The sequence below is a fragment of the Arvicanthis niloticus genome, chromosome 23, assembly GCF_011762505.2.
Source record: "Arvicanthis niloticus isolate mArvNil1 chromosome 23, mArvNil1.pat.X, whole genome shotgun sequence".
NCBI classification, from domain to species: Eukaryota; Metazoa; Chordata; class Mammalia; order Rodentia; family Muridae; genus Arvicanthis; species Arvicanthis niloticus.
This window is the reverse complement of record NC_133430.1, coordinates 43,445,524-43,589,702: the sequence shown is the minus strand read 5'-3', so window position 1 is coordinate 43,589,702 and position 144,179 is coordinate 43,445,524. Positions and strand designations below refer to the sequence as shown.

At 41.1% G+C, this 144,179-nt stretch overlaps 2 protein-coding genes across 11 annotated transcripts in view; one reads left to right on the top strand and one right to left on the bottom strand.

Moving 5' to 3' along the window:
* Rtn1 (reticulon 1) overlaps window positions 1–34,299 on the bottom strand; it is a 202,684-nt gene extending 168,385 nt beyond the window's left edge. Inside the window, exon 1 of the mRNA XM_076922041.1 lies at window positions 33,750–34,299. Coding sequence (XP_076778156.1) covers window positions 33,750–33,990 — 241 coding nt within the window. The 5' untranslated portion in view covers window positions 33,991–34,299. The remainder of the gene's footprint in view (window positions 1–33,749) is intronic.
* A 27,990-nt stretch (window positions 34,300–62,289) lies between these two features.
* Window positions 62,290–139,531, top strand: Lrrc9 (leucine rich repeat containing 9). 10 transcript variants are annotated; one of them, XR_013106781.1, is made up of 33 exons: window positions 62,296–62,471; window positions 67,818–67,931; window positions 76,554–76,634; window positions 76,928–77,146; window positions 77,962–78,102; window positions 78,736–78,799; window positions 79,322–79,392; window positions 81,587–81,769; window positions 84,111–84,266; window positions 87,630–87,811; window positions 88,635–88,766; window positions 91,040–91,216; window positions 91,553–91,670; window positions 94,653–94,785; window positions 97,105–97,227; window positions 98,227–98,330; window positions 101,589–101,801; window positions 103,973–104,092; window positions 105,098–105,289; window positions 106,653–106,778; window positions 109,526–109,660; window positions 111,011–111,188; window positions 112,725–112,945; window positions 113,516–113,638; window positions 122,161–122,291; window positions 123,425–123,621; window positions 124,160–124,299; window positions 125,994–126,130; window positions 127,151–127,368; window positions 129,889–129,957; window positions 135,109–135,249; window positions 137,640–137,711; window positions 139,181–139,383. XR_013106781.1 is itself a non-coding variant. In XM_076922030.1 (33 exons), the coding sequence occupies exons 3-33, from the start codon at window positions 76,587–76,589 to the stop codon at window positions 139,388–139,390; spliced, it is 4,386 nt and encodes a 1,461-aa protein (XP_076778145.1). In that variant the 5' UTR covers window positions 62,296–62,471; window positions 67,818–67,931; window positions 76,554–76,586; the 3' UTR covers window positions 139,391–139,531. The 10 variants fall into 10 exon arrangements, 6 of the variants coding, with proteins under 6 accessions (XP_076778144.1, XP_076778145.1, XP_076778143.1 ...); XR_013106782.1 differs by having other exon boundaries at window positions 135,166–135,249; window positions 139,181–139,382; XM_076922030.1 differs by having other exon boundaries at window positions 123,425–123,533; window positions 139,181–139,531.
* The last annotated feature ends 4,648 nt before the right edge of the window (window positions 139,532–144,179 follow it).

Sequence of the window (144,179 nt, the reverse complement as noted above, 5' to 3'; positions counted from 1 at the left end):
CTGCAGCCTCTCTGGGCTTTGTTTCTGCTCACACTGTATCTAATTTAAGTTCTTCTGTGCAAGAGAAACCGGATATGTTTGAGTGCTGTGAGCCATGTGGGGCCAAAATAAGTTGCCACTATTACCTGCTAGGCAGTGAGTTCCGGAGGCTGGCTTACTTTGGCTCACCTAGCTTGACAAATGCCATCTAGAGTCTTAAATAGAGATTCAGAATCTCTTCTCTTCTCTCTCCATGGAGAATCTGTGTATCTTTAAAATCGCTTCCTGGAGGCATTCAAGTATTTGTCTTTAGTCTCTATCCTCAACGGGGACCTGGGGGATTAAATAAATATGCCCGTGCTCACCCCACAATCTAATCATCCATTCTTTGTTCCAGTGCTGAGTTAAGTATCCATTAGTAGAAAGAATGGAGGAGAGAGACAGAGACTGACCACAGTACCTGGGCAGAAGCTGGGAAGTGAACAGACTCCTCTGCCTCTCCCAGAGTACTGTGCTCACTTCTAGGCTGGCAAACTCCACCTTAAAAGGACTGTGGCAGACACCGGCAAGACCATGGAGGGAGGACAGAGACAGAGGCCTGGAAAAACCCAGGAGCAAGAACTGGAGTTCTGTGAGCTGGAAGGAACGGTATAAACTGTTTGCATCAGCCCCGTGGGAAGGAATAGAGAACAGCCTTCAGGCCAGATGCTGGGGCCCAGTGACGTCCCAGCTCTTTCTCCAGCAACAGTTCACTGTTGAAGGAGCTACACAAAGGTCTCCATTGTAAACCTTCTAGCAGCTTCTCACTGCTAGGTCACAGTGGGGAATGCCCTAGAACATAAAGGTGTCTGTCTGTGAGGCTGTAATAGGGGCAGGGGTGTGTTATGGTTTCAGAATGAATGTATACACGGCCCTCTGGTAGATTTTCTTAGGACACAGAACATCTATGCTTCTAAGTGGCAAATGGGGAAGCAGGTGGTATGAGGTGCAGTGTGGGATTTTATGCCGATGGAATAAAACTCTATGACAAGTGTCTGATATCAGATTGCCTCGCTTCTGTCAATTGTCTTATTGTCCCGCCTCCCAAGCTTCCACCGTCCCCAGGAATTTCACAGCTCAGCACTGAAGCAGCTGGATAAAGATGAACTTCTAGATGTATGATTCCCCAAGTGAATGCTTCATTTTATAGGTTCCCATCTAAGAGGCTGGCAACTACACAGCTAGCTACTGCTTGTTCTTTCAGCAAATATTTTGGAGTGTCTTCTAAAGCCATGTGTTGGGGGAGAGGTAGGGATCATTAACCCCTCCTGGTGAGCGTGAGATCTGGCGTACGAACGAATATGCATACGAACAAGTACAGTGTAGGACACACTTCTATTTGCCAAGAGGAGCGGGCAATTCAAATATGAAGGCAGTCTGTAAGTTTCGTGTCTCTATAATTCAAATTAAAAAAATAAAACCTCTTATTAGCCAAAATCAAATATTAACGTGAAGATACCTCACATTTCAGTGACTTCAAGATTTTTAAACCTTCTACCCATGGAGGGAATATTGGAAAAGTATATACAAGATTGTAGTTACTTTTGCAGTGTCTCATAAATTGGTAGTTACAAATTTATTACATCACAAAGTACAGGAGGTGGAGCGATGACAGGGGACAGGTAGCTACTGTAACATGAAAAGCCTAGGGAATAGGCTGCCAGACAGAAGAGGAGGGACCAGACACACTGCATTTCTTGCTTATTCCTTGTTCGGATGGGATGGTTGAGGAGCCTTGTTCTATCTCACACAGGAAGTCCCACATCGGGGCTTCAACAAAGCAGAGCAGCACGTGCTGAAGCACCCTCTTCCACTGTGAAATTCTCCCTCATATTTTATTAACCAGTCTAAATTATATACCACATTCTCATTTTCAGGGGCTGGGCACGTTCCCAGAACAAAGCCAGAAATAAGACTCAGGGATCCTAATGGCTATTTTTGCCCAAGGGCATAAAACACATTCACAACTTGTAGTGTTTGAAATTTTTGCCAACGAAAATAATTCCAGGTACTCTTAGAATAGCTTTCACCTTGTTAAATTTTCTTGTGATGCCAGTATAGATTCTGAAAAGATGTCACCAGAGAACAGCTCCACAGCCCGATGAGCTATAAGTGCAAGGCCTTGTCTCCTTCATCAGCTCTCTGCCCACTCATAGCTCAGAGCTGTTACAATGCTTTCAGATGCTACATGAAGGATCCGTGTGAATAAAGCTGAGTGAAAAGCAATCCCAGGCTACTTCAAGTGCATGCTGCAAGAGAATCCTCTGAGCGAGCCACAGTGGAATCAACCTGCACCATTGCCCACAGTGTCTGCAACATTAGCATCCTTTCATAATATGTAGGAAGCTTAGGGAGTTTTCCATCCCAGGTAGCAATAGAGAAAGATGATAAATTGATAAATGAATGGGGACTGAGGACCCAGGAGAAGGTGAATAAATCAGCACAGCTGCATGGAGAAGAAGCCATGCTGAGGTGGCAGGTACCTGAGAACCAATCCTCACTCTGCCTCATGGAGGCTTTGCCCCTCCCAACTCTTCATTGTTCTGTCTTCAACAGCAGAGAAGGACACTGGATTACATCTGCACTCCTTTCCAATTAAATGTCCTATTATGATTACTTGTTGAATAACAATAGCATGTTATTGTTATTGAATAGCAACACATAGCCTTCAGCAAGAAGAACTTAGCATCACCATGTCTTAATGAAAATAATTACAATTAATAAATAAGTTTACATGTGTAACAGACAAATATAAGGCACATGGTAGAGCCTAACTAGTTATTGTCAATTAATTCTGTTATTACTGATGTCAACTGTATTAGGAAACAAAGAAGCAGGCTCAGAATTCTTGGACCTGAATCCTATAGTAGTTCACTAAAAAATACAAGCATGTTTTAGATCATGCTTGTACCTTTTAGCTTCCCAACAAGTCTAAATGTAAAGACAAATATTATAGGCATCCAAACCAAATCAAAAGCACAGTTATTTAACTACTACTCTGCCAGCTTCTAGGGATCAAAAAACATTCCTTTGCCTACGTTTGAAAGAAGGTATAATACCTAGCTTGTCTGGGCTTTAGGGTGCCCAGATGTTTGCTTAAAAATTGTCCCAGGTATTTCTGAACAGGTGTTTTGGGATCCTATAGACCAAAAATAAAACATATGATCATCTCTAATGTAGATGGCTCTTCTAATCAATTGATGGTTTGAATAAAACCAAAAAAGTCAATTGTTCCCCTAAAGAAGAAAGAATTCCTCTTGTCCAACTTCTTCGGTCTGAGTTGTTAGATTTTTTTTTCTGCTTGTAGACTTCAAATTAAATAGAAGTTCCTCTGGGTCTCCAGCCTGCTAGGCTTCAGGCTGGAGTCAAACAATAGGCTCTCCTGGGTCTCCAGCTGGCTTTCTTTGAAAATTTGGGGACTTATTGGGCTTCAACACTGTGAAACAAATACCCTCTTCTTCCTGGCCACTCTTCCTATATACATACAAGTGTGTGTGTGTGTGTGTGTGTGTGTGTGTGTGTGAAAGAGAGAGAGAGAGAGAGAGAGAGAGAGAGAGAGAGAGAGAGAGAGAGAAGACTGTGCATGTTATTTATAAATTCTCAGTCCATAAATAGTCATTGATTCCACATCCTCCCTTTTCTCATTCCCTTAGATGCAGGATATTAGAGAAAACATGATGTAGGACATCTTTATAATTTATAAAACATCTTTAAAATTTTTGTCTTCAGCATCTTTGTAGAAGAGAATGTGACAAGGGGCTTTGAAAGAAAATAAATGAAAATAACACATCTAGATAACTGTCCAACCAAAGCTTGAACAAACATTTCCAGAGACCTAAAGAAATGGACACTGATCTGAACATAGTTCAGATTTACCTGAGAATGACACAGTTATATTTATTACTATTTATATTCAAAACTCTAATAAGAATAGAAAGAATGAAAAACAATACAATAAATGGCTGTCTCCTGGTGACCAACCAAAGTATTAATGAAAAAAACAAACAAAAAACTCAATTACAGGAAAATAGTAAGCAATATTTAAGAGACTAATGCTGTGGTTTATATACTAATGTTGGAGAATATGCATCTTTTATTTAGTACATAATATGAAATATTTCCTTTAGTCAGGTCACAGGTAAGGAAATCAGAGATCCAGACATGTTACTACTAATCTCTCTGAAACACTTTGAAAGTCTTAAAATTGATCCGCAATTTAGAATTTCCCCTTAACAAGAAACTCCTTTCCTTGTGAAGAACCCAGTTGGAGAACTGAACTGTCAGATTTCAAAGCATACAAAGCTACAGTTATCGGACTTACAGCCTCAGCCTAAAGACATCCAGGCAGATTAATGGGTCAGAGTAGAGTCCATGAAAGGACTCCCACATGGGCAGATGACTGGTTTTCAACAAAGGTTATTCGGGTGAGAAAATACAGAAAATACATCAAACTGTGCTGGGAAGTGGGTATCAACTATCGTGAAAGAGATAGCAATGAATTTCTACCCAATGTTTCACATAGAGCAGAGTTAAGTGGAAACGCATTGCAGATATATGTGCAAGATCAGACTCCATAAAATGTATGGAAGGAAAAAAAGATAAACTCTTGTTGGTTTGGGTTACTCAAAGATTTTGTAAGATACAACACCCAAAAAACATTCTACAAAGGACAAATGACAAATTAGACTGGATCTAAAGAGGAAAATGATTGTTTTTTAAAAGACAATGGAGACATGAGCCACAGCCTGGAAAAATGGGTCGACTACAGGACAAATACATGGCTTAATACAAGGAGATTATGTAAAGTTCTCAAAGCTCAGTGATAGGAACACAAAAGACCTGATCATAACAGAAGTCACAGATTCCAGCACATACTTCATGAAGAGAAGCATCTGACTGACTGACACATAAGCACAGAGACACGTCAACACCATGAGCCCTTCAGAAAATCCAAGCTAAATCCACAATGGGGTAGAGAGTGCTTGCCTAGCATGCAAATGGCTCTGGGTTTGATCCCAGCACTGGAAAATAAACAGTGAAACAAAACAAAGCTCTCTAATGAGATGTTAGAAAGGCTAGAGCCACAAAGACTGACAGCAGAGAAACTCTTATGGTTTGGAGGAATTACACTCCCATGTATAGGTGGGAATGTAGAATATTAGCATCACTTCAGAAAATGGGCACTTTTCTTACAAAGCTGAGTAGGCAACGATGCCACGATCCAGCTATTCTATTCTCAAGTGTGAAGCCAAGAAAACAAATGTATGAAGTGTATGTGCATAGCACTGTCACAGGAATGGATAAGTGTGGGGTGTTACATCCACACAATGGAGTATCCTTTACTAAGAAACAAAGTGAAATGTTGGTATACAACAACAACACAAATGGATATAAAGGTAATAATACCAATGAGAAGAAGCTGGACAAAAAAAAGGACACATATTCTATGACTCCATTTATCTAAAAATCGAAGAAATAGAAATTAATGGATAGTGACAAAAGAAACAGAACTAGGAGCAGGAAGAGCTAAAGCAGCTGTGGAGGTGATGAAGATGTCTGTCCTTTAACTACAGCATCGGTCGCAACATTCTACACAGAGGTCAAAAGCTACTGGGTGGCAAATATGTGTACACTGTGTATGCCAATTATGCCTTAATGAAACTATTCTTCAAAATAATCACTTCATTGATTTATTCAATAAAACTTTATTGAACATGTCCTCCATCCAGGCACTGGTTTGGGCTCTGGGATGGAACAATGACCAAGTCAGACAAAGTTCCATCTGTAGTTTTCTCAAGATAAAAAGTGCCGTATCCCTTTTGAGGTATACAGCTACCTGCTTAAAACCAGAACAAAACAATTAGAAGGGACAGCATCAAAAACAGGTTCGTATCTATTGAAGAGTCCATAGAGCAAGAGGAAAAAAAGAAGTTCCATAGGGAACACCTGGTACATGAAGGTCACCAAGCTCTGAGCTACTGAGCCCACACTTCCTCCCAGGCCCTAGAAACCAGGGACTTTAAAGCTATAATTCCCAGAACAACCCACCACACATGTGCTAAAGAGACGCGAAAAGACACTGAGATAAGATGAAAGCTGGTACCCTCAGAGTTTTCAAATATACCAGAAACTATCCTACCTGAGCAGAGTGGAGTATAAGAATACAACCATTTGGATATCTGGTCTACCACGCTCCCTTGCTGCCTGGGACAGAGCAGGCATTTTTCCATCTTCTAAGAGATTTTTGTGGTTGTTCGTTTTAATGTTGGGGTAGTGGTGTTTATTACATGTATATTTGTTTATATGTGGAGACCAAAGGTCTACATTGGATATCTTCCTAAATCCCTTTAAGGTTTTTATTGGTAGGGGTGGAGTCGAGAGAGGGTTAATTGGGTTTCTTGAGACTGGATCTTACTATGTAGCCCTGGCACTCGTTACATAGACCAGCTAGACTACCTCACTTTGATCCCCAGGAGCCACAGGAGAGAACCAGCTCCTGTAGGTTGCCTTCTGACCTCCACATGCACCATGTGTCACATACATACCCAACCATGCGTGCACACAAATAAACATATTAAAATGTAAATTTTAAAAGAATGAGCACATAAGAATGGCCAAGTTGTGCTAAGTAAAGGAGAAATGATACCACTTGGTAATAAATCATGTCATCAAACTACAACAATTACAACAGAGTAGGCAGACTAAGAAACACACTGATGTACCAACAGAAAGTTTCATATAAAGACAGCAATTCAGATCAGATGATGAACTTCTAGAAAATGGTGCTGAGGTGATTTGTCAACTTGGAATCAAACGTGGCCTTCTACAACCATTAACCAAAACAAGTAAAACTTGTAAATGACCAGATGTGAGAAAAGAAGAGAAAATGTCAAAAGGAGCTGAAAAAAAATCACATGAGTTGTTTTATAAACTCAAGGTGAGGGCACCATTTTGAAACAAAGGATGAAACAGAAAGGAAACTGATAACAGATCTAAGCATGTAGCAATATACCACGTGTCAGCACAATTACTAACAGCAAACTGAAAAACACTGATACATGTGTGTAATGAAAAAACTGATATCTTAAACTTTAAAAACAAAAATTTTAAAAACAGAAAATATATAAAGAGCGTTCACTGAGAAATATAATCCAACAGAAACCCAAATCAACAATGGGAAGGAAGAGTGCACATGCAGATCCGAACACAGCAAGCTAGGGTTAGGCAGGACCAGTCAGGCTGAGGTGGCCTAGGACAAGAACCCACTGATCTAATAACAGGATCAGTGTTGGCTTGTTTTTAAGAGATAAATACTTTAGAAAACGTATTAAACCAAAGGAAATGCTTTTTCCTGATGACTAGCAAGATCCAATTCCTCATAATAAATCAAACAGAAAGACTAAAAATGATCATTTTTGGATTATCAAGTGAATTACTTGAATGTATAATCTTTTTTCTTTTGCTTGCTTTCTTCTTTCCTATGTTTTCATGTGTGTCTGTGTCTACGTGTGTATGTGTATGTTTGTGTATGTGTTTGTGTGAGTCTTTGTATATGTTTGTTTGTGTCTGTGGGTCTGTATGTATGTATATTTATGTCTCTCTGTGAGTATGTATGTGTGTGTGTGTGTGTGTATGTCTGTATATCTGTGTATCTATGTGCCAAAGGTCTACTTTAGAGTCTTCCTTCACTGTTCTCAATCTTATTTCTTAGGACAGTCCCCAAACGTGGAGCTTACTGGCTCAGGGTGGACAGCCAGCCAGTTCCGGTGAGCCCCTTCTCTGTACTTCCCCATTGCTGGGATTACACAAGTGCTGCCATATCTGGCTTTTCACATGGGTACTGAAGATCTGGACTCAGATCCCCATGCTTGCATGACAGGCATTTATTGACTGTACCATCTGCTCAGACCTTTTGTTGTTTTCTAACAGATATGTGCAGATATGTCTATGCTAGAAATCAGAGTTCTGTGCATTCTACTGCTTCAACAATACCTTATAGGTACAGAAATTCATTATAGCTCTGTACAAAGCACATGAGCCTACGTTCAGCATCAGTTATTATTAATTTATTAATGTGTTCTTTATTATTTAATCAGCTATTTCAAAGTAATGCCCACAGCTCAGAGTAAAGAAAAGATCGCTAATCCTCCCCTGGCCCAAATCTCACTCTCTCACTCTCCTCAACAGTGAGGCCGACTGACTGGCTTTTGCCCTTTGGCATCCACTAAGCCACTTGCTCAATGTTGGTTATATAAATGCAAAAAAAAAAAAAAAAAAAAAAAAAAAAAAAAAAAAAAAAAAAAGTGCAGCCCATTAACAGAATTTCCTGTGGTATCCACACACATTTTTGCAACCATCCATATTTTTTAAACTCGGTAGAAGCAATCCAAAAATGGTTCAAAGTATTACCAGTTCCAATTCAGAAATAGAAAAATCTTTCCAAAAATTAAGATGAAAAAAATAAGCAAAACCAAGTGATACAAGTGGAAGCATGCATTTATTCATTCTTGACAATGAAATTCTTTGTGTAATTATCATTCATACAACGAGTAATTAAGAATCTGGTTTTGGCAATGAACAGGTGGAATTAAAGACATTTGCATTGTTGTTTTTTGTTGTTGTTTTGCCTTGGAAACTTAACCTTTCCTCTTTATTTTAAAATTATTGAAATTCTTAATGTTCTATGATATATATTTTCCAACTTTGCCTATTTTCTTTCTAGCTCTAAATGTCTAAAAGTAGGTTTCCAGAAACACTTCGAACTCTTCCATTCTCAGCCTCTGCACTGCAGTGTCTTCCCTGCACTCGTTCCTTTTGCGCTTCCTGTGCTGCTGTTCCACTCCAGAATAGGCCTCTGCCCACTGGAGGAGGCAGGAGCTTCACAAATGGCTATTTTAGAAAAAAAATTGCAAAATGTAAAAAGCTCTTGTTACCCATTATGCGACTACCATTGTTAGCATTCTTGATTTTATAACCTACAACTTGCATTTGGTTAAACAGACAGAGTCGCCTCCCAGGAATTTATGTTTAGGTCCATAGATTAGTAGTATTCTTAGCCTGGCCAGAGAAGCCTCTGTTTGCAGTGAGAACACTTGATAAGCAGACTCCAATAAGGGACCATTGAGTAGCCAGCTCCAAGTGGAACTCAGAGAGCACTGCAGAACAGCAAGCAGAGAGGCTGCAGGGGCTGAAGGATGGGGAAGAGGAGGATGGGGAAGAGGAGGATGGGGAAGAGGAGGATGGGGAAGAGGAGGATGGGGAAGAGGCTCTGGAAAGTGCTCTCCTTGGTGTACAGAGGCCACTGCAACCATGAGTGCCCAGCAGCTGTGGCAACTGCACAAGATCTGCACACAGAGGCAGGAAAACATGGGATCAGCAGAAATGGGGACCAGATAAGTCAAGTTAATAGAAGTGAACAGTAACAATACAGTGTATACATAGATCAAAAAAATTAAAATACAAAATTCCCTCCAAGAGCCAAAGTCCAACTAACAAAAACCACAATACCAGACACGAGAAGGCCTCTTCTGACTTGCTTGTCAAGACTAAGAGACACCAAAACATACAGTGTATTGCCGTTGCCCATGGCTACCCCACAGCAGTAGAAGGTAAGTCCCCATTGCTGAAGACACCATGTCCTTCAGAAACAGGGCCCAGAGATCCGTGAGCTCAAACTTAACCTGAATGCTCCCTTCTTGAGGACTAGCTTTCATGGGGCCAGCCAAGTAAGACCCCAAAGAAGGGACATAAGCATAGGCTTACCCAGCTATGACACCTACAAATCGCATTACGGCCTGCATAGTATGACAACCCTAAGGGTGGAGTAGTGGCACATGTATCTTGATGGTAACCAACAGCTCTCCAGTTGAACTTAAAATGCACTCAACAAGAGGGACACTACGCTGGGTACTGCAAACCTACCTTACTACTCTGTGAAGCCATGGCTATTGGAGAATGGACAACCACTCACTAAACCAGCCTGACCCCTAAAGACAATCTATAAATGTTTGTCCCGATAACCACAGGTAAGTGTGATCTTCACACACATACCACCCCCCATCAAAGAACCTTCTCTTTGCAACAAACAGAGACCACTACAGGAAGCCACAGCCAATCAATATGCAGAGTTGTGGAGCCGATCCTAATGGATACAACTACAAAACATCCCTTATGTAAAGCTCAAGGAATTGAGGGAGAGGATGTAGAAAGACTAAGAACCAAAGAATCAGGGAGCTTGCTGTGACAGTGTGTCTCCTGGTGATGTCAGAAGCTATACCCATGAAGTCTCACCAACATGACTGCACAAACATGATCCAAACAAGGAAGACACCAACGAACACAGAGGAAGGCCCAGGAGGCCTCAACCCTACACAGAGAATTACAGGAAACTAAGGAAAACTAGGACTGAGAGAGGAGGTCCTCCCAAGGGAAGATCACATCAGTTGGTTGCCCAGTGCCAAACTGTCAGCTCTGTAAACACACATACAGATAGTATTGTCTGGACCAAGCAGGTTGTACTTAAGAATATTTGTGTATATACAGACGCATGTATACATTCAATAACAGTGAAGAAAGGTTGTGAGTCTGAAGGCCAGTGGGGAGGGGGGTGTGGAGGCTTGGGAGGAAGAAGGGAATGGAGGAATGTAATTAAATTACAATTTCAAAAATAAACAACAACTAAAAAGGACTTAGCTATACAGCTGTAATTCGAATCACAGAATTGGCCTGACAGGTAAATGAATTTTGAGAGATTAAAACTGTCTCAGTTACACATACTAAATGATTGTTACAAACACGGCAAGCCAGTGTAGCCACGTATGGTTGAGGGAAAAGTCAGCTGAGATGGAAGCGAGTGGAGGTGCAAGCCCAGTTTCCCAAAAGTGAGACCCTGGGGAGATGAATGCTGATCCTGTGTCCTACACATGGCTAGATGTGCCCCATGAAGTGGCCACATGCCCCAGAGAGGTGGAGTTTCATCACCAGCATCCTCCACAGTCAAAGCTTCACTTTGGACAGCAATGATTACACCACAGAGCTTTGCATCAACACTTAGAAAAGCATTGGGGAAAAAAGAGACTTATTTTAAGAAAATAAATGGGTTAAGATTTAGGTCAGAAAATCCCAAAATGATTTGTTTGTCCTTAATTTGCACCATGATGAAGGCTGCTTTGAGAATCTCAGTACCCTCTTGGGGCCTCAATGGCTCTCCACAAAAATACAGGCTGGCTGAACACTAGAGCCAGTCCTTCTGGGCAAAAGGAGAGAAAGTGGTGGACCAGGTGATGCAGGTAGTTATACAGTCTTACAAACCAATCTTGGGATGCAAGATGACAAAACAAGACTGTTAAAGCTGCCTATGACTGGTGAAGAAAGAGACTATGTGGTAATTACCTAAGGACATTTTTGAAATGTAAAATGACAAAAGTGAAAAGGACAAGACACTAAAGAAGCACACACACACACACACTCACACACACACACACGAATATGCACATGTGCACATGTTCTCACACATGTACATGAAGGTAACATGAACATCACAGGCCAGATCTTGAAGTCTCAGGACAACTTTGGGGAGTCCATTCTCTCCTTCCATCTGGTTGAGGCAGGATCTTTAGCTTAATGATGCACACTGATGTATACTATAGGCTAGCTGACCCAATAGCTTCCAGGAGATTTTCTTGTCTCCATCCCCCATCTCTCAAGAGAAATGCTGGGGTTTCCAGTACCCACCAGCACATCCTGATTTTTAATGGGGGTTCTGAGAACCAAACACAGGTAGTCAGAGTTGCATAGCGTCCAGTCCCCCAAGATATTCTGTTAAATGTTTACTCATTCATCCACTGACTCAGGGATGTTTTCTGGACACATAGTAGGCCAGGTGTTGTTCTAGACACTAACAGTACCAAGAGTGAGAAATGAAGAAGTCTCCTCAACATAAGATGAAGTCTCTTGACATAAAAAAAAAAGAAGAATCAGGTCTTCATAGATAAGTTGTTAACTCCGTTTCTGAACATAGAGGTGTTAGTATTATTCTTCCTTCCCATATTATACTAATCAGAAAAGACCAGAAGGTAAAAATTTTGTCCTTGGGAGAGAGAAAAAAAACCTTCCTAATTTAGTCTCTGAGCATGCAACAAAGAAGAAACTATACCAGGGTGTGAAAGGACTGAACTGGATTTTTTTTTTTAAACAAGAGTTGTCAGTTTCTGAAGAGGAAGAGGATGACGGGTCCAGGCGTCTGCCTGGTGTAAATAGGCCCTGCCTAAAAAGCTGAAGTCTATCTCATCCTCAAAGTCTGTGGTTCTAAAGAAGAAACTGGGTAATGAGTATGGCAGGCTTTGACTCACATCTCTTTTACACAGTGCACAGTGTGTTCAGGGTTCTGAGTCACCAGTCTGAGGCCACAAAAACTCACATATTTGCTTTTTCAAACTGAGGAAGCACATTGGGCCCAGAGTAGAACTACATCCCGGCTCCAGCGAATTTTTTTTTTAAAACACCCAGGCAAATTATCCAAGTGCCCCAGAGACAAGCTATGGAGTGTGCACCTGGTCAACTTCAAACTGTCAGAAAGAGGTTTCAGGACCAACAGCACAGCTGGGAAATTATAGCAGCTAGTGCCATCCAAACACGAATGCAGACCAGGCTCTGTTCTAAGTGATCTTCCAGTTAGGGACTCATGGAACCTTTCTAAATCTACCAGAGGGGTTCTACTGACTCTGATGTGGAAACCCAGACTCCACAGTCTGTCCAAGTTTACACAACTAGAAAGGAAGCAGGACTAGAATTCAATTGTGGGCAGGGCTCCCCCAGATGTTGCATTATCAAATCCTGCTCTTGCTCACTGCCGCCTACCAGGAAACGGCAGGTGCAATTTGCTCCAAACTGGAAGGGCAGCATCACAGTAGCTAGCCCAAATGTACCAGCATCCTTCCTTCTCCTCACATGCAGTGTGTTGAAACCTTTGCACAGTTATACTGACAACGTGATGGGTTATGTATCAGCCAGCTTGGAGAACCATTAAAGCTTCCTTACTGTTATCTATCTATCTATCTATCTATCTATCTATCTATCTATCTATCTATCTATCTATCTCTATCTACCTCTTTCTCTGCTTGAAAAATAATGAGCTCTTCTGGAGTAGTCAAGTTCATAGAGACAAGGAGTAGAATGGTTCTTACTTAGCTTGTCAGGGAGAGGGAAGTAGAGAGGAATGTTGAATGGTGCAGGGTGGATCCCAAGGCTGGATGAGGGTAATGTCTGCACCACACTGCACATGGAACTTAACTCCCTGAACTACCTACTCATAGCCAAGATGGGAAATATTAAGTGTATTTTGTCATAATTACAAAACGTATTTTAAGAAGGTAACTGGTTGGGAAAGACCATTATACTCCTATTGTTTTAGTCAACAAACTATGAGTGAATGCACAGTCAGGGTTCTTTCTGGTGCATCTTACTGGCTCTGGCGAGCCTTATCTTCCTCTCTAGTAAAGACAAAAGTTTCACTTAATATTTGTGATCTTTAATGGATTCTAAGGATGGAACTGTGGAACCTACTTAAAATAAATTGGCAGAATTTGTTAAGGTCTCATGTATCAGAAAGTGATAATAAATAAAGTTTTAAAAATCTAAGATTAAAGTTATTTCATCCATCATTTTATAAGTGAATTTGACATTATACATTCTCTACATCGTTTAAAAACTAAAGTTGAAGAGACTCACAGTCAGCATCTTCTGTACAATGGCATTATATAAACATGGCTTCAAGCTTCTAATAGTTTCTCTATATCTATATGAGCCAACACTATTGATGGCCATTCCCTTAAGGTGCAGTGAAACGCGGGTTCAATATTAATAGATTGCATTTGCAGTGCAGTGCTATCATCTTGGAGAGTGTTTTTCCATTGATTTTTCTCTTCCTGTATCCGCATCTCACTTAACAGAAGCAGCATCTGCCCACAAGGCTGAGCCAGAAACTTAAAGAATTATTCTCTTCTTCATCCCCAAGTTCTAGCTGCTGTATTTCATAACAGTCTCAGCCCCTCTTGTTTGGCCTCACTCTCTCATTTGGATGGCCCAGAAAGGTTCTTAACTAATCCCTGGATAGCTCATGCTCCACCCAGCCTCCACTTCAAGGAGCTTTCCTAAGAGGGTTCCAAGAGGGCTCCTGAGCAGAGAAGAACATCTTTGTTTACTGTAAACAAAGAAAAACCTCAAGGGTTCTCAGGACAGGTTGTCCACCAGCCCACCCCCATCCCCTTCTCTGGGACACACACAGAACTCCTTGTTAACTAACATCTGACCATGCCAAGCTTATAGCTCTGGTCATGTGTATTCATCGATGCTTCTTCATGCAAATTCCCACCACTGGGAGCTGGGGGCAGGAGTCTGATGGTAGAGTGCTTGTCAGGCATGAAACCTCTAACAATAAAACTACTGGATGATGGCACACTATAATCCCTGCACTGGGGAGGTAGAGGCAGGAATATCAGAAGTTCATGGTTATCTTTAGAGTGTGAGACCATACTGGACTACAGGAAATCCTCTCTCAGAAATAAAATAAGTCTTCACTACTACTGTAATTAGTAGAGAGAAATGATTTTTCCAGGGAAGGGGGAAGCTATCTCTGGCCACTGCCACAGACAGTTCTATAGAGTACACTGTAGACTAAAAAGGGAAATTTCTCAAATCACACCAGCATACATGTCTGCAGCGTAGTAGAGGGACTACTAGTGACCTGAACACACAATTGACGGAGGTTCCATATTTTAACATATGAAGTTGGACTGATTATAGAAAAACAGAATTTTCTATAATAACATCCTCCATGTTGGTAAGCAGCCACCCAGGAGTAGGGCATTCTGGGATATGAATAAAGTTAGAATATCTGAGGTCAGTAATACTGCAAAGTAGGGATGAGGTCAGAAGAGAATACTGCTCGCACTGATGGCGTCTTCCTTACTGACTTCTTGCTACGAGCTCATTGGTGCAGGATTCTGGATGAAGAACAGCTTTTCCTCATATTTCACTCATAGTAAGTGCCCCTCATCAGCCCCAAGACTCTTTTCTAAGCATTCTTTTCATCCCAGAATTCCTGTCTCTGTGGTCATATGCACAGATCAGAGTGGCCGTATGGACAGGTGGATGTACATAGGCTCCTGTGTGCTCCACACACACATTCACTGGTCACTTTGTTCCCCAGTACTCATCCCAAAGCACCCAGACTCTCTCTGTCCAGGCTTTCTTAGCAGTCTGTCACTAAGTTAGCATAACAGACAAAGAAGAGATGGACATTTCAAGGGCCTTGGAGATGTAACATGGACCCATGAAGCAGGGAGATAATTAAAGTCTCACATTTAAAACCTGCACATGATTTCACTCCGTAATTCATCTACTTGTTCTAAAAATAGAGTTTTCTGAACAGCTTACTGCAGGAGAAAATCACCCTTTTTCTAGTCTGGTTCTGAGTGCTCTTGGCTCCTAGCCAGGTGTCAGCAAACCTGTCTGAGGAGCACAGTAAGCACAGCTCTGAGAGCCGGGTGTACTCTCAGAGAAGTGGCCACCATGAGGAGACTGATTTTGTTTGTGACAAAGACAAACAGAACAAGGAGAGCCCTGAGCTCCCTCATGGCGGTTCTAGAAACAGAGCCAGCTTGAGAGACAAACAGAAGGAAGGCCAACAAGCACACAAACTGGGAAAAGACACTCTGACAGGAGAAACTTGCTTCCTGGAGGAGTGGCTCTCCCTCAGGTCACCTCCAGGCCTTGTCCTGCTAATTCTCTTTCTGAAAACTCAGCTCAGTAACCCCTTCCCCTGAGAGCTCTTCTCACTGCTCCTTCTGCTGTATGCATCGTGGAGGAGCCTGTGTAAATATCTATCAGATTTCTTCACGTTAATAATTTGCTCATCTTTAGTGTCTCCTATTAGCCTACTTTGTGAACTATCTTGTCTGTAAACTAATTTGAAACGTATAAGTATTGATTACATGTCCATTTTATTAATCAAACCTATCTCGTGGTAGCATGCCTAGGAATTTAACAAATTGAAAAATGCTTCCAAGTGTTGGGATTGCTTATTAATTTAGACTGCTGCTATTTCGGTCTTAGGGGGTCATATCATCAGCTTAAGGTGTAAAACATCAGTGTAGGAAAAATCCAAAATCTCAACTACTAAATATCAATAGGACACGTCATCAAGTGGAAAATCTCATACCACAAAGCTTTGTTTCAAACACACAAACTATTCAGAGTACGGACCCTCCAGGCTTTGTGCCTAAGAAGTCTATGAAATGTGAGTTTTGTGTTTACACAAATATCCATGTGTATGCAAATTTTCTAAGTCTTTTTAAAAAAAATCCCAAATCCAGAACACTTCTGTTCCCTAGTGGTTTGGATAAGAGACACTTGACCTGTACTGAAAAGAGTCTCAAAGTCAGTGACAGACATACTGAGTAGAAATTCCAAATCTTCGAACTCAGGAGGCAGAGGCAGGTGATATCTGTGAATCTGAGCCCAGCCTGGTCTACATAGTGAATTCCAGGACAACCAGAACTACACAGTGAGACCCTGTCTCAAAAAACAAACAAACAAACAACCCACAAATCAATAAAAACTAAATAAACAAATATTAAAAAATAAAACCACAAAATCCAACAGGGCAATGCAAAGCATTATTTGAATCGGGTGTGGTGGTCCACGCCTGTAATTTCAGCACATGGGCTGGGAGTTAGAGGCTGGACCATCAGGAGTTCAAATCATGCTCAGCCACACAAGGACTTCAAGGCTAGCCTGGGATACATGAAACTGCAGTCTCAGGACAAACCCAATTTGAGATTAAGAAGTTCAAAATAGGCAGGCGATGATAGCAGCGCCTTTAATCCCAGCACTTGGGAGGTAGAGGTGGGCGAATTTCTGTTAGTTTGAGGCTAGCTCAGTCTATGGATCGATTTTCCACTTTAAAAGTTAGCCTTTTTTGAAAGGTTTCTCATGGGCAACCCTATAGTTGGTGCTTGACCTATGGAGTGATGAGATAAGCTTTATCTTAGTCCTTTTTACTTAAATGTTAATTTGCCCAAAATTTTTAGAATTTATATAAAATGATAGCTGTTTGAGTCAGGGTTTCTATTCCTGCACAAACATCATGACCAAGAAGCAAGTTGGGGAGGAAAGGGTTTATTCAGCTTACACTTCCACACTGCTGTTCATCACCAAAGGAAGTCAGGACTGGAACTCAAGCAGGTCAAGAGTTGATGCAGAGGCCATGGAGGGATGTTATTGGTTTGCTTTCCCTGGCTTTCTTAGCTTTATTTCTTATAAAAGCCAAGACTATCAGCCTAGGGATGGTACCATCAACAATGGGCCCTCCCACCTTTGATCACTAATTGAAAAAAATGCCTTACAGCTCCTTTCTCTGTGATAACTCCAGCTTGTGTCAAGTTGACACACAGAACCAGCCAGTACAATAATAGCCTAACTCGTACTGGCCCCACACCCTTCTGAGGGTGGAGCTGCCAGGTGAGTGGCAGGAGCTGTGGAGGAAGGGCTGTTAAAGGCAACTTTGTCCAGGGAATCTCAGCTCACAACACTGCTATCACTCTGTCTAAAAAAACATTAACAAAAGCCCATCATCAGATGCCTCTCAGCACATCTGTCAAACCCGTGCTGCAGTTTGAGCTGGCAGCCTGTCGTTTTTGCAAGGCACACAAAGTGGAAACTTTCTGCTGATGATTGCTACAGATGCAAATGGAAGTATGAATTGATACTGTACTTGATTTAAGACAGTCACATGAACTTCTTATGAAATTCAGCTTCCAAGTCCCTTGAACAGTCATGGACTCAACAGACATTGAAAGCTTTTTAATATAATGTGCTATAATGAGGTTAGAACCATTTTGTGTAGCCAATGAAAAAGACAAAAGAAGGCATCGAACTATGGCGCTCTGACTCACAGGGAGCATGCACACGCATCGGCTAAAGAATATTGGGATTTCTGGAAACAGAACCTCTGCTTGTAGAGACCGTGAGCTGAGTTGAGGAGAAAGACGCACTGGTTCCTTTGATGCAACATGAACAAACATATGGACCAAATCATCATTGAAGAAAGGATGGGTAAGACCCCCAACCTATACCTGACCATAAGAATACCGAGGCTTAAACAAACATTCTTGAAAATGCATATTCGTCACTGGCTAAAACTTGAACACCACTGTCTGGCTGAAAGGATACCCCAACTGGCCTAGTGAGACCTCACTCCATGAGTTCACTTTTGTGTGTAGTCTATGATCCTGGCTGCAAGTAAGGGGAATTGTGCAAGTCCCCTGTAACTCTTACTCAGACTAACCAGATGATAGGCCAAGCTTCTGTTAAGCTCCATTGGTCATCGACCCACGAGGCTAATGTATGGAGTTTATGGGGCATTCCTCATCACTGCCTGCAGGGTACCAGGTACCAAACAAATGCCCACTTCTTTCAGTTTCTTCTTTTTCCTCTCTTTTCCTGGTCACTCTTTGTTTCCCAACGTGAAGACTACATTTTACTTTTTATATTTAAACACAATAAAAGAAAACCCAATCAAGTCCATGCCCTTATTACCCAAAAACTGCACTGCAATCCGGGGCTGGCTGTGCAGAGGGGGAAGGTGTATAAATAGTCCCACATATCTGAGGGAAAACCCTGAGCTAAATTCTTCTTCATTTAGATAAAGTTAATGTGAATTCTTTGGAAAATCCCCAGGGCGAGGAAAGAACATTGCAGCCCACAGACCTGACTCAGCTCCCTGCTCAATTTCATTGAGCTTGGGGCTGAGGAAGCTCAGGGCAGCTGTCTACAGAACCTTGGCATCTTCCCATGTGCCCTTGAGGTTGCTAGGGTCGCCCCCATTTAGGAAAGTCTTGGACAGTTTAAGGACCTAAGAGGATCTGAAGATGTGAAGTCTGATTGCTGAGAAAAGTGAAGGGAAAGGCTCCCTGTTGCTCTGGATTCTAGGACGCAGGGAAGCATCTCTGGCTAGCTCTCCATTCTCTCTGTAACCCCACCCCCTTTAAATAATGTACTTCCTCAACAATCTCCCTCCCTCTGGGCACACTGCTCCCCTGGAGCGCTTTCTCTTGTTTGCTGTTTCCCTCCATCTTCTCTCCCTTTCTATCTATGGCCATTCCAGGATTAAACCAATGCACCTTGCCCTTGCTTCCCATTCACTCTGTCTTTCCTAGCACCTCTCCCTCTAAGACTCCGCCTTTTGCTTCATTCCCTGCTTGCAAGATGAAGCTGAACCCCATAGCCTGGCTTTGCTGTCCTCTGATACAGTTTTGTTTGTTCTTGGGTTGTATTTCAAAGCCTAACGTGGTACAATGAAAAGCGCCTGACATTTTGGAGCTGAGACATGGCTTTAAGCCTTGTTCAGTCTACAGGGACTAAGAGGCTGAGTTTGGATACCCTGTCTAGCAGATTGGTGGAGATTTTTCATTTCTAATAAATTTTGATGAAATTTTCTTTCAGAAATTATGGTGGTTTAAATAAAAATGGTCCCCATAGGTTCATAGGCAATGGCACTGTTAGAAAATGTGGTCTTGTTGGAGGAAGTTTTTCACTGGGGGTGGGCGTTGAGGTTTCAAATGTTCAAGCCAGGGGCATCCAGTCTCTCTCTCTCCTCTCTCTCTCTCTCCTCTCTCTCTCTCTCTCTCTCTCTCTCTCTCTCTCTCTCTCTCTCTCTCTCTCTCTCTCTCTCTCTCCATGCTGCCTTCAATCTGGCTGTAGAAGTCTCAGCTCCTCTCCAGCACAGTGTCTGCCTGCATGCCACCATGCTTCCCACCATGATGATAATGGACGGAAATTCTGAACTGCAAGCTGGCCCAACTAAATGCCTTCCTTCGTAAAAGTTGCTGTGGTCACAGTGTCTCTTCACAGCAATAGAAACCCTAACTAAGACAGGACTCCATGTTCCTGGGCATTATCATTGTGATTTAACAAGAGTTGAGCACAGAGTAGATCACTGTCACTAAAAAATAACACAAATGGCCTTGTGAACGTACTCTTAATACATAACACCTTTAAGGGGGTATTTTTTTTCCTAGGGTTTATTTATTTTAAAAGTATAGTATCTCCCTTCTTAAAATACATTTTAATTCTTTCATCTTACTTACAGAAATAAATCAACTCTTATTTTTGAGACTCTAGATATACAAACATTACCAACAAGAAACATTTATCTTTAAAAGATTTCACAACCTTTTATAGAAAATATGTCTTCATTCGTTTTCATGTAAGATATAGAAAAGATTCATTTGATCCACAAGTCTGGTGAATGGAAAGCCCAAGCAGCACAGTGTTCCTCGGGTGAGCACTCATTCCCTAGATGATGATGCAACTCGGGTCAACACTCTTAGATGACAGTGCTCCTCAGGTCAGCACTCCCTAGATGACAGTGCTCCTCGGGTCAGCACTCCCTAGATGACAGTGCTCCTCAGGTCAGCACTCCCTAGATGACAGTGCTCCTCAGGTCAGCACTCCCTAGATGACAGTGCTCCTTGGGTCAGCACTCCCTAGATGACAGTGCTCCTCGGGTCAGCACTCCTAGATGACAGTGCTCCTCGGGTCAGCACTCCCTAGATGATGGTGCGACTTGGGTCAGCACTCCCTAGATGATGGTGCTCCTCGGGTCAGCACTCCCTAGATGATGGTGCTCCTCGGGTCAGCACTCCCTAGATGACAGTGCTCCTCAGGTCAGCACTCCCTAGATGACAGTGCTCCTCAGGTCAGCACTCCCTAGATGACAGTGCTCCTCGGGTCAGCACTCCCTAGATGACAGTGCTCCTCGGGTCAGCACTCCCTAGATGACAGTGCTCCTCGGGTCAGCACTCCCTAGATGACAGTGCTCCTTGGGTCAGCACTCCCTAGATGACAGTGCTCCTTGGGTCAGCATTCCCTAGATGACAGTGTTCCTTGGGTCAGCACTCCCTAGATGACAGTGCTCCTCAGGTCAGCACTCCCTAGATGACAGTGCTCCTCGGGTCAGCACTCCCTAGATGACAGTGCTCCTCGGGTCAGCACTCCCTAGATGACAGTGCTCCTCGGGTCAGCACTCCCTAGATGACAGTGCTCCTCGGGTCAGCACTCCTAGATGCATCAGAGCACAACGGAGAAAGCTAAATTGAATCAGGTATGGGCATGAACAAAATAGATCCAAAACACAATACAATAATGCAGATTTGTTCTTTCTCCCACTGTCATAAAATAAAATAGAAACAGTTCTTTAACACCATGCCTTCAATTTAAAAAATAAATACATAAACCCGTGTAAGTTCAATCCTGATACTTCAAACATGCTGGGTTGCAATTTACTCTTCAATTACATAGAATAAAAAGCTTTGTTAAAAAAAAAATTAATGGTGTGATAAGCAGTGACAACTCCAAAATTTCTGTAAGTATGGCACTTAGACACTACGTTCTGGCCAGAGGCAGTTAGCGAACTTGCTCTCAGGCAGAATGGGTGCAGGAGGCTCCTCATGTTCCAGTTAAAGTAGAGCTTTCAAAGCCATCTGATCACTGATGCAGCTGAGACCTCCCGCCTGCACAGCCCTCCCTCAGAGCCCAGCGCACTCCTGCTCTGCTGCTGCATTTATCTTTATAGCATCTATTCAACTTCATACCATGTGTGTGTGAGTGTTCAGTTAGCGCTTAACAAAATGTTTGTTGGACAAACAAATGTACGGTTCAGTAATATTGTAGTGAAATGTGAAATTATGGCTACTAGGTAAACAGTGATCTATTTGAAAGTGTCTGGGGTCGTTGAATTCTAAAGAGTTAGAAAGCTGTTATTTATAACCACAGAAGGCCGGAGTCCGAGGAGGCACAAATTTGTGTACAAAGTATCCCTGGGAAAAGATTGCAAAGTTTGCATTAGATTCTCAAAAGGCATCTATAATTGTGAAAAGACTTTAAAATTACTGATCTAATGTATCTCCTCTCTTCTGACTCCTCTGTCACAGAACCAGCCAACCAACACCACTCTGATTACATAGCTCCAGTGACAGGTGTCTCCTCACCATGTGGGACAACAGTATTGACTACTCCCACATTTTATAGTTCTGATAAAATTGAACCGCAGTCCTTTCCCAGGAGCCTCTAAGTCCACTGCAATGGCTATCCTCTGGAGTCACCCAAACACTTCTTGCCCAGTCCCTACGCCATAGGACCACAGTTTGTGGTTTCTGACAGGTGTCATAACTTAGTCTGTCTTCATATTCCGGCTGTAAGTCTTCAGCTCTTCCTACTGCCCGTGAGATCTCTCCTCCTGTTTCTGTCCAGCACAGGCGCAGAGTGAGGAGCAAGGAAAGAAGAGAGATCCAGAATCTGGGTGTGAGGCTTCAGGTTGCTATTTTCTAGCTGTGTGACTTCAGACATGTCACATAATCTGCTCCAGCCTCTCCACTCTCTACTTGAGCCCACCCACTGAGATACAGTGAGCACTTCTTTCAGATACTGCATTGCCAAATGAAACTCTTCCAAATGAGTTATTTCTTATAGGTTTGTAGCTGTCGTTTGATTTGATTTGATTTGATCTGATTTGATTGAAACAGGGTCATCTTGTGTTGATCAGACTGGTCCAGCTCAAAATCCTGCTGTCTGAACATCCCTGGAGCTACACAGATAGGCCCAGGCCCTCATGTCTGATTCTTTATAGCTTTTACTTCTTTGAGCTATTCTATTTCACTTTATTGTTTCCAGTGTGTTTGTGATTACTTATTAAACTATCTTTTTTGTGTCAGTTCCTTTAAAGTCGCTGCCAGGATATTTCTAATTTTAATGTTGGATTAGCCGTTTGTCATTCAGGTTCATGTTGTTTCTTGAAATAATAAATGAGCTGTTTTTTTTTTTTTTTTTCAGAGACATGGGTTTTTTAGGTGCATGAGTGTACATATATGCACCACACATGTGCCTGTTGTCCAAGGAGGACAGAAGAGGACATTAGATCTGGAATTGGTGCTACAGATAGTTATGAACTGCCATGTGGGTGCTGGGAACCAAACCTAAGTTTTCTACCAGAGCAGCCAATGCTCTTAAGCACTGACCTGTCTCTCTAGCTCCACAGCAACTATTTTCCAAGTGTAACCTGGACCTGTGAGACTCCAGGCCTGACTCACATGTTCTGATATCTGGATGAAGAAAGACGCCTCTCTTGAGGGTTATAGGTGAGCTTCTCTACTTAGCATCCTTGTTACTGAGCAGGTGAACCCCTGACTCTCCACTTGGCTCTCTGTAATGCATCACTGGCTAACCGTCAGGTTAAGCTTGTTCCCTTATGAGCCTTTAACAGTTTAAGGCAGTGTTCTCAACTTTCCAATGCTGTGACCCTTTACTACAATTCCTCATGTTGTGGTGATCCCCAATCATAAAGTTATTTTCATTGCTACTACATAGCTGTAATTTTGCTACTGTTATAAATTGTAATGTAAATATCTGTGTTTTCCAACGCTCTTAAGTGGCCCCTTCATGGAAGGGTCTTTCAACCCCAAGGGGGGGGTCACAACTAACAGGTTGAGAACCACTGGCTTAAGGGGCAAAAGGCTCAGCTTTTCAGTTGGAATTGGGCCTCCATTTATTTTCTGGTGTTCACCAGGCAGCTTGCTTGGTGCTTCTTTCCTGAGAGGAAGGTCTGGCTTTGGGTGGATGTTCTTGTTCACGGTCTTTGGTATCTTCTTGTTGCTAGTTTTCCCAAGATATATTAAGAAAAAGATATATTAAGAAAAAGGAAAGCTAGAGAATGCATTGCTATGTCCAACTTCACATCACAAGGTTCCTAGAAAGTCTGACTTCTCTCCATATTTCAGTCTTTTTATATTTATTGTATATATAACTCCCAGGGTTTCTTGGCTTTCTCTGAGGCAGGAAAGAAAAGGGACGTCTGTTCTCTCCATCTTCCAGAGCATTGGATTAGTTATCCACACTAGCCTTTAACCTGATAAGACATAAAACTAGCTTGCAGATTCCACAAGGCCAGGGGATGGGCAAGTGCAGGATTCATTGCACATCACTACTGCACAGGCTGCCTCTCCCAGGCAAACTGCTCCACATCCCTGAGACCGCCTCTGTGTGTTCCTGTTCTGTCTGTGCTTTGGTTGTGATACTCCACCCTTTAAGGGACCAGGTGTTTTTGAGCCTGTGCTGTTAAGCAATTCCTGACAGACACAGAGTTTGTACTGCTCATTTAAGTACCTGTTGTACCCTTCCCTCAGCTTTTCCTTTTGTGTGTGTTGGTCATTCCTCCCAGCTAGAGAATAGTACACTCTGGAGGAGATGAACACAAAGGTATAACTCATGCCCCTCTGTTTCCTCAGTTTCTAGCATGATACCAGAAATAATGGAGTGTCTCTGTACATTGGTCTGCTGGTTTGAATGACAATGGTCCCTGTAGGTTCATATGTTTGAATGTCCGCCCCCCCCCCCAACTACTTAGTGGAACTGTTTAGGAAGGATTAGAAAGTGTGACATTGTTGGGGGAGGTATGTCTCTGGGGTGGGCTTTGAGATTTCAAAAGCCCATGCCTGCTGTCTGCAGATCAAGATGTTAAGTTCTTAGCTACTGCTTCAGCACTGTGCCTGCCTGCCTGCTGCGTGCCTGCTGCCTGCCTGCCAGCTAGAGAATAGTACACTCTGGAGGAGATGAGCACAAAGGTATAACTCATGCCCCTCTGTTTCCTCAGTTTCTAGCATGATACCAGAAATAATGGAGTGTCTCTGTACATTGGTCTGCTGGTTTGAATGACAATGGTCCCTGTAGGTTCATATGTTTGAATGTCCGCCCCCCCCCAACTACTTAGTGGAACTGTTTAGGAAGGATTAGAAAGTGTGACATTGTTGTGACTGCTGCCTGCCTGCCTGCCTCCTGGCTGTCTACCTGCTGCCTGCCTGACTGCCTCCTGGCTGTTTACCTGCTGCCTGCCTGCCTGCCTCCTGGCTGTCTACCTGCTGCCTGCCTGCCTGCTGCCTGCCTGCCTGCCTGCCTGCCTGCCTCCTGCCTGCCTCCTGCCTGCCTGCCTGCCTCCTGCCTGCCTGCCTCCTGCCTGCATGCATGCCTGCCTGCCTGCATGCCTGCCTGCCTGCTGCCTGCCTGCCTGCCTGCCTGCTGACTGACTGACTGACTGACTGACTGACTGCTGCCTGCTGCCTGCTGCCTGCCTGCCTGCCTGCTGCCTGCTGCCTGCTGCCTGCCTGCCTGCCTGCCTGCCTGCCTCCTGCCTGCCTGCCTGCCTGCCTCCTGCCTGCCTGCCTGCCTGCTGCCTGCCTGCCTGCCTGCCTGCCTGCCTGCCTGCCTGCCTCCTGCCTGCCTGCCTCCTGCCTGCCTGCTGCCTGCCTGCTGCCTGCCTCCTGCCTGCTGCCTGCCTGCCTCCTGCCTGCCTCCTGCCTGCTGCCTGCCTGCCTCCTGCCTGCTGCCTGCCTGCCTCCTGCCTGCCTCCTGCCTGCCTGCTGCCTGCCTCCTGCCTGCCTGCCTGCCTGCCTGCCTCCTGCCTGCCTCCTGCCTGCCTGCTGCCTGCCTCCTGCCTGCCTGCCTGCCTGCCTCCTGCCTGCCGCCTGCCTGCCTGCCTGCTGCCTGCCTGCTGCCTGCCTGCTGCCTGCCTGCTGCCTGCCTGCCTGCCTGCCTGCCTGCCTGCCTGCCTGCCTGCCTGCTGCCTGCCTCCTGCCTGCTGCCTGCCTGCCTGCCTGCCTGCTGCCTGCCTCCTGCCTGCTGCCTGCCTCCTCCCTGCCTCCTGCCATGATCCCCATCATGATGATCATGGACTAACCCTCTGAAACTGCAAACAAATTCCCAATTACATGCTTCTGTTTGTAAGTTACCTTGGTCATGTTTCATCACAGCAATAGGACAGTAGCTATGACAAATGGTGCTTCTTATACCTTTAACTTGCATTTGATGATCTTGAACTAAAGATAAAGTCTTTGGTCTATAACAGACTTTATAATAATCTCATTCAGTAAATCAATTAGCAAATTCATGTCAGAGAGTTAGAAAGAGCTGTTCAAGATGAAGATATTGAGCAAACTGGCTTATAGGAATAAAAACTATGCCACAAACACAGATAGTGAGACGTGAGAATGAAGAACAAATCAGATGGGACTTTTAACATTACAGAACTAGTTAACGAAGTCCCAAAATATTTTAGAAGTTTTAGGTTGAGTATTTATGGAGCTAGATCTGGTATTAAAGGAAAAGGGAAGAGAATTGAAGGCTAAAAGTTAAAAATATTTGCAGATCACATGTTTAATATGTAGGCTACAGACTTAAGATCGAACACAATGGTAAAGTTCTTAAGTGTTACATTGGGGAATTTTCTTATAGTTAACCTAAAACTAATGACCTATCGTGCATTTTCCACAAAACCGTAGCTTTTAAAAAACCCTCTCTACTTCTCCATTGATAAGAAAATTCATTAACTCCTTCTGGTAATTCAGATGGTAAGTCTAAAAAGAGAACGATTCTATTGTGTGGTCTGTATTTTAGTGAACGATGAATTTCTGGAGATTAACATAATCCTTGTTTTAAAAGGATTTATATTTTCTATAAAATGAATTATTAGCTTCTACTCCTGATCAGAATTAAAGATTTTGCCTTCCAGGATTTGAGAATGGATTGTTTTGTTTTTCTGTCTTTGAGAAAGTATCCATTTCAACTCTCAGGCCTTATTCATCTTCTCAGAAGATACTTGGAATAATGTTGAAACTGCCCCATCAGCGCAGTGAGCTATAAGGTGGGTGCATCTGAGGAACAGGCCTCATCTCAGTCACTACAAGGAATTTTACCCATGGTGAGTTCCCAGCATCCTGTGTGCTTGAGCTTTCCCAGTCTGTCCATTTAGATCACACATAGCAAGCACGAAGTGGGAAGCTCTTTCCTCTCTTTTCTCACACACAAGCACCACAAGCACACAGACAGTAGGATCTCTAGTTCATAATCTTCTCAGTGTTCTCTTCAACCTCAAATAGTATTGAAAGAAGCAAACTCCCAGCTTGGTTCTTTTTTAGCCATGTTCTCTGTGATGACTTCAGTTAAGCGTGTTCATGTATTGATGTATTAGGCTCTTGAAAGCACGCCCTCTAAATTCTCCAACACATTTATTTTCACTTTGCAAACTCTTATTTTTATTTGGATTAAAAAGCTTTGATGAACAAACATATGATACATACATGGTATAGAACCAGTTACCACTTAAAACCTCAGATAATGATATAGTACAGAAATTAGAATAAACCACATTTTAATCAGGTCTGGAAACAAACGTTCAAGCTGAAAGTTGTAACACTAATTTGGAGATTTTGCACAAGTGTCCCTCACCCACTCAGTTCTTCCTCACAAGGGGAAGGCAGACTTAGTAAAACCAAGGTCTTTTAAGTCAGCTGGCTGATACTCTATTTACTCTATAGGTTCCCCAACCCAATATAAACAAAATTCTTCACAGGAACTTACATTTTGAAAACAATCAGGTCATTATATTTCCTAAGCCACATTACTACAGTTCTTAAAAGTCATGAGAAAGTGTATTATTTACTTGTACTGCCTTAAGTCAGGGCTTTTTTCTGTTTTTGAAGATGTCTGATCTTAAATATTATACCCTAAGTAATCACTGTTACTCTCCAAAAGCATGATTCTAAAATAAATAGTACCTTAAGTGCTTTTAATTAATTAGTTTTTTTTTTTTAAGTAATCAGGGCTTGTCTTAGGGACACAGCACCCTGTGCTGGATTTGTACTGCCTTAGGGAACCTGGGGCTGGCTCTTGGTTCCTACAGCACTAGAGCACTAGGAAGGAGCCGGGAGGAAGAGTGCTCTGGCTTCTAGTACCCCTGGTTGTTCAGCACATTTCCTAAGCTCCCTTGATCACTACTGAAATTTAATTATAAAACCATAAGTTACTGTGCACATTTCCAAAAGGTGGAGACAGCCAATGGCCCTATCCAGCTATGGTACTGATGAACCACATCAAGCCCAGCATGGCATGATAACCCTAAGGGTAAAACAGTGGCACATGTATCTTAGCAGTAACCAACATCTGTTTAATTATGCTTAAAAGCCACTCAACAAGAGGGAGACCATGTCTGGTACTAGAAATCTACCTAACTATTCAATGCTAGTGAAATCACGGTTATTGGAGAATGAACAACCACCCATTCACTAACAACCTATAAACATTTGTCCTTACACCCACAGATGAGTGTAGTCTTTACCCCTCATCAAGGAAAGTTTTCTTTACAACAGACAGAGACAACTACAGAAAACCTCAGCCAATCAAAATGTAAAATTCTGGAGCCCAGCCCCAATAAATACATTCACAAAAGACTCCCACACTTAAGGCTCAGGGAACATTGCAGAAGTAGGATTGGAAAAATTGTAAGAGCCAGAGGATCGCAGAGATTTCTCTAAGACTGTGTCTCCTAGTAATATGACAATTTACACCCATAGTTCTCCTCAACATGGCTGCCCAAATGTCAGCTGAACAGTGATGAACCAGTGAACATGACAAACTGGGTGGAGAGAAGCCTGCGTGGCCTTAACTGTAAACAAAACTGTAGGAAACTGAGGAAACCTGGAAACAGGAGATCTTGTTCTCCAGGGAAGATCACATCAATTGGTTGTCCAGTCGCAAATAGTCAACCCTGAAAACATACATACAAGTAGCATATATAGAACGAACATGTTATAATACACACAGACACACACAGAGAGAGAGAGAGAGAGAGAGAGAGAGAGAGAGAGAGAGAGAGAGAGAGAGAGAGAGAGAGAGGAGAGATTTGGAATATAATTTCAAATATATATTCCATATATAGAAAGACACATATTTGGAAAATATATATATTGTGTGTGTGCACGTGCTTGTGTGTGTATATATAAAATAATAATTAGTGAAAAAGAAAAGGAGGCCATGAATTTGAAGAATAGTAGAGAGAAGTATATGAGAGCGTTTGGAGGGAGGAAAGGGGAGAAATGTTTTAATTAAATTATAATCTCAAAAAAAAATATATGTAAACTAAACCATAATGAACAAAACTGAAGATCTGGGAGTAAACTTAACAGAATTATTTCTTTGAAGAAGGGCAGAACGAGACAAAGAGAGTGAAAGAGAAATGGGTTTACTTTCCATAGCTACGTATTCGAGCAAGCTGCACTCATATTTATGTATCTTGTGCTGACCTCAGAGAACTAACACATGCCCTTGCTCCTGTGACGCGGGATAATGGCGATGGCCTTCCAGTCAAGCTCCCAGCAAAGATTTGAGAACGAGAAAGATGGAACTGACACAAAGGAAGTGTTTGGCTAAACTAAACATGAATGTGAGACATCGTGGCTCGTGTTCCAGGAGTCCTTGACCTGTGATCAGTGAGGGATGTGGTCACTGTTCACCAGGGTGAGCTGAGCAGTTTCTCACTTTACAGATAAAAAAAATTAAATAATCCATGCTACCTAGGACGAACAGTAACATGGGCAATAATCAATACCTAGCCTCCAGAACCTCAATACTAGAAGTTCGTATGCAACCTAGATAAAGAACAGAAACAGGTCTATCTGGTGGGGGAGGGGAGGGAGCACGGCGAGATGAATTTCCAGAATGATGACTTCAAAACCATCAAGAAAGTCCTGATGATATCCATTTTCAATGTGTTTTTGAACTGTAGGAGTATTTATAAGTGTGATGTAACCTATCCTAATGACTCTGTATTCAGAGGCGTGTAGCATATTTAACTGCCAGAAGTGTTAGATCAGCAGTTTTCACCTTTGGGTCATGACCCCTTAGGAGGTCGAACAACCCTTTCACAGAGGCCACATATCAGATAGTCTGCATATCAGATATTTACATTATGATTCATAATAGTAGTAAAATAACAGTTATGAAGTAACAACAAAACTAATTTTATGGTTAGGGTTCACCACAACATGAGGATCTGAATTAAAGGGTCACAGCATTAGGAAGGCTGGGAACCACTAGGCTAGTTTGTGTCCAAAGGCTGTATCTAAAGAATTAAATTGCATTAGGTTTCCAGATTGTTTTTCTCTTTCTATAGACTGCAGAAGCAAGGTATAGTGTCAAATCTTGCTTCACTATCACTGGGACTTTTTCAAAATATGAAAGGGAGAAGGTTAGAATCCCCTTTTGAAATGGATTGCCAGAAACTATTAAAACACAAAAGTGTGTGTGCGCGCACACACACACACACACACACACACACACACACACACACACACCTACCTATCAAACACATACAATAGTGAACACAGTCTACTCAGTTTCCAAAAACAATGACTAGAAGAGCTCTGTAGTTTCCTAGATGGGGTGTATAAAATATCCTCAACATAATTTAAATCAAGATAGATGGAAACAGAAGTATCACATTTGGCTTTTTATAAAACATACTTGTGAACTTCATAGTCCCAGGAATGTATATTGAAGAACTCTTCCTTTTCTTTTTGCAGTTATCTACAAAATTATGTCAAATGTATCCAGAGAAAGGCACACCTGAGGCAGTCCATTCTGGCCTGGCTTCTCCTGGCCATTCTCTATGCTGTCCTCCACATGGTGTTCCATTCAACCAACAAGTTAATTCCCAAAGCAGGTGATGAGTTAACCTCTTACCATTTCAATTTGCTCAGATGCTCAGATGTCCTTTAAAAAAAAAACATCTTTCTGTAAACAAAGGGTCATTCTTTTATTCTTTTGCTTTTGTGTGCTCCTTTTGATTCGTTCTGGGAATAAAATAACTGATCATCGTGGGGGGAGAGAGGGAGACAGAGAGAGAGGGAGAGAGAACAGTTGCTCTTAGCGTCCTTTGTATAAAACTATGAGAAGCTGGCAACGCCTCAGTTAGCAGCCCTGACACTCTGCAGCTTCCACATGGCACTTTGAATGTTCCTTGGCCAAAGCCATCATTGCACATGCCCACTAGCATTTTAGATGTGAAAGATTATAGCGCAATAAGAAACTGCTATTTTTTTTTTTTTCTGTTATTGTTGGGAATTTTCCATCCTGCACAAGTGTCAGAAGCAATGAGGATAGCTGAAAATCCATTCAGTGTAACAGGTCTTTATAGCTTATGTGAATGGAGTGTGTGTGTGTGTGTGTGTGTGTGTGTGTGTGTGTATACACATATACATCATATACACATATACATATCCTGGGAGTTGACTGAGAATATTTTTGGAACTATTTCTTGGGGGACTTTAATTACCATCAATGTATAAAAATAAATAACAAAGTTTCTGGCCAGATGGCATGATCAATGGTTCATTTTCAGGAAAAAAAAAAAAAGAGTTTTAAAACATCCATATCTCTCTGTATGTGAAAATGAAGCCTCCTGTTTATCCCGCTTTGAGCTTAAAGTGTAAGTTTCGTCTCGGTTGAAATCCAGGCCTAAAGCATTCTTTCAAAAGGAGAAAAATAACAAAGTAGCCTTCTTCTGCCTGGAGGACTCAGTGAGAAAACAACTGGAGGCCAGGGGCAGAGCCACAGCAAACACAGACTCTGGGATGCCTTGAGCTCAGGCTTCCTGGCCTTAAGAACATCAGGAAAACTGGTTTCTATTTATAAAGCAAATTATAAAACTGAAAAGTCCAGCAAGGTGCTCCACGGTCTTCCCCTGGGTTTTGTGACCAGTACACTATTTTTTTTTCTTACACTGAAAGGGGAAAACACACACACACACACACTACAAAAATAGCATACAAGGAGGTTGGTCCTGCTTTTATCGGGATTTTTTAATAAATGTCTATTCGCTTGGCTCCCGTTTGCAACACCCATGTCTTATCCACAAGCCTATCTTGTCTCTGAAGTAGGGACCTTGGAGATTTAAATACAAGCCAGACAACAACCTATGAGAAATCTCTTCCTGGCTAATAATCAATGAAAGTATTTCTATACAAATATGTATGTTTACATTCCTTCAACCTCCCCCCACCCAAACTTAGAAGCTTGTTTAATTTTATTAGTTCATTTGATGCTTGGGAAAAGAAACCCCTAAATTGTTTGACATACAAAATATCTTCATAATAAAGATGCTAAATGTGGAAGAGGCTGTTTCGTCTAGTACCAGGACATTGCATCTAACTGGTGGAGTCTATTTGTAAATGTTTTCACCATTAAAAAGTAATGGTCACAGTTGTATCAATCAGCTTGGTTTAATCATTCCACAGTATACACTATCAAAACATTATATTGCATAAGCTTTAGGTTATCATTGGCCGTTTGCTCTTCGAGTTATACATTCTCATTTCATTTCGTTAGGCCACAAGAAGTTGTAAGAGCGATCAGGAAACTATTATTTGGTTTAAATCCTATAATCCATAGCAATTAATATATGACAAATGGGGTTGTCAAGCTTTGGGTCTTTTCACATTTAGTTCTTCGCTTCCTCCCTCCCCCTCCCTGCCCCAACCTCCTCTTTCCCCTCCAGCTCCTGCCCTGCCTTTCCTTCTTTCGCTGGCTTCTCATTTTATTTCTTGGTCCCTACTTTTTCTTTCCATTATTCAAAACATTCTCCAAATCTCCTTTCCCGGCTTAAATCATGTTTGTTCTAGAGCAGAGTCTAGACAACCCGAGGCACTCCACATAACCCTCGGAGGGGGTGGCTTAAGAAAGGGGTTTCCCTATATCAGCTGCCAGGAACACAAATGCCAGTCCCACCCTAGTCCCCTCCTCCAGGAACACCCACTACCCAGGCCTCACACTACATTACCAAAACTACACAACCCCCACTCCAGCATGGCACAGCACACCACCCCCTACAGTAGTTCTTCTGAAAACTGGGATAACCAGGTTGCCACCCCTCCCCGCGGTGCCTGTCTCTAGCTCCCAACAGCCAGGATGAGCCATGGCCCTGGGGTTGATTCCACCAGGCAAGGATCTGCAGGAAGGGCAAGTCAGGGGTAGGAGAGGCTAAACCACTGGCTGTCTTTTAAACGCAAAGGCGAGTTCACACTGCTGGGTAAACTGTGCCTGGAACACTGGCCATAACCCCAGTACTCCAATCTACAGCTAGAACCTTCACATTTTAGGGCTTCCAAATTTCAGTACTCTCTGATAGATTCAGGTAAAGAGCAGCTAGGAAATAACGAAGGAAGACTACAACTTCCAACCCTCCTAACAAAGCTGTCCCTCCGGAATTAAGCTTGGGACTCTCAGGGATTTGTTTTCTGCGCGGGAGAAAGAGAGCTGAGCTGGAGGAAAACTGGAAAGGAGTAGGGTGTGGTGATTCCTTGAGGGAAGAGAAAGGGAAAATTAAAGTCTCTGGCTTTGCTCCGCTGCCCTAAACCCAGCGGGAGGGTCCTGAGGCGGTGGGTCCGCCCGCTGCTGTCGCCTGTGGAGCACTCTAAGCGCAAACACGCCTCAGGAAACCATCACAACCTGTCACTCCCGCCCTGCTGCCCTGAGGCCCCTGACAAGAAGGAAAAACTTGTTCCGGGGCGCAGCAGAAGCCAGGCTTGCCAACGAGGACAATGTCTAAGGCTGAAACAAGAGTAATAATGAAATAACTGGACCAACAGCCTTCTTCCTCCTAGCCGCTGGCAGCACCCTGCTGTTTTCCACCAGTCTGCTATTATTTACAATCGCCCGAGGCGAATCCCTACTGGGGTTGGTGCCCTAGGTAGACAGGCCAGGAAGACGCAGAGGAAAGCTGCGGACTAGGGGGCCCACAAGAAACACGGTCCCGGCCTCCATCTACAGGGTCGCGGTGCGGGCCGGCTTACCTGTGGATGCAGTTTCCATGGCGACGGGAGGCGACCGGGCGGGGCCGGAGCACAGTTCCCGCGACGACACTACCCCAGCTTCGGTGCCCGACCCCCAGGCGGGCTCCCCATCCTGCTGCGCTGGCCTGGCCCCCTTCGGCGGCGCCGCTTCGTCTTCCCCATCTCCCCGGCCCCCGAACCACTGGGACCCGGGGCTAGCCAAAGACAGCGGCTCATCTTGCAGATCCGGCGGTGCGGCCATGGCTGGCTGTGCCCCAGGCTGGGCGACTATGACTTGGCAAGGCCGGGGTGCAGTGGCTAGGGACGCGGTCGCTCCCTGCTGCTGTCCCTACCGGGACTCCGGGCTCCAGGAGGCTGCAGAGTCTCCGCGCCACCGTCGCTGCTTTTGCTGCAACTCGGGCCGAGCGGCGGCTGCTGTTCTGGGCGCTTCGGCTCCTCCTTCTCCCCCTCCTCTTCCTCCGGGGCCCCCGGGCGGCTGCCGCCTGCGCTCCTCCCCTGCTCCAGAGGCAGCTTGCTGTGCCTGCGCTGCTTCGCTACTCCCAAGCCTGTTATTACGCAGGTGAAAATGGCCTGCTTGGTCCGTGTCCTCTCTAATGCACGTCAGCCCCGGGCCTGCTAATGGCAGGCTCTGATTAGGGGATGTGCCAAACCCACTTGATTTTACCCTTTATCTGGGAAGAATACACAGAGAAGACCAGCAGGTACTGGCTGCAGGCTGACTAGACAAGAAGTTAAAATCAGAGTGGAGTCCTGGGACTCTAGGACAGCAAGGGAGACTAGTGAATCTCAGAACAACCGTTCTGAGAGTTAGCTGCAGAAAGGACACTAACCTGCTGCAACCCGGGGGTTGAATCTTTAATCCTCAAGTTTCCAGAACCGGTCCAAACAAACAATAACAGCAAAACAGAGTACAGAATGGGTCCTCCGATGGAACTCCACAAAAAAAAAAAAAAAAAAAAAAAAAAAAGCTTTCCAGACCTGTCCCAAGTAACATTGAAAGCAAACAGGATGCTACCAGGCATTATAAAAGAAAGGAAGGAAGGAAGGAAGGAAGGAGGGAGGGAGGGAGGGAGGGAGGGAGGGAGGGAGGGAGGAAGGAAAAAAGGAAGGAAACAAGGAAGAATGGTTGTGCCTTTTTGGAAACAGAAGGCCGACAGCCATATAAATGACAGTCTGTCTTGAAGAGTCTGTTTTATTTGAGAAGTAGACATCCATAGAAACTTCTCGGTCCCCGCTCCCCGCCCCCTTACTGTGCTCTCTGATAATGACGGGTGAAGGTGACTCACCTACCTGTGCTTTTCCCATATTTAGACCTATTTAGACCTATCTTTTCAAACAAGCAGTCTTACTGGTTCCTGAACTGTAAGATGATGTGTGTCTTTCTTTTAAGTCTTGGCTTAAGTCCTAACATCAGAGTAGAAGAGTACAGTTTTCTGTTACTCCTACTCTAAAAAGGGGGAGGACCTGTGCTGCTGCATGCAGAGAGGTTGTGTAGGGCTCTTGGCTGCCATTTGCATATTAGGAGCATCACAGTATCTCTAAATTCAAAGGCGAGAGTCATCAATATTTGGGTGTTCTTAAAAATGATGAAAATAGAAAATTTTTTATTCAGTGTAGTCTTTTGTTCTATTATTACAACAATGTTCAAAAGATAGTAATAAACTGGAGGAAAATGTATGTGAACTTACAGTCACCAAAATTTTACAGTATTGATATATTAAAAATTAATCCCTGCATCCAGAGAGACAGCTCAGTGCTTAAGAGTGACTGAGGCTTTTCCAGGGAACCAGAGGTTGGTTCTCATCACCTACATCTGACAGCTTCCACTTGCCTGTAACTCCAATGCCAGATAGGAACCTCCTCACAGTTTCACTATTAATATGTTTACATGGCTATTAAGGAGTATTGAATTTGAGGCACTATGATGAGGCAGATACTTTGTTTCTCTGAGAAACACTAAAGAAATCACTGGAAAACTTGACTAACTGCAAACCCCTTTGTATCCTAATAGATATAGGGTGTGGTGCGAATGTTCGTCATTACATGGAGATGACCCATTTCATCAGCTACCAATCAATATTCTCATTTGAGAGAATATGTAGAGAAAATAGCCAGTTAAGTCTAATTATAGTTTAATCATTATAGGAAAAAGACAATTTTATTTTGATAGATTATTCTGAAAAGATAATTCAGTGTGTTGGTGGTGTGTCTCTGTAGTATAGGACTGATCTAGGATGTATGAGGCTCTGGGATTGACCCCCAATGTGAGAGAGACAGCAAGACAGAGAGACAGAGTGAAACGGATTCTTTAAAAGAGTGTGCATAATGTTTCAGTTGAGCAACCTTCACAATTATCTTCACTTACAGGCTCAACATGTGAAGTGTTATATAAATTATCTACAGGGAAAGAAACATTCAAGTTTATATTGTGATTTAAGAAGATTCGAATAGCTCATGTCACCTGTACATCTCTCTGAGTATATAAAATCGCTGACTTGAGGATTTATGGAAAGAACATGTAATGGGTGATGGGCTTCCAGGACTAACATAGTTACTACAAGTTATAAGTTGTTCTAAAATGCATTTGAGACAAAGGAAATAGGGCCAGAGCATTTAAGGCACTTTCCGAATTTTAAGATGATTCAGAAGAGTTGAGTCTGATAATAGCACATATGAAATTATTTCTGAGAAATTGCTTCCAACACTATGGTCATAATTTCAGGTATTTTCAGCAAATCATGTGAAGCAAGTTCACTGATTGTTTGAGTCATGATGTTGAATGACTACACTGTGCCTACTTGTAGGTTTTTGTTTTGTTTTGGGATTTGTGACTTGTTTGTTTGTTTTTATCATGAGATTTAACCTAGGGCTTTTCATATGCTTAACAAGGTTTCCATCACCAAGCTACATGTACAGCAATAATTTCTGTATTCCAAAAAGCAAGCTTAATTAAAAATAAATAAGTGTCAAAGGTTCCTGTAGGTAGTCAGGTCACACATACACACACACACACACACACACACACACACACACACACTCTTCAACATGGACTAGCTTGTTTCAGAAATAGACAACAGGATCCACTGGTTAATGTGTGATGGACATTTGAAGTGCTGTGTGGAGAAAGTATTATGGGCCACATTCATATTCTATATGAGAGAGGTTCTAGAAAAATGAAACATAGCTACAGCTTGGCAAGTGAAGGCAATGGTGGCCATGTGTTTTCTTCTCTGTTAGATTTATGCTCAGAATCACCCATGTCACTACTGCCAATTTAAGGCCCTCTGAGAGGAAGAAGCAATGGTGGTGTCACCCTCACTGACTGAGTGAGGTGTTTGTCTCACATGAGACTTAGTCTAGTGCCTCAATACATCAAAAACCATTGTGAATTGTGTTAACTCAGGAATTAATTTGTCTAGGTAACACCCAGATTATTTTTGCAGTGTGCTTTTCACTTTTGGATACTGTAGAAGCCACTGGGTGTGATGTGGAACGCATTCTCATTCATTACTACAGTGAAACAATATTTAGGTTGACGCTATAAAGATGTCCAGGAGAGACTCCAGCACTTTGGGAACAAATACAGAGGGAAGTGGCTGCTGGTATATTTCATCTGACAGCCAAAGGGATGAAATGTAGATGCGTCTAGTGGCCTCTAGCAGGAATTAGATGAGGAGAGCTTATTGCTTTCCATCAAATCTAGCTTTTCTCTTAATTAGTACACTTAAGCAAAAACATAAACAAAGTTCCTTTCACTTACAACACTTACAAAGGGGTCATCTTTAAAGTACCAAGTCTGCATTTCACTCCTTTTTCATTGGTTAATATTACTCCATTATATGGATATACTTTAATTTATGACCCACACTTCAGATGATAGATCCAAGTTATTTCCATTTTCTGAGTTATTACACATAGACAATGCTTCTAAGAGTGTTTGTGTACACATTTTTGGTACATTTTTACTTACCCAAGTTGTAAGACAGTCTTTTGAGGAAGAATGTGAAATTGGAGGAGTTTTCTTCATGCTCTGAAGAGAACAGAAGAATTTTTAAGGCATGCTGAGCTTGAGAAGTGGCCAGAATACACCTGACAGAGGTAAGTTGGCTTTGGCTAATTCTTCATTCTTTATACTCAGATAGATCTTCCTAGACTCACCTATTCTGAGCATTTCACATAAACAGAGTCAGACAACATCTGACCCTTTGTGGCAGATTTTTCTTTTCATAACATTTTCCGTGTTCACTTATGGGTGGCTCATCCATATTTCATTCTCTTCTTATCAATGAGGAAAATGCAGAGATGTGTATGTGCCTCTGTTTCCTCACTCATCAGTCAGATAACTTAGGTCATTTCCACGTTGGAGTTATTACAAATAACATTTCTAAAAACTCTATAGCAAAAAGAAATCATACCCACTAGGAGTTTATTGGCAAGAAATGTATGGCAAGAAATAATCAAACTCGTTTATAAAACCAATAAGACAGAAACCAAAAGGGCAATATAAAACATTGGGGTAACTTTTCTTTACATAGTATGAAGCTGTGTCTCTGATGGCCACTGAGGAGCAGGAAGGAGGAAGGCAGAACTTCTGGAAAGAGAGAGTGATGAAGGGGAAGAAAACGGACACGAGAGATCTGAGAGGGGTATGAAGCAGAGCAAACAGGACTGCAGCATAGTAGAGAGGTATTGAGCTAGCCATGTGGCAGGAGGTAGCCCAGAACTGTCCGGCTAAGCTAGATGAGCTAGCTGGAGACTGTCCCAGCCAAAGGCCTAAGCTTCATACTCTAACGGAGCCTCCGTGCCAGTGTGTACACTGTTGACAGGTCCACACAAAGTCCTGCTATAACGACTAATCAATGAAACAAAGAGTCGGTTCTTTGAAAAAAAATCAATAAGATTGACAAACTCTTTCCAAATTAACTTACAGACAGAACAAATTAACAAGTCAAAAATTAGAAACAAAAAGGGGGACATAGGAACAGACACCAAGGAAATCCAGAAAATAATAAAGACATCCTTTGTACCTTTACCTATAAAATTTAAAAATCTAAAAGAAATGGATACTTTTCTTGAATTTAAACCTCTAGCTCCTAGTGAAATAGAAGCAACTATTAAAAGTCTTAAAACAAAAAATCCCAGGGCTAGATGGATTAAGCGTATGGAATTCTACCAGATTTTCAAAGAATTGACATCAATACTTATCAAATTATTCCACAAAGTAAAAACAGAAGAAAGACTGATCAATTTATTTTATGAGGCTGGAGTTGCCTGTAGGAAGGGGGGGGGAGGTAATGCTAAGATCCTGTTCCCCAATTGGTTCTTGATCTGAAAGTTTTGCAACTGAAGTTTAGGGCAAGTAGGAGAGACTGAGATAAGATAAGATAAGGGCAAGCTTTTCCAGGTGGGAGATAGTAGTACCAGCAATTGTGTCCAGAAAGCAAGTTGAAAAGAAGCAACTGTGTTTGTTAATCTGTGGATTCAAGGAAAGCTGGGAAGGGGCTAGTAGCACAGTCACCTCACAGAGCTAAAGGTAGGTAGAGCATAGAAATATACAGTTTCCCTGATACTCCAACTACATAAAGAATCAATTTTAAAAAAGTACAGACCAATTTCTCTTATGAACATAAGAACACATCAAAAAGATGTGATCAAGACCATGATCAAGTAGGCTTTATCCCAGAGATGAAAGGATAGTTCAACATAAGTAAATCGATAGATGTACTCCACCATATAAGCAAACTGAAACAAAACGAGCACATGAACATCTCATTAGATGCAAACAAACAAACAAACAAACAAACAAACAAATCAGTTCTTTGACAAAAGCCAGCAGCATTCACGATAGAAGTCCTGGTGAGATCAGGAATACAAGGACACACCTCGAATGATAGACAGTTGACAGCAAGCCCACAGCCAATATCAACTTAAATGGAGAGAAACACAAAGCACTTCTACTAGAATCAGGAAGGAGACAAATTGTTTATTCTCCCCATACCTATTTAACATAATACTTGAAGTCTTAGCTAGATCAATAAGACAACTGATGGAGATCAAGGGGATACAAATTGGAAAGGAAGAAGTCAAAGTATCTTTATTTGCAGATAATAGGATAGTCTACATAAGTGATCCTAAAAATTCCACCAAGAAATTCCAACAGCTGATAAACACTTCCAACAAAGTATCTAGAAAAAACTAACTCACCAAGATCAGTAGATGACCTATATTCAAATGTCAGATTAAGAAAGAAATTAGGGCAACAATGCCTTTCACAATAGCCTCAAATAATATAAAATATTTTAGATAATTCTAACCAAGCAAGCGATAGGCATGTATGATAAAAATTTCAAGTCATTAAAGAAAGAAATTGAGGAAGATATCAGAAGATAAAAAGACCTCTTATGCTCATGGATTGGTAGGATTAATATAGTAAAAATGGCTATCTTATCAAAAGCAATCTACAGATTCAATGGAATCCCATAAAAATCCCAACCCAGTTCTTCACAGACCTTGAAAGCACAATTTTCAGCTTCATGTAGAAACACAAAGAAGCAGTATAGCTAAAACAGTCCTGAGTAATAAAAGAACTGCTGAAGGTATTACCATCCCTGACTTCAAATTGTATTACACAGCTATAGTAATAATAATAATAAAAAAACCCAGCATCGTATTGGCACAAAAACAAGACATAAAATCAACGGAATCAAATTGAAGACCCAGACATAAATCCACACACCTCTGAACACACAAATTTTATGAAGCCAGAAACACATAGTGTGAAAAGGGCAGCATCTTCAACAAATGATGTCCATCAAACTAGAGGGCTTCATGGAGAGAGATCCAAGTAGTTTCATCCTTATCGCTCTACACAAAATTCAACTCCAAATAAATGGAAGACTTCAGTATAAGACCATATACTGAACCTGACACAAGAGAACTGGAGGCGTAGACCGAACAGGAAAAGACTTTCTGAACAGAACATCATTATCACAGGCACTAATACCAACAATTAATAAATGGTACCTCACAAAACAAAAAACTTCTACATGGCAAAGGATACCATCACTTGGACCACCTAGAAGCCTACAAAATTGGAAACAATTTTCACCAGCTTCAAATTTGATAGAGGACTAGTATCCAAAATATATAAAGAATTTAAGAAACCAAATTTCAAGGTAACAAATAACCTAATTGAAAAATAGGGTCCAGACCCAAGCAGAGCATTATCAAAAGAAGAAACACAAATGGCTGAGAAACACTTAAAGACATGTTCAACATCATTAGTCATCAGGGAAATGCAAATCAAAACCACTTTGAGGTTTCATCTTATACCCATTAGAATGGCTAAGAGCAATAACATAAGTGACAGCTCATGCTGGGGAGGATTAGAGGGAGAAACACTCATCCGCTGCTGGTGGGAGTCCAAAATGTGTACAGCTGCTTTGGAAATCAATATGCATTCTCAGAAAATTGGGTATTGATCTACTTCAAGATCCAGCTATACCACTCTTGGGCATATATCCAAAAGATGCTTCATCCACCCACAGAGACACTTGCTCAGCCATGTTCATTGCTGCTCTATTCATAATAGCCAGAAATCAGAAACAACCTACATGTCCCTCAAAGAAGAATGGATAAAGAAAATGTGGCACATTTACACAATGGAGTATATTAATCATTATACTGAAAAATGAAAATTTCAGGTAATGGATGGAACTAGAAATAGTCATCCTGAGTGTGATATCCCACACCCAGAAAGATAAATATGGTATACAGTCGATTATATGTGGATACTAACTGTTAGGCCAATACTAACCAAACCACAATCCATGGAAACACAGGGGTTAGGTATAGAGTGAAGGACTAGGGGTGACAGAACTCATTAGGAAAAGGAAACAGAATCGATATGTGTGGGTAGATGAGGGTGGAACAGGAGGTTCAAGTGAGGAGAAGGGGAGAGGAAAACGGGAGGGAATATGGGGAGAGGCAGCTAAACTTAAGGGCCCTTTGAGAGGAACTACAGTAGAAGCTTTCTAAAATATATACACATATAAAGGCAATCTAAAAGAGATCACCAAATAATGGAGGAGAAAGAGTCCCAATTGGTCATCCCTTGTCACTAAATGAAGTTTCCAGTACCAGGACTGGGTTACATATAATTGAGATTTTGGCCAAATGGGTTCCCTGGGATTCCTCAAACAATGCAGACTATCACCAGTATTCCACAAACTGAAGGAAAGGCCCCATTCCTGAAGACAAGGTCTTTACAACTCATTAACCATGATAAAGTCACCGTGACTACATAGTCTTCACTCTATATGCTAGTGTCTTTGGTACAGGAAGGTCCTCTCCAAGTTTTGTCCAAATCTGGTTTTAGTTTTGATTTATAGCATAGCATAGCATAATATAGCATAGCATAGCATAATATAGCATAGCATAGCATAATATAGCATAGCATAGCATAATATAGCATAGCATAGCATAATATAGCATAGCATAGCATAGCATAATATAGCACAGCATAATATAGCATAGTGGTGTATTATTATCCCTTAAAAGCCTGGTTCTTTTTCTAATGAGAGAGAGAGAGAGAGGGAGAGAGAGAGAGAGAGAGAGAGAGAGAGAGAGAGAGAGAGAGAGAGAGAGGATCTAGATGGGAGGTGTCTTAGTTAGGGTTTCCACAGCTGTGAAGAGACACCATGACCATAGCAACTCTTATAAAGGAGAACATTCAATTGGAGCTGACTTACAGCTTAGAGGTTTAGTTCATTGTCTTCATGACAGGAAGTATGGTGTCACTCAGGCAGACACGGTGCTGGAGAAGAAGCCAAGAGTTCTACATCTAGATCAGGCAGCAGGAATAGAGTGACACCGGGCCTGGCTGCAGCATCTGAAACCTCAAAGCCCACCTCCAGTGGCACACTTCCCCCAAGAAAGCCACACCTACTTATAGAAGGCCTAACAGTGCCTTTAGTGCCTATGAACCTGGGGGGGGCATATTTAAATCTCCACAGGAGGGGAGGTGGGGGAGGAATTGGGATGAGGAGAGGGAGGAGAAACTGTAATCAGCCTATATTATGTAAGGGAAAAATCTATTTTCAATAAAAGGGGAAAATCATTGCTGGGCTGGAGGGATGGCTCAGTGATTAAGAGCACTTTCTGAGAGCAGAGAGCAGAGTTTTGTTTCCAGAGTATGGTAGCTTTCGATTGCCTGTATGTAACTCCAGCTTCAAGGAGACTGGCGCCCTCTTCTGGGCTCTGAGGACACCTACACACAGGCTCTGTCACACACATAAATATAAAACTCAATCTTTTAAAGACACAAACAGGATGAAAACCAAAGGAGCCACTCCTGTTCAAGAACCAATAGATTATTAAATTGAAAGACCACGTTTGATGGCAAGGTTTTGAAAGTTAAAAGGAAACTGACAAAAGATCAAGAATGAAAAGAATGGGAAATAGCTATTTGAAACTGATCAGCACCTGGACATATTGCTGGGTCTGCATCCCAAGAAATGACTGGCACAGTGGTGAAGAATCAAGGACATTCCAGGCAAACCCCTGCTGATCCAGGGTCAAGGGACACCAGCCATGTTGGACCACCACAGACAGCATCTGTGGCCATGAAAGTTCTTGAACTTCACTTCTTCTTAATATCAAACAATAATCATAAAGGTGTTTTGATACTTTCCATCACTACACTTAAATCACTCCCTACACATCGACAAAAATACACAAGCTCATTGGTAGTGTGTAAAGGTTGCAATTTCTCCACATTCTTAATAACATGTTATATTTCACTTCAAAATTGCAACCATTTCAGTGGGTGTGAAGTAGTCATAGTTAATCTTGATGGTCAACTTAATGGTATTTAGAATCACCCTGGAAAGAAACCTCTGGTATGTCTGTGGGTGATACATTCCATGGGCTGAGATCTCGTACTATGTAAGAAGGAGAAAAGAGAGCTGGGCATGCATGTGTCCGTCTCTCTCTACCTCCTGACTGTGGACACAATGTGACCATTCACCCCCTGGCCTGCTGCCACATCTTCCCTGCCATGACGGACAGTAACCCTTAGAACGAGAAGTCAGAGCAAAGCTTCCTTTCTTATGCTGCTTACCTCGGATGTCTCAGCACAGTGATGAGTCAAATGGTGAAGACAGAACTGGATCGCACTGTGGCTCTGACTTGCTTTTCCCTGGCAGTTGATGTTGACCATCTTTTCATGTCTTCATTAGCCATTTGTGTATTTTCTTTGGCAAAATGTCTATGTAGAATCTTGAGCTGGGTTGTCTTTTTATCATTATAAGAGCTTTTATATATTTTGAATATAAATTCCTTGTAAGATCCATGATTTTCCTGTTTTCTGGATTTTTAAATTTTTCTTAATGGTGTCCGTTGTAGCACTAAACTGTTTATTGTTTTTTACGTAAATGTTCAATTTCCCTTTCTTTTTTACTTAAACTATTTGGAGCCATATCTTAGCAACGAATTTGGGCCTAGATGGTAGTCCTATGGCCCAGTCTGGCTTCTGTTGTAGCCCCCCATGCTTACTTTTAAGTCAGGTATTTTTTCCTCATATATTTCAGAATCTTCTTTGTGTTGCATTTCCATTATTTCCACATCTTATTGTCCAAGGACGGTGAGAAAACCAGATTTCTGAAACATTCAAAGACTTCATCAAAGTCACATTCCTAAGACAGATGCCACTAAAGTCTAAGTCATCTACCTGACCCCCTCCCATGTAAGTCTTGAAACCATAGAATTGATTTTTCTGGTAAAATACTGTATTCCATTGGCAGGAGTCTGAGTCAATAAAGATAAAGGTTAACAACAAATGTCTTCTAGGATTAATGATCACAAACTATACCCAAAGAATTCAGCATCTAATACAACATGTTACAGGAAGATGAAGACTAAGGTCAGACAAAGATACTGCAGTGCTGTGTACAGGTCAGAACCCTGGACAGCTCACAGAGCTGTGTAGACACCTTCCTATCTTCAAACTGTAATTATGGAAGCCCAATATGACTGATTAATGGTCTTTATAGGATTAATCTCAATCAAAAGGACTCTCGTGGTTTTTTCATATGGACCTAGCCTCTCCTGGGAAAGCATATCACCCTGTCTTCCAAGAACATGAATTCTTGTTTAAATTATAGCGCCTCATTGTCGACCTCACAAGTACATTAGGAAATCTCATACCTCTGGAGCTTCTGGGAAGTAGGCTAGCACAAAGAGGAATTTTTCCCTTTCTCTTCTTTCCATTCAAATTTAGCCAGTAGACACATATAAGCCAGAGACTGAAATGACAAATAGCAGGAGCCTAAGAATACAATGTCAGTTGGTGATCACATTGATATAAGGCTCAGAGGTAGGCTGTATTTATAATTCCATATGCTTCATAATAATTAAGGAACATATTCAGTTTTATGACTGGTATCAGAGAGCACATAGAACCACACAAAAGTCTGTGAATTGTATGTGCTAGAAGCTTCAGTGAATACTTGGTAGTCTGTTCTGCTCATTAGTTTTAGCATTTTTGTTGTTTTTTGGTTTTGTTTTGTTTTTTGTCAACATGACACAAGCTAAAGTTACTTGGGGAAAGGGAACCTCAGCTGAGGAAATGCCTCCATTAGACTGGCCTATAGACAAGTCTATGGGACATTTTCTGCATCACTGATTGATGTGGTAGGAGCCAGTCCACTGTGGGTGGTATCACACCCAGGCAAGTGAACCTGGATTGTAGAAGAAAACAAGCTGAGTGAGCCACGAGAATCAAGCCAGCATTGTGTTTCTCCATGACCTCTACTTCAGTTACTGCCTCCAAATTCTTGCCTTGGGTCTTTACTCTTACTACCTTTCATAATGGACTGTAGCTGTGCGATGAAATAAGTCCTCTCCTCCTAGGTTGCTTTTGGTCACTGTGCTCCTTACAATAATACAAAACAAATGAGGATAAGCATCTATCTTGGAGTTGCCCTATTTGGTTAAAGATATGTCAGTGACAACCTTCTCAAAGCCTTAGATTCGAATACTATCTACAATGATATCCACTTGTTACAGATTATTTTAATGCAGACCTCTTAGGGCTGTTATGAAGGTCACACAAGATGAGTCACAGGAATGCTCATATTTAGGTACTAGCTCTGAGTCTAGGCACTGTGCTTGTGCTTCAATGTCTCATTTCAAAACCTGAAGGATATGTTCTCCACAGGACTGCTGTGAGGACTGAATGAGGTAATAAGACAAAGCCTACAACCTAACGTCTGAGCATTCAGCAAATATTACTTACATTTCGTGATATATCTAAATCATCCTAATAGTAAAATAATCAGTATCGCATCACAATTACCTTAATCCAGTATTCAGTATTGGTTTGGAGCTGGGAAGGTGGCACAGTAGATAAAACTCTTGCCACACAAGCATGAGTTTGAATCTCCAGAACCCATACAAAGCCAGATGTGGCTACATGCTTCTGCAACCTCAGAAATCCTAGAAAAAAGTAAGAAGGGAGACAGGAGAGTTTCTGGAAGCTCACAGGCTGGGTAGGCATTGCGCACACTGGCAATAACAAAGAAATCCTGTTTCTAAAAGAGTGGAAGGTGAGAACTTATGTCTAAGTGATCTTTCGGCCTCTATATATGGACATATGTGGCATATGGACACCCACACTCACACACATGAATGCACACTTACAAATACACACATCATCTCCACACATACACACATTCACACACATACATAAATATGTGCAGGCACACATCTGCATGCACACACACATAAATATATACACAAATATGTGCAGGCACACACACATACACAGTTGAATTATTGCCTTACCTAAAGCTGAATAGGTAATTCCAGCTACTATCACTGCAAGGCATTTTCACTGAGTTGCAGAAAGTTAAGCTGCTGGGAGCTAAATCATCTGAGAAGTAAATGCAGCCGAGCATGACACATAAGGATGAATGGCTGCAAGGTTTCAAGAGGAACTCTGACATGAACAAAAATGCAGAATAACTGCAAGCTGAACAAATATCAAACGAATCAATGCAGGGGTATCCACAGACAGTGAATGCCCTGAGTTGGCTACAAAGTGCTAAGAAAGTAGCATGGGGTGGGAGGCGCAGGCCCTGATGTAAAGGGATTGCTATGAAAAAAAGATTGGGAAGATTGCTACATGTTGGCTGCTGTTTTGACCTCTCATTTGTACTAACTGCTTTTCACATTGCTGACACAACACCAGTCAAGAAATAATTCCAGAAATAAAGAATTTGTTCCAGCTTATGTGCCCTTCCCCCAGCCTTGAGCAGGCCTGAAAGACCTTGTTTACCACAATAGACCAAATAATAGGACTTAGGTGGAGTTACCCACCTTGGCTGCACGTACAGCCTGCTACAGGAACTTAGAAGAGTAACTGCCCTCTGAGCTTGCCTTGAGACATCTCCAGTAATGACAAAGGATGGGTTCCCCCACCCATCTCTGGGTTCAGTGGGGCTTTCCCTTTAAATTGAGAGCTGAACATTAAACTTCGAGCCTTGATCAGAGAACTTTGTCTTGGCTTCATCTTTTCTCACCCTCCGTCCCTTTCTTCATTTCCAGCCCCCCTTTCAGGTGAGCCCAGTTGATCCATGGTTGCAGGAGGCTACAGGTGGTGCCCACAATGAGGAACCTGAAAATGGGGGACCAGCTAAGAAACACTGTCTTAGGTGGAGCTCCATGAAAAACGGAAAAAGAAGAGTATCCCACCCACTTGGTAAGCAACAAACAGCATTGATGCTAGCACTAGTTATTTTTTGGAGGCTGTGTTTGCAGGAAGTGTGTTTAAGGGGATACAGTCTAGGTTGAATCTAGGTTGAATAGGTGTTAACCTGATGCTGACTTCACCTAGTGGGTCACAACAAAACAGGATAGGAGAATTCTAAATAGGCATTCGCCCACAGCCTAAGAACTGACTCAGGTGAGAGGAGCAGGGTTAGAAGGAATTGGAAAATTAAGAAAGCAGGGCACTGAGGAGTAACTGTCAGTAGCGGCCACTACACCTCCTAAAGAAAGAGATGAAGAGTTAGATCTTGAGTATGAGAGAGAGAGAGACAGAGCGAGAGAGAGAGAGAGAGAGACAGAGAAAGGGCTTGAGAAAAGCAGTTGTCCCTTCTCTAGGCTGCGTCAGCAAAAAAAGAAGGAAAAGGCTGTTTCAGAGCTCTCCTAGGAACAGGAGAAAATTCAGGAGACATCCTGAGTTTCTCTTTGGCTTCTACAGGAGAAATCCCTAGTTCTGCTTTCTTTGTCTATTGTCTGTCCTTGACACGCCAGTGTCCACGTGTGTCGATTGTCTGGTTTTGTTTTGTTGTCTGAATGATTGGTGTTCTATGTTTCATGTTCCAAAAGAAAAATCATTAAAACTGCTTGATCCACCCCTTGGTTTAGTTTAACTTTGTTTTAAAGGCAGTCTTAATGTACACAGCAGAAGCTGATAAGTTATCCTACACCTGTACCTAGAAGTCAAGCTGAGCTGGAGAAGCCTTTCCAGGAACTGATTGGCTGCATAAGCTGCTTTTAAAGGGACTGGCAGCTTTTTGGTTTCTATGATAAGGAAGCTGACAGTTGTTTTTCCCAGAAAAACCTCGAGACAAGGTGCATTTCTCTTGAAATTACAGCTAGAAAAAGGAAGAAAATTTTGTTTAGTTTAAAAATATAAGATGTGTAGCCACTTCATTTTTTTGTTTCTGACTGGTTTTAAAGGTAGAAATATGTTCTCCATGTCTTGGTTATAGATTATTGGCCTATAAATTATTGGGTATGATTAAAAATTTGCAACTTTTGTAACAGAAAGTTGGCTTAAAATGGTAACTCAGGGTTGGAGTCATTCAGAAACCAGATTATAAAAGATTCAAAAACAATGTCTCTTTAATGAGGTATTAAAAGCTGCACTATCATGCATTCATATATAAGAACTGGCAGCCAAACCTTGTAATATGAAAGTAATGCACTTGGTGTTGATTTTAGAGAAAATGGATTATTTACATTGTTAAAAATTGGTTTGTTTCCCAAAATTATGGTTACACTCTAATATTGCAAAAGAAACTTTAAAATACAGTTAAAGTACCAGTATTCCATTGCCTACAGTTGGCAGTTCAATCATGAGCTTGAAATTTTTTGACTCACCCACGTTTATAGTTGAAAAGATGATAGAACAGGTAGAGTTGAATTTGTGTTAAAAACAGCTGTGGCACAGTACAGGCCTGCAGGAAGGATAATCTGGGCCTCAGGAAATATGCCCAGAGTAAGAACATTTACATTTGAATTAAGACAGTGCAGACTGGGCTCAGCAGAAGCTTATGTGACAGACATTTCTTTTGTCTTGGTCATCCTGACCAGCCCGTAAAAAGGTGTTTTCCAGAATTTGTTTATTGCCTTGCTTGATTCTTGGGGTGGGAGGCATCAGCCTCAGACCCAAAGACATTCACAACAGACAGCTTATGGGCCAGGAGTTATTGATAATGATTATGCTGGAGAAATTAAAATTATGTCTGCTTTCCTCCACAGCATTATAGCTGTGCCTGCTAACAAAATAAATGCTCACAGAGTAAGGGAGGACAAGATTGTCCTTCAACTTGGCCTTTATCTGATACACTCACCCAGCTAAAAGGGATTGGTTCTTCAATTAGTCCAAAACAAAGTTCAAACTTAAGATTTATGAAACTAATGGGGCATCACAGCCTGACTTGCCTACTCCAGCTGCCATTTCAGTAAATGCATATAGAATTATTATAGGATCTAGAAGATTGTTTTTATACCATTCATTTACATCCTGGTAAAGGTGAGAGGTTCTAATTCAGTGAATTTGCTTGTAGTTGTTGAGAGTCCATGAAGCAATATCGTTAGAAAGGTTTGCCTCAAGGAATGGTTAATAGCCTTACATTATATTAAAAATTGTTGTTGCTTTACTACAAGAAGTTAAGAGTTTGAATCTTTCAGTTCATATTGTTCATTGTACAGTATTTCATTAGCTGAACTCTCTGAAGGAGTTTTTCTGCAAGCCTTTGCTGTCATATATCAAGCTTTAAAATTCTGGAGTGCTTGTTGCTCCAGAAAAGATTCAAAGGCAGTATCTTTTCAATATTTGGGACCTCAGTTATATTCTAAGCAGATTGTGGCACAGAAAATTTCAATAAGAATGGACAGTTGTGGCTGGAGAGATGGCTCAGCCGTTAAAGGCTAGACTCACAATGAAAAATATTAAAGTTCAATTCCCAGCAACAACATGGTGGCTCACAACCATCTATAATGGGATCTAGTGCTCTCTTCTGCCTTGCAGGTGTACATGCAAAAAAATGGTTTACTTTTAATGATTTTCAAAAGTTGTTAGGAGATATTAATTAGCTAAAACCTCATCTTAAGCTTACCATAGGAGAATTTGAACCTCTGTTTGATATTCTCAAGGGGGATGCAAGTCCTAATTCCTCTCAGCAATTAACTGATGAAGGAAGAATAGCTTTGCATAAAATAGAGTAAGCTGTTAGTTATCAACAGATACATTATTTAGACTATGATCAATTGTTGACTGTTTAAGTTATTGCTAATCATGTGCTCACAGCAGCCTTTTGGCAAAAGAAACCATTAATGTAGATTCATCTTTCTTCATCTGCAAGTAAAGTTTTAACATCCTATTATGAAACTATTGTTGTGTTAATACAGGATTATAAGATAGAATCTTGAAAGTATTTCGAATGAAATGTTTATTCTTTATTCCAACAGCAATTAGATTGGTTATCGAAGAATAATGATATTTGGCTTATTACATGGCAAACTTTTTAGGCAAATTTGATAATCATTATCCAAAAGACAAGTTGTTACAGTTTTCCTCTATGCATGCTTTTGTATTTCCTTTAAATTTACATTCAGCCCAATAGAAAAGATGCTTACTGTATTTACAGAAAGCTTATATACTGAGAAGGCAGTATATGTAATTAGATCTTATGTTCATTTTCTTGAGTTTCCCCTGCTTCAGTACAAATAATTTAATTACGTGCTGTAGCTACTATTTGAAATGCTGAAAAATCAAGCTTTCAATTCGTATACTCATAGCTAGATCGTGGCTCATGGTTTATAGTTGCTTAAAATTGTTACTTTTTTAGATATTGCTAATTCTCAAATTTTACAGTTACTTATACAAATACAGCTTAATTTAAGAAACATGTAATGTTTCTTAACTTTATAAGATATTTAAGAGCTCATATTGGATTGCCTGGACCCCAGGGCAATGCCACAGCAGATTTGTATACCAGGCAGATTATAAACTTTGCAGAAATAATTGGCCATACAATCTTATTCTTCACATCATCAAAATAGTAATAGCTTGAGATAATAATTTGGCATTTCTAGAAAGTGTGCTAGCCAAATTGCAAAACCTTGTTCTCGGTATCCTCAATTTTTTCATAATGGTGTTAATCCTTGAGGACTTATACATAATCAATTTTGGCAGATAGGTATTACTCATTTTTGATTTTGGAAAATTAAAATATGTACATGTGACTTGACACCTTTTTAGACTTTTTAGTTGCAACTGCTTTAACAGGAGAAGGAACTAAAAATATAATTAGTTATTGCTTACATTACTTTTCTATGTTTGGTATGTTCCATATCAGACTGAGATAAGCAATGGAACTGGCTATTGCAGTCAAACATTTGAGATGTTTTGTTGACAATTTAATATTACTCATATTACTGAGATTCCTTATTATCCTCAAGGACAAGGAAGTGTGAAACAAATATTGTGGAACTTTAAAATAATATCTTGATAACTCTCTTGAGTATGGGAGGAGCAGCTACTGGTGCTTCTGCCCTGGTTTTGCAAGAAACTTCGAAATTGGCTTTTACAAAACTAAAGAGGGGGACTTATACCCTTCAAGGTCACCAATAGCACACCTTGCTTTTGTCTTATTTGTTTTAAATTTTTTTGCAAATTGATGCTAAAGGTCAGTCTGCAGCAGATTGCCACTGGCATCCAGTCACTTCCAACTCATTTGCCAGTGTCAAATGGAGAGACCCCCTAACTAATACATGGAATGGTCCTGACCCTGTTTTAATTTGGGGTTGTGGCTCAGTCTGTATTTTTTCAGAAAAAGAAAATTGAGCCTGATGGCTGCCTGAAAGATTGGTCCGTCAAGTGGACACAGATCTTGAGCCTAATAATTATGATTCTAATGATGAAGATGGCTCAAAATCCTTATCAGCCAGCTGGTTTAACCTGGCATATAGTCTCCATTCTTACTGGAGAGTGTTTTTTATCATTACTTAAAGCTACCCACTATACACCTGGTAGTCAGACTTTGTGTCTGATCCCTGCCAACCATCAGCTGGATTAGATACTAGAACATTCTTGCTTACAACCTTGTTTTCTACACTGCTTGGATAATCTTGTTGCTTTTAACCTTTGAACCTTGTATCTCAAACAGATTGGTTGCCTTCACACAGGATTGCTCTCAGCAAGCTCAGCTATCCATCATGGCAGTTATCCAGCGCTGTGAAGGACTGCATTGAGTGTATGTTCACAGGTCCTTTGGTCTGAATGTGGCTTTGGTCTGTATGGGAAAGAGTGTGCCAAAGATGGCCGGTTAGTAAAAGACAAGTAAGAGTGTTCTTAAACTCCTATAGACCTAAGACAGAGGCATACATCAATAATAATGCTATGTGTGTTTTCCTCAATGACAGGTAACAAGGAGCAATATAGACACCAACCTAAGCCAGGCATGGCCGCCCGGCCACTCTTTACCCTAGATTGGGATGAAGTCTTGTGCCCTGTCCAGCTGCTGGCACTGCTCATCTTTAAAAAACTAAAAAGGGGGAATTGTGCCCTTCCCCCAGCCTTAAGAAGGCCTGAAAGACCTTGTTTACCACAATAGACCAAATAATAGGACTTAGGATGAGTTACCCACCTTGGCTGCATGACAATAGACACCTAGGTGGAGTTACCCACCTTGGCTGCACATACAGCCTGCTACAGGAACTTAGAAGAATAGACTGCCTGCTGAGCTTGCCTGGAGACATCTCTGCCTGTGACAAAGGATGGGTTCCCCCACTCATCTCTGGGTTCAGTGGGGTTCTCCCTTTAAATTGAGAGCTGAACATTAAACTTCGAGCCTTGATCAAAGAACTTTGTCTTGGCTTCATCTTTTCTCATCCTCCATCCATTTCTTCATTTCCAGCCCCCAGTTCAGGTGAATCCAGTTTATCCGTGGCCGAAGGTGGCTACAGGCTTACAGTTGAAATGGATTCTTTCCATCGTGGCTGGCTGGATGTGTCAGGATGCATCTGCAGTCTGGAAACAAAGAAAAGGCAGCTTGATCAGGACAAGAATCACCCACCAGTGACCCACTTCCTCCATCATGATTCAACCTCCTCAAGGTCTCACAGCCTTTCAGAGGGCAGCATCACCAACTGGAACTAAGGGTTCAAACATTTATGGGAGATACACCACTTGCATTCTGGGGATCCACACTCAGTTCAAGCCACCATTTTTGTCTCATATTTTGCATGCATATAGTACAGAGGTGACTAGTATACAGCAGATGCTTAACATGTAAAAATGGATTGATGAATTTATGAGAGGAGACTGGCCCTCCCCAAGAAGAAGATACTAAAGCAGTTACATTAGATTTCCCCAGGAACCTCTGAATTTTGAGATATCCTTGGTTCTGGTTAGAATCATAGTTTTTCCTATAAAATACATGGTTCAGATTCAACTCTCTATCCTTATTTGTCCTGGTTTCCTTCCCACATATGGCATCATTGCTTGTGACTTGATCTTGCCTTGTTCTTCTAATTCAGCCTCCTTTTACCTGGAAGTCTTCCTCACACTTCTTAAATGCCCAAGTGTCTCTGTCTCTGTCTCTTTCTTCCTCCCTCTCCCCCTTCTCCTCTCCCCCCTCTCATGTCTATCACCATGAGACAGAAGCTCTTACACAATGGTGGTACCTACAGTCTCTGAGATAAGTCTCATGATCCAGGTTATCAGTACAGGCATGCTGGGCACCAGGAAACAGTGTTACTCAGTATCCTAGTATCTCCTGTTGCTGTGGTTAAAAAAATACCTTGACAAAATCAACTTAAGAGAAAGGAGTTCTTGTAGATGACAGTCTGATGGTATAGTTCATCATGGCAGAGACATCAAGGCAGCAGGAGTGTGAAGCAGCTGGCCGTATGGCGTAACACATCAGCAAGCAGAGAGAGATGAATGCTTGCTGCTGCTCAGCTTCCTTCCTCTACTTACATAGACCATCTACATCCCAGCCATGGGATGAAGATGTCAGCGGTGGCCAGGTCTTCTCATCTCAATACAATCAACAGACATCCTCCTACAGACATGCACACAGGTCTACCTCCTAGGCGAATCTAGAGTTCTCATGCTGATAATTAACACAAACCATCTTCGGTCATGCCACTGTCACAGATTAGAAGCAGGAAGGTGCAGATAGCTGGATCTGTACAAGGAGAGGTGGGCATATTCCACCATGACACCCTTAGAATTCAAGTCCTGGAAGTCTTGGTTGTTCTAGCCATCTCAGATAAGCTTAGCTCAAATGCTAGATTCTGAACAGAGTCTAGGAAAGCTACAAGTCTTTCTAGAGGAGTAAAGGCCAAATTTGAGGCAGACTACAAATTCTGAGAAATATAGTTGGAGCCATAGGATATACGTTACCCTCAGTATGACAGAACTTTGTGCAAATGAATCTTTCTTGCCACGGCTGGTTTTAAGGTTGACAATCAGTGCTTCTCATGTTAGTGAGACAGGCATGTTTGCTGCAATCTGTACCCTCAGAGATGTAGCTCACACAGAAATGCAGTAGCCATGGAATATTTTTCTCCCTTGGGAAAACGCTGAGTGAAGCAAGCAGAGAGATGTGGTTACATGTCACCTGCTCAAGTTCAGAGTTCTCCTGGTTGCTTGGGTGGTGCAACTTTGTAGGGTAACAGATTCAGGCAACTTCAAAACGTGTCTTATGTTAGACTAGCTGCTCATGTTCGGCCGTCTCCAGGGACCTCAAAGTCAACCAAAGATTATTTTTTTTCTTCTACTACTTTCCAGGTGGGACCCTCACATGACAGAAATCAAACCTCAACTTATGAGGAAAATGGGATCTAACTCATGCGACAGCAGTTTCCTTATAGCACTGGCCGGGGCCAGCTGGGTGGGCGTGTTCAACGGGGATGGGATCCATTTTATCTTCAGACAGGTATGTTCTCTTCAGTGAGGCAATGGCTTATGGCTGTTCATAACATCCATCCCAGTGACTTAGCCCAGCTGAGGACCATCTTCACATGGGACAGAGTGACCAGCTCATCTTAGGTCACTTGGAATTTGTTCAGCTTTAAAATAGAGTGCCAAGTGCCAGAGAAACTCCCAGTTCCAGACCAGGCAAAGAGTTGGTCACCTCAGGTAAAATGACCTACAGGAGAAAAAAAAAAAAAAACACTTAGTTATAAGAGAAAGAGGGTAAAGGGAACACTCCCTGTACCCTGGCTGGGCACGCCCTTTGTGAATGAAGTCCCCATCCCACTGTGCAGATTATGTTTTAAGGCTAGGCCTATGCCATTAGCCCAAGCCATGACTTTGGAGTGTTCCTTTATCGCTGAACTCAACCAGAGAGCCTGGGTTTCTCTGCAGAACCTGTATACACTAGCTAGGCCTTGGCCTGTTTCTGGTCTGTGGTCTCACACCTTGTGAACGTTTGGCTTTAATACCCATACTCGCCTCCGGTTCTGCTTTTGTGTGTCTGAATCCTACGTTTACTCTGATCTTCCTGGCCTCTGCTATCACTGCTCCATCATGCTTGGATCTGGCCTGAAGTTCCCTCCCTTGGGTCTTAAGAGCAGCCATCTGCAGCAGACATTTTGCCGGCTTCCTTGCTCATGCAGCTCACTGCTGCCCCCACCTGTTCCTGGGTGGAATGCACACGCTATTAATACTGGAGCTGAATGTGGGAGGGCTCTATACCTAGTCATAGCTATAAGTACACACACACACACACACACACACACACACACACGCACACGCACACGCACACGCGCACACACACACAGGGATGTGGCTCAGAGGAATGAAGTAATTTTTCCAGATTTGCAAAACTAGCTAGCTCTAAAATTGCATAGGACACAAAACTTTGAGCTCTTCCTACTAACCATGCGAATTCTATCTACTGTGGTCGAGGCACAGTAACTGTGCAACTGACACGTTCTAAAGCTCCCCCTCCCTCCCTCTCTCTCCACATATCGTTGTCACCAGCACTCAGTAAGATCAAGCACATACAAAGGCACTTTTCAGGATTTTAAAAATGAATCTCTACATCTCAAACATAAACGAAAATACGATTTAAAGTCATTTTTATACTGACTGAATTTTTTGCCTGCACATACGAATTGCGCCATTTGCGTGCTCAGAGTCCCCTGAGATTGCAATGAGGATGGTTTTGAGCTATAAAGTTGGTTCTGGGAATTGAACCCAGATATTCCAAAAGAGCGACGTGCTCTTAAACACCGAGTCATCTCTCAGCCCCAGAGAAGAAATATTGTAAAATATGTTGCAAGATTATGTCCTAATAATTAAAAGAATAGTTTCTATGCTTTCTAAGTGTATCCACTGTTTGTTATGATTATTATGTCATCTTTTCTCCATGAGCCAACCGCTGTTCTAAGACAGTGGTTCTCAGCTGCGGCTGACATCATCAGGGACCCTGAGTCAAAGCTGATTTATGTTTATGCTAAGACATATTAGCTACAAATATAAACCATGGTTTCTTTTATGTCAACTATCTCAAATAAGAATTGTTGCAAAACTGTCAAACAATGTGTTTCTCACTAAAGTTTCCTTTTAGTAAATATGGTTATTTTGTGCAAATATATTATTTATACTGACATGTAAGATATTTATTAACGGGGTCTTGCTTCAGCTTCCAGAGTAGATTAATTTAAGCTATAAAAATGCCATTACGTACTTTTTAAATTTTCAGATTTTAAATAAAATCTCTCAGTCATTTTTAAAAGTAAGAAGGAGATCCAAAAGTTTGAGAACAGTTGTTATAATCAGAAATTCTTGCCAGGCATGATGGCATATGCCTTTAATCTTGGCACTGAGGAGACAGAGGCAGGCAGATCTCTGTGAGTTCAAGCTCAACCTGGCCTATATAGTTAATGAGTTCCAGGACAACCAGAGATACATAGTAAGATCCCACCTCAAAAAAAAAAAAAGTTCTCTTTATGTGGTATTGGGGGATCGAACCTAGGCCCTGCAGAACGCTAGGCAAGTACTAAGGACATCCTGGTTAAATTCTAAATAAAAAAACCTAATAAATGTTGTTTGGTATTCTACAGAGAACAAAACTATATTATTGTCATCTTCAAATATCAATAAACTTACTTTGAAGCACCCTTTTATAGTTCACACTTGAGGCCATGTGACTTGAACTTAGGGCTCAAATAGCACTACCACTGTGTAGCAACTTATTTAAGCTAAAAGTGAAAGGTAGTGGAAAGAAAATCCATGATAAAGTCAAGCACCACTATTTTAAAAGCCTGCAAGGATGAGCTTTTATTTCATTAACTGTACCACCCAGTTGGAAGGTTCTTAATGACAATCTGGAGCACAGAAGCATTCAAAACAAAGACTGCAGACAAATTACATAACCACCAGAGCTGAATTAAGAAAAGCCAAAAGCGCAAGGCAGTGGTGGCGCACGCCTTTAACCCCAGCACTGGGGAGGCAGAGGCAGGCGGGTTTCTGAGTTCGAGGACAGCCAGGGCTATATACAGAGAAACCCTGTCTCAAAAAACAAAACAAAACACAAAAAAAAGGAAGAGAGAAAGAAAGAAAGAAAGAAAGAAAGAAAGAGAGAGAGAGAGAAAAAGAAAGAAAGAAAGAAAGAAAGAAAGAAAGAAAGAAAGAAAGAAAGAAAGAAAACAAAAGAAAAGCCAGAAGTGCTAAGAATTACGGGATGAGCATACCAGGGAAGGGACGACCAAATCTAAGCTTGTGTAGGCTTAGGTCCACTGATCTCGTGTCTCTGACCTTCCCCTCTTCCTTCCACTCTGGACCCAACCAAGGGCCCACAGCAGTGGACAGAATGAGAGTCACACTTATGATTAAATCCTTTAAAGAAGTTGGGTATGGGAGAGATAATAGTAATTTCTTTTAAATATCTTCTATTCAGGTATTTTTTAAATGTAATTAACTTTCATTTGCGAATGGGTCTCTGTCACAAAGAGAACCGTCATCTTACCGTGAACTCACTTGTTACTTTATAAGCAGGAGCATTCTCGAGACCTGAGGGCAGATTGAGAGAGATTTACAGTGTGGTTCACAACAGTAGCAGCATTGCAGTTATGAGGGAGCAGTGAGAATAATTTTATCATTGGGGGTCACCATAACATGAGGAACTGCCCGAAAGGGCCCAGAAAGGTTGAGAACCACTAGTTGAAAGGCTGCTGATAAGCAGGATGTGTCCCTAACTGAGTCACTGGTGGCGAGAGCACAGAGAGGTGACTTGGTCAGCTGAGATAGGAAATAGGAGTGACAGTAAACTCGGTGGCCAGAGAACATGCAGGCATCGGGTGGGGCTGTCATACAAGCCTCCTGCCAGGAATGACAGAAACACTTGGCCAGTTAACAGATAGGATGAAGGGCCTGGACGTGCCACTCAGTCCCCGGACGTGCCACTCAGTCCCTGGATGTGCCACTCAGTCCCCGGACGTGCCACTCAGTCCCTAGGGCTGTTTTGACGACTATCGTGCTGTTCTTCCAAGATGGAGCTACTGCTGACTAAGAAGAAAAGGGCAGTGCCTGAGCTCGGCACATCCCTGTTAGACGTGATTTCTGGTCATGGGCACTCTTCTACTTGCTCACAACTGTGATGTTGTGAGAGCCATTTGGTTGGCAGACACGAGGAGTTAAACAAAATCAATCTAGGCTAATACAGAAGACAGTTCTAATCCCCCTTGCCTGTTTCATTAAAGAACAGCACACATACCAACGCACATATATTATCTACAAATTCTTAATGAAAATATAGTGTTTGTGGAAAGAGAAACTATCAAAGACATGATTGGAGACCCAGTCAGAGCCCAGCAGTGGTCTGCTTTGTTGCCATGGATGCTGGTCCTCTAGAACTTTACTCTCTCTGTCTCTCCTAAATCCCATCAAGAGAGTCTAGTGTGGCAAATCTTGTCATTTCTGGGCTTATCTCTGGCCTCACCTGTACCACTCCAAGACTCTCCCTTGCAAGATCTTAGGTTGGTAGAAACCCAGATGGGCCCTTAACTGGTTACTTTTCTTGTTGCCATGAAGCATACCTGACAAACAAAGTTAGAAAAGAAGCACTGATTAGGGTAAGCTGGCTGGTCAAATTAGACTCTCAGTCAAAGGGAAAGCTGTCCCCATCTAACCCGGGCTGGGACCCCTCACTCCAAGAAAAGGGGATTCCCATACTCGAGACGGTCTTCCCTTCTCGTGAAACCTTTTTGAACACTGGTTCATAAACATGCCCAGAAGTGTGTTTCCATAGTGAATCAAAACCCAGACAAGCTGACAGATTGGCAGTAGTTACCTCCTGCACCAGTCCTGCCAGTGCAAAGTCCTCAGTCCTCTGAGGATGATTATAGGAAAGACAGAAAAGAAGACTCAGAGACAAAGGTCCAGTCAATACTGTGGCAGCCTCGAGTTTAATTTTCTTAGGCCTTATATATTTTATAGTGTCGTGGGAAACAAAGCCACAAGCTAACAGAAACAATTTGCTAAAATATTTGTTCCCATGCCAACAGGCTGAGACCTGCCTTGACTCTGCCTGGAGTTCTCTCTCTCTCTCTCTCTCTCTCTCTCTCTCTCTCTCTCTCTCTCTCCCTCTCCCTCTCCCTCTCCCTCTCTCCCTCCCCCTCCCCCTCCCCCTCCCCCTCCCCCTCCCTCTCCCCCTCCCTGTCTCTGTCTCTCTCCTGCTTTGGAGAAGTGGCAAAAGAGCTCCCAACAACCTCCTCCTATTTACTTTGGACAGGGCCGTAGCCCATGGAGAGCAGTCTGAACCTCATGTAAGGATACTGGCAGAGGGAACCCACTTGAGCTGTTTCCCATGCAGCATGATCTTTCTCAGAAGAAAGGGCCTTCTTTTCTTTTGCTCAAAGGAGCTATCCATAAGTTATGTTTCCCCAGGATAGCATTTTCTGAAAAAAAAAAACCAACAAAAACAAACAAACAAACAAACAAACAAACAACCAGCTACTGTGGACGAGGCTCACCCCTTCCTAACAATCCCTGCATAAATCTCTAGGATTGCTGCCAAAAGCAGAAATGTGTTTTCTCCCACAAGTGTTAGCAGCATCATGCTCCCTCTAGTGGCTCTCCCTCTAGTAACTTTAGTCGGTTCCCTGCCTTCTGGAGATAGCTGGCCATCTGGTCACCCTTGACTTGTGACTGTCCCTGCCAATCCCTGATTTTTGATCTTTCTTCCTTTTATCTGTGTGCAGGCCTTTTTCCTAGACACCAGTCATTAGATTTAGATAGGACCCGATATAATGTAATATTATATTGTTTCCAACTGGTTCGTGTTTAATTATCTTATTTCCATGGTGATGCATGCCTAGAATCTGGGAAGCCAGAGTCAGGAGGATTGCCACAAGTCCAAAGCCAGCTTTGTCTACATGACAAGTCTGAATTTACTAAAGCCATGCTTATGTAGAAGGAATTTGTCTTTTATTTTAAAAGTTCTTGTTTTTTTTTTTCATATAAGATAACATTCTGAGGTTCCATCCTGAATTTTGGGGGAGACACTTTTCAGCTCAGAGAACAATGCCCCTCAGGAAACATCTGCCTCCTTTATGCTCTCCCTTTCCTCAACCAGCATCTTAGTCAGGGTTCTCTAAAGAAACTTACACACACACACACACACACACACACACACACACACACATGCTGGCAACAAGATAAGCTTGCCAACAAGAGTGAAGATGAACAGGCAAAAAGCAAAAGTTCCTTTCTTCCTTTATCTTGTCTGCCACTAGGAGGGGCTGCACACATGCACACAAGATGGCTCTCTTCTCAGATAATGAGATCAAGACTATCTATCCCTCACCGGAGTGTTTTGGTTCCTTTCAGATCCAGCCAAGCTGCCAACCAAAATTAACCATCACATCTAGCATGACAAGCATTGGCCCTTCCCTAGAGTCTGCCAACTATCCCTCACCCTGAGTCTAGAAGCTAGTAAAAGAGAATCGGTCGCAGAAAACAAATGTTTGGAAATGAAGTAGTTTCCCTCAATAGAAGAGCAGCTCCAAGAGGGAAGAGAATCGCGTTTGCTCACTGATGTGTCCTCTGACTCAAAGACAATAAAGGCAAGATGGCAAGTGTTTCTTCAATAGACAGATCAAGTACTCTGGGAACATCTCGGAATTTCAGTCTTTGAAATCGTTAGAGTCTTCGTTAAAACCCACAAAATGACCATTATTCCACATTCTGTGCTGCTGAGATCTGATATAAAATGTTGCCAAAGCTTCTGCAAATACTGCTTTGCAGGTAACAGGGTTTCTGTTGTGTAACTATTCAACTCTGCCATTGTAATGAGTAAATAAACGGGTGTGGCTGTGTTTCAACGAAAACTCGCTTTACAAAAACACGGCAGAGCAAGCTGGACTTGGACCAAAGCCATAGTTTGCCAACTCTTTCTCTAAACAAACGCTACCCTGTACAATTCCTTTTCTATTCTTCTCTCTTTGCCACCATGCTTTACTGTCCCCGGCCCCAGAACATCAGGAAGAATGCCACTTTTTCTTGTCAAGGATGTACAGAAACTAACACATGCACCTGCATGAAGAATGTGGTTTGGTAATTGTTGAGCAGGTGGATTAGCTCACATGATCTGTAGAGTATGTACCTTTGAAAGTGCATGGAGCCTGAGCAAACCAATGCAGAAGAGATGAGAAGGGAGGAGCAGCCGCAGGACCACACACTTAAGACTGACAGGGCCACCAGCATGCAACTCCTTCCTGAGAGAAATACACAAGCACAATCTAACCTGTGAGAGCTACAGTGGGGGCAATACCCAGCAAAGCTGGGCCACTCAAAATTCTGGGGGCCTAACCTTTGCTCCACTGTGTCTAGAAGACATGACAATAAGCCAAAGATTAATCTTGTACCTGAAAGTTTAATGTTTTCCTTGTTCAGTCTCTGGTACGAATGGTGTGTACTAATTTTTCTGCTTTCCTATGCCTCCCTCTCAGAGTGGGACGAAGTCTTCCTGGGCCTAATCCCATTGTTTTATTTGAGAAGCATATTGCTTGACTTATGTTACAGATCTACAGCCAACCAGGAATTTGCCTTGAGATTCGCTTATGTTTGATTTACATATGAAGACTCTTGGCTTTGGCACTCAGGTGATGCTTGACCTTGGGGCTGTTGGGATGGAGGCTGAGCTGAAAATGACACCAGCTGGGGAGAACTAGGAGTGGAATTCAATGGCCAGAATGTTTGTGTCTCCCCAAGTTCTTATGTTGGAATTCTAACTCCATGGCAATTAGGAGGAAGGGCTTTGGGGAGGTTAGATCATGAGGAAAGAACACTCATAACTGAGATTAGTGCTCAGAAAGGATGGCCAGCGGAGTTCACTTAGTCCTTGCCCTGATGAGAGAACAGTAAGAAGTTTGAAGTCCATCATCTTGCCGAGTGGGGATTAGATACTCGTAGTAAGTCACGGTTGTTAATTGGAGCTTTAAAATCCGAGTTTTCATAGAGCGTTTAGTTTGCTTAAAGTGGAGGAAACCTGAAATATTTTAGAGAGAAAAATTACCTGAAAATATAACGTAGTTTAAATAAAGTAATAAGCACATTACTTGGTAAGCATACAGTCAATGGTTCCTTCTTGTATGACAGCTACTAAGATAGATGCAGGAGTTTCAACCACAAATGAAGGAGGGAGGGATGGTCCCTGCCCTCACAGAGCTCAGGGCCTTATGGTGGAGGCAGGCAGGATGCAAATCTTTAGCAAAGACCAGAGTGGTGGTGTGAATACAAATAAGGAGAGGAAATGCCCGACACAGAAGGCGAGAGAACCTGCTCCCCAAGGTTCCTTCAAGGTATTTTCTTTAGAACACATGTAATTACAAATTCTTTATTGTCTTACTCTCTATCATCTATCTATCTATCTATCTATCTATCTATCTATCTATCTATCTACCTCCTGTCTCGCGAGATGGGGGACATCTCTTTTAAATGTAATCCTCAAGGGAGATGGTTGCCTTCTCGTTTCCTTGGTACAGTGGGAGCCTAATTACTGCAAGGCATCTCTGTCTCCATCTGTCCTGTCAGGAGACTAGCTTGTTTTCCTTTAGTTCAAGCCATTTAGTCAATGCAGGTGGTTCAAGCAAATTACAAGGAGAAATTAGTATGAACTTTATGGTCATTCTAAAAGTGTGACAAAGGGTACTTGCCAAACTGTCTTAATTGAGAACCAGTTCTTTATTTTTAGACTATGTGTGCCATGACTTGTATCTGTTCAGCTATATAATATCACCCTGAACTTGTAATCTCTTTAGTGGCTTGCCCGTAAGATCTGTTGACATTAGTACGATGCTTTTACACTATATGACTTCTTCCAACTCTGTGGGAAAGATTTTGGAGGATTGGCCAGAGACTTTGTTTTCACTTAAACTTCCCTAACAAGAAGATTCCCCAAGTACTATTACAGAAAGGAAGTCTGGGACAGCCATCCTGGGGAGTTTGGTAAATAAGGTATGCTTGCCTTAGCCTAGGAGTTGCATTCCTGCTATTTATCCCAGAGAAATTGTCCTTCAGAAAACAATTACAGGCTGATCACTGTGGTGGTGTTCATTGGAATCAAGCTGGGAGCCCATTATTAGAATGTGACAAGAACAAAAGACAGCCATGACTGGTGTGTCTTATAGACTAGAGTGCAGAATGCAGAGCCAGTTAACTGGATGTATATATTGAAACATAGATGTTATATCAAGATAGCTTGAGGTTTAAAGATCAGAATAAATTTTATATCAAAATATCATGTATGTAAATCAAAATATGGACATGCAAACCATCTAAAGGGTAAAAGCTCATCAGAGGCATTCAGTTGTGTTGCATCAAGTCAAGAACTTTGTACCTTGGTGGCAAGTATGCTGCCAAATCTAGTGACCTAAGTTCAATCCCTAGGATTCCCATGATAGAAGAAGACAACTGACTGTTGAAAATCATCCTCTGACTTCCACATGCATTCCATACGCATGCATACAGGTGTATATATTCCATAAGCATGCATACATGTGATAAATAAATGTTAGCATGCAACATGCAGTATGAGAGAAAATCCTTGCCAGCTATTCTTCCAACAGAGGAACTGTATCCATGGTATATAAAGCATTTAAATTTGCTGAGCAGTGGTGGCTCACCTCTTTAATCCCAGCAATCAGGAAGCAGAGGCAAGTGGATCTTTGTGAGTTTGAGACCAGCCTGGTTACAGAGCAGGTTCCAGGACAGCCAAGGCTACACAGTAGAACTCTGTCTCCAAAAAGCAAAAACAAGCAAACAAACAAACAAATAAACAGAACTCAAAATGTAACACCAAAAGAATAAGTAATTCAATCAATACATATACAAATGAACAAATGACTAAGTATGGACAAACCATATTTGACAAAAAAAATATCTTGGACATTTTTAGCCATCAGACAAATGCAAATCAAAGCTACATTGAGACTTTTATTTTGCTCCAGTTAGAAAGAATGGCTATTATCAAGAATACATACTTAGTATTCTAGTAAATGCTAGAGAGAATTCAGGCAGGCAGGAATTCTTGAATTATTAGTAGAATGCAAATTGGTACAGCCTCATGGAAATCAGTAGGAAGATTCCTCAAAAGACTGGAAAAGATCTACCATATGACTGAGCTATACCAGTCTTGGGTATTAAGGCAGCATGCAATAGATCTGCCTATCCATGTTTGTTAAGTCACCATTCACATTAGCCAGTTTACAGAATAAGCCTAGGTATTCATCAGTGACTCAATAGATAAAGAAAACTACACAACACACACACACACACACTAAATTAAAAATATATATAACATGTGTATGAAAACATAACAAGGAAGTCAATTTTCTATGTAGTTAACGTGCATTAACGTGAATAAGAATCCTTGTTTTTTGTCAGTGGCTAGGATGGGAATAGGATACAGACAACAGCTGGGTAAAAAATGAAAATGGAGAAGGGCTTTATGTGTCCTGTTGTCAATATGCTGAGGTCTAAGAATATGATCAGGGCTTAAGGCCTGAGTTCTAAGGGCAGAGAAGGTGAAGATGGGGTTCTCCCTCACAAGAACCAGCGTCTATCCAGTGGATTAAGCCTCTCTCTCTGGCTTCAATTCATTGTTTTTGGACTGCTGCCTAGAGTGAACATGATGGGAAGGACAAAACAAAGGGTGACGTTATCTGAGACAGAGGAAGTTACTTTTTCTGCTCATTAATTATGTATCAACAAATCATAGCTAAAGCCAAACTCTTTTAGGTAGAAACTGTAGAAGTAGAATTACATTGACCTAATTAAAATTTTGCCTAGCACAGCTTCTAACTTTTAACTGTACCCTAATGTATTCATTTCATAGAATTTGAATATTCATTGCTAGACATTAATAAGTAGGCCTTTAATGATGACTTTGTAAGTACCACACAATTACTCCTTCCACTGCTTGAGTAAGTTTTGAATTGTGTTTCATTTATGGGTTTTTATGACATGTAGAGTTCAAGCACGAGACAATGAACTTTTACAGGCGATCTAATGAAATCATTAGCTGGGAAGTGGTCGTTTGTACAAAGATCAAGTGTCTAGAAAAATATGAGATTCAAATTAGCACTTATAGTCTCCAAACGTTTCATTCTTCTGTTGCCAGTCTCTTTTCTTAATGATGGGTTCCTTGGATAAATAAGTTATAGTCAATCCAAACGATTTTAATTAATGAATGATTACATCATTCAAACTTTGCTTTTATTTGATTTTTTCCCTTCTATTGAAAATAGATTATTTTTCCTCACATAACACATACTGATTATGGTTTTGTTCTCCCCACCTCCCCTCCTGTCTGATCCACCCTCTTTATGTGTCTAGATAGTAAATAAACAGTCTCTTAAGGATAACAATAAAATATAATATAATATGATAAAGCAAGAACTAACACATCTGACTAAGGCAAAACAAACTAACAGAGGGACAAGAGCCCAAGAGAAAGCACAGGACACAGATATAGATGCAGAGACCCCACTCATTCACACATTTAGGAATCCTGTAAAAACACTAACAGCTACAAGCCATAATATAGATGAAAAGAACCCGTAGAGCAAAATAACAATAACAATAGCAATAGTAGCAGTAATGATGATATACAGAGTGAAACGGAGGTGGCGGAGGAAAAGCCCGACACAGCATTATGAGACAAGGAACTTCCCAAGATGTCACTGAGCTTGTTTTCTGTGGATCGTCTACAGCTGGCCAGTTCACCCTTAAGGGTAGTTTGTTTCCCCAGTGAGATGCTCTTGAAGAAAACTAAATTCTCATTTGCAAGTGATAACTATTGGAGATGGCTTTGGGGCTCGAGATGGGAACATATGTCCACTTCTTCTCTCGGCTCTGTTAGTGATTTCACTTCCATTTACAGATTCTTTAAAAAGCATTATAGGTCAACCTCAAAATGAGATTAATGAAGGCTGCTGGCACCTTTCCGCTTTAAACAACATCTGGAGTATTGAAACAACCAAGCAGTCTTTTACAAATTCCTTTGGATAAAGGATTTAATTTGTCAAATCACCAAAGGTTTTTACTCTGAGGGCCCTGACAAGTTCTGCTGGCAAAGTCCTTGAGCTTTCTCTAGAGAATAAAGAGCACTCTTCGCATTCTGGGTGGGTATGAGGAGACAGCTCAGTAGAAAACTGCTTGCCGTGCAGATATGAGGACTGGACCTCAAGGCCTGGAACCCAAATAAAAACTCTGTTAGGTAGTGAGTGCTTGCTTGTAATCCCAGCTGGGGAGGGAGACCAAAGTAGATCTCTGAAACCCACTGGCCAGACAGACTATTGTAATTGCAGGAGTACCAGCTTCAGTGAGAGACCCTGTCTCAGGAAACAAGATGGAAGGCTCCTGAAGAATGACTGGGGTTGGCCCCGTCCTATGTGAGCTCTCACACAAACTGTTTTTATATAACACAGAGTGCATATTAGCACTTACTCCTGGAGAGAAATCACAACAGATTCGTATGCTTCAAAACAAAACAATGTATTCTGATAACCTCTGTACTCCCTCCCCTGGACACCACATTCTTCCTGTTCTGGTGTGTTTTCTAGTGTTATTACAAGCATCATGACCAAAACGTAATTTAAATAGAAAAGGGTTTATTTCATCTTATGACTTCATCGGTGAAGGAAAGTCAGGCTGGAAAATCAAACAAGGAAAAGGAACCTGCAGGCAGGGTTGAAGTGGAACCATGGAGAAACTCTGCTTACTGGCTCCCTCTCCATGGCTTTCTCAGTCTGCTTTCTTAGACAATCCAGAACCACCTGCCCAGGGGTGGAACTGCCCACAGTGGTCTGGCCCCTCCCACATCGATCGATTGACGTTAAGAAGAAGATGCCCTACAGACTTGCCTTCGGGCCAGTCTGATCGAGCCATTTTCTCAATTAAGGTTTGTGTCAAGTTGACAAAAACAAACAAAACCATACAAACAAAAAAACCTAATCAGCATACCCCAAAGTGAAATTTTTTGATGCATCAGTAGGTAAGTTTAATCTAACTGACCTATGATGAAATTTCTTTAAAGTTTAGGAATGAAAACGATTCTCCTTCTATTTAATCTTTATATTCTAAACAGAAGGCTTCTACAAGCATAGGTATCTTGTACACCTAGATTTTCAGAGAGGAAGATAGTAAAAATAAAACCTGAATCAGACTTAAAAAACAAAACAAAACAAACCTAGCATCACTTTTACCCTTAAGCCTCAGATAGTTTAATCGGCTTACTTTTGATCTGTTGCTGACAGGAAGGAACAGTGTTCAGTGAAATGAAAATACAGAAGAAAATTTAATTTACTTCTTCAGTGAATTTGTTTACAGACAATCTTACAGACAGCAAAGGCATCGAATGACTCCAACTCGTAAGTTGTTAAATAGAAATATTTATAACGTGAAATTTTTCTTGAGAAAGCAATTTAAAACTGGGCTGAGCAAAGCAGGCACCTGCTGATAGCAAAGGAGCATTACAGACACTCTTCTGCAAGAGGATCCAACGATCCTAAATATTAACACAGCCCCACTGAATGTAAAATGAGTGCAGTGCTGTCAAGAGTTTTGTCAATTTGATACAAACCTAGACACAATGATAGAATCTCAACTGAGAAACTGCCCCTCTCAGATTGTCCTGAGAGCATATCTGTGGCATTTGATCAATGATTGGTACGAGAGGGGGCCCAGCCGACTGTGGACAGCGTCACTCCTGAGCAGGTGGTCCTGGGTTGTATAACCTGAGCCTACAGTATTTCTCCACTGCTCCTAGCTGAGCTGACTTCCCTGGTGAAGGACTGTGATCTGACCATATAAGCCAAATAAACCCTCACCTCAAGTTGCGTCCGGTCATGGTGTTTATCTCTTGCAATAGACAGCAAACAATGACATGCCGTGTCCAAAATAACCTAATGCAAGCCCCCCAAGCAACTATAAATTGTCCCGATAGCCTAATTTTCAGCGTAACAAACAAACAAAACAAAACCTTATTAAACTCAATGCACTCCCAAATAGTTTAACGTGTTCGGTATAAAAAGCATTAACGACATCGTTTCCATTGCATCTCTGCATACTAAGCGTTTAAGTTTTGAGGTGTATTTTACTGTACGCGTCAGCTCAGACTACTTCATTTAAAGGGCACATACACACACGGCTGTGGTTAGTGGCTAACTCTAGTGGGCTTTGATGTCAAAAACGTAGAGGGCTGGCAGCGGTTGGTTTGGCTTGCTTTCTAAGTTCATCGCTTTCTCTGCCAGTCTTTCCGTCCCCTTAACTTCTACTCTATTTTGTAAATAAATTATTGCCTCCTGAGAATTTTGGCAAATTTAAGACACTCGAAAACCAGCCTGAGAACTCCTAAAAGACTGGGGGGGGGGGGGCGGTGTGGGGAGGGGGTCGATTGCTTTGAGACATTCCTGGGCGCGCGGTCTTGCGCTTGCTCGTGGGGGCTCACCCGGCTCTGTGGCCGCAGCTGCGCAGCTGGGACTATCAGCTGCGGGAGGGGGCGGACCTGGGAACCGTCTTGTGACCTCACTGCTCCACGCTATGCTGGGAATCAAGACCAGTTAATACTGCTGACTTCGAGGCTCCAGGTGTCAAAAACTTTCACTGTGAAAATGCCAGGACCAGGTCCCCACCGCCTAGCACACAAATTGTTACTGTCCTCGGAAGGAAACAAAGTGAAGAGATACACCCAAGACTAAGAACTAGCCAACGACCGGTTCCCACCGCTCCCCAGGAGCCATAGCAAAGGTGGGAGGAGGTCTTCCGGAAGGGGGCGGGAGAGGGTTTTCCCTGCTTATGTTAATTGGTTGTAGGTTGCCACCACGTGATGCAGACAAGGATGGGCGGCTGATTTCCCCGCCCTCTTTATCCCCTTCGAAACCCAGAGGTCAAGGGAGGAGGAGAGCTGGTTTCCTAGGCAACCGCAGTAGGCGGTCAGTACACAGCAGGCCCCGGGCTGAAAAGCGTGCGTGAAGTGTCAGCTGCACGAAGGGACTGGGAGGTCGGAGTGCACTCTGACCTGTCTAGACAGCCCCGGAATCCATCCTCTCTCTGGAATAAGGTACTGAGTCTTCTAGTGGCCTCTAGGCGTCCCTCCCCTGTTGGAAGGACCAGGGAGTCAGCTGGAAATCTACCAGCAGCACACAGGTCAGGGGTCCTATGTGATGGTGCATTGGGGATTATAATAATATTGCGATGATAGTTATAATATAAAAAAAATAGTGATACTTTAGAGAAGGATCCTAGAAAAAAGAAATAAAAGATGTGCCACAGCCTCTGGTGGCTGCTGGACTGAAAGACTCAAGTGCTCATTGGTGAAGTTGACCATCTAGAACTAGGAGTGCATTTACAGGAGCCATCAGTGAGAACTGATGAATTCTGGCCCCTTTATACTCAAGTGAGAAATCGGTTGAGCCACGTAGGGCTTCTGCTGGACAGAAAAGTTGTTTCTTAGAACAGATGTTTACTCAGCTCTCCTGGCAGACAGAAAGAGTTCTTTACAGACCAGTTAGTACTGTGTTTCAAATTGTCATGCAGAACAGTGTTTAAAATTATATTGGATTGGAGCTGGGTGTGGCATGACAGTTAATTGGAACCATTTGATAAATTACGTTGACTGCTCACCATGTATCAGATGTAGTCTTGTTCTCAGTGATCGTGTTAGAAGGAAAGACCTGCAAATATCACAATACAAGGTGACAGACAGTAGCTATACAGAGGACATGTGCTAACCTAACCCAGTCACATGAAAGAGAATGTTTACAATAAGATCAAAGAGGATGCAAGTCTTTGAAGAAGACTCAGCGCACTCTTTCAGAATATGTGGAGTATAAAGTCAAGGAGAGGAAGAAGTATGTGCTGAAGTACAGCCAGGCTAGCTGTCACAGGACTAGAGTGGCCCATGCTGGATGGAATGTTGTATGGCTCTTTCTGTTGACGAAGGAGCTTAAGAGATTGGCATGAGTCTGAATATGGTGTCCATAAACGGTGCTGAGGGGTATATTTGCCTATGCTACTCCTCTTGGACACATAGGCAAATATACCCCTCAGGAGGCTGATTCCTCTGGATGAGAGAATGGGGTAGGTAGTGAGACAAGACAGGACATAATGGCAGAGAGTGGAGAGGAAACATGAGAAGTGTGTGTGTGTGTGTGTGTGTGTGTGTGTGTGTGTGTGTACTTGTTGAGAAATGAACCTGGGAAAGGCGTGGGGGTAAGTCTCAAGCTTCCAACTCAGATGGAGAGGGGATAGATGGATGATGTCCTTCAGCACAAGAAAGCATTCATTAAGGGGAAACATTAGTTGGAAATCTGAGCTCAGCTTGGGACATACTGAATTTGAGATGCCTGTGACACACTCACGTGGAGCTTTCCATATGGGCTTTTGAGTTTATAGGAGACAGAACATGAAAGATGAGTGGCTTTTACAAAGAAGGAAGCTGTTAGTGCAAAATAACAAGTAGAGGACTAGGGAGACAGCTGAGACAGTGAAGCGCTTTGTGATGACTACATTTGGAGTCAACTAAAACCAAAACATCTGGGCATTCCTGTTAGGGGTTTTTATTTCTCTTGATTGGATTATCTGAGATGGGAAGACCCACCCTAAATCTAGGCTATGCCTTCTGGTGGCATGGAAGAAGGAAGCTTTTGGGTTTTGCCTGCTTTCCTTGCAAGCAAGAGGGCCTGAGTTCCATCCCAGAACCCATGTAAATAAAACATGGCATGTAATCCCCATGCTGGTGAGACAAGCCAATTCCTGGAGTTCCTTGGGCAGCCAACCTAGCCAAACAGGGGAGTTTCCATCAAGATGAGAGACACTGTCTCAATAGAAAGTCAAGGTGGATGGCACCTGTGGGGTGGCCCCTGAGAAGTCTCTGGCCTCCACACTTAGGTGCACACACCTGCGTTTTACCTGCAAATGCATACATAGAGTGAGAAGGTTGGGAGGAAGGGAGAGAGAGAAAGGGGATAGAAAGAAACCAAGAGGAAAATGTAAGAGTCATCAGTACTGCTCAGTGCTATCAGAATTGCTCAAAGTCATGTCAAGGTCAAGTTGAGCGCTGGAGTTACTGTTGTTGGTCTCATTTAACCAGAAGTAGAAACTGTGATGGCTTGAAGGGTTTTCCTTCACATTACAGTGGGTTGAGGACTGACTGGAGTAAATTGTTGCTGCTGATTGTCTAGAAAGCTCTTAGTGAAAGTGTGAGGTGTAGCTATTTGTTTAGTGCAGTATAGAAAGGACTTTTCTACATAGGGAGACCTGGTACTCACACACGGAGGGAAGGAGAAACTATGAAGAGAAAGATGAAAGGCTGGCAGAGGCGTCTCTAACAGAGGTAGAAAAGGTGGACCCGTGCACAGCAAAGCTGACTCATTTTAGTCAGAATGAAAACTTTATTGTATGTGATTTGTGTGCACATGTGTGGGGTGCATGCTCACACAGGGTATGTGGAAATCAGAGACTGCTAATATGGAGTGTCTTCCCCAGTTTCTCTCTACCTTATTTTTTGAGGCAGTCTCTCAGTAAACATGGAGCTTACCAATTAAGCCAAATTGCCAGACCCAGCAAACCCTCCCCAACTTCCACACCCCTATACTCGAAGGCCTGGATTGCAGGTATCCAGCAGTTACATGGGTGCCAGGGATCCAAACTGAAATCCTCATGCTTGCATGGCAAACACAAACACTCCACCCACTAAGCCAGCTCCCTCAGCCCCAGAATGAGTATTTCTACGGAGCCAAAAGTCCTAAGGGGCGGGGGGGGGGAGGCAATGTTATGGAGAAAGAGAATTGAAGGTAGTACATCCTAAGGCAGCCCTGTTGCCTGTGAAGATGAGGACAGGACAATCTGACAAGAGATGGAGGAGGAGGCAGGAGGGAGGGTCAGGGAGGAGGAGAAAAGGGAGGGAGGAAGGTGGAAGGCTTGAGAAGAGTGGTGAATGTTGCTACTCTCATGGATCTCAGGATTTCGTCTTCCAGCCTCCTCTCAGAGGCAGGGAGCTGAGGACAAACAGGAGCAGTTGCCTCGTAGCTGAGGAATAGCTTCTCCTAGTTCAGATGTGGTTGCACAAAGTTGGAGGCTTCCATTGGATTTTGCTTTGTTAATTAACTACTGAGCTAGATAGAATAAGATGATTTTGCCTAAATGGGCATTGATGCTGACAGAGTATCATGAAGCTGAGAGAGAACCGCATGTTTGTATACGCAGAAAATGTGGTCTTCTTGACCAAATGAAGAGAAGTACTTTGTTTTTACAGAGACTCGACACTGTAAAGGTGAGCGCCCTTCCTATAACACTCTTCTGTAATGCACTCTTCAGTTAGAATACCAGCTGGACTTTTAAAATCCTTTTTAAATATATATTTAATTTGTAATGTGTGTGTGGATATGTGCAAGGTGTACAGGTACTTACAGACACCGGAGGGGTCTCAGAGCAGGGGTGGCTCTTAGCCGGCTGATGTTGGGGCTGGGAATGGAGCTCTGGTCCTCTGGAAAAACAGAAAGTGCTCTTAACTTCTGAATAAATCTCAAGCCCCACAACAGAGTTCTTCTAACAACGACAACAAACCTTAAGTGTTAGTCATAGAAAAATGAGTATAAAAGACTAAGAAACTTAAAAAGGAGGGGCATTGTATTGGCAACTGTAGAAGCATAGAAGGAAGGCTTTACTTTGGGCTTGTGGTTCCAGAGGGTTAAGAGCCAATATTAGTCAGGGTTCTCTAGAAGAGAACTGATTGTGTGTGTGTGTGTGTGTGTGTGTGTGTGTGTGTGTGTGTGTGTGCCTGTGTGTGTGTGTGTGTGTGTGTGTGTGTGTGTGTGTGTGTGTGTAACTGATTAGAGTGGCTACAAGCTGTCGCTGTGGTCTGGCTAGTCCAAGAACACCTGTCTCCTAACTGGAGACATGACTGGCTGTCTCAGCTGGTCTTCAGTCTGTGTTGGAACCCTATTGAAATAGGGTTCTAATCCCAGCACAGTACTGCCCCGGGCCTCGGCTGCTCGATAAATGGGCTTGTCCATGAGAGTGAGGAAAAGCAGGCAAAAACCAAAAGCTTCCTTCTTCCATGCCACCAGAAGGCATAGCCTAGATTTAGGGTGGGTCTTCCCATCTCAGATAATCCAATCAAGAGAAATAAAAGCCCCTAACAGGAATGCCCAGATGTTTTGGTTTTAATTGACTCCAAATGTAGTCATCACAAAGCCAGTGCCACCAAGGTAAGGAAGTGTGGTAGTAGGCAGGCATGGTGGCAGGGTTAGTGAAAGGCTAACAGTTTTGAAACCTTAAAGCCCATCCCCTGCCCCCCTCCCCCACTTCCAGCAAGGCCAACTCACAGCCACCAACTGGGAAACAAGTGTTCAAATGCCAGGGATTATAAGAGACATCTCATGGAAGCGGAGTGACACTGTTACTGGAGAAGAGAAAGAGAGGGAAGGGACAGATCAGAAAGTCCAAAATTGGTACTGAATGTCTGTAATCATTTAGGAGGAAACAGTGTAGTTCTTTCCAAAATTGATATATCTTGGACATAAATTAAGATTACCTGGGAACTTATTTGATGTCTTTGGAGGTCCTGAGGATTGGCGTTGACCTTTGCATCATAGTGAGCAGATAGCCTTTCCTTCAGTTCCCACAGACATTAAACCAATGTAAGGCCATTCTTCTGATAGTAGAGGGGCCACAAGCCCTTCCTTCAGAGTAAACCTAGGCAAGGGATACTATGGCCTGTATCTACATAAGTGCCTTTGATGGAGCATCTAAATGCTTTCAAGTGTTTTATGGCTAAATTCTTTTACTGCTGGTGTTCTGCTAATTAACGGCAAAGTCTACCACTGTCCAGATAGCCTTCTGAGCTCAGGGCAAAATGGCCGACTCCCTGTGTCAGCAGGGCTTCTCCTCTGACCTTGCCTAGGGAATTCAACACACACACACACACAAAAACACACATACATACACACATACACACACCTACAGACAAAATCTCTACCTGCAAATGTCTTGCAGACTTGGTTAGATTAAAGGTTCAGCTTCCCTTCTCCCAATAAGAACCCAACCAGCAAGCAGCTGGTTTCCTGGAGGGCCTCCCCAGCTAATGAGGCACCTCAGTACCTCAGCCTTCAGCCACTGGCCTTTGCCCACCCTGGAGATTCCCACCTCATTAACCCCAAACTATATAACCCCTGAATAATACCAAGTAAAGTTGATCTGTCTTCCCAAAACTGTTTCTAGTATGTCATTATTACTTTACCATTAGAACCCACAGGCCATCTGAAACCCTGTTCATGGACTCTGCTCCCTTTGTCCTTGTGAGCTGGTGAACAATGAGCCAAGAGAGAAGGGAGACCCATGGGGTAGCTCCTGCAGCACTGTTGTCTTCTGGATGTGAAGATGCAGTTGCCATGGGAAGCAGAGAAGGAATGCGCAGCAGAGGGCCAGCCCTACAGTACTCCTCTGACTGCAGACCCCATCAGTCTGCATGTTCTTCAGTGTGGTCCATCACATCCATCTGCCTTCTTGTCCTGCAAATATCCCAAGCATATCCTCAGCCTGTGCTCTGCCTGCTGCTCCCTCTGCCTGGGTGCATGTGATCCAGATTCCTTCATGGCTCACCTTACGTATTCAGTTCTTTGCTTAGATTCCACATATCAACCTGGTTCTCTTTCCCCTCCTTTGCCATCTTCTCTGGTACCTATTAGGTCTTTGATACGTAAGTTAGTGACTGGGAAAATTGATGTGTTTATAAAAAGATAAAGAGAATGAGAGTATGTTCTATGACTGTGTGGTAAGGTATGGGGGAAGGGGTGTCTCAGCAGGCCCATGCTGAGGCATCTCTTCCCCCTGAGGGACCAGCCACACACCAGTGTAGTATAGAATAGAGTTTATTCCAGGCATGGGGAGGGGAGCCAGTAGGGTAGTAGAGGCAGAGAGAGTGAGAGATAGAGAGAGAGAGAGAGAGAGAGAGAGAGAGAGAGAGAGAGAGAGAGAGAGAGAGAGAGAGGAGCAAGGGGACAGAGAGATCAAGAGAGCAAGAGTGTGAGAAAGCAAGAGAGCGAGGAGGGGGCAAGCAGCCCCTTTTATAGTGGGCCAGGCCTACCTGGCTGTTGCCACATAACTGTGGGGGTGGAGTTTAGACAGAATGCTAACAGAAATGTCTAATCTGAGCCAAGACATTAGTGCAAATAAGATAATTTTCTGATTGCATTTTGCTCTATGGAATTAGCTGGGTGGGGTCCCTCCTCTCCTCCTTGGCTCAAAGCCTTAGTCCATTTCATGTCACTATAATAAAATGCCCAGAACCAAATAGAGTCAATAGACATTTGTTTTCTACAGTTCTGTGTGCCGGGAACTCCAAGATCAAGGCACTGGAATCAGGTATCTGGTGTGATCTTCATGTGGCAGGTGGAAGAGGAAAAGCAGAAAGAACCCCCTCCATCCAGCTTCTTCTGGGCACCAGGTCCCATTCTTGGAGTAAGGAACCTTCATGAGCTCTAAAACTTGACCTCTTGATGACTTTGTATTGACGACACCTGACCTTCAGAGGGTCCTTGTCCAAGGCCTTCCTCAAGGTGGAACAGTGTCCCCAGTTCACAAAGCCCGAGTGCTGGTCCCCAGGTGTACTTTGCTCTAAACCCCGCTGAATCCAGAACACCCAGCAGTTCCTCTTTCCAACAGTTGCTGCTCTGAGTTTGAAAACAGCTTTAATTTTTTTTAAAATTAGCTTAGTAAAACTTCTCTTTCTGGTGTCCTGAATTTTGGCATGCGTTTGTACACATGACTTTTCTCCCAATGTGATGTCTGGTTCATCCTGAAACAACTTCATCAGTCTTTCTAGAGGTCAACTTTTTCCTGCGGCAGGTATTCATTCCTTTATTCTCATCTGGTGGCAGGTGGCCTGGTGGCAATCAGGGACCGGACAGTGCCACAGTTGCTAGTGTTAAGGTGATTCCCCAATCGGCCTGACTCCAGGACTGAACTCTGTCTTTTGTTTTCTTTATTAGATATATTAGTGTGACCATTGTTTTTAATGGAAGATGATTGAAAGTGAAAACTTAAATCGAGGTGAAATCATTAAAGAACTGGTAAGTTCAAGCCCTTTGTTCAGTAATACCTGCAAGAGTATTGAGGAGAGCATTCTGACTCTCCTTCTGGAGCTGTGAGGATTGTGGGGAAAGGAGATTCCTCCTATTGGGTGACTGGATGACTGGAGGCACAGGCGTCAGGAGCATGATCCAGCGTTCTCTTCTGTTGGGAGTGTGAGCGTGGCATCTGTTCCAGGGGAAGTTCATAGTTTGTGTTATCAAAAGACAGGCTTTTTAAAAAAAAAAAAACTAGTTAAAAGAGATAATAATTCAAATTCTTTCTTTTAAAACAGTGTTTGTGCAATGGTTTATCTTATGAGATGGTTGGACAGGAAGGATCAGATACTTCAAAACTGGAGATGTTTTTCTCAGGGTATCCCCGAATAGTTGGATTATCATTGTTTCATAATTTATCAAGTCTTACAATTGTTGCTCAAGATATAAAGGAAATTTCAGGGTTGGAGACTTGCTTACGGCTTAAAGAACTTTGGATTGCAGAATGCTGCATAGAGGTAAGTTTAGACAGACAATCTTACAGGTGCATCTAATCCTGAATTCTTCACTTTGGAAAAATAGTTCATTAAAGTCTGTGCAGTGTGTATGGATCGAAACTGATAAGTGGGCAAAGATAAAAATTTGTACAAAGTGAAAACAGAATAAGGAATCAAAACATATTTTTTTGTAAACATATCAAATTAGATCATAGCCAGTATTGCTTACTACAAAGCAATACTGATTCACTTTGGCACTAAATGGTTAGAAGTATATTTGAGAAAGAAACACTACAAAATGCATCATGGGTAATAGAAATGTACGCACCTTTGAACTCAGAAACCCCTACCCTAAGAATTTTATACTCAAGAAGTAATTCAACAACAGAGAACAGTTAGGCATGGAAGTATTTGTTGCAGTGCTTTCCCAATAAATAAAATCATCAAATGTGAATATTCTGGACATAGGGAAATTTTAAAGAAAGCTGTTATGACCTTCATAAAATATTTTGTAATTATTAAACATTAGACTTTGAAAATTATGAAAATGTGTTAGACGGTCTCAAGCAAAAAACCCCACACCACCCATAAAATCATATGCATATGATTATATTAATATCACATAAATGTAGCTGGCTAACATTTAAAGAATATATACGAATTAAATATAGCTATATTTAGATGGAGAAATTATATGTTTATTTTAATTTAGAGTTAATATTCTGGGTATTTATATTACAATAAAGTGCTACTTAAAAGAAAAAAGACTTAGAAACTTACTTTATTGATAAGTCAAAGATGAAATAAATAACGTTCTTCAATCCCTTTTTCAACAGAAAATTGAAGGCCTTCAAGGATGTAGAAATTTGGAAAAATTATATTTATATTACAATAAAATTTACAAAATAGAAAATTTGGAGAAGTTAATAAAATTGGAAGTTCTGTGGCTGAACCACAATATGATAAGAAATATTGAGGTGAGAAAATTTTGATAATTTGCATGTAAAGTCAGTTTACTGCTGTGGCATTAAAACCACAGTGACTAAGATACAACATTGAGGGTCAAAGTATTTATGAATAGCTAATTATTGTGGTCCAGAAGAACTACTTTGGGGCTAGAGAGATGGCTGAGGTTAAATGTACTGGCTGCTCTTGCAGAGGACCTGGGTTCCAACACCCACATAGCAGCTCACAACTCCCTTAACTCCAGTCCTGAGAAATCCAACACCCTCTTCTCTTCTCTGTGGTGCACAGCATACACACAGGCAAAACACTCATATATAAAGTAAAACGAGGAACTAATGTGTAGATAGCATTTCTTCACAGCAGGCCTGACAAGTATTTGGTGTTGGAAGAGTTTCAACGCTAGGTTTGAGAAGCCGTGTGGTGCGGTTTTCTCCGCTCACTCTGCTGGTCTTCCCCTCCATGCCTTTCTGGTCCTTCTTGTAATTCTCTCCAGAATCCATTAGAGTGGGGGTGGGGAGGCTTCATTGGACCCATTTTCCTCTGGACCTGTGAAGCACATGGTTTCTACTGTCCACGCAACCAAGAAAATAACAAGATTGATCAGGGTTGATGTTTTAAAAGTACTTGTTGTCTAATACTTTCAGGGCTTGCAGACTTTGAAGACTCTAAAAGACCTCAACCTTGCAGGAAACCGAATCAGCAGCATCGGTATGTACTGTTCCCTCTAGAGTCCGAGCCAGTGCGATTTAAAAATGTGCGCTTAGATGTGTCTCTTTTAAACTTTATGCCATTGAAAAGCAGTTTTACTTTTGCATACATTTTTACCTTAGATCATGGTTCTTCTACTGAGCTATGAAGATCTTTTACAAAAATTACTGGTTTTTTAAGAGTTTCTTGAACAGTGTGTTTTGATCCTATTTATACCCGCCCATATCCTCCCAGATCTACCTCCACTTCTCTACCTATTTTTAAATCTATGGTTCAGATGTTTAACTCTCAGCCACTAGTCACTCTTGTTAAACAAGCAGGTAATCCTATTGAAATTCAGGAATAATGGCCATCTGCAACTTACAAATGTGCCAGGGTATATAACAAAGGCAGAACAAGAAACGGAACTATTCTGTGATGCTGAGGCTTGAACTCATGGCCTTGGGCATGCTGGACAACCACCCTGCCACTGAGCTGTGCCCTCATTCCTAATGTTTTTTAAATCTTGTTTTTAAATGAAAGGTCGATGTCTTGATCCCAATGAACAACTGGAAAAACTAAACCTTTCTGGAAATCAAATTACTTCTTTCAAGGTATGTTCAACTAAATGATTGGTTTCTGTTTATCAACCTGAGTTGCAAACTGCATAGACCTTCAAGGAGTAATTGCATCGAATTCATTACTTTGTTTTTCCTGGTGGTCTGTGCATTGTGATACCTTTGGAGGTTACATATCTGATATTTACATTATTCACAGTAGCAAGATTGAAGTTATGAAGTAGCAACAAAATAATTTTATGGTAGAGGGTTAGCACATATGAGGAACTGTATTAAAGGGTCTCAGCATTAGGAAGGTTGAGAACCACTGCTCTAGGGAGTTTGAGTAGCATCTGTTCAGTTAGCCATAGAATTTGATCCTTTTCTTGTTTTTGTTTTTCTTGTTTTTGGTTGTTTTGTTTTGTTTTTCGAGACAGGGTTTCTCTGTGTAGCCCTGGCTGTCCTGGAACTCACTCTGTAGACCAGGCTGGCCTGGAACTCAGAAATCCACCTGCCTCTGCCTCCCAAGCGCTGGGATTAAAGGTGTGCGCCACCACACAGAACTTGATCCTTTTAAAACCAAAAAATAACTCCTAAGTTGGCTGGTAGGATGCTACTTCCTTTGAACTTTGTCCTTGTCTTTCTGGCTACACTTATCTTGTTGGGGGTTCATCCTCTGCTAGCTAGTCCATCTGAAAAGGTGGACTGCCCCTTCTGGGGCCCTTCGTCTCTTCTGGCACTATTCACTCTGCACATAATCCCATCCTGTCTCTGTGCTGTGAATGCACCTGCTCTAATTACTGCTCAACTGGTCCCCATTGTCTCCTCTGAACTGCAGATGTCTCTTAACAAGCTCCAACTGATGCTCCTCCCACACCCTCTTTGCTTGCAGGCATCTCTGACTCTCTAAATAGTATTTCCACTTTCTAGTTAATTAAGCAAAAATTCTTACAGTCTTTTTTACTCCTATTATTTCTTCATATCCTACCTTCATTCTGTGAGCAAATCTTGTTGCCATTTGGAATATGCCCAGAACCTTACTACCTGGATCACTGTCAACCTGGGCAACACTATCCTTACCAGTCTGCGAGAGAGAGAGAGAGAGAGAGAGAGAGAGAGAGAGAGAGAGAGAGAGACCCAACTTCTCACAATCCTCCCTATTTTTTTAGTGTGTGTGTGTGTGTGTGTGTGTGTGTAGACACACAGCACAGCACACATGTGGAGACAGAGAACACTTTGCACGAGTCAGTTCACTCATTCCACCACATGGGTCCTGGGGGTCAAGCTCAGGCTGTCAGGCGGAGCACTTACCTGCTGAGACACCGTATTTCCTTTTGCCAACCGTATTTCCTTTTCTCTATCTTCAGTCTGCTTCCTGTGCAGCAAAAAGCTTGCTGACGCCCTTTTAAATTTGCTATAATAAATCTTTCTTGTCAACCTCCCTTTTTGCCATCTCACCTTGTTCACAATATGATTCTGACCACGTGAGACTGAAGGCACACAGTCAAGCACAGCTTATGAAAACACAAGAGAAAATGGAGTAAGAAATAATTTTAAGTCAGTCAATGTAAAGAGATACTCTTTAACTTGGGGAAAAACAGAAGGGCATCTCAAGGCAGTAGAATAAATACTTTAAGAAGAAGTGTGACTAAAATGTTACCCGATTAGTGCAACTGAAAAGGAACTCATCAATGGAAAGGCGAGCCGCATTTTAGCAGGCACTGTAAGGGGCTCTTCTGGACAGTGGCCATGGCCGTTCTAAGGGGGAGAGGTGAGTATTTGTGAGGAAGGACATGGAGATCAGAAATGATGGGTCTACTGAGTAACATCATCAGGGTTGTCGTTTGGCTCAAATCCAGGGTGTGCATGAGAACACAGGGAGTTGGGGCTAAAAGGCGTGTTTGATAGACGATGGGAAGCTGTCACTGCTTTTCAGCAAAGGGCTATTATAGTGCGATCACAGGTGTCCCTCAGGAACGGTAAACTGGAAGTAGTGTTTACTGGTTAGGAGTGGCTGGGACACACACAACACCCTTAGCCATGTAGTCTGCCACTTAGCAAAGGTTGATCTTCTCTTCTGGAATTTAACATGTGCTTTCCCTAGCGAGAAGAGTCTTCGCCGTCTAGATCACTTTAACATGCACACTTAGGTGTGTGAGTAGAGTGTTACATTGGATTGTGATGTCAGGTGTTAACACTTCCTCTCAAAGCGAGCATTCATAACTCATTGAACATTGTCCCTGATGTTTAGGACCTCACTAATCTGACCAAGCTCACTCGCTTAAAGGATTTATCTCTGAATGATCCTCAGTATAAATCTAATCCGGTGTGTCAACTGTGTAACTACTCCACCCATGTGCTGTACCACTTGCCTTCTCTTCAACGACTTGACACGTTTGATGTCTCAGCGAAGCAAATCAAGGAGCTGGCAGATGTAAGTGTAGTCGCAGTCAGGCATCTGTGACTCAAGTCTGCGCAGTTAAAGGCTTTTCTCTGCCTGGGTCTTCATATGGCTGTTATTACACGGTCGGTTCTCGTCTCCTGTTTGCTCTTGCCCCTCCCATAAGCAGGATGTTTCAACTAAAAGTAAACAGACAATAACATTAATTCTGGAATTCCGAGGTCAGACAAAAAAAATGGGAAACTACTGTTGGAAATAGATTTTTTTGATACATGATTCTTAAAATTATGTTAGAACAAATTAGATGTAATATTTTAAAAATCTTTTTTCCCACATAGAAGAAATCTAAGTAAAATTTGAATTTCATATAAATACCAAAGTATGTCTTGATATAACTAAATGAGTACAAGCAAGTTTGGTGAATACTTGTCATGGTGGGATATTTTTCCCACAAGTTGGGAGGAGCTAAGGTGGGAGGAGTAAGGAGAGGAAGAGGAGAGGTAAGGAGAGGAAGAGGAGAAGGAAGAGGAGGAGCTAGGGGAGAGAGCAGAAGTGGGGGGAACATGGAAGGGGACCTGTGCCTGTCTCTAGCAGTCTACGGTAGTTGGTATATCTAGGTCGGGTATTGGGTTACACCTCTGATTGTGTGGGCATCTTGTTATTGAGCATTACCAAATATATAAAGCCTTTGGATAAACTAAGCATTAGAGTCTCATTCCTACTGGGCCCATGTGAATGATGGGATGGTGTGGGCTCAGCCAAGCATTGTAGAGACAGCCTGGGAGATTGGCAGAGCCAATGTTTTTCTTTTTTTTTTTCCTTTCTTATACACACACACACACACACACACACACACACGCACGCACGCACACGCACACGCACACGCACACGCACACGCACACACACACACTAGATATCAGATGTTGGGCTCTGATGTTCTCCATCCTATTTTTCAAAAGGGACTCTCTCATTGAACCAAGAACTGATCTTTGCTGGGCAGTTCTTTTTTGACTAATCTAATTCTCAGGCATCATTTAACTTGTATAGTTTGTAATGGGCTATTTAATCAATTTGTTATTATTTGTGAGTTAATAACTGAGTAGTATTAAATTTAAGGTTGGAGATAATTGCATTAGAATGATAATCTAATGATATCATCAGTCTTTTTATTGTTTTTTTTGTTTGTTTGTTTTGTTTGTTTTGTTTTTCGAGACGGGGTTTCTCTGTGTAGCCATGGCTGTCCTGGAACTCACTCTGTAGACCAGGCTGGCCTCGAACTCAGAAATTCACCTGCCTCTACCTCCCAAGTGATGGGATTAAAGGCGTGCGCCACCATTGCCCAGCTAATATTTATTTATTTATTTTATGTATGTGAGTACACTGTTGCTGTCTTAAGACACACCAGAAGAGGGCATCAGATCCCATTACAAATGGTTGTGAGCCATCATGTGGTTGCTGGGAATTGAACTCAGGACCTCTGGAAGAGCAGTCTGTGCTCTTAACCACTGAGCCATCTCTCCAGCCTATCATCAGTCTAAAAGTAGTTCACTTAGAGCATTGTTTCACAGATTGGGGGAGAGGGCAGAATTTTTTTTTGTTGGGCTTTTTTTCAAAAAAGCAAATTATATTCAGTTTGGCATTACTTTTAACTCTTTTAAATTTGTTTTTCCTAAATTAATAAAGTAGGAATGATGCGGTTTAATATTTGCTCCAGTCTCATCTTTTTAGCTAAGTATATATGGCTTTAAAAGTTAAATTGTATTTGTAATTTCTTTACTGGAAATCTTGGAAAAAGACATTCATATGCCACATACTCACATATTAAAAATAAAGATGCTCTTTAGGACTTTATGTCATGTCATAAGTTAAACACAAAATCCTGTGGGCCCCGCCATGTCTGCTGTCAGCATCAGCATTTCTGATGGAGCTAGCAAACTTCCAAATGTATACAGAACATGCTATCCCTATATAGTACCACTGATAACTATGTCCTAATTAGATTTCTATTGTTGTGACCAAAAACGTTTAAGGAGGAAAGAGTTTATTGCAGCTTACTCCTTGGATTTATCTCCCAGAAAAGTCAGAGCAGGAACCTGGCAGAAGCTGATGCAGACGCTGTGGAGGAGAGCTTCTTGCTGGCTTGCTCTTCATGGCTTGCTCTACCTGCTTTCTTCTAGAACCCAGGACCACTGCCCACAGTGAGCTGGGCCCCCGTGTCCATCATCAATCTAGAAAATGCACCACCAGCGAATGTGGCGGAATATTTTCTAAATTGAAGTTCTCTCTTCCAAAATGACTTTAGCTCATGTCAAGTTGACATAAACTAGCCAACACAGCTACCTGTAATTTGTTTTATCTAACTTTTTACCTTCAGTCCACAGCAATGAAAAAAATAATGTATTATAACATGCGAATAAAAACCGTTCAGAGACATTTGAATGAAGAACTTGAAAAACTGAATGACAGGAAATGCAAGTTACAGAAGCTACCAGAAGAACGGATAAAATTATTCAACTTTGCAAAGAAAACGGTAAGATTTAGTCATGTAAAATTTCAGTGGCCACAATGTAGGAAAATTATCCAACAAACTGGGAAATTCTTAACTCCACTGCCCGTTCACTCCCACCCTGTGTGCATGTGGTTAGTACTGAGATTTGAGTCAGGTTTACTCTAAAAATACTTAAGCTCCAGATATTTAACTGAGCTGCATTCTATGTATAGTTATTTTACAGATATGGGTGTGAGTCCTCCATTCTGATCTCCAGTGCCCATGTAAACTCAGGCTTGGTAGCCTTGCCTGTGGTCATGGGTCCTCTAAAGTGAGACTGGGAAGCAGAGACAGGGCTTATGCAGCATAGAACAGGGGCTCGGTCTCGAACAAGGTGGACTGTGAGAACCAACATCTGAGGTTGTCCTCCATACATGTTCTGTGGCATGCATATACCTGCACACACACACACACACACACACGCACAAACATACACACTCAAACACTCACACATACATATACACTCACACATACATACACACACTCACTCACATATACACATACAGGTATACGCACTCACATATAGGTATACAATGAGGAACATCAAACTCTATTTTAGTAGTGTGTGTGCTTTTTATGCAGAATAATTAGATTCCTTTTATTAAAAGTAGATCTTGAAAAGCTAAGAATCGTTTACTTGAAAACAAAACCTTATGAGTGTAAAATTTTCTGTAGCTTTTCAAAAACATGAAGAAACCATGGATTTAACAAGTGACGTTAGATAACAGTCAAGGTCAAGGTGTTTGGGAGTGGGGGAGCTGGGTGCTTAGTTTGCACTGTACCAAAAATGTCAGTGGGGATAAGAATTAAATGATAAAATAACAAGAATAAATATGTAGATGGACTGATTTAGCTGATCTCAATCTGTCAAATAGACATTGCAAAGAGAAAAGATGTAAGTTCAAATTGCAAAATGCAAAAGTAAGATGCGTTTATGCTAAAGGCATTCTTCATGAGAGGTGAGCATGTGGGCTGAGGAGACGGCTCCGTAGGTAAAGTGCTCCCCACACAACGTGAGGACCTGGGTCCAGCCCCCAGAGTGTGTATAAAAGGGTAACCATGGTAACGCGTGCTGCTCAGCTTAGAGCAGGGGAAGTCAAGACCAGTGAACCTTCTTCGTGTTCACTGGCCAGACTCCATGCTAGTGAGATACCCTGGCTTAAAAACCAACATGGACAATGCCTTAGGGATAACGCTTGTGTTTGGCTTCTGACCTCCACATGCTTGTACTCATACACTTAAGGAAAAGAAGTCTGAAGACAGACATTAAACTATCCTCAAGAAACAGGATGCATGCCCAAAGAAATCCTATCCTTAGTACTGTGCATCCATTAGGAAGATAAGGTATGAGATGTACAAATAGAAAAGCAGGAGGAAGCATATAAATCAACACTTTACAAATGGATCCTGTACAGTGACTAACAAGCACCTGAGTGGAGCACTCCTTTATGAATTTTCAAATGCAGTGTGAAACCTCCTTTCCTGAAACCTATCAAAGCACAGCACACAACGGCATTAGGTGGTGCAGATGACCGTGACCCACTCTGTCTTGCTCATGAGAGTGAGCCGTGGTCACACAGCTTCAGAGAACTCCTGGCCTTGAGCTCAGCAGATTTACTTGTATACTTTATTCTATGGCTATTTATCACCACTCCATTGATAGCAACAAAGCATCAGATGCTACCGAAACCTTTAACAAGAAGACAAGCTGACCATCTCACAGTAGGCTACTGTGTGGTCACTGAGAAGTGAAGTTGGAGGGCTGGAGAGAGGGCTGTCAGCACCCATGCCTGGTGACTCACAGCCACTTGGAATTCTTGCTGCAGGAAATCCAGCGCCTCCCTTGGTTTTCACAAGGACCTTCATTCATTACATATACCCACATATCCATAATTTAAAGGTAAAAAATAAAATAAAGCTTTTATGCAATAGAGGTTTGAAACACATTTAATGGCCTTGCTACAGATGAACATGCTTTTGTTTCATAATCAGAGTGGGATTCTTGAAGTACAATGTTAATTACATCTAAAAGATTTGACTAAAACCCTCAGAAAGACCAAAATGTCAAAATCCATTTTATAATGTTCCATTTTCAAGTATATAGGTTGAGACTCTCTCACCTAGAATGCTTTACAACCAAATGGATTTCAGAGTTTGGAGTTTTTCACATTTTGGAATATTTACATGAACTCTGAATGTCCCTTATCTGAATATCAAAAACATGTCCAAAGTTTCAAATGTGGGTACACTTCAGATTTCAACCATATTACTTAAAACCAACAAGCAGGCCGGGCGGTGGTGGAGCACGCCTTTAATCCAAGCACTTGGGAGGCAGAGGCAGGCTGATTTCTGAGTTCGAGGCCAGCCTGGTCTACCAAGTGAGTTCCGGGACAGCCAAGGCTATACAGAGAAACCCTGTCTCGAAAAACCAAATAAATAAATAAATAAATAAATAAATAAATAAATAAATAAATAAATAAAAATAAAACCAACAAGCAGGGAAAGGAGTATATAATATATAAACTGCATACATTGTTTAAATATGTAATTTGCTTATAGCAGCCAGTTGTAGCTGTGTAAGTCAAGAAATATAGCTAACTAGTAAATTTCCTTTTATAAATGATGTGCGTTATAGTTTATCTTTAAATCCTACAGGAGATTTATCCTGGTCTCAAACTTTAAAGAAGTGACCCAAGGGCTAAGTAATCAAGATAAATAATATTTAAAGCAATATTTTAAGTATCCCAATTAATGCCCAAAAGCCTAATATGGGCAGTGAACCCCAAATATTAAAGTCTGCTGCAGTGTGATGCCAAAAAGCCTAATATGGGCAGTGAACCCCAAATATTAAAATCTGCTGCAGTGTGCAGTTTTGAGTTGGTCAAAAGGAAAACATTGTCTCCCTTTTGTGTGTTTTCTATGGTTTTATCTTTCCAGACATAGTTTTTAAAAACTGAAACACTGAACAGTTATTATGCTAAAAATTACATGATCTGAAATATAAGGTTTTATTCACGTGCAGACCAGCATTGATGGTAATTTCACTTTGGCTTTAATAAGCACACTCAACATTTCATGTCCTGTTTCTTTAATGTGCTTGTTTTCAGTGAAGAGATGGCCACGCTTCCTCTCTCTAACATGTCACACATTCAATAGACACTAGCTGAATCTGCACCAAGGTCAAAGCCACCTATTTGATTTTTATAAAGCTTGAGCTACCTGGGTTTCTACTTTGATCATTTAAACTGACTAATAAATCTCACCACAAAATGAATATCTGGATGGAGGCTTTGTCTTAATCATGTTTTATTTTTAATTTGCTCTCTGGTACGTTGATTTCCACAGTTAGAACGGGAACTGGCTGAGCTCAAGATCTCTGGCAAAGGGCAGAGCGATACTGCGCCGGAGACTGAGAAACCCCGGAATAGCGAGGCCATCACGCAGGAGTCCATTCTGCAGCAGAAGATACTGACCAAGCTGAATGCCCTGGATGACAGAGTCACGTTCTGGAACAAGAAGCTCCATGAGTATGTTTGCCGAACTGTCTGGTCATTCAGATTGATAACAGGAACGAATAACCGTGTTGGAGGCCAAGAGTTGAGGTCAATTCTTTTGATAAATGGGAGAAAACAGAAGATGAAGTGTTGGCACACCAGGTTCCAGGGCCCCCGCCCACTCAAAGCTGGGCTCTGGCTGAAGCCATTTTTCTATTAAGCACAGTGTCTCCTCCACTCGGCAGAGTGTCACATCTCTGCTTCTGTCTGCAAACTAAAAGCAATTGTGTGGCCCTTAGTTCAGAGACCCAGCAAGTAGACAAGACCAGCAAGGCACACTACAGTTCTTGCTGGTTCACACTGCTCTTTCATTTATAGGGACACTGGGTAAACGGGACACTAGGCCCTGTAATCATCCTAACAACGGGATTGTACCATTTGGGGGTGGGCGGTTCCTTCATGCCTGGTGACCCTCCCACTAGCTCTTTAGATGGAAGTACTATTAGTACTGGCGTGGTGCTGGGAATACTTTGGTGTTAGAAGACAAAACAACCTGCCTAAAATTTGACAGCCATGCTTTTAGATCCAGGAGAGTCTTAGCCTTTCAGACTCTGCATGAGGGTAACAAAATCAGTGGGGATTTTCACTGCCAGGAACGGAATATCTTGTTCTGGGTCTAACTACTAACACTAACGTTACTCATCCACTGAAAGCAAGAGACACACTGATACTAAAGTGTGTGTTCCGTGCTGCGACACATGAGTGAGCGCCTGTGCCTCGGTGCTGTGGGTTCGTAGCTGAGGAGCCCCTGCATCGTAGCTGAGGAGCCCCTGCGTGTGTATTCTGTCTCTGGTAGAATTGAAGCAATCTATCGTACTGAAGTCAAACAGAAGAAGAAGAGCCACGGCTTACTGACCCCGTTTCTGCTGACCGAGCTGGAGACTGTGGGGAACATCCATTTTGAAGAAGGCACTCGAGCTGATGAATGGTAAATCTGAGCCTTAAGTAGAGCTCCAAAAATAATTGTGCTTACAGTCGGTCCCAAGCCAGGCGGACAACTTATAAAGCGTCTCATTTTCAAAATAGTTTTTATCAAAATATGCATCTGCTGAAATGTTGCTGTCGTGCATTTTCCACCTGTATCTTTGTCTCATTGCTTTATGGTCACGAGCCAAGCCCTGCACACCTCAACGGGGCTACTCAGCACCCACTCTTTTTTTCTTAGCCAGTCAGCAAAAACTTATATGGGAAGTTGGTAAAAATTCTAAGAAAAAGGTTTATGTCCCACTGTTGTCCTCGCAATGCTTATACAGTTGCTGGGCGGATAGCCCGGGATTCTAACACTGGCTGAAAACCAGAACACGGCAGATAGGACAGCACAACTTCAACAGCAGGTTGCCACCATGGGGGCCTCCTGGCTGTCAGCAGGCCTGTAGCAAAGGGGAGGGGGCTGTCTGGGAGCTGAGCCAGCAGTGGGTACATGGCCACTGGGTAGGAGGAGGAGGTGCACAGAGCCAGACGTCAGCTGCAGGGTTCCCTGTATCACAGCCAGCCGGGAAATGGTCTCGGCAAGGCAAGGCAAGAATGAAACTCAGTTCAGTCCGACTTTGTCAGCCAGGCTTGTTCTAACGTGTAAGCGTTTAAACAGAACAGTTTGTTACTATTTCCTTGTGTACTACAATCCCTGATCCACAAGGAGGCACAATTTCATCAAAATCTACTTCAAAGTGTATTTCATTTCTTGCAAGAAAGTGAATTCTAGAGAGAGGCTGCATGTAAAGACCTGCCATGGTCTGGGTCATACATATAACATACAGGTCATTTGGGCTAATTGTCTCTTGCACTGATCAAGCCTTTTGAAGTAAGTCAGGTGCTTTAAGGTAGGAGTTCAGATATTGGGCCCAGAAACCACCCATCTTCCCTCTGTGGCTGTAGCCCTCACACCCATTCAAATGGTTACGGAGCAAATGTATCTTATAAAGGATCATTTGCTTCCTTGTTAAATGGTCTCTTTTTCCGTTCTTAATCTCCTTTCTGTGCAATTTTAAGACAAGATTGTAATTCTATGGAGAATAGCCACATGAGGGCAGCAGAGAGCCAACCAGACATTGAAAGGATCCTTGTTCTGGAGTTTCACAAAGCTGCCACATCTTCCTCCTCTGGTTCTCAGATGGCTTTTCTCCCTGGAAGATCTCCGAGGCTTCAAGAAGGTGCCCTTTACAGACCTCACCCAAGGCTTCTCTTCTAAGTCTTTCTTCTCTAACATTTGTTATATTTATGGCTTTACATACTATTGAATATCTACCCCCTTTGGAATATAAACCTGAGGAGAGAGAGGGTGGACACCTCTCATCTTACTATGTGCCCTACCTAACTTAGGAAGTTCTTGGGATAGACCCAGAGACAATGATAACCCCAAAGAAGACAGGCCCAGTGTTGATGATGACCCGGGGTCTGATTCAGTGTGCGTTTGAGATGTGCCACAGGCATGCTAGAGGGTAGGAAGAGTGGAGACAGTCACTCTTGCCATTTTAACTACAGGTTGGGGCTGGGTGCTGAGAAGTTAGCTTTGAAAGGCCATTTACACATTTAAACGAGTATTTTAGAAAACAGTGGATATTCAAATTTGGATACTAAAGCTACATTTGTATAGAAATGATTATTTGTGTATGAATACATTCATATATACAGACAGACAGAAATGCCAGATAAAATCACCTAAGGGCAGTGGAAACGAGAGAGCCATAATTCTGGTTCCCGGGAAAATGCAAACTTTGCAAGTCTATTGGAGACTAGGGAATAGCTCAGTGACAAAGGGCTTCCCTGCATGCAGAAGGTCCTTGGTTCAATCCTTAACACCATAAAAAATGTAAAATAAATAAAAATTTTAAAAGGAATCATTTCAAAGAGCCAGGAAAAAAAGAAAGATGAAGGCATAGCCTGAATACTTGGTTACACTGAACTAATCAAATAGTCTTAGGAAAGACTCTTCTATTCCGTCAACATCATCTTTAAGCAGAAAAACTAGATAATAGATAATAAAAGGGACATTTTACTGTTTTTCAAATTTTAACATCTTTTGTTCATCAAATATGCCCATTGGAACAAAAATACAGTGGCTATGATCTGATGAAGTATGTTTAGCAAAAGATGTCACAATGCTAGGACCTACGGGCTTTATTGCATGCGATTCCTGTCCTTCGGCATTTTGCAGGCAATCTATTTTTCTGCTTTACATGTGTATTCTGTATCCCCACGTAGGTTTAATTCCTGCTATGAACTAATTCTCTCACGTTTCTGCACCTGGGACTTCAGAGCATACGGCATCACAGGGGTGAAAGTCAAGCGTGTCATTAAAGTTAACAACCGTATTCTGAGACTGAGATTTGAAGAGAAATTCCAAAAGTGTTTGGATCTTGAAGACATACAAGACTCGGAGTAAGAATCAATTCTGTAATGAGTAAAAAGCCTGTCTTTGTTTCAGTTGGAGTGGGGAGAGAGAATATAAATAGTTCTGTTTTAAAAGTTTACCATATAAAAGATGCACCCTGCTAGTAACTGCATTACTAGCATTACTGGTCCTGCATTTCCCCTGGCTGAGATGACTTCATGATTTGCCTGCACTGAGCCTCTTTCTGAGAGTGGAGCAGGGCTACTGGTGGTTTTAATGACACTGGAAACAGGAAACTCTCACCATAGTGTGCAGCTAACTTATTAATGGTTAAGCTTTGTGACATTAACTGTCACCCTCTCTCTGCCTCTGTTCTTCCTAAGGACCTACCGAAAGATGCTGGAGTGCCTTTTCTATGTCTTTGATCCTGAAGTGACAGTAAAGAAAAAGCATCTGCTACAAATACTTGAAAGGGGATTCAAAGACAGTGACACAAGCAAGGTAGTACACGCTCTCACCCAGAACACTCATGGGCTGCTGCTGGTCCATCGTGTCTCCCCCTCCCTGCATCACTGTTTACAGTAGACTTCTGCTCCTGCTCCTGTTCCCCAGGAAGCTTGGTGACTGACAGAGTCTAGGGTATGAAAAGGACAACATAAGCAGTCCTCCACGGCTCTATCTGCCTGCCTTGACTTGATTCTCCTTGGAGTCTTTTATTGGTGACTTTGAAATCTTCTTTAATTGGCTGTAAACTCAACATGACCCTCCAGCGCTCCTGTGAACTACATGTGGAAAGCATCCATTCCCTTGCTTCGGCTGTGCTTTCTAGCTGCCATTCAACTTTCTATTTCCTTTTTCTGCCACCGTTTCTTTCTGCTTCTCTGTCCACATCTTACCACTAATACTGTGTCATCACTGGGTCCCTGAGCTCCAACACATCTGGCTCACTTTTCTGCAGCCTCCCAATGAGGCAGCCGTAGCCCAGTGCTACAGAGGCCTGCTTCCCAGGGCGCCACACTGTGACCCACACAAATGAGAACACTGCTGTGTCTGAACCCTGATGCTGCTGGTCCCCCGGCTAGGCCTGCTTGTTTTCTCCCTGTTCTGAAGATGACTTTGTACTCTAGGCCGTAACCACATTTCATTCCGCATTTGGCAGTTCTTAGATTCTTTGAAATGATTTAGCCCAAGAACCCACCTAGTTTGTCGGAGCCTTCTCTAACTTAGGGTTTGCTCTGCCTGGACATATCTTGGGCAGAGCTTTTAAACAGCTAACTTCCGCCAAATTTACTCAACTTTCCACTTAGTTTTGAAGAAACAAATTTCCTGCTTTTTGTTCTATTGTTTTCTGCATTGTGCATAGTTTCCAAACTATAGACTCTCAGTACTACCACTTGACAGGTTTAAGAATAAAATTGATTAGCTCTGAAGACCCCCCCAACTCGGGAGACCCTTACTCGAGTCCCAGGAAATCACAGCCACCCCAAAATCACAAGACACCGTACCTGGATGCAATCAGCAGAGGTTTATTGGGGAGAGTTGGCTAGCCAAGGTCAAAACTGCTCGTCCATGCAGGAACAAAGTTTGACAAAAGGCCAGCAAGCTGAGGGGCTTTCTTTATAGCACACGGTGGGGAAAGGGAGGAATTTTCACGTGGTTATACATGATTGGTTGCATTTTCACTTGGTTACACATGATTGGTTGTTTTATAAATTTTGAATATCAAGCGGGCTGTAACACTGGGAAAACCTCAAGGGGGGGGGCGGTAACCAAGAACAGTGGAAAGTTAGCTAGTTCTTGGAACCACCCAGATGACTTGCATCTTTCTCTGTGGTCAGGAATGTGTCTTTTTGCTTTGGGCCTTCCCCTACCCTGAGGCTTGAGGAACGTTAATCCAGCAAGTGTCCTCTGATTCAGGGATAATGTCCACCCAGAATGTGTCCCGGGACAGTGAAGGCCTGAAATCTTACATTCAGTTCCACCTTCTGGAACCTGCATTCTTTTGCTCAGGTCTGGGATAAAGAAAAAGCCTGTATATATTTCATAAAATGGTCTTTATAATTTTTCACTCTACAGCTCTTGCACACACAGCAGTCTGGATAGGATGAAGTTCCTCATTTATTTTAAAGGGGGCATCTTATTCTTGACTGTTCCTGTGCTGCAGGTTTAAGAGCGAGAGTGGACAACACTGGCTAATCCTCCAAATTGTTAGGCACTGGCTTCATTAAGCAGCAAGCACTTGAGAATCATAACAGAACTGTGTTGAAATGAAGTCATTTGTAAACCTTTCTCTACTGGTGCTTAAGGGCAAAGACTATATTTATAGACTAGGTTCTCAACAAAAACCTGATGAATAAGTGAACAGTGGTCATAACCCCCATGTCTGTGCCTTAGTGTATTTTCTCATCTTAAAGTAATTTTTCTTTACATTTCTGTTTGGATTCCCTCCTATCTTAGAGCCTGAGGCAGCATCCCATCACCACCTTCTGCTCGTTTCAGTTAAGAAGGAGATCTTGTTTGACACAGCTTGAGATGTCTTATGTTTTTAGTTAATGTTCATAGTTCCTGATTCCTTTCTGTTCCCCAAGGGCGAAGGCAGCTTTACAATCCCATGTGCCGTGTACAGAGACCGTAACTAAGCAAGTAGGGATGACCACTGTAGAGTGGAAAGACCATTTGCTAAAGCATGGACTTTGTGGTCACAGGAACCAGTTTGCCTTTTTTTTAAAGAATTTCTTTGGGTAGCTTTGGATTTCAATTAGGAAATAATATATATCCTTTCAGAAAAGACATAATTCTAAAAAATATGGCTATTAGTAGAAAACTAATGATCAATTTAAAGCTCTGAGGTTGTAACAAGGACAAAAAGATCTGAGCTCAGGTCGTGACTTTGTACTCCCATCCTTGGAGCCTCTCATCTCCCTCATAGCTCTAGGATGCTTACTCAGAACGGTGATGCTGTTGGCTCTTTGCATAAATCTCACACAGTTTGGAAAAAGTGAATTTAGTCACAACAAAACCAAGATGTCTGTGCACAATTGGAAATGTTTTGTCTCTGGAATATAATGTCGCCTGTACGGCATACACCCCAAATGAATGGGATCTTTACTGATGTAACACCTCACCCCAACAGGGCCTTCCTTCTGGAGATAGCAAGAGTTTTCCCACAAGTCCTTGTTGAAAGCTGTTGAACTCAGCACTGTGTAGCACCATACAGTGCTGACATTGGTTATGTCTTTGGCTGGTTTTCCCTATGGAACAAGTTTTGTTCCTTAGCATTTTTGTATAGACCTATTTGCATGTGAATTTTGAATATTTAAATGACTTTGCATAATGAAGCTGCACCGGGAGATTATCTCTTTGCAGATTACTTTGGTGACACAGAACCGGAAAATAATAATCTATCTGCATCCAAGTAGGAATGCTATTGATTTGATTTTACATTTAAATAAAAAGCTCTTATATGTGTTTTCTCCTTTGCAGCCTCCTCTCAGAAAGGAAGCTGTTACCCTTGTGAACAGCCTCAGTATGTGTGAGTGTCCCCGAATTGAGTTCCTCCAGCAGAAGTACAAGGAGGAGAAGAAATGCCCGTCGGAGAGTGACCTCTACAGACATGGTAACAGACAGTGCTTCTTAAGCAGCAAGGCCTCAGCTCCTCCATCTCTTCTGGATCCTTCCCATTCTTGGTTTTATCAATCCAAGAGACACTGTCCAAATTGTTGTGTGGCATACTCACCAATAGAGTGACATGCCTCTCTCAGTTCAGCTGCACCGTTGGCTATTTATTTTGGTATTTATTGTCGATCAGCCTTAGGAAGACGAGAACCTTTGTTGTTCTGATATTTTACCCAACTTGCATATGCTTTTCAGAGGCTGCTTCTGTCCTTCTGTTGAATCAGAAGAATAAACTCAGAAGTACGCACGTGTAATTTTTTTACACTCATTAGCTTCATGAGAAGGAGAAAAGAATTAGCTTGTGTATGAAATAAAATCAGATAGAGCAGTCAGGAAGGTGGAATGTATTTGTTCTGAGTCACCACAATCTAAGGTGATGAGAAAACCTGATTGATTTACTATCAGCAGGAGACAAGTTGTAAAGCATGTGGAATGTGGATTAGACATGGTTCTGTAGAAGGCAAACTGTTTAGTAATTTATTTAGTTAGTAAATACCATTCTTGCAACTTAAATGGATGTCAGTGTACAAGAACCAACCTGTAAAACACCAGTGGAAATGCTTACTTACAGGCTGGGAAAAAAGACCAGGCTCTGTGCCTTCTCTTGCCTCCCCTTCCACTCTTCAGTAATCAGAATGTACTAGTTAACAATGTGCTAATTAAATGCTTATTGTATCTTGGGCACTGTCTGGTTTTGTGTAAACCAGTTTCCCCTACACAGTGCCTACAAATATAAATAATCACAAAATTAAATATAAAGTTACAGTTACTATAAGTATAAATATGAAGTATCAATGCAAACAATAAACAAAACAGACAACAATCAGGCTAGGGGTTAAGGGTGTTTATTCTATTATCTCTCAGTCACCAAGCTGACTGAGCATCGGGAGGCAGAGCTGTGGTAGGAGGTGCAGCATGGCAGCAGAACGGCTTCCTGGCAGCCTGGTGCCTTGGGCCAGCAGCACACAAGCACTTGATGATTCTTTGAGAACAGCACGCCAGGATCAGGACCACAGTTCTGCTGGAATGGTTCACAGCAAGCTGTCAACTGTGCATGGCTTCATGTAGTGAAAAACCATCAGAAGCACAAGCTGGTTGCTAAACCAAGGCCTCTTGAAAAAACAAAACAAAAAAAAAAACCAAAAAAAACCAAAAAACAAAACAAAACAAAAAACCTCTGATACTTTCTAAATCATTCTTTTCCGTTCTATTATTAGAAAACTTCATATTTATGATCTACTTAATCCTTCTAAAATGCATTTCTAAAACAGGCTCACCTGATTCATATTTTATATCTTTCATAGAGTAAAAATAAAGAAACAGGCCTAGAGAGATGGCTGAGTTCATAACAGCACTGGCTGCTCTTGCAGAGGACCAGCATCCACACTGGGTGGTTCATAACCACCTTGTAACTCCAGTTTCAGGGGCTCCAACACACTCTTCTTAACTTCATAGGCACTGATTTCATGTGCACAAACACACACATGCATGTGTGCATGGAACACACACACAAATAAAAATAAAATAGTAAAAATCATTTATTTATATATAATGTATATGTAATGATTAGAAATTTTCAACTTTATTGACTCATACCTTTAGTATTCAGCAGATTGCAAGGATCTCAAAAATCTGTGAAAGAAGAAATATCTGTCCTTCCATTCCACAGATTTGTATTTAGTACCTGTTAGATCTCAGGTGGAAGAGACAGAAGTTGTCTCAGCAAGTTCCTGAGTTCACTGGAACCTACATGATAAGAGAGAATACATACACACAGACACACATACAGAGAGACACACAGAGTCACATACACTCACACAGAGACTCGACAGTCACACACACAGAGCAGAGGCATTGCTAAATTATTGTGTTCTTTTCTAGTTTCTTTATAGTTTTATTTGTTTATGTTTCCTTTTCCACTCTATAGCCCAGTGATGTGCAATTCAGTATGTAACAAAACTTGGCTTAAAAGTTGTAAGGATGCTGCTTTTGCCTCTTAAGCACTGGGATTAATAAGCGTGAGCCACCATGTCCAGCACTTAAAGTGTGTTCACTGCAATCATGATGTCCATTTTAGGACTAGTTTATTAATTTAACAGATATGTCTAACTCCTACTTTGAATCAAGTTGTGTGTTGTGCACTATCTAGTATCAAGATAGCCATGGCCTCTGTCATTACAGAGCATTGAGATTGCTAAACGCTACACTGGAAATATGTTAAGGTCATATTTGTTAAAATTATGTCTTTTTTCGTATTTAGGCACCATCCTCATTGCGAAGGTTTTTCTTGGCCAGAGTATTCAGGCTCGTGACCAGGAGCCCATCAGTAAAGCCAACTATCCCATGGTTAACTCGGTGTTTGTTCCTCAGAGACATGTGCTAAGTATGTCTGCCAAAAAGAAAGATGCTGTTTCATCCCTGTCAGTACAACAGTTTATAACTTATAGCATGATCCAATCTCGACTTAACAAGACCTACAAACTTCTCTATGAAAACCTACCTCTAGATATTAATGACTTTTCTGTTACTTATATCAGTAATATGTGTTGAAATTTAATTTTTATTTGTGGTAGGTGTGGGGGGGTGGGTGTGGGTGTGTGGGTGTGTGTATGTTTGTGTATACTCACCTACACATTCAACTCTCAGTATCTGTGAGGAATTAGTTCTAGAGTACACACACAAACACACACATAGCAGGAGGGGGCACACACACCTATAGATAAAAAAACTTCTTGAATTCTTAAGTCCTTTATGTCAAATGGCATGGTGTCTGCATGCCATCTGCACAGCCTTCCTGGGCACATGACACCATCTCCATAATACCTAATACAGTATAAATGAACTGCTGCACACTGTGGCGACATGTAATATTCCAGACGTAGTGACAAATGTACAGTTCACTACAGACACTTTTTCTAAAACCAAATACTTAAGCCCTGCAGTTTTTGAATCAGTGGTTGCGGAAGTCATGGGGATGGAGGGTTTCATGTGTGAGTGTGTTCAAACAATTGGTTTTCAAAGGATTAAGAAAGAAGGACCTTTAATAAGGATCTTAGAATGCTGCGTTTATCAAAACTCCATAGCCAGTTAGTCCTCAGTAAAACGAAGATTTAAGAGGAAAATGATAAGCTAAACATCAACCCTGCCCTGTGGGGGAAAGGCTGTACATCGTTCTGACATCCTCAACCCTGCCCTGTGGGGGAAAGGCTGTACACCGTTCTGACATCCACTGTTGCGGCCCCAGAGGATTTTATAACATCCTCAATTTTGTAATTGTGGGAAGTTGTTGATAAGAATTTGTTGTCACTTCATCTATGCTGGAGTTTACTGTATTTTGAGTGTGTCTTGCCAGACTTTTTTCTAACTCTAGATTCTGTCATAGGACAGAGAACTTGTGACTGTGGCTATCGGCAGTACAAATGGTTTGTCTTCGACCATGACCTCGTTTTGCCAGAGTACATCGTTGAGTTTGAGTACACTACAGTGGTATGCACTTTTTTTTTTTTTTTTTACAGTTTTTAAAAACATGAATTCCTTAGCCTGGAGTGGAATCATTTGAAATCCAGCAATATTAAGCAGAGTTTGTATTATATGTTCCAATGCTTTGTGTGCATGTGTGCGCACACACAATGGCTGTTCTGTGACCCTTGTCATCATGACACCTGAATACTTTTATTATGTGAGCACATTATAGGTTTTAACTATATAACTGTAGTCTCACTGGGAAACATCCAAAGCTTATGGATGCCTATAGAGTAAGCCTAGGAAGCTCCCTCCCCCTTAGCCTCTTGCCCCTTCCTCTTACCAATGCATCCCCTAACAGTTTTGCAGGTTTGTTTTCAGCCCTTTTCTATTGACACGCACACAGTCTTAGCTGGCAGAATCGAGCTCTGCGTCTTGCTTTTCAACAATACATTGGGAACATATTTCATTGCATTGCACATAGATGTATAATTTTTTTCTTTCTGAGACTGTATACTATTCAGAAAAACTGATTTAAGTTCTCCTGTGCTGATAACGTTTATAGGTTGTATGTAGTCTTAACTATTTAAATCTTGTTTGAGTGAACATTATTGAATGAACAATAGTATAATATTATTATATTATAGTCTTTATTTGACTGTAGACGCTCCTGTGCAAGAGAGAGCTACAGAGAACAATATAAGTCCACAGATGCGCACAGTCTAAGTTTTGGCATTGCCCCATACCCTTCACAGCGGTTTGACCATTTTACATGTTTCCACCAGAGTGTGGCATGGGGTTTTTGTTGTTGGTTTGGTTGGTTGGTTGGTTTTTGTTTTGTTTGCATCCTTGATAATATGGTACACGATCAAACTTTTTCTATTCTCTTAAGCAAAATTGTAGAATATTCCAAATTTCATATGCCTAAACCTATTCACAGTTTTACAAATCACTTGTTATATTCTACAAAATGGTTGTTTTCATCCTGATTTTTAAAATTATATATTGTGAATATTAGTACTTTATTTTGTAATGCAAATTGTCTGTTGTCTTTTCATTTTAAATGTAACAATGAATGGATGCTATCTAATCATTGTCCTTTTCCTATGTTTTGAAATACGATCATACTCATTAAATTATTTTAACACTTAAAAAATCTATGTATAAATCTCCACTCTGTTCTATTGATTGATTTATCTAACTTCAGAATCTATTTTGTTTTGGTTAAATACAACCTTGATAATGCATTTTAATATGTGATAGGATAAATTCTTTTGCTCCAGTTTTAAAAACTTTGAAAAAATTCATGAACATTTTTATTCCTACAAAAATTCATAATCAGCTCATCAGTTTCTATTAGGAACTTTTTTTTTTTTTTCAAAAAAATCTTGAACATTTTTTTTCTCAAACTCTAAAATTAGTTTTCCAGTTCTGTTTTTAAAATTTCTACTAAGATTTGATTGATATGGAATCTGAAACTTCACTTGGAGTGAATTAGTTGTGTGGGTGTGTGAGGGTGTGTGTTTAGTTTATGCATATGAATTGCGTACATGTGTAGGCCAGTACGGGACATCAGGTGTCTTCTCCTTGTCCGTCTTATTACTCTGAGACAGGATCTCTCACTGAACCAGAAACACACTTGCCCATTGGGCTAGGCTGGCTGGCTTGAGCTCCTGGACACCCCTGCCCCAGGCCACATCACTGGGCTTCCAGGCACAGGTGGACATACTCAGCTTTTCCACAGGTGCTAGGGATTTAAACTCAGGCTCTTGTGATTGTCCAGCAGGTGCTCTTAGCCGCTGGACTATTTATCTGCCCCTGATTTAAATATTTTAAATCATTTGTCTTCTTGTCCAGAACCACGTTGGCCTACTTCATTTATATGACTATGTGTCTATTCTCTTCTGTACATAGGTCTTTCTTTAATCCTTTGTATTAAATATAATTCTAGGCATCTTACTTTTTTCTTTCACTGTTTTTATAATGGGATTCTACCTGTGAGGTACACAGAAGCTCAGACATATCGTAAGCAGTAGTTCATTTAGCTTCCATGGCAACGCAGCGAAGAGGAGAGCCGTCTGGACAGGTTACTGACGCCAGCCAGACATCATGCTCACTGCTCGCTGCTTCATGAGCTCTTCAAATTCGATGGTTTAGCTTTGTCTTTACTTCTGGGAGGTTTTCCTATCTTGGTTCCTTTGGTTATTTCTTCTTTCCAGGTCTCTGTTGAATCTTCTGAAGTCCACTCTGGAGAAGTGGCACTGGAATGATTACTACGAGATGTGGAAATGACTTTCTCCCTTTTTTCTCATATTCAACTCTTAATTCTTTGCTATGGGATATTTCCTCAGTACTGGCTTCCAGGATGTTACCTTAATATGCTGTTATATTCATTTGGCTTCTTAATGCTTATTAAGTATTTTATTTTAGTATTTGTTTTTATACTTATCATAATATTTATTCCATTCTTTTCTATAGTGTCTTATTATATAGATTCTGTATTCTCCTAGATTTAAAAAATATTCCCTGGTTAATTATTTTCTTTTCTTCTAGGGTCAGTTCTGTTTGTTCAGGTAGCTCTTACTTACTCATTCATGCACAGTTCTTGCTGTAGTCACGTACTTGTATTGGTAGTCAGTGCCTACCAATAGTAGCCTCCTCCTTTATTTATTTACTCTAAACATTAGATTTCTCTGGATCTGGTCTTAAAAAGTTATTACCTACATGTGTATTTTCTAAAAGTCCCAATTCTGCTCTTAAATGTCACATGAATACCTTCTGCTTTATGTCTGATAATTTCTTTTTCTCTTTCTTTCTTTTTTTTTTTTTTTTTTTTTTGTTTTGTTTTGTTTTGTTTTGTTTTGTTTTTTGGTTTTTCGAGACAGGGTTTCTCTGTGTAGCCCTGGCTGTCCTGGAACTCACTCTGTAGACCAGGCTGGCCTCGAACTCAGAAATCTGCCTGCCTCTGCCTCCCAAGTGCTGGGATTAAAGGCATGCACCACCACCGCCCGGCCTGATAATTTCTTAACCGTTGTTTCTGTTCTATGCCATAAAATATTTTAAATGTATTCTTTGCCAGTTTTAAGAAATCTTTATGGGTGAGAACTGACACGCCCATGCCTAGCTCACAATCTTAATCTATGCTTATAAATTTACTAAAGTGATTTTTATTATCCTACATATTATTGTATAACTGAAAAACTCAATTGTTTTCTACACAGCCTATTTGGTTTTATGTAACAAATAATCAACTGAGTTTTCAACATTTGAATTATGTTTTAGGTCAAAGTCCACTCTTTATTTTCTACATTAAACAATGTTATTCTAGAAGAAGGCAAAAAGTACTCTGAAGGATTAGTATTCTCACAGGATTTGAAATTTGATGATGAAGTTCTGAAGATGGAGCCCAGGATTAAGCCCCGCCCAAAACTCATTAGTTTGGATGAGAAGACAATAATTTCCCTTGCTAAGACTAATATTTACAGCCATATTGTGGTGAGTATGGTAGGAATAAAATTGGAAGAGAAACCTGAATTTGGGATTTGAATCTAGTATGTGAAGCCTAAAGTTACTACCCAATGTTGTTAGGAATTATATAATTTGATTGAAGAGTACCCAGTCCTCTTGTTGTATGAAGATTAGACCAGTGTTTTATAGTAGTAATCAAGTGTGAAACACACATGTAATGTTAAATTTTCTTAAATTACTTAAATTAAATTAAATTTTCATTTCCTTCTTTTTTTTTTCCGAGACAGAGTTTCTCTGTATAGCCCTGGCTGTCCTGGAACTCACTCTGTAGACCAGACTAGCCTCAAACTCAGAAATCACCTGCCTCTGCCTACCAAATTAAATTTTCTTAAATAACTTCTTTGTCACTTTATTTAAACCAAATATGTAGAGTATTTCAATGTGCAGTCAATGTGAAAACTTGTTAAGGAGAAATACTAGTATTGTCTTAATTTTGGAGTGTACTTTCTACCAATATCATGTCTTAATTCAATCTAGCCATGCGTTGTGTGTTCAATAGCTCCTTGAAGATAACCGCTTTCCAGCAAGCAAGTGATTTTATTCTGAATGATCAGTAATCTCTCTTTAAATGATTTAGATAAAAGCAAAAGATTTGAATCAGTTTCTAGGATTAATCATGTATATGACAGCTTTGTCTTTATAAGGTGTATCAGCAGAATGTGAGTTACCAATTAAAGTGATATTGCACACTAAATCAACTCTACATGAGATAGTAACCTATCTCATTTCTCACTTTGAGACTTATCATGTTCAGATGTGCTGTTAGCATGATTTCCAAACTATCATCATCTCTGACCTACTTATTGTCATAGCCTTCTAACCAGGACTTCTATACTCAGCAGTAGCAACTCTGAAACTCCAGAAAGTGTGTACTTTGTAGCTTGCTCCAGAAAGTGTATCACACTTACAAGGAACAGAATCTTACTTCTCAAAACCCCAACTTTGGTGTCTTGTAGGTGAACTTAGTGGCAGTCAGGTTGGCGGTGTGAAGATCCAGTAGCAGTGGTCCAAAGAGGAATTAGTCAGTACGAGGGACCAGTGTGGGTGAAGGACTACACAGCTGGCATGGGAAATAGTTCTAGAGTCAAATACATACAGAAAGAAGGAAAGGGATGTTCAACAACTAATGAATCTCCTAAGGAGAAGATGATGAATTCCACCTCAGATATATTAAATATGATGCATCTGTACAACCTATCAGTGGATTTTGAAATAGTGTGCACAGACTAGCCTTTCATGGCAGTTTTAGCCAATTTTGAATACAATTAAAAACTTAGCTGTTTCTCCCTGAGAGAAGCTCAGTTGTATCCACACCAATAAGATGATTGCAGTGTGTGACCATGGCTGGCAGTAGATAGCCACTTGTAAGGACTGTAGTCAACTACTTGTACTATTTTCTTGTACCATTATTTACTTTGCAGTCACCCACATTTCTTCTTTCACTTGATAGCATTCAGAACAGTGAGCTTTGAAGCCATAGAATCATGTAGGCCTCATGAACTCTTCTTAATACAAAACTGAAAACTGTTCATTTTGTGTGTGTGAGGATGAGATGAACAGGGAATATCTGGGTCAACGTGTGATGTAGGTGTGGCCTTAGATGCCCTTTCTTCTCCCTCTGCGACATTCTGTCCTCATGTTTCAAGACCCTCAGATTTTCTTCCTTGGTCCAGTGGTTCAGTCAAGGGACACACTTTCACCTCTTTCCCAGGTGGTTTTCTGCCTAATGTCTGAAATCGTGAGAGCCTCTGTTGTTTACTGGCTAACTAAGAAGCAGATCTTCCCGAATAAATACCCTAGCTAATATATTTATTCACTAAAAGAAGAATTTCTTGCTAATTATTAACAAACTTAGACCAAATAGGAAGTCATGTTAATCACATACCAGGCCTAGCTGTGTTGTTACAAACTATTATTAATTTTCAACATAGCATATTTACTTACTGTGTTAGCATTTTCTGAATGTTATTCGTAACAACCATGTTCTCATTCTTGCATTATTGTAGACGATTTAATTATTTTACACTTAAAAGGCCAAGAAGCATTGATAATTATTCTAAATATGTTAGACACACCTAGACTGTGTCACAGAAAGTAATTATTTTGGTTTTTCAATTCACATTTTATTTTGCTTCCAGAATCTGAATCTACACGGGAATAGCTTGAGTAAGCTGAGAGATCTTTCCAAGTTAACTGGGCTTCGAAAACTGAACATCAGCTTTAACGAGTTCACTTGCTTAGACGATGTGTACCACCTGGTGAGAGCAAATACAAAGTCAACCACACAGAAGCAGGCTGGCAGCCTGGGCTTTGGGGGAGAGAAAATGCTGTTCAAAGGGAAGAAATGTTCAATTATGAGATGAACATGTTCTGGGATCTAATGTACAGCACAGTGGTCACTGTGTCATTTAGATGGCCTTATCTTATTATTTGCTATAAAATAACATTAAGGTATATTAAAATAAACAATGCAAATGTATGAGTTGGGGCACTCTTAGGAGAATGTGCTTATAGGTGGCTCACACAGAAAGAGGGGAGTTTGCTACTGAGAGCCAAAGCCCTTTGTGCAGCCTCCTCTGCCCTTCCCCTAGATCCTCTTCCTGCACTCTCCCCTGGTCATGCTCTCACCCAATTGCACGCACTACCATAGTCACTTGGCTTCGCCATTTTAAGAAGGGTGTGTTTTATTGCTAGCAGCAACATGGGCCTATACTATGAGGCCCAGCTTTAGAAACTGTGTACCTCTAAAAAAAGAAAATTACAGACTAAAATTAAATTTCTGTCTCTAAGGATGTACTCTGTAATTGAAGCCATTTCAACAATATAACTAGGTATAAAGACATGGGTTTTTGTGGGTAACAAGTTGTCTTGCAAGTTGCTGTTTGCCTGCCGTAGTGTGCAAACAAGACCCTGCAGCTCTATGTTCAGAGAGATGAAGAAATCTATGGTGTAGTCTCCACAGTCTTTAAAAAGAATTGGCTTTGTATATGTTTGACAGTGCTACTCTATGGTCAGAGCCATAATCTAATTGCATAACTTACCTACAATCCTTGTCTTCTCCCAAGTTTACTAGAGAAAAAAGTCTAACCTGAGAATTATTGCAGTGACCCAGTGTGTTACCCTTATGGCAGTGTGATTCTTGTGTAGGTTTTCTATGTGCATTATAAAAAAAAAAAAAATGTGATATATTTAAAGAAGTGGGGAAAAGCACTTGGTATACACAAACCCCGAGTGAGAGTCGCACCTATTTGTATGTGCCACAGTACAACCTTGAGTATTTGGATGCCAGCCATAACCATGTGATAACCCTGGAGGGATTCAGAGGCCTGATGAAACTGAAGCATTTAGACTTGAGCTGGAACCAGCTGAAGAAGACTGGCGAAGAGATCAACGTATTGTGCAAACATACCACCAGCCTTCTCACCCTTGACATTCAGCACAACCCCTGGCAGAAGGTATGCAGCAGACACCACTAGAAAAGCAGACACTAAGTTCAGAGCCAGTCTCTGCCTCACTGGTCAGTCATAGCCAGAAATAGGCAAGCAACACCTGTTTCTTGTGCTTCCTTCAAAATCCTGTGTGTGTTTAGAGTGGTAATCTAGTGATTCGAATGTCACTGTAAGAAAAAGCTGTGCTGTCCTGCCAGATAATGTGTAACCTGTGACAGTTTGAATGCCTTACTTGCTGTAAGAGTGATTGAAGTCATTGTCTTTGCAAACTTCCAGAGAATTCATGTCAGTGTGCTAGAATGCTTTCAGAATGACACACAGGAGCCAAGTGTAGTCTGATATGGTAGGGGAAACACACTGTTAAGACGGGAACAGCATATCCCAGTGTGCCCTAAACTCTGGATAATAAACATATAGGCTTACTTTACAATTTCCATTATTTATTCTCTTTAAAATGTAGAAATCATGTCTCTTCACAAACCTGTTATAAAATCATATTCTATTATAGAAGGAAATCAGAAAGTTATTTATTTAAGGCTATTTCCAAGTATTTTAAATGAGCCCAAATTTATAATTTTAAGAATCTTCTTCATTGCTTCTAAAATGTACATAGAGCCAGGCACTGCACTTGAGAGGCAGAAACAGGAGGGTTGGGAGTTCAAGGCCAACATAGGTTCTGTAGTAAGATCACATCTCATGAATAAATGACTAAATAAAATTTGTAAGGATCTTTATACTGTTTTAAAAGTACTAGTAAAATGACTGGTCCTATTAAGCAGACCATATTACTAAATTGATAACACTGAATTCAAGCTAGGTAAAACAATAGTGTTCTGTTCTGTTCGGTTCTGTTCTGTTCGGTTCGGTTCTGTTCTGTTCTGTTCTGTTCTGTTCTGTTCTGTTCTGTTCTGCTCTGCTCTGCTCTGCTCTGCTCTATTTTGTTTTGTTTAGTTGCCAAAGCAGACTTCTCCAGTGGTCACTATCTCCCTGTAGTCAAGTTGGACTTCAAAGGCAGGAGATTCATGCTGAATCCAGCATAGAGCTCCCTGGCTTCCTGCCCACTCACAAGCATGAGTCTCCACCATGGTTCCCATGATCCTTTTCACCAGACACTTTGCAACAGCTCCTGAGATCTCCCACCTACAGCAGTTGACTCACATCTTGAAAATGGAACAGATTTATCCTTACATAATTTAATTCCAACTATCATTTAAAGAATTAAATTAAGTCTTTAGTTTTAGAAGCTAAGTAGTTTTAAAAGAGAGATATACTGTTTTTAATTATATGGAAAGGAAAGAAGTGTTATTTTTCCATGCCATAATACATGTGATGTCTTATGAAAATTAACTTTTTGATATTTTTTCCCAAGCCAGCCACATTGAGGCTGAGTGTTATTGGCAGACTAAAGACTCTTACACACTTAGATGGACTCCTCATCTCTGAAGAAGAAACCAGAGCGGCTCTGAAGTTCATTAGTGGAACAAAGATTACTCAGGTTGGCATCAGTAAGTCACTATCCCCTGTGTTAGGTGAGACACACAAATCATCAGTAGGTCACTATCCTTGTGTTAGGTGGACACACAAATGACACTTCTCTGGCTTATTCTCTTTCATCAAGCTTGATACTCTCTCCTAGTATATTAAGTGTATAAAAATCAACATAACACCGATGTTACCACTTGACAATTTTCCTACGTCAATGTGCCTCCCATACCCTCCCCCGTAAATGGCAGCAGGCTTTATGAATTATCTTAGAACAGCCCCAGATGCCAGCTCCTCCCCCTAAAAACTCTAGGGTAATTACTTTCTAAACACATGATTTACTGAGTCCTTTCTAGAGGATGCATGAAAATAAGCAGTATTTGTGTATGCTTTGAAGGCTTTGAGAGGGCATTTAGTATACTGTCTACTTAGTATCAGAATTGTGTCTATCTGGCTAAAACCAAAGCTAACCTGTTAGCCTACAGAGACAGAAATACCTATATTATACAGAGTGACTCCTGCACTTCGGGTGTTGAGCATGTAGATTAGAGGCAAACACTGTATCAGCTTGGGTTGGCCCTGGCTTTGATCACCAACATTCAGCTCTATCTCAATCTTCTGTCTTTCTTTTTTTTTTCTTTATTCTTCTCTCATATATCTGACAGTAGCCTCACCTCCTCCCCTCCTGCCCTCCTGCCCTCCTCCCCCTCCTCCCCTCCCTCCCCTCTTCCCCTCCTCCCCAGTTCCTCTACCCCCAGCTACCCTCTACCCGAGATCCTGAGTTACTTGAATGTTCTTTCCTTGAACAACATAACAGTTGGTTTATGATCTAATCAAAATGAAGGGATGAAAACCTTTGTTGATTAAAGTATAATTAATGTATTGAGAAAGACTTTAATATTGGCTCCAATAGAAATCAAAGACTACTAAAAGTTTTAAGACAGATAACATCTCAGAACAAAGAACAAGTAGAGGCCCAAACCTCTGGGAGAGCTTGATAGACGATAGAACCACCTTTGTAGACCCAAGCAGCTGCTCAGTACAAAGTTCTGGGGCCAGTGCATTAAAACTTCACTGCAGTGAACTGGACAGATGGCTCAGTGGTTAAGACTGCTCCTCCAACGGGGTCCAGGTTCAATTCCCAGCACCAACATGGCAGCTCACAAATGTCTGTGAACCAACACACACACACACACATATACACACGTGTGTATGTGTGTGTGTGTGTGTGTGTGTGTATGCAGGCAAAACACCAATGCACATAAAAATAAATAAATCTTTTTAAAAAATCTTCAGTGCAAAAGATAAAACCAAGAATGTTTGGAACAAAATATCCATGTGATTTAACCTTACAGCCATGGATTAAGCAATTATTCATAAGAAAGGAGACAACAGGCATATCATGAAAGGTGGGATTTATCTACAGTGAAACTAGCACAGCCTTAAAGGATACTATAAGGAAAGAATGGGAAAAGGTAAGTAAGATGCCAGGGAAGAACATTTAGAACACAAATGTCAAAATAGAGTCTCTCTCAATATCCCAAATGTGTACAGAAAAAAGACAACCAACTGAGAAACAAAACAAGGAAGGGGTTTGAAAAGCATTTCATTGGATAGAATATCAGAACAGCCAACTAATTTAGAAAATGGTGCTTTACCATATTAACATTCAAAAAACAAAGGTTCAAACACAATAATCTGCCAATTAGTACAGACTGGCAAAAAGTTTAAGTTACAGCAAGAATATGAAACTGTAATTATAATTGTTACAATTGCTTTGGGAATTTTATTTGACTTCCTACCTCTCTCTTCACTCCCTCCTCCTCCCTTCCCTGCCCCCCCCCAAACTTCTGTAACTTTATATTCTCTGAATAAATGCTGTGTATGTGCAGGAATCATACACAAAGACACAAGGGTATCCACAGCGGCAGTGTTCTTAATAACAATAGCCTTGGACTCAACAACAATGTTCCTGGTTAGTAGAGTCATTAAGAGAAGACTATACAAGGCTAGGGAGATAGTTCTGTGGGTCCCCAAGTGCTTGTCTATCATGCAAAAGGCCTTGGGTTCAATTCTCAGCACCCCACAAACCAGGCATGGTGTGCACATCTATTATCTCCAGCCCTTGGGAGGTGAAGGCAATCGACTCGGAAGTTTAAGGTCGTCCTAAGTAACACAGAAAGTTCAAGGGCAGTCTGTGCTACATGAGACCTTGTCTAGAAAAGGAAGGGAGGGGGGAGAGAGAGTCACACAGAGGGAATTTTCACACTGCTGACTACAAATGAACTCCAACTCAACGCTGCAGCATAGATGAATTTCATAGTGTTGCAAAGGAACAATGAAATACAATACATAGTTTTGTTTCCAAAAAGTTCAAACAACATACAGCTTAATGATGCATTGTGTATAAGCACACACAGGACTAGAAGAAGAAAGGAGTGGGGTGGTAGACAAACATGTGAGAGGAATCCCATCTAAGGGAGTTTACAGGACAGTGAGACTGGTCTAGATCATAACTGGTCTTATGGCAACATTAGATGAATGTTTAAAGTAAACCATTCTTGAAGTTGTGTTTAGGAAAACAAGACAAGCTGAAAATTAAAATTTACCTGGATATGGCGGATATTTTAAGGAAAGGAAATGTTTTTAAAATCATTTATTGGGCTATTTTCCGTGGGAACAAACCTTCTTAGCTGTATGTAAATGAACATCCTTATGCTACCCCTTTTATTCATCCTATTTTTTTTTTTATTTTATTAGTTAACTCTCTTGCAGCATTCTAGCTCTAAAGAGGAGAGACCCCGGATGCTTAGTATATGGCCTTCTGCCAAAATTCTGACCCAGATTTCAAAGCTAGGACCCCACTTTCATCTGACTGGGAACTGGTACTTGAAGGTAACAATTGATTCATTAAAACTTATATTAGCTTACGTTGGTCTCTGTATCCAACATTGGTGTGAACCATGAAGAGGATACAGATAGACCAGGAACAGAAACATGAAGAGATAAAATGGGAAAGGAAGACTTAAGATGTACTTTCCTGGCAAATGTCAAGTGTATCCACAGTGTTTCCAACTGTAGTCACAACACTATACGTTAGCCCCTCAGAGCTGATTGTTCTTGAAAAGTTAAAACTTTGTGCCCTTTGACCCTACTTCACGACCCTCCCATCTCCATCCCCAGAAAGTACCAATCTTCCCTCTGCCTCCGTGAGTTTAGCTACTTAAATTCCACATCTAATTGAGATCACAGTGTTTAATTTATAATGCATGCCTATTAAATAACACACTCTAAATAGTTATCATTTTAAATGGTTAATTATGCTTCAATAAAGTTGAGAAAACATACAAGGCAATTTATCATTTTTAAAGTAATAAATGTACCCCCCCCCCTTTTTTTTTTAAAGAGACCAAGTTCTAGAAAGATGTTACAGGGACTCATCTTCAACTATGGTTATTAATGGAATTGGAGATTTAGAATAAAGGTCTATAAATTGGAGATGTAGAATAAAGGATATAACTAAAGAGTAGACTTTGATACTAAATTTAGCCAACTTAATGCTCAGAGCCAGAGATCAAGCCAACACCCTGATGGCAAGGGAGCAGAAATTTTTGCAAGAGAATCTGGAAATTATCCAGACCTTAGCTAGGGACAGGCCACAGCCCCAACAGCTTCTTGCTATATAAGGTCACCTGATCACATCAGAGTCCTTTCTAGTGCAGACTTGAAAGATACCAACAAAGCTAATAGAACCCTTGAAAATGGGAAACCTTGGTGACATTTTTCTTATATAATATAGGTTGTTATTGGGCTGCAGTGCAGGCTCAATGGTAGCCCCAAGTCTTGGTATCAGAGTGATACTTTAAATATGTTTCAAGTGGGGCTGAAATGGCCACATCTTTATATTCACCATTAACAATGAGCCAGGCTGGGAATGAGTGTACCCTGAAGAAAAGTGGCTCTGCAGCTGAGGCTGTCCCCAAAGGGACAGGCAGCTCTTTACCAGCAGCTGCAGTGATACCCAACTGGCCTGCCCCTTTGCCCACAACATTACAAACATCCTTGTTAGAGGCTTGTGGCTCTTTAACTTTGTTCTAATCTAAGACTTTTCTGTGTCATTAGTTCCTGAAGGAATTCTAGCATTTATATATCACATTTGGATTGTTTTGTTAGATTTTTAAATCTAATTATTTTGAATTTGTTTGCAAGATTCAGAAGTAACATGTAATATAAATTATTGTATAGATAACTGCCTTAAATTTAGATGGACAACATCTCTTTGAAATCACAAATCTAGAAAAATTGGAGAATTTGAAATGGGCATCGTTCAGCAATAATAACCTCTCCAAAATGGAAGGCCTCGAGTCCTGTGTCAACCTGGAGGAGCTCACATTAGATGGGAACTGCATCTCAAAGATAGAAGGTAAGACAAACACCATACCCCCATGGCTTGAGCAACCAAAGGGGAAGATGTCTAGAGAGCCTCCAGAAGGCCTGTGTTGGCGGTGTCTGCGTGCCTATGGATGGGATGGATGATGGACGGCTCACTAAGCACAATGAGCCCTGGCATCTGTCAACCCCCAGGCCCCTCTCCTTTCTAATGCAGGGGCTTACCATCAGTGACTACACCCTGTGTGTAGCAATGCAGAAGTGAGGTGGTCATTAGCACTTGTAGCACTGTAGAAATGTATGGGTGAGGCTTTCTTTGGGAAAGAGCCAACAGTCCGCTTCATTTTGCAAGATACGGAATTAAGGTGATATTTAGAAATGTGAAGACCTTAACAGAAGTGAACATTATACTCATTGGAAATTAGAAAATGAAAAAGTCCTGTAGACATCTTCTGTGGCTCCACTTCCAAACCAATTAATCTTTACTAAGGTCTCAGTCATAATGTCATGAATGCACTTGGACTGTTTAAAGTTTAATATTAGAACATTGATTCTTTGCCAGAGAGTGAAGTCTCCTCCCCGCAGCAGCTAGCCTAGATTCCTCAGATGACACTGGTTTGTGCTTACTGCAGCTAAAACCCAACATTTACACAGTGTGCTCTAAAACACACTAAATTAAATATTCTGCAGCTGTCTTGGATTCTATCCCTACCCTCACTTGATGCCTTTCATGGAAAGAAATTGAATGAAACCTTCTCTGGCCTGCTAAAAACTGTCTCATAGTCTCCCTTCCTAGAAACAGTTGTACTTAATTCTGTAACCCTTTAGAAGTGGGCTTTCTTTCATACGACCCTGTAATAGACGAGGAAATAGAGTAGTTGTATCATTTGCCTGTGGCTCTGTGTCACCCATTTGACAGTAACTGTGACTCCAGAGTTCTTTCTTTTAGCCAGGTGTGTGGTGACTTCTGTCAGTAACCCCAGCACTCAGTTGTCTAAGACAGGAGAACTGTGTGCTGTAAGTCTGAGACCAGTTTGAGCTATATATTAAGACCTTGTTTTTAAAAAGAAAAATTTTTTAAAAAGCTCCTTCTTTCAACTGCTCCCTCCTGCCTGCACGCCTCTTCACTGTGAACATTGGGGTTAGATTCTGCTGGGAATGGCTAGCTTTTGAACTTCATGCTAAAAACAATTTTAGGCATGTAATGTGATAATTGGGAAAAATGGTTGCCATTACTACAGCAGATTCCATAATTTCCAGTGTGCTATACTCAGGTTTCTATTCTTTGGTGTTTTAAAATGAGATCTAGTAGCTATTATATTTTTATTTTTGAAGGAGAAATTATTACCTACAAAATGCCTTTCTTTAACACCTAAGAAAAATGAATCTACTTAGAAATCCAAAATCAAACTTTGATGTATGAGTAGAACTTTACACACGACTCTGTCCTTCTGAAACACAAAGAAAGAAATGATTTACACAAGGAGCGTCAACTGATGCAATGGCTAGCTTGTTCTGTTTGAAACTAACCTGCCGTCTGAGTCTCTCCTTGGCTTTGCTGATTTTCTAGGCATCACCAGGCTGACTAAATTAAGCCGCCTCAGCATGAACAACAACCTTCTCACAGGCCTGGAAAAGCATACATTTGATAACATGCTTCATCTCCACTCCCTCTCTCTTGAGAACAACAGGATCACATCACTGAGTGCTTTACAAAAGACATTCACTCTGATCGAGTTGTACATAAGCAATAACTACATAGCTGTGAACCAAGAGATCTACAACTTAAAGGTGACTGTCTGGGCTATCAGTTTTCAGCTTGTAATAGCATTTACTGTTTCTGCTATGGAAGCCATGCTCACTGCACAGAGTTTGTTTAAACTATAAAGAAGAAAATAAAAAACAAGGCTTATTGAAATATATTTGCATTCATTTTATGTAAATGTACAAATGATAGCAATCTGATACAAGTATGGGGTAACTTTTTATCAGCATACTTAATGGTTCAAAGTAATTTATTTTATTATGACATTTTCACGGCACATACAGTTGTTTTGATCACATCCATACCCCTTTACTGCCCCCCACCTCCTGCTGCTCCTCCTTTTCCTCTTCCCTCCCATAATATTTCCTCCCACCCTCATGGCCTTTCTCTCCACCAGCTCCATATATGAGGGAAAGCACACACTGTTTGTTTTTCTGAAATTATCTTATTTTCCATAAACACTCAAAATCTATGACATATATATATATACATATATATATATAATTGAAATATTAAAATTCAAGGTTGTCTAACCTCTGGAAAAATAACTTGATGGAGCATGATTTGCATAAATTGAATATATTCTCATTATCTAGGGTTTATGCAACTTGGTCATTCTAGACATGTATGGAAACATTATTATATGGAACCAGGAAAACTATCGATTGTTTGTAATATTTCATCTTCCAGAACTGAAGGCCTTGGATGGAATCTCAATTGTAAGTTGTTTTTATGAATCATAGCATTTGATCCACAACACATATATTTGCATACTCACAGATCATAAGCATTTTGAATATTAATCTATCTCTAGTATTATACTGAACCCTACCATAATTATTTAAAATCTACTTCTCAGAAGCTCTTTTTGGTTCTGAATTTTACAACTCTCTCACCTGGTGAAGTTTTTATAGTCTAACATGAGGCAAAGAGGAAAGATGCTGTTTGCTTTGTCATTCAGTGAACTTGGTGCCTCTAAACTAAAGAGTGGGCTCAGCAGGTAAGGAGCCCATAGCGCAAGCGTGAGGCACTGGGCTGGGATCTCTGTATCACATGTAAAGCTAGGCATGGTCTTCTGTACCTGTAACCCTAGTGCTTCTACAGTGGGGTAGGAAGCAGACAAAAAAGAATCCTCAGAAGCTTTGGGCAGGTAGCCTGGTACACTCATCATTGACAAAGAAGATAAAAAGGAAGGACCCGTGCCTAAGGTCATCCCCTGACCTCCGTACGCACACACCATAGCACAGACATTCGTCCCCTGACCTCCGTATGCACACACCATAGCACAGACATTTTTTTTAAAGAGTCTTTTAAGTGAAGAGCAGCAGCTGTGGATGAAGCTTAGTGATGAGTAATTTCCTAATGTGTAACGTTCTGGGTTGAATCTCTAATCAATGCTGCAGCAAACAAGGCATAATTTTATGAAGCAGAGTAGACGTACACACCAGAGCACCATCATCCTCTTAGGCTTAAGAACTGTTTCTTAGTTCCTGGGGAAATACAATGTTGACAATTATGGAAGATATATTTGAACTCACAAATGTAGTATGGAAAGATTACTTAAAATAGTAAATGGAAAACCCAGGGCTTAGGAATGAACACAAAATCCTTATCTGAAGACCCATGTTCTATAACAAGCAAGTTCATCAGGAACTTCCAGGCTCCATGTAACAGAATAAGTGCCAGACAATCCTATGAAGGATGCAGTTTCCTAGTGTAATATTATCTAGCTCTCATCAAACAAAAATGTGTATCATATTTTCTAGAAAATTGAAAGACAACTCCTGGTGGTTTAATACTCTGAGACACTCTGAAGAGATTAGCAATCTCTTCAGAGATTTCAGACATTTTGTCTAATCTCTTCAGACATTTTCAGGGTCTCACTGAATAAAACATCCCATTCCAATAAATGCAATTTCTCCAGAAGTATATCTGTTGGGTTCATTCAGTCCCTAGCCTTCACTAAGGGTAGGTTTTTTAAGCATAGTCTTATACAACTAATATTGCATTTGCTCTAAACATGTTGGAACTTGTATCCTTTTTATTAACTGCCCTCATTTGAAAGTTGTCATGAGAAAATACTTTTAGAGATAAATGTAGGGGACTAATGATGAATATTGTGTAAGTATTTCTTTTTTCATTTTAGCATCTCAAAAGCTCAGGGCCAATTTTATGATTCAGTAATAGAAATTCTATAGGATATTATATTGTCTCTGTCTATAACCCTAGTTTTTATCTGTTCTAATTTATGTTGTTTTTGTTGGGTTGTTTGTTTGTTTTTGAGACAGGGTTTCTCGATGTTCTCTATGTAACAGCCCTGGCTATCCTGGACCTCCTTCTGTAGACTAGGTTTGCATCTAACTAAGAGATCTGCCTGCCTCTTCCTGCCAAGTGCTGGGATTAAAGGTGTGCACCACCACTGCCTGGCTTAACTTACTTTGTTGTTAGTCTTGATCTTCTTCATTATTTATTATTTGTGCTTCTATTGTTTTCTTATATGTTTTCTGTAAGCTTCTCTAAGTTCTTTGTGGGATGGGGTATGTTACAAAACTATGACTTAATAATGGGACAGAAAAACTAGTCTGAAGAGTTGGACGTCAGGTTAAAGAGAATAGGAACGTGCTGAGTAGTTTTCAGAAGGGTGATTACACATCTAGAACTGTGTATTAAGAATTCTCATCTAATAGCAGTAATTATGGCAGTAGAGAAGATAACAGCAAAGAAAATTACTAAAATATACAAGGAACAAATGAGAAACTGAACCAGAAGGAGGTGACTTTAAAAATAGAAAGATGGCTAGGCAGTGGTGATGCATGCCTTTAATCCTAGCATGCAGAGGCAGAGGCAGGCAGATCTCTGTGAGTTCGAGGCCAGTTTGGTCTATGTAGTAAGTTCCAAGACAGCAAGGGCTATACAGAGGGACCCTGTCTCAAAACAAAAACAAAAAAATAAAACAAACAAACAAATAAATAGAAACAGAAAACTGAGACTTCTGAGAAGTGATGGGGCCTCTTCAGTCACACCACCTTAAATATGCCTGTTATCTTCTAGTCTTGTAAGCTGAGCAAGGCTTGGCTGAGTTAGTATTGTACAGGAGAAATGCCAGGGGAAATTGACAGAATTTATCAGCCACACACAGCAAGCATGAAAAGAGACCTTCTACTGCTGGGGTCCAGGAATCACTACACAAACCACTCAGACTCTGGTCTCTGTCAAACAAGAGTAGTTTATTGAACACACACACACACCAAGACTGATTTGATTGATCAGGGGGATCAGCGGCGTAGCACAGACTCCGGAGCTAAGACTAAGACCTTGAATGTTTCTCAGGGCCAGCCTATGAAGGCAAAACCCACAATGAACTCATAGGCAGCTTCAGGGTGGTACAAGCTGTTTTGGCTAGCTAAACAAAATAGTTCAAACTGACCTTTAATGTGATTGGTCCTAAGTGGAGCCTGTGGTTGTGGAATTTCCAAGAAAAACAAAGCTAAGAATGTAACAGGATATGTGGGCAATCTGACCCTGCAGGAAGAATTTCCTATGTCAGCATTACAACAACAAGATTTGGCTGGCAGGCATGAGGCAAACATGGCTACAGTTATGCTAAGGAATCGGATTTTTAACAGCTACAAAGTTCACAACTGCAGTAGAAGTGTTAAGGGGGAAGTTGGGTTTACTACCTCTTTGGATACTTGGCCTTCATAAAAGAATTTTAAAAGATACTCACTAGGAAGCTTAAGGTCAATTTTACTAATGTTTAAGAGACAATAACAGCACCAGCAAGTTATAAATCTTGGCAGCCACTGGGAAAAGTATGTGGAAAAGAAGAAGAGAGAAAGCCTTGCCTTGAGTTAGGTCAGCATGTTCAGCAAGGGAGCTCAGTGGCCAGCCACACGGCAGCAGGTCCGTCCATGGCCAAAGGAGGTCACTTCAGGAGAGGATTAAGAAGACCCAAAATGCTACAGAAAACTTTCGTGCTTAGGCTTTGGTTAGTATCCCCCCCCCCAGCACCCCCCAAGTGATAAAAAAGAAAAAGAGAAAGTTGCACTTTTCTGGTGGCTAGACCTTAAAAGATCAGCATAGTGATGGGTCCATGAGTGACCACACTGAGGGTGATAGGCTGAAGAAGAAACACGTTACCTCACTAAGGGGAAAATTATTCTTCCCAATGCTTCAGCTCACCTTTGACTGAATAAACCTTCCTAAGGGGTGAAGTTTTGGAAAGGTAATTGACAGGGTCTGGTGAATTAACTCTTAAGAGAGGAAACAATGGTATATCAGGTCTCAACTCAGGCCAGGAGCTGATTCCATGCTTTTGATTGAGTAGGAGAAAATAACTTTCCTTTAATGAGCATCAACAGATCCCTGATAGTCATAGTCGCCAAGACTACTGTAACAAACAGGCCCCAAGATGTAATAAACTAGAAGAAAGGCAGAGGAGCTGGCTAATTTCAGACTAATTACATCTCATGATTATCTTACTGGAAATATCAAGCAGGCAATTGAAATTGGGAGACTAAATTTGGACATGGAAATTTCATTGACATTTTTTTAAGAGTCAGAAACAGCTTGAAGAGAGCTGATAGTTAAACTGAAAGCATCTCTAAGGGTGTCTGAAGAAAGAGAGTACAGAATGCAGAAATGTCTGGGTAAGGCTTGGGGTGTGGGGACTTATCCCAGCACCCAGTTTCCTGAAGAAGGCAAGGAAAGGGTATGGAGTCAGCTATCAGGGCCAAAGATGTTTCTGTCTGCGATTATGTGGCCAAAAGCTACTCACTGGCATCTGGCGATTAACTCCTGATGATGGCAGCAGGGGAAAAAAAACTTAATTACCTTGGTTCTTTTCTCTTTGACTCAAGCCCCTTCCTGGCCAGACAAGAGGCTTGGAGTTCTTTAACTCTTCATGAGCCAGAGAGAAGAGAAAAGAAAAGAAAAAAAAAGAAAAGGGAAATAAAAGGAAAATGAAAAGGGAAGGAAAGGAAGCAAGGAAGGAGAAGAGAGAGAGAGAGAGAGAGAGAGAGAGAGAGAGAGAGAGAGAGAGAGAACACAAAGGCACATACATACTGGATGAAGCTGAAGAAGACTGCACCACCATTTTCTTGTAGTTCTTAGTTTTTATCTTTTTCCAGAATAATTGGTCACATCGTTTTCTAATAATTTTTACATTCTATGAGTTCATACTAAGTTTAAGGCAATAGTTCATGTCATAGATCGATAAGACTTAAGGGATTACAATAGAATTGTTTATATGTCTTTCCATTTAAGACTATTACCTGTCTAAATATTCATTATCTGTTACTAGATTCATAAGTTCATTATAAGTTTAAAGAAATATTTTTATGTCATAAGTTAGCATGGTTTTGTCAAGAGAAAATCATCTGCCTTGTGTATCATTATTTTGAAGTCTTGTATAGATAAACTAGTCCATTATTTATTTTCTGTTCCTGTACCTATAATAAATTGCCCATCCCTAGTTTATGACCTTTAGTCACCAGATAATGGTCTCACACTTAAATCATTATTGGGAGTTATGAAATCACATTGTCTATACAGCATTACTACTTAAAAGTTCATCTTCATATGAACTCTGCAGGAAATCTGCTCGATAGGGCGAGCTGATTCCCAGGAATCCTTAGGCTATGTAATAGTGACAGGAAAGGCACATCAGCAGCGAGAAGCAATCCTGGAATGAAGTCTCTGGGGGCCTTCAATCTCAGAGCTCACCCATCGCAGCCATGCAAAATGGTGGGCCATCTCTAGAAAACGTACTTGCTGCCATAGCCTTTCCTAGATGGCTTCTGACAGGCTTTAATACTTTGCCTAGGAAAACTAAAATGAAAAGGGAAAGGAAGAAAAAGCAGTGAGGAGTGGGAGCAAAGGGAAGTAAAGGGCAATGTATCCCTGGAGCCTTTTGAGCTGTAAATAGACCAGGAATGGTACAGGTCAAAGCATTGATGCACACAAGGACTGAGAGATGACACATGACTTGTTTCAAGTGGGACAGTTCTTTCTATACTGTTAACTAAGTGAAGGCAAAGTCTGTGAAGAACTAAAGAGCTCTCTAGGTAGTTGCAACTTCATTTTGTTTCACCTTCCTACATATTTTTGAAAATGTAGGAAATGCAAAAATCATTTTGTTTGAAGAGTATATTTCTTCATTTCAAATATGAAGTCTTTGTGAGTTAAAAATATAAAAAGGGAGGGTAAGTGTTGATCAAATGACTTATCAGTTTTCTCTAATACCAACTGAAAAATCACTGCCCTTGGGATAACTGCCTGGTTATATTATTTTTCAGAATTAAATCTTTTCGTAGCATCTATGTTGTGGGAAATATTTTTAAATAAATGAATCTGCCAAGTTCCCATGCTTGATTAGCTACTCTACTCAGTGAGCTGGCTGGCTCTGCACTGACGGCAGTGGCCAGCCTGTTCTTGTCTCATGGAGACTCTGATTCAGAGCTCCAAAATCTTTCCACCGCCTGCCAACTCTGCTGCCTCCACGGCTAGCCCCATGGAGCGACCACCCACCTCATGGGTAGATATCACAATACACAGTAACCTGGTAAAATCAAAACTCTTGAAGCTTATAATCAGTCAGATTTATATATCAATAAATTCTCAATTCATAAGATGCCCACACAATAGTTTTAGAGCCAATTGATACAAGTTGGCCAATTTGATAGACAAGTCGCCCCGATTATTTCATTCCTACATTTTGTTATATCTACCTGTGGATATTTAAAACCACCCTGGTTCTAAATCTTCCTGTCTGTCCTCCCTCTTGATCCTTCTCCCCTCTCACCTGAGAGGCTGGCTCTCTCTCTCTCTCTCTCTCTCTCTCTCTCTCTCTCTCTCTCTCTCTCTTTCTCTCCCTCCCTCCCTCCAACTCTTAGCTCCGCCTCCCTTTTCCCTGTCCAATCACAAGCCTCCTGCTGCACTAATATTTTAATGTAATTTGACAGGGAAAATCCTGCCACACATCTATCTCTTTCTTGTGGTTTTACTTCCTTGCTGGTAGTCAGTGTTTTCATTTGATTCAAGTACATTCATAATTGCTGAAGTGTTTTGTGAGGCCTGATTGTTAGTAATTACTCTCGTCTTTGCCATTTCATGATTGCCTCTTCACACTGAGCTTTTTCTTGGTTTTTAACATGATGACTTTTCTACTTCTCTGTCGCAAGTAATATTTAAAAAAAATAAATCTACACTATCACTAGCTAGGCACTGGCAGGTGGTCTCCGTCTGTTCCCAGCCTGGTACCAATCCCAGGACTGCATGTTTTCCTTTTGTAAAGCCTGTCCCACCAAGGCTAGCTCTATTGCTCTAGAGCTCGCCGAAATTGCTTTCTCTACCCAGTGGCTGGCTGCTGCCAAACCAGCTCAACACTCCCAAATGTACTTGGCTAGCTGGGGTGCACTCTCAAAAACCCCCGCTCTGTCGCAGTTACCTTTCCCTGGAACTCAGTTGAGTCACCTCGAGAAGGAAAACACCTGACAATCTTAGTTTAGAATAGACAGATAACTCAATCGCTGGGCACAAAACCTATTATTTTAAATTTATCAACTATTCTATGTTAGAAATTTTCCGGTGGCAGACCCTGGTGGATCTGAACTAACAGCCACTGGCCTACATTATGTCTGCCTTGTTCCCGTAGTCCAAAAGCAAGTTTTCTCTTCCTGCCTGTTCTCTTCCTCTCTCGAACCCGGAAGTCCTGCCTCCTCTCCCAGTGATTGGCTTCTTGTATTTATTATTATAATCAATTAGGGAGAGATTCTGCTACATTTCTCCCTGGACAGTTTTGGGTTTGTTGCAGAGCAGAGGCGACCTTTCTCAGCAGCCCTCCCCTGACTATGCACTGTCAACTTTCTCCAACCTATGTAGCTCTGTGTCTGTGAGACCTGGGACCTGAGGAGCTGAAAGAGGGGGCAGACTACAGTCCGATGCTGTAGACAGCCTTACTTCAGTTTCAGTGTATTTTATACATGAATGTAACAGAGAAAGCAGTCATCCAAGGAAGATCATTTGAGATGAGAAAAACATGTAAATAAGCATCAGTAAGCACATACTAAACATTAGCAGAGCAGCCCTTTCCCAGAACCTTCTCAGGACAGACAATTTCAACACAATTGCTGGGCATGTGCTATATATTACATCTTAGAAAGCATGAAAGCAAGGCCATATCCAGATTCAGGGTGCACTGACCAGATTGTGTTTATAGCTATGTTCTGACAAGAATAAGCATATCTTACAAATTCACTGTGAATGTTAGTCACGGGATGCATGAAATCACACCTAAGAGCAACCCAGGGAACAACATGCACCTGAGGTAAAAGGACCTCTGCCATTTTGTCCTGAGGCCTCTCTCACAGTTCCTCAAGGCATTGTCCACCATGTGTCTGCATTCTTTTGACTGTTCCAATATGCACCAGTGAGAAACTCTGGGCACCAGTTTGTTGCTGTCAGCCTGAAGTGTGTGTAGTTCCTTAAGGCCAAGGCCAGAGTAGGAGTTCATGCTTTCTAACACACCTCCACTGATTGTGTGTGGCTAAGAGAGACTTCTTGTTATGTCCCCCATGGGCCTCCACTGATTCATCCTGGCTGAGAGAGACAGACAAGAATCCGTCATTAATACCCCACAGATCCCTTGTTATGGTACAGAGAAGTGGCAACACCTCCGCACCATCATTGATCTTCAGTAACAAACACTTTATGAGAGTTGCTTTGGTTTGGGATTGTTACCTTTCGAGACAGCACTATGCAGGGAAGGAGGACCAGTTCAGTCTCTCCAACCGGAGAGAGCTAAGGAGAGTCCTGCTTTAGGCTGGCGATGCTAAGTAGCCCATTCTGCACTTGGGGGTAGGACCAAAGTTTACTTCTGTTGCTTAGATAGAACAGGCCTATTATTATCTCAAAGGTTAACAGTTATTATCTAGCTAGCTTGCTTCTTTGCTTCTCTGCTGACTGGAGACAGTTTGCTCGTGGCAGGCTTTTTCTGGCTTCCCAGCACCCAATCTAGCTTAGATGAGGCAAAAATAGAATCATGGGCACCATTCCTGAGGTCACAAAGCTCCTAAAGCCCTGGTCCTGTCTTGTGTTGTTTGACCTAGCCAATGTGCAAGGTGCTGGGAGTAGCTGTTTGTACTGGAAAGAATAAAGAGAAGTGTGTCTATTTCATTTGCATCTGTAACCAGAGGTGTGGTCACCTGTCAAAGAGGTCATCACTTTCTAAATGTCCTCATAGGAACCATCAGAAACTGAGAATGCAAAAGATTTGTTCGGTGGTCGACTCACCTCCGACATGATTGCTGAACGACAAGGACACTCAAACTTTGTCCAAATGCAAGAGCTAAACTGGACTTCATCATCCATCAGGTACACCCACTACCGTATGTGCATGTGCCATTGTAACCACATATATAGTTATTACCAAGTTTTCTGATTTCCTTTCCAAACATTCCCAATAATTGCATTAGTCTATTTCAAATATCCTTTGAAATGATGCAATAATTCTTCTTATCAGAAACTATGATTAAAAAGTTACCAAGAGCTGGGCAGTGGTGGCGCAGGCCTTTAATCCCAGCACTTGGGAGGCAGAGGCAGGAGGATTTCTGAGTTCGAGGCCAACCTAGTCTACAGAGTGAGTTCCAGGACAGCCAGGGCTACACAGAGAAACCATGTCTCAGAAAAAAAGGGGAAAAAAAGTTACCAAGAAGTTTTGGGTTCCACCTGGTTTTATTTCTCTCATTTCTTTTACAGCTAGTCATATCAGGTTTACCACTTACATTTGGTGTGTTGTTCTTTTAAAGAACAGCAAAAGTATAACTGCATCTTAAGAAAATCATGAACAGCAAAGTTAGTAAAAAAAAAAAAAAAAGTTGTTGACACTTTTAATTGTACCTCGTTCATTCTGATGGGATTCTTAGATTCATGACAGGAGGTAAATGTGGAGTGATATGCACAGGCTCTAGACTTGTCTGCTTGCCACTTTCCAGAACCTCTCCGATGACCCCACAGACCCATTATCATTCTCAATTGAGTGTTGAAACCAGTGCTGTGAAGGATTTTCACAGAGCACAGAAAAGTCTGGTGTCGAAGCCCTCACCGCTCCCCAACTCCTGCCCACTCCTTTTGTTTCTTGACACTTTGAAAACAGCCTACTTCACATGTGTCCATGGAAGTTTAGGACCTACTTGTTTTATGCCTTACTGTATCAAGTCTTCTGTGAGTTCATGAACTTGTATGTTAATTTGTAAATAAACTGGAGATGTTTATTGTATGTGTCATCTACAGTAATTGTTTAATGGTAATTGATATGTTTTTTAAGCACTTGGATTCTATATCATTTTCTTCATACCTGTGCAACAAAACAAATGTTTAGCTGAAGATTCATCTCCTGTATTTGACATTGCATGTACTTTGTCCAGTGAGACTCTTGAATGGCCTCATATGTAGAGGAGCTCACTCTGTCCCGTTGAAATAATGACTGTATTTGCTTTCTAATTCAGGACTGTGGATCTGATTCCTGTTGACCACTTCAGGAATGTGAGCAATGTGAATCTCCAAAACAACAACCTCACCTCATTCAGCGGCCTCATCTACCTGCCCAACGTGAAGGCACGTGGCTGCAGAGCCATATTTGCCCTCAAAGACATCAGCACAAGTTTTAATCTTCATTTACATTAAAATGTATTTCCTTATTAAGGTGTCGAAATTATTCCCTAAATTATATTTTATTTTGTTTTTCACTAATCGAGAAAATAGTCTTGCCTTCCAAATTTTTTAGTGAATGTCTCTTAAGTCCTTTACTTACATGCAGATCTTACTCTTCAGGAGGAGACAGGGTGAGAGGCACCGTCTCTAGTGAGCAAATATGAAGTGAAATTGAGAATGCGGTGGTTCTCAAAGTAGTCTTTTTGCCTCAACTCAGCAATGAAAGGCATCTAAACACAGAAACAAACAACTTGCTAAGTCATTTTCTCATCGCTCTCAGGCCTAGACAGATTAAGAGTGCAGACTGAGAACACTGGGTAACTGGCCAGTGACTTGGATGTTTTATTTGTAGTGAGCCTCCAACATGTAAGATCATTAGAAACACAGTCAAAGCTAAATTTAAATACCTTGGGATAATTATATTTTTCACAATAACATATTATTACTACTTATGGTCTCTATCCCAAGTATTAGTCATACCATTTGAATAGTTCATAGGACATTTGATTAATGAGATGTTCTTTCTGTAGGTCTTATGCCTCAACTATAATCACATTGAATCAATCATGCCTAGACTAAAACCTCAGGCTCACTTAAGCAGCAGACAACTGCTCTACCAGAAAGTACCCTCAAGTGGCTATGGACAGCAAGGAACCTCAAAACTAAATAGGTACTTTTAACAAATCTCTTATTTTTCACACTTAAAAACAATCAGAGAAGTAACACATAATAGTGCACATGTTTGGCTGATCTTAAGAATTATTTAAAGAACATTATGCCAAAAATAAACCTCACAAATAAAAATATGAACTATGTCCTTGTCATTGTTCCCTACCCAATTCTTATATTAATGAAGAGATGTAATTTGTGAAGATGAAGACATATCTATCCTGCCTTCCTATACATTTATGAAAGAAAAGATGGCTAGATGGATAGACAGACAGACAAAGATGTGTGTGTGTGTGTGTGTGTGTATGTATCACTAAGTCTCAATATTTTCATGTTCATATTGTCAATGAAGAGCATTTCTGTTACCATCTTTATTGAGGGGCAGTTTGCATATAACAAAGTTACCAACATCAGTGTAATAGTTAATGATTTCTGGCCATCCTATTCAGTCCTAATACTCTGCTATGCCTCACCTAAAGCTACAGTGTGAGGTGACTGTCCTTTGAGCCTCCCCCGCTCTTCTTTGCAATCCTCCTTCCCCACATCCAGATCTTTGGCGATAGCCACTGATCTGCTTTCTTTCTCTGCGATTTTGCCTCTTTCTAGAACTGTGTAAGATTGGAATTACATAGTAAGTACTTTTTTCTTTTTATTAGCACTTATTAATTGTACAAAATAATGGGTTTCATCATGGCATTTCCCATGTGTATGTAACATACTTTGGTTATCTGCAATCCCCTGTTGTCATACCCTGCAGCCCCCCCACATTTGCTCTCCCTCTACCTCCAAGCTCCTACTTTCATTTTATGTCTGGTTCCTTTCACTTAGCTTACTTTCTAAGCCCCATTCCTTGTTGTTAATCAATGTCACTGCACTGCTGTGACTGTTTCAGTATATAGAATGTGAGAACATAAGCCACCTAACTTATTTTCTTTTTTAATATTGCTTTGGATATTCAGAGTTCTTTGAATTCTTTGAAAATTTTAAGGTAGTTCATTTTGTCCTAATGAGCTTTTGATAGAGAATGCATTGAATCTATTCATCGATTTGGAAGAATTGACATCTTAATGTTCAAACTTCCAATCCACAAACACAAAATATTTTTTCACTTGCTAACATCCCATTGGTTTTGTTCAGTTATGTGTCGCTAACTGTACATACATTTTGTGCTTCTGTTTTTGGAATTTATTCTAAAGTGTCCTGAAATTGTCTTCTCTTACATTAATATAAAAGGTGGAAGAATTGTTTTCTTAATTTTATTTTTATGTTTTTATTACTGGCACTGGAAGTTCAGACCACATTATTTTACCTTGTGACTTTGATGAATAATTTATTAGCAAGATTAGTTTTTTAGTAGATCAGTCAGAATTTAATACATTCAGGCATACATCCTCTTAGAACAAAGATAACTGCGCTTATCCCCTAATGGAATACAACAGTTTTTTTTTCTTGCTGATTGACTTTTCGTTGTGACTTTATTCTCTTCCATATAAGTGTTTTTAAGAGATAAAAATTATTATTATTATTATTATTATTATTATTATTATAAAATTACTACTCAACTATCATATATCAAAAACTCATATAAATTTTTATCTTACTTTTACTTTATAGCAGATACACCTCAGGCTGCCTTTTATGATAAAATTGCTTTTAAATCAAGTTTATGACTTCAAACTTACCTGTGTGTTTCAGAGATTCAGTAAGCAATGAGAACTTGGCTCCGATAATGCAAAGTTTAGAGGTTCTTCATTTGGGATATAATGGAATTTGTAACTTAGTCCAGCTACAACTTAACAGACTGAGAAACTTAAAGTTCCTCTTTCTACAGGGTGAGTAGACATGCAGCTTATAAATCCTGTAAACTGGCTGAGTTGTCATCTTGCTTTGACAAGCACACATAAGCATCATTGATCACTGGCAAGAAAAATTTAACAATCACAAATTTTTTCTTTAGTTGCAGATTATTAAATAACTTTTTAAAGAATAATTGACTTTATATACTCATTGTACCTGGTATTATGTAGGGACATTTCCATACATGTGTATAATGCTGAGTGTGTCCTCTATGTCCCTTGTCTTCTCCTTCTGTCCCCATTAGTCAGTCCCTTTGGTCTCTTCGTTTCACTTCCACATTGAAATTTGTTTTTCTGAGACTACTTTAATTTGCTTAATGTAAATATCTCCAGTAGCATGCGTTTCTTGCAAAGAATATAATCTTGTTCTTCTTTATGACTGAGAAATCCATTGTATGTTTACCCATCACGTTTTCTTAGCCATTGTTCTGCTGATGGACACCTTGGGGGTAGGGAAGAAAAAATAATTGAGGTTCAGTGTGGCTAAATAATGTACCCAAGTCTGCACTGGTGTGTAATGGTAAACAGGTAATCTAAAGCATATCACTTTTTTATCCAAAATAATGTATATTAATCACATATTAAAATATTCTATATATTCTATATTATATGTATTATATATTATATGTCATATATTAATATATACACTGATAATGGCCTGGCCCACAGTGGTATTGATAGAAGTGTTAGGTCCAAAAGGAACTATTAGGACTAAGTAACAAGTTAGATAGATCAAAAGGAGAGGAAAAGTAGTCCAAGATTATTCTGTAACTGAATTAACAGATTGACAGGGGGGTCTGCTGAGGCTAGATAAAGCTGTTTGGGAAGAGGTTTCTCGCTGGAGGCCCGGGAAAGATCAGTTTGTGTTACAGTTGAGACATAAAAATAAATGTCATTTTTAGCTTTAAAAATCATTTGGTGAATATTTACATGAAGGTGGGTAGATAAACTTTAACTCCGGAAACTGGGGCTCACGCAGCATGTTGCGCTCCTCAGGGAATGAGATCAGTCAGGTCGAAGGGCTGGACAACCTGATCGTCCTCCAGGAGCTGGTCGTTGACCATAACCGCATCCGGGCGTTTAATGACACCGCCTTTGCCAAGCCAAGTTCCCTGCTGACTCTTCATCTAGAGGAAAACAGGCTGCGAGAGCTGAGCAAGCTGCAGTCTTTGGTCAAACTGGAGAAACTCTACCTAGGATATAACAAAATCCAGGTAACATTATTTGGGGGCGCTGTCATTTTGAGGTCTACACATTTGAAATCCTCTGTGATCTCAACGTAAAGCCCCAAATACACCAATTAGAGCATTAAGGTCATGAGTTCTCTATCAGTCGGGCATGTCACAGGCATGTCTGTTAGGCTTCTCAGGCCTTCTTAGATGATCTCCTGAGGTCATCTAAGGTTCAAGAGTTGATACAACCTAACAGAGCTTGTGTTTGTATCAGCATTTTGGTTAATGTTGCTTCTGCCCCCCCCCCCCCCCAGCATACTTCTAAGGCAGCTTCAAAGACAGACTAAGCTGTACATTCCCCTAGCAAACACAAGTCCTGTGCCCATCTCATCTGTGTCTATATTAATGTAACACAAGGTACACTAGACACTCGACAAATATTTGTCTGAGGCTCTGCTTGTTTGTAAAGCCTTTCTGGGATAATATGAGATTTCTTTCCAAGGTTAGAAGGAAATCATGAGAAATGTCTCTTTTAATGTAGCAAGTAGGAAATATCTTATTGTGAACAATAGCTTTCACCTGATCAACAATCCAGACTCAGACACCAAGCTAAGGAGAGCCAAACCAAATTGGCAGTAATCTTACCAAACCTTTATTCAGAAGAAATAAAAATTTGGGAAAATTGGTATTCTATTGGAAATATTTCTGGCAACAGCAAGTGACTTGAACAAATGAGACCCAGAGCTGGGGGCAGCAGCTCATGGTAGAGCACATGCCCAGCAGGCCCAAAGACCAAGCTTAAACAAGCTCTTTAAAAGCAAATGAGACCTCCACGTATCCATCAATGACCTTATGTAGTATCAGGTTTTGCCTATCAGTCCAGTAATTAATACTTGAGACCTTGGACATTCTATTGGTTTCTTAGTTATTTTCTTCCCATACCACATAAGCTATCTAGTTCAGAATAAAAGGTGCAGTCTCCGAAAAAGATTTTGTAGAGTGGTCTCAGAGTAGGGGAGCGTTTCATGAAACATTTCCATTTATACTTAAGTTTCTGTGCCATTTTATTAGAAGCTTTGTAATTCTGTAGATTCCAGGTTCATTGACTGTAAACAGTTTTTGTCCAGAGAGATCTGTTAAGAGAATGCCATAGGGAAGGACCCTCCTGAAAAATGTCATTGCTGTCTGCCAGGACACCCAAGTTAGCAGCATACTTAAAGGAGCTTAGACCAGGTAACCATCTTTTCCCCAGGATGTTCTTGCTTACCTGTTGATGCCCTATTCCCCATAAGGGATGGAGGAGATAGAAGATCAGCCTAGTATGATAGCCCCTCCTCAGCAACTTGAACAGAATGATGCTTAGTGGGGTTTACTATCAGAATTTAGCACAGCTATATAGCAAACCGTGTGACAAATGAGAAGATTGTGCACACATCATTGAAAGGACAGCTGAGCTTTATTACGGAATTGTTTTAGCCGTTTATTTCTATGATGGAAATGGTATTCTCCACTGAGTTTAGGTGGATTGTTTCACATCTGAACTTACACTTATGACTGATGTTATTGTATTGTTTTGATTGTTAGTGTGACCACAGACAGTTAACCGGAGGGAAAAATTAACTCTGGAGAGTGAGCGTGGGTTGGAAACTTAGCTGAATTCTTCAAAAAACCATTTTCTTTCAAAACCTGGCTATCCATTCAAAGTTTCTTTGAGGGAGATTTTTGTTCTCTGAATTCATACCAACTTGGGCAATCTGACTATCAGGATTATTTCTACAAGTGAGCATGAAGAACACAATCTCTAGGTTAGCCAAGAACGATAGGACAAAAGAAATCCCTATTAAAAATTAGCAAAACACTAGTCCTTCAGATAAGGGTAGATGTGGTCTGTCGTTGATTTGCAGGCTATGGTGAGGAGCTTTCAATTTCTTCCCCAGTATGCCCAGTAGTGTCAACTGAGAAAAATGTTGCCTTGTTTCTAAGAATCATCACAACACAAAAGAAGACTTCAGCTTCATGGTCCCATTTGATCCCTGTGGCTAGGTGATCCTTCTGCCCGACATCCAGATTCTCCATGTACTTTTAAACATCTGAACATACAATGAAGACAAAACACATACCCATTAAATAAAAATAAATCTTTTTGAAATTTGCAAAAACTACAACATTGCAAGCTTACACTGATGTTACATGGATAATAATAAATAGTCCTATGCAGTGTGAAGGGCAAACATTTACCCAGAGAAATAGTTTTTAATCTTTCACAGATAGTGTATCAGAATATAGCCAGTATTGCATGTTCTTCTGTTATTAAGGTCGTCATCTAGGATGGCTCAAAATTCTTCCTAGAAAAAGTTTGCAGTTACCTTTCAGGTTCTGCTCATTTCCCACGTTGCAGTATTATCTTTGCGGATCAGGTATTAGGAGTCTAGTCCTCACTCACGTTCATATCAGAGGATCCAGTGAGCTACCTGAAATCTAAAGCTTGTGTAAAATGACTTCAGAGTAGTTTATATTAGGAGATGTAAGATAACTAAATATAATTCATTATCTTTTACATAGGATATCACAGAACTGGAAAAACTTGATGTTATTCCTTCTCTCAGAGAGCTTACTGTCTATGGGAATCCAGTGAGTATTTACTTACATTTATAACTTATTAATTTCCCAACAGTCATATGCAACTTACCTTATATGAGGAAGTGATTTGATCTTTCTATTTCTCATACACAGCTAGCTGACCCAGCACAATTTTTGGCTTAATTTTGCCTCCACATAACTGTACTGCAAGCCAGCTCCTCCAGATGTAAGCGTGTGTCTTTCCCATTCTGTGCTGCACCCTTTGGCTTTCCCGCCCATTGCTGTGCCAATAATATTATAGTGCGTTAATGTGTAATGTTTTATATTGTCTTAATTCTCATTAGAGTGTTTCTCCTTATCCTCCTCTTCTATCTCTTCTTCCTCCTTAGAGCCTTCACTTTCTTTACTGTCTTTGTTATTCTTAGAACATCATACTTTTCTGTGAGCTTTAGGAAGCAAATTAAATTGAAGAAAAATCTTGTTAATGTTTTAATTAGAATATACTTATTTTAAGTTAACTCGAGAGACATCTGTCACTTTTCATTTTGCCCATTTAACATGTAAGCAAGCTGGAAAACATAGCAAAGGAGAGATGGCCTTTTGGTCAGTGTGCTGAGTGTTCAGAAAAGTCCAGCATAAGAACTGACAGCAGAAGATGTGAGACTGAAAAGGACATGAGGCAGGCAGGTCCAAGATTCCCAGAAGCATGCCAAGGGCCACAAGACAGTGAATCAGAGAGAGAGAGAGAGAGAGAGAGAGAGAGAGAGAGAGAGAGAGAGAGAGAGAGGCGCACTTATGTGATAGCAGGATATTTCATCTAACCCAGAGCAGTTGATTTCAAGCTAATATCAAAGGGCTAGTCAGGTATATGCCTGGTGGTGGTGGCATCCAGACCCAGTTAGAAAGTTTCACACATTGATCTAATGGTTTTGTTTATGTATAGTACTGGGAAACTTTGTGGGGATGTGGGTCAAACAGGTCAGGGCTGCTCAGAACCGTTGCAGGGATTACAATACAAGGTGACAGTGATCAGGTCAGGCCAATGTCTACCTTGAAAATGCCAAATAAGGATGTTGGCAGATTACAGAAGTATGCAATCTGATTCCAACAGACCAAAAACTCCTGATGTTAATCTCTCTGTATGGGAGGAGTTGAACACTCTCCCAGTGAAGATGAGAGATATCTTTCCAGGAAGGATGACAGAAGCCATGCATATATTTGTTTGTCCTAGGGGACAGGGCCAAAGAAGTTGGGGCCGCCATAGTGCTAGGTGGTAGTAGTTTGGGTCTTCCACCAAGAAGAACGCAGTCCTCTCTAACTTTCAGTAATCATCTTTAGTATTCATAAGTATTAATATCCTTTATGCATCTTAATCAAAAATTTAGAATTTTCTTGCCGGGCAGTGGTGGCGCACGCCTTTAATCCCAGCACTTGGGAGGCAGAGGCAGGCGGATTTCTGAGTTCGAGGCCAGCCTGGCCTAGAGAGTGAGTTCCAGGACAGCAAGGGCTACACAGAGAAACCCTGTCTCCAAAAAAACAAACAAACAAACAAAAAACAAATTTAGAATTTTCTTGAGTTATGAATGTTGTCAGTGGATTCTAAGTGACAAGAGCCAGAAGTTGTAGGGTGTTATCAATACAGTGGTGACCACAGACAATGACTGGTTAGTATATATTTCAAAAGGTAAGAAAAATTTAATAATTTCCCATGAACAGTGATAAATGAAGGTATATTCATAATTACATGAAGCTTACAATTATTCAAACGTGTGGGTACTATGTTTTGGCTGATGGATATATATAGTTTTCTTTTTAATTTGCTGATGTGGTAAATCACATTGACAGACTTAGTAGAGTAAAATGTCCTTACATTCCTGCTGAGGATATTATTTGTTTATGTTTTATATTTTACTGAATTCAATCTGAGATCTAATGATAATTAATATCTGCATCTATGCAGATAAAAACTGTAATTCTATCTTTTTATACACTACCTTTAAATTTGGCACAATGTCTTTTGCTTTATAAGATTAATTTGGGAACTCTCCTATTCCTCATCTATGGAGTCATTTGAAGACTCATGGTCCTTGAAAAACAATTATACCTTATCTCTAAAACCCCCAGCCTTATTCTACAAGCTGCCCTTCGGCTCTCCGGCTAAGATTCCTTGAGTATAAATCCCATCCTGTTCTCGACTTCCTTCCTCAGAAGCTCATTTTGAGAAGTTCATTGTGTTCTATGTCTTGTACTTTGATCTAAGCTCTTAATGTATTGCTATCATAGAAATCTCAGGATGTTCTTCCAAACTCCACTGTATCTATTTTGTTGCCCCTCTGCCTAAGATCATCAAGTTTTGCTTCTGCATTTTATTCTTGATACACAAGCCTTGGTCACAGTGCATTTTAGAGCACCATGTGTTTCTTTACCAAGAGTATTGTTGCTTTCTCTTTCACCAACATCTATTCTTTGTCATTTCCTTCTTTTAGTTTCTTGAAATTTTTCAAGGAAAATTTTAACTTCATATATCTTTTTTTTAAATTAATCATTCCATTCATTTACATCTCAAATGATAACCCACTTCCCGGTTTCCCCCTCCACCAACCCCCTAACTCATGATATCCCACTTCCCAGTTACCCCTCCACCAACCCCCCCATTCCACATCCACCCTCCCCCTCCCCTTTGCCTGTATGAGAGTGTTCCCCTACCCACCCACATTCTCGCACAGCTCCAGTATCCCACTACTCTGGGGCACCAAATCAAGGGCCTCCCCTCCCATTGCTGTCAGGCAAGGCCATCCTCTACTGCATATGTATCAGGAGCCATGGATCCCTCTAGGTACACTCCTTGGTTGGTGGTCTAGACTGGGAGAACTGGGTGGTCAGGCCAGCCTATGTTGTTCTTCCAACAGGGTTGCAGTCCCCCTCTGCTCCCCCACTCCTTCTGCCAGCTTGCCCCACCGGGTTCCCTGAGTTCAGCCTGATGGGTGGCTCCAAGCATCCACATCTGTATTGGTCATTTACTGGCTAGACCTTCCAAGGAACTGCTACACTAGGTTTCTTGTCAGCAAGCACCTCCTGACCACAGCCACAGTGTTTGGGTTTGGTGTCTGCAGACAGGATGGATCCTCAGGTGAGGCTGTCCCCAGATGGCCCTTCCTTCAGTCTCTGTTCCATTTTTTTATCCCTGTTCTTCCTTTGGACAGGAACATTTCTGGGTTAAAAACTTTGAGATGGGCGGGTGTCCCCATCCCTTGACCAGAGCCGGGCCTATCTACAGGGAGTGGTCTCCATGGGTTCTGTCTCCCCCCTTCTCTGAGCATTTTGGCTAAAACCATCCCCATTGGTTTCTGGAAGCCTCATGTTTTCCTGGTGTCTGGGACCCTCCAGTGGCTATCCCCAGTTCCTCATGCCCCCTCCCTACATATTTTTCGATTTCCAACTTCATATCTCTTAATCTTAATCGTTTAAGTTTAATATTGTTTCAATATATTTCTGAATCAGCAAGTTCTAGGTTATACTATATTGCTCTCACAGTGTCCTGAAGGTTGTTATATACTTTGCCTTTACTAGTTTTCATATCTGAAAGTCTTATACTCTTCAAAAAGTTTTTATTTGTAAATTACTGAGGACTGTGCACATGTTTTTATTCTTTTTTAATCTATAGTGTGTTTCGTATCCTCATCGTTTTCCTTCAGTGTTGGAGCTTTTCAATCAGGGGAAGCAAGCTCTCTGCTCTTTGGTATTTAGGGAAAGTATTTTGTAACCTAGACTGTGGTCAGTGATTTGTTTGGTGGCTACATGGGTTAGAGACCTTTCTCCATCACTGAACACGCCCCTACCACATTCACTTCAAGCAGTTTGTTCATTTTTTCCTTCCTTCCTTTCTTTCTTTTTTAATTTGTTTTGTTTTTAATTTCATCTTGCTCTAGAACTCACTATATAAACCAGGTTGGCTTGTAATTCATGGGTAGCTTCTTGCTTTAACTCTTAGAGTGCCAGGATTATAGGCATGAGCCACCAGGCCCTGCTTATCCATTCGTCTCCAAGGGTCTATTGTTTGCTGTTACAGATAGTGCTGTATATTCTATATTAGGAGCCCTCAAGATCACCACTACCTCAGAGATTTCCTTGTGGCTAAGATAGTAAGAATACACAACTAAGATCAATTGCGATGCCATAGTAAGGACGCAAACTCACGGGATATAAGGAAGAGGAAGGTAGAGTCTTAAGAAATCTGTATGTATAATTCCTTATGCTTCCTCTCCCATGGTGGGGACACAGAACACACTCTTCACTTAGCCACAAAAGTGGCATGTCTTACATGTTGTTTTTATTCAAGGGAGCTCCTTAGAGACTTAGCATTTAACAATTGAAGTTAATCACATAGGCCCCTTTCCAATCAAGAATTGAAACTTTCCAGATGGAAAAGAGGTTGAGTATAAATCCTGCTGTTTTTAGGAATTATCAAGACATAGTCAATGACCCTTATCAACCAAGGAGTGACCAGAACATTCCCAAGTCCAAGTACCAAACACCAGCAAAGAGCATCCTTGCACGCAGAACCTTCTAAAGTAAACACCCTGAGACCACTCTACTTCAGTCTTTCTACATACCTTTTTAAGGACATAAGCAGTTTTTTAGAGCAGGTTAACACTATGAAGAGATGGATCATACAGACCAGAAGATGTTGAATTAAGTGAAATGGAGCCTTTTTGAAAACCTCACATAAACCAATTACATAGAAATGAAGTTCCACATAATTCTGTCCGTGAGTTAGTCCGTGAGCACTAGATTGTGCTAGCTGGTGGTCAATGCTAAGGACTTCAGAGGGATGAGAGTCTGAGTGTGGTGGGGGCATGCATCTGCGTTCCAGCACTGAGGCAAGAGGATTATTTTTCAAACCACATTGGGATATATGGGGAGGAGGAAAAGGCGAGGAGGGAGGGGAGAAGAGGAGACAGGAAGGAGACAAGAAAGAAGAAAGACTAGACCTCTGAATGCTAGCTTTAGTTTAAAAATATTTTCTATTTTTATTCAGTATGACAGAAGATTGAGAAATTTTTCAGGAAGACGCTCCTTCCTATAGCAGTTAGTACTGTCCACCATCTTTGTGTCCTGTCCCAAGCTGCCTTCTTTGAAGTTTTTTTTTCTTTTTCATATAAGTGATTTGGGGGATAAACTATTGTTTTTACCTTTCTTTAGATTTGTAGAAAAATGGTTCATCGGCATGTGCTCATATTCCGCCTGCCTAATTTACAGATGTTGGATGGGATTCCTATCAATTCTGATGATAGGGCAAAAGCTGAGTTTCATTTCTCTGAACTACAAGCAAAGAAGAGCTCAGTAAGTGTGCTGTCTACACTTTTCTTTCTACTGTAGATTATTGTAAGTGAGCATTATATCATGTATAATTGACTTAATTCATTTAAGCACGTGTGACTCTGTAAATTGTAGTATTTACTTAATGACTACTATCAATGGAAGCTTTTTCCTAATAAGACATTGCTATAAGGCAAATTATTTAATATTTGATTGGTCAGTACTTCAAATGATGTTAGAAAGTAAGAAACCAGGACATGCCGTGTTTATAGAAACTAACCATAAAATTGCTTCAATTTAAGCACAGAGGACTTTTCATCTCAACTCTCTGGACAGCATAGTTCATCTAACAAAGATATGTGCTGCTATTATAGATTTGCAGGATTACTGGGCTCTTTACCCATGAGCCCTAAAATGTACCTGACCATGATAGAAGTGAAATTCTAAAGTGAAGAAACAAGAGAAATGGGCTTTTAGGGATTTTATCACTAGTCGTTTTTATCTGTTCTGATTATCCTCTAAATACTGTATTTAACATGAAAAGACGATGTTTTTATTTTCTTTTCTTAACAGAAATGTAGAATTATTAGAGTTAAGCTTTTGCAAAGTTTAAAGAAGAGACAGGAATAGAGGGGAAGCCAGATGAAACTTTTAGAGTAATCCAAAAGATGGTACAACAACCTTAAGCAGGTGCAGAGGGAATCTGTAACTGAACCTTTAACATAACTAAAAGCAAAAATGCAAGGACATTAGAGTCAAGAATCCAAGGTTACATTATGAACAGAATCTTCACTCAGAAGGCAGAGGCAGGCAGATTGCTGAGTTTGAGGCCAGCCTAGTCTACAGCGCAAGTTGCAGGGCAGCCAGAGTCACAAAGACTCTAGAGGAAGAAACAAGTGAGGTGGCTCCAGAAAGATGCCTTCCTACTAGGCTTTCACTCCATCCCAGGATTAATACACGCTGATGGATGGTTCCTCTCAGCCCTTCATTAATAAATGTGCTTCTGATCCTATCAACTCATCCAGCTTACTTCTCCCTTTAGCAAGAGTCACATACTCATAGAGAAATGGTTTTGTGTCACATACTCGTAGGAAAAAGCCTACTGTTTGGTTTTATACTAAGTTAACAGATGAAATGTAAGTTCAAATTTTAAATTAGGAGTTCTATGTTAATACAAAATCTAATTCAATACTTTGGGAAGTCTGGAGAAAGAATAATCACATACACACAATGTCAAACTAGATGTGGGATTTCCAAAAAAAGAACTGTAAATGCAGGAGAAAAGACACAGATTCAGAGAAAACTAACTTTTAAACCTACACAACTTATTGCCTCTAAATTTTCTTCATATCCTTAAAAGTTTGTGGTGTTTTAATGAAACCAGAAGAAGAAATGACATGTAAAATCTTAAAGGTTAATCAGATAAAATAGTAACCAAAGACCCTTGCTTTAAAAATGGCCTTGACCAGACATGATGGTGTGCACACATGTAACCACCACACTTGGGAGACAGGATGATAAGAAGTTCAAAGTCATCCTTGCCAGGGACTACCTGAGAGCTCGCCTCAAAAGGGCAGGGTATTTCTTCTTCATCAAATATATACAATTTGAAAAATGTTGTCAAAAGATAAATATGTATTTGTATTTTTTTATCCTTTTTAGTGGTGCTAGGGGGCAAACAGATCACACAAGGCAAGTGTCCTACACTGAGATACAATTTCATCTCTACTTAAAATTTTTAATAATTCCCTAACTTTCTAACTAATTTTTGTTTTAAAAATTAATCTTGACATGTTTTGATTAAATGCACGTCTAGAATAAGTTAAACTATCTACAGAGACCTTAAGGCTCATAGTTGTTCAACGTTAATAAAAGTTAGTTTAAACAAAAAAAAAAAACTGATCTATAGGTTTAAAAAATTAAGTTGTAGCTTTGAGTTTTAACCCCTGATATAGCTAAGAGTAGTATCTAATACCATATACTGAAGTACTTGTCATAGGCTTCACTCTTTCAAAAAAGAACAAGTCAGGTGAAATTTAGTTCTGTGGTTAAGCCTTCTTTCCCTTTCTTGATCTTTAGTCAACTTAATGGAAAAGAAAGAAAAAAACCACGCCCCATGAAATAGTTTTCTGTTTTTCTTGCATCAGATTATCCCCAAATCATCAGCTTAACAGAACATGTGGTGATTGTTTTACGGTTCTGGAAGACAGGGATCTGACACTGTGTCTTCCATGGAAGCATGGACTGAGCTGAATTCCTGAAGCTCTGGAAACCCGCTCAGCCTGTGTGCTTTCTAGCTTCCAAGGCTGTCTTGGCTCCTGGCTCTCAGCCAGCAGTAGCATCTCTCTGCTCCTCCTCCCTCTTCTGTCATAGCTCCTTCTCCCACTCTGACCCTTCTGTTTTCCTCTCTTTAGATAATCCAGAATAATCTCCCCACTTCAAAGTCCTTACTTCCGTCACACCTGCAGACTCCTTTGCCATGTAAGGTAAGGTTCTTATAGGTGTAGACACGAGGCCACTAGACACCTTGGGGGAAGATGTTCCTGCCACACTGCATGTGAGAGTTCGTAGAGGGACTCAGAAGAACTATTGTTTAGTGAAAATCTATGAGTTCTATTTTTAAATAATATTGCTAAAATTTAAAGCAAATAATTACTTACGATACTTTAAAATACCATTTTTCATTTATAAAGTTTAAACTGGTTTAATTTGTCAAAAATATGTAGACTAATCTTCAACATTTTATTTCATTACTGTTTACTTGTGTGTTTTTCTCAAGAATTCCTATTTTTCCATTATTCTTCTATAACAGTATAATGATTTATTCAATATAACTATTCTTGCCTTTTAAATAGCCCTATATAAGAGTTTAATTACCTACTTTTGTTACATAAGCAAACATCTTATTTAAAATTATTTTGACCCATCTATACCCAGGAAAGTGAGTAAAATGTTTGAAATCTTTGCTTTACAAAAGTGTATCTTAAGATTTAATAATAACTTTTACTTTCGTGTCTGGAACATAACCGAACCATTATTTCTTTTAGCTGTTCGGAAGAAAAAAGATTAAGAAAGATTTTAAGTTTCTTGATTGAGATTTCTTTATTTTGGTCACTGCAGTTGTTTCTTTTTAACGGCAGAAGGGCAAATTCAACTCAGCATTTCACCTGAATATGTTCAGGGTACAGCTTTAAGAGAAAACTCAACCACATACTATATTAGTGACAGAAATAAACTCCCATAAGTGAACTGTTGGATAGCCCGAGACTACACAGCATTAGTTTAAGAACCTTGGGGCCCACTTACAGCTACATTCTTGGTGATGCTTGCTGAAGTCAAGTTGGTTACTTTAGACATATAGCAAAGTGGTACCGTGTGCTCAGAATGCATATAGTTAACAAGCTCATGGGCCTAATGAAAACAGAACAGTTATGCAGAAGGCAGGCCAGTTTCCAGCACCTGCATGGTGGCTTACGTTGACTATAATTCATTCCAAAGGGTCCCACACTCTTTTCTGATCTCTGACCTCTGCTGGTACCAGGCATGCGTATGATACACACACATACATGCAGACAGGCGAGACATTTATACATATAAAGTAAAAAATAAGTATTTGAAGAAAGGAAAAGAACCATTACAAAGGAAACATCTCATGTTCGTGGTTTTGCCCTTCCCTGCTAAGAGCTTTTGGAAGTAAATGCACCATTAAGCTCTGGCTTCTGGTGACCAGTATAACACAGTCTGAAAAGGCAGACTACAAGACTGAGGGAAGTCATCCCTGGGCCTACAGGACTCTGCTCTGTCCACATCACAGAAGTGCCAATCCCCAGCTTAGGCGAGCATGGAAAAGTACTTTTTAAAGTTTATTGTGCCTTGGGGCTTGTGGTAAGGACTAAACCTATTGATTTCAGTTTCAGAGGTAAGATGTTCTTAACTGTTTTATTTTATTGTGTAGTTCGTTCCTGTTACCAGCTCTCCTACGGATGGTGGGTCATTCTGCCACGTTAAAGCCACTCCCATTAAAATAACAAATGTTATTCTGCCTGCTGGATTTAGCCATTTCTTGGGACCTGACTTCACCCTAACTCCTGAAGTTGAAGGTATTTTTACAAAGAGTTTCAGAGAGAATGAAAAAACAAACAAACAACAGCAGCAGCAACAATAAAAAAAAAAAAAGAAAGAAAGAAAAAAATCCTCATTTAAAACAGCGATCTCATTTGACGTCTAATGTTACTTCAAATTGCATGGTTTAGTTTGCGTCTTAGCAGTATACATTTTGTCAGGTTGTCTGTAGCCATGCCAATTTCAAAACTGTATTTTTTTTTTAATTTTATTGAATCACTTATGGGTTGTGACTGATCTGCTCTCAGTGTAAACAAGAATTTCCTGACTTCTTTTAAAGATTTTTACATTTTCTGCATGTCATAATGAACAACTCCCAAGACAAGTTCAGTGATGAATTCTGCAAAAAGTAGAAATCAGAAAACATAAAACATAACAGAATCTTGTAGTCACATAGAGTATCTTCCAAAGAGACAATGCAGTTCCCTTGGGATTATCAGTGAATTTATGAAGCTAGACTGAGGGAGGAGCTTGAGAGCCAGGGCTTTAAGGGATGGGAAATCCTGAAAGATTAGGACAAGGAAAGTATTTCACTTAGTATGTTCATTTTAATTAGTGTTTAGAAGATGCCTACTCCCTAACTTCGGATCCTTGCTTGCTCTGTCTCGGAACAGCTGGGAATGGTGTTCCTGCTTAAGAGAGAGCCTTGTCCTTTCCTTTTAACATCCCCTTTATTCTAAATCACAATAGTTATACAATTGTCTAGGAGCCTACTAAGAGTAGGAGGCTATCATCCATGGAGATACATAAAGAAAAGCCTGCTCAAAGAAACCAGGGGTTGTTGGGATGGCTCGACAGGTTAAGATACCTGTTGCCAAGCTTGAAGACCTGAGTTCCATCACCAGGACCCACATGATAGAGGGAGAAACCACTCCTGAACATTGTTCTCTGACCACCACACTCTCATTGTGAAATGCACCGCCTATACCCTTACCCCCTACACACATACACACACACACACACGTAATAAATAGATTCAGCATAATTTATCAATGTGGTATTTGTCTTAGTTCTCACATTTCTAATCATAGTGAGGATTATTATGTTTTTATTCAAAAGATTCAACTGTACACAAAATTGGATGGATCTGTCAAATTTGTCTGGAAAGTAAAATGTTGTCTTTGGGGTGTTGACTTGGTCTTCCTCCTTCTCTTCCTGCCGATCTTTCTCGTGAGTCCAGCCCTGCTCTCATCTCTCTGTCTTCTCATATGTTTCTTTCTTCAAGATTTGTCAACAGCTCCTTAGCTTTTCTGAAGAAAAAAAAAAGATCCTTACTTTGCTATTCTCTGATTACACTGCTTGAATTTTTAGTTTGGAAAGTATGGTCACTTCCTGTGTGTACTCCTATCCAGCACATAGGTCTGGATATCTACATTTTTTTTTTTAACATCTACACAGAATTGAATTGATTAGTTTGTGAAAATGTAAGCAATACTAAGTATTAGCAATATATAGGAATGCTATGAGTTGTCGTTGTTGTTGTCTTTCTTTGTGGGGAAACATGTTTGTTTTCTGAGGCAGAGTCTAGTTACATACCTCTGACTAGCCTGGAAATCACTCTGTAGGTCAGGCTGGCCTTGTCCAGAGCTGGGATGAAAAGCATGCACCACTGCTCCTAGCTTGTGTGTGTGTTTGAAGCAGCCTCTTGCTGTGGCTCCCACCCTGCTGCCTTGCTGTATATCCATTCCCAACCTAATTCCATATTTTTATTTGAAATTTGGAATTCATATTGTAAACCCATATAGCATGTATTGAGCTTAAGGGCAACTTAAGTTTATTGCTTAATGCTCCTTATTATTTTATAATTTATACCTATCTGAATTCCTAATTTCAGACAAAAAAAATAAACAAGAATAGAGGGATTCTGAGCAACAATCCCGGAGGGTCCATTCAGAAATAACTTTCGGGCAGCTTGAAGGAATGATCTCTCTTCTCCTCTCTTGCCACGTTAGACCTTTAGGTCTTCCACTGTATACATGTGCCACATCCATCAAGATGAAGAAAGGTGCAGCAGTCTGCGTGCCGTTAACATTCTCCACTTAAAAACTCTCCAAATCTGCTAACCATGTATAAAAACTGCCAGATACTGCCACATCTTTGCTTTCCAGGAGAAGCTCTTACCATACGACTTTCTTTCCCACACACATGGAATCTTTGCTGAGCCTCATAGATTTGTATAGTAATTCAAAAGGTTTAAAATGACAATAAAAGTGGAACTGTGTTCCACCAGTAGGAAGTACTCAGTGGTGAGAAAAGACGGGAATAACAATGGAGCAGCCCTGTGTGCTTCCTCCCGACCCTCTACACTCATGCAGCCCCTGCCTATCCTGCAGCTCAGCCTGTCCTGGGGCTCACTCACTGCACTCAGGCAACCCGTCATGCAAATACATTCAACACTAAAATTGTGAAGGCAGAAAATTTTGTAAATATTCCAAGCTTCCTTTAAAATTTCTTCTTGCCTTGCCTCCAACGTTGACCCATCCCCAAGCCCAACTCAACCCCAAGAACCTCCCCACTTAGTGCCTCCTTAGTGCTCATTTAGAGTCGACTCCACTGTGCACCGCCTCAATGCCTGAATTTTTAGGAAATGCCCACACTTGGGACTTCTTTTTTTGTTTCTAAATTAACCATGACAAAAAATTATTCTATTAACAGTGAAAAATGTCACAGTGTTAAAAATGGAAGATAACACCATTTTAATCATGATGGTCTAATGTTAAATACCAAAATAGCTGAAACATTTACATTAGGTAGAAATGCTTCTGTTATTCACACACTACTCCTGGGAAATGGTGCTATGACAGAGATACTTAAGCATATTAACTTTCCAAAGTCTGCAACAGCAACTAGTGGCAAATAGAATGTTTATTGAATTTGGATACATTTTAGACAATTAGCTGTCCTCCAAATGTGATTTAGCCAACTACTCCAATGGGACATATGACTTACCTGCATTTATCACTCATTGGAGAGTAATTCCTGTCATAGCTGAATATGTATATATATTTATTGTAATAAATTCAAATTCAGCTAAGGAACTCTATAACCCTTTGGCAAAGTAAAAATCTCTAAGTAAAATACATGAAATATAAACTTATTGCTGACATGTGCTCTAATAAAGATTGAATGTGTACACAAACCTAAAAACTTAAAGCAACATATTTTTAAAATATAATTTATAATATGTTCCTTTAAATGGCTCTTTCTAGACACACAAAGAGAGAAGAAAATTACACAACATATTTTTCACAGCAAAACCACCATTTCTGGCTAGACTCCTCTAAGTGTGTTATATATGGCATGTGAAATAGATATGAATGAATAAGCATACACATGTTTTCAAATGAGATTCAGTAGCAAACGGAATTCACAATGTCTCAGAGTAGGCTATTCAGTAATTGCCTGTGGGTCTAAAATGACCACTAGAACCCAAACCATATACCATTTTGACTGGTTTTCCTACTATTTTAACTTATTCCCAATGTTGCTACAATTTCTCTTCAATGTGCTCCATTGTCTTTAGGAACAGAATATGCTTCCAAAGTCCCTGCCACCTCAGTGGCTGTGCTGACTCCCTCCCTGTAATCAGCTGTTTTGGTGAATCTCTAGGCGGACGTAATTCCTAAATAGTCATGAAATTCTACCCTTCACACCGTGTTTTGGAAACTGAATGCACATACAGCACAGAAGCCACTTCCCACAGTGGTGCTCCCAGTTATCGGAATCACTGAGTGGCTGTCATGTGATTCAAACCTCCCTTGTTTCTTACAGAATTCCAGGGAGAAGCTTCCTAACACCAAATCAGATGTAACTACCTAAAAATAACTGAGCATGAGCCACCACTCATTGATTCTAACAGTCATGCAGAAGCCAGCAGACGGCAGGCAGTGACATCACTAACACAGCTGAGACACTTCAGCTCCGTGTGACGACATCTCCCTTGATGAATCTGACTTAATCAGTGATCTGAAATTTTATGGTTTCTTTAGTCACTTGCCCCAGTTTCTATATTATAACAGTTGTGAACTACTGGTTATGTATATAAGAATCTGAGAAGGAAAAAGTGGTAAAGATATGAAACAAATTCTTGAAATCCAAGTTCTGGTATCAGAAGCAGTTGGTTGTAAGAACTCATGGCGGCCTGCCCTGGGAGGGCTTTGGTTTGTTAACTAGCTACTCATTAGAATGACTAGAGATCATTATTAAAGGTCAAAACTCAGCTTGAACATGTCTCTGTTAGCCTGAAACTGTTTGCAAAATCTTATCACTCCAGGCACAGCTGTTTGTTATAGGAAGTAAGACTGGTCTGACTCTGAGAACAGGAACCAGCAGACCAACGCAACCATTGCTAAAGCAAAGCCCCTCTCGTTAGTTGCGTTTTGCCACAGGTCACTTTTTAGGGCTATTCTTTGCAGTGGGAGGAAAGAAGCCAGGACAACCATCAGACTTGCTCAGTGACCAGTGAAAAAGTGGGCATCAATGCGAGTTCCTAAGTGTACCCAACTATGGACCCTGCTGGTCCCTATTCTTTAAACTGACGTCTAAATGAACGGGGGGTGGGGGGGGCTGTGAGGCAAGAGTGCCTTAGCTTAGTCTAGCATGAGGAAAGCCCTGGGTCCAGTCACTATCCCTGAATGAATCCGGCGTGGTAGCTCACAGTTATCGGAGAGAGGCGGGAACAGTGAGTTTGATGCCACCTGAGCTACAAGAGACCTATCTCAGAAAAAATGAGAGCTAAGTGGTTAGCCTTATTTTGGTATAAATGGGCTACACAGTTTAGAAAATACCCTATATTTAAAGCATTGGCTCCACATTGCATATAACTTCCATAC

Coding starts and splice junctions, on each gene's coding strand:
- Lrrc9 (XM_076922029.1), top strand. CDS start 76,587: ATGATTGAAAGTGAAAACTTAAATCGAGGTGAAATCATTAAAGAACTG. Junction 81,770..84,110: donor AAATCAAGGAGCTGGCAGAT/GTAAGTGTAGTC, acceptor TTTTACCTTCAG/TCCACAGCAATGAAAAAAAT. Junction 98,331..101,588: donor AGTTTGAGTACACTACAGTG/GTATGCACTTTT, acceptor ATTATGTTTTAG/GTCAAAGTCCACTCTTTATT.